Source organism: Loxodonta africana, chromosome 3, assembly GCF_030014295.1.
Source record: "Loxodonta africana isolate mLoxAfr1 chromosome 3, mLoxAfr1.hap2, whole genome shotgun sequence".
Taxonomy (NCBI): domain Eukaryota; kingdom Metazoa; phylum Chordata; class Mammalia; order Proboscidea; family Elephantidae; genus Loxodonta; species Loxodonta africana.
Window position 1 is genome coordinate 129113226 of NC_087344.1, and position 128108 is coordinate 129241333.

Genomic DNA, 128108 nt, shown 5'->3' on the forward strand with positions numbered 1-128108 from the left:
GGTAAACATCTTTCTGGTATTCTCTGCTTTCAGCCAAGATCCATCTGGCTTCAGCAATGATGTCCCTCATTGCATGTCCTCTTCTAAATCCAGCTTGAATTTCTGACAGTTCCTTGTCCATGTACTGCTGGAACTGTTTTTGAATTATCTTTGGCAAAATTTTACTTAATTGTGATATTAAAGATATTGTACGATAATTTCTGCATTCTGCTGGATCACCTTTCTTTGGGATAGGCAGGTATATGAATCTCTTCCAGTTGGTTAGCCAGGTAGCTGTTTTCTAAAAGTCTTGGCATAGATGAGGGAGTGCTTCCAGTGGTGCATTTGTTTGTTGAAACATCTCAACTGGTCTTCCATCAATTCCTGGAGCCTTGTTTTTCGCCAGTGCCTTCAGAGCAACCTGAACCTCTTCCTTCGCTACCATCAGTTCTTGATCATATGCTGCCTCCTGAAATGGCTGAATGTTGACCAATTCTTTTTGGTACAGTGACTTTGTGTAATTCAATTCCATCTTCTTTTGATGCTTCCTGCATCATTCAATATCTTCCCCCTAGAATCCTTCAATAGGGCAACTTCAGGATTGATTTTTTCCTTCAGTTCTTTCAGCTTGAGCAATGCTGAGCATATTCCTCCCTTTCGGTTTTTTAACTCCAGGTCTTTGCACATTTCATTACAATACATTACTTTGTCTTCTCGAGTTACCCTTTGAAGTCTTCCATTCGGCTCTTTTATCATTTCTTCAGTTCACTTGAGCTACTCTATGTTCAAGAGCATGTTTCAGAGTCTCTTCTGACATCCACTTTGGTCTTTTTTTTCCCTGTAGCTTGCTGAAAACCTCATGGACAGCAGGAAACTACATAAATACTTCATTACGTGCCTTGAAGTTATTATTTTAAAATTAGAATATACTTTAAATGCTTTACCTAGAAAATTCTTCATCAGTGGCCTAAATATGAAACATTGTTATTATTAGTTTTTATCTTACTGACTTACTTTTCATGTTACCTATTTAGGTCCTTGAAGAGAAAAATTCAAAATACAACCCACACCAAAATTCAGTCCATGAGTAAAACAAATGCTTTAAGCGTATTTGATAGCCTTGGGTCAAATATGAAATGCGAAAAATTATTCCATCTACTAAATCCGACAAGTCTCTAGTAGTTGAGAGGTAACTGAAAATAAAGACTGGGGCCGGGCACATGTGTGGTTCTATATGGAAGGGATTCAGCCCACTCATTGATGTACTTTTTACTCTGATGTATAAAAGTGTCTGTTTTCAAATGAACCAACTCTTTCTCTTTTCTTTTAAAGCACAGCAGGTCATTTCTACATCTACAGTCTAGAACTGGAAAGTCTAGGTGGCCAGTGACTTTATTTCACCATTACTTCCCTTGGAGGAGTCCTTGGGTGGTGCAAATGATTAACGTCCTCAGCTGCTAGCCAAAAGGATGGAGGTTTGAATCCACCTAGATGTGCTTGAAGAAAGGCCTAGTGACCTACTTCCAAAAAGTCAGCCACTGAAAACCCGATGGAGCACAGTTCTGCTGACACACATGCAGTCACCATGAGGTGGAATCGGCTCAACAGCAACTGGTTTGGGTTTTCTTTTTTCTCCTTGGTGTCTTAAAAAAAAAAAAAAAAAAATCCAATTGTATAAACATACATGTGCATATATACAAACACACTCAGAGGATCACATCAAGGCCTTTTTTTGTTCAAAAAAGATTTCTGACATTTAACTTTTTTATTATTATTTTTAAGTAAGTCTTTGCTACTCAGAATGTCCTTTCACTTAAGAATCAGGTTTAATCTACAGCCTTTATTCCTCTGTTATTCTTCATTCCTATTGAATATCTAGCTACTGGCCATAGTTTCGTTGATGAAAAAATATTGCCGAAGCATTTTTAAAATTTTTAAATGCATGCAGAAAGAACTACATAAGCTTTACAAGCAGCTACATAAAGTGGCTCAAGGAACAGTATTATTTATTTTGGCCTAAGCCCTTTAACAGCATCCTTTTGAGACACAAGAGAATGGCCACAAGAGCACAGCAGGGCCCAGAATACACTGCGGGGCCAGTGGATGCCCTGAGTGGTTTATAGGCCAACAGGCAGGAATCCACTCTGCTGTCGCCCCCTTTCTCTACATTTTCTCTAAACGCACTGTGTCCTCTTTACAGCCTATGCTTTTAAACTGTATATACATATATATATATATATTTTAAATCTAGTAATGATTCAGACCTCAAACAACACTGTATATGGGGTTTGTTAGAGACAGGTAACCATTCTTAACAGCTCTTTCCCCAGAGGAGGCCTCGGTGGGCAGAGGGGTGTCCACGGCTTAGGAGCTGTCCTTATTGCAGATGGTGCCTTGGCTAATACTATCTTCCATATTCTGGCTGCCCGTGTTGCTCCTGCTGAGGACCCCAGATGGAATATGGGAGAGACGCCTCGCAGGGCTCTTCTCCTGAGAGAAACAGCAGATCATCTTCTTCATGGTGCTGTACATGTCCTCGTCCTTGTACGAGTAGATGACGGGGTTCATGACGGAGTTGAGCAGCGCCAGCAGCAGGAACCACCTCTTAACGTGTTGCACGCCGCACTGCGTGCAGTTCAGGCCATCGAGCAGCAGGACCACCAGGCCCGGCGTCCAGCACACGACGAATGCCCCTGTAGGGAGAGAAAAGGAAGCAACTGGAGCTGAGACCTAGGAGGCTTTTTTAGGGCCCATCCCGTCCCCATCCCGTGTTTCAGTCAGTGGCAACAAGGGACAGTGAGGACTTGTTTTGACAACTGCAAAGCAAACTTCATCTGAGTGCTTGGGACCTGGGCGTGTTAGGGGTAAACAGCTGGGAATCTCCTTGATTATAAACCACATTCTATTTCACTTTCTTATGTGTTTGCCCAGGCATCCTTGTAACTAAGAACTTACTTATATTTACCTCCTGCTTACTCAAATTTTTTTTTTTTTTTTTACTAAGCATTAGGAGTCTCTGGGTGGTACAAATGGTTAACATGCTCAGCTGCTAACCAAAACGTTGAAGGTTGGAGTCACCCAGAGGTGCCTTGGAAGCAAGGCCTGGCAATTTACTGCTAAAAAAAATTAGCCATTGAAAACCCTATGGAGCACAGTTCTACTCTGACACACAAGGGGTCACCATGAGTCAGAGTCAACTTGAGAGCAACTTTTTTTTTTAAATAACTAAGTACTACATATCGTTTATTTATTTAATCCTCTGAATTAGGAGGCTGTTAGAGTCACTATTCACATTTTACATATGAGCAAACCTAGGCCCAATTCCACAGGGATATATAGGAGGGTTCTCAAACTCCTGGCCTCACATACTTAACCCTACATTCTGCTGTACTCTAAATCAGGTTTTCTAAATGCTTCCCTGAAAAACAGGAAACGTTGTGCCTATGGCATTCTCCTAGTCTTTCAACTATGTCACCTGCTCAAAAATTCACTCTTCATAAACCCATGTTGATGCTTCTTGGCATATTCACAGGTCATCTGTTTAATAATCTGTTCTAGATTTATATACATATATAAAAGAAATAAATCTCTTTCATGATGATATGGTTAGAAATGTGCTTTTCAGACTCTCCAATCACACATGAACAATAGTTTCTTTCTGATTCTCTACCCATCTGAACGTACCTAGCTTACCTCTAAACTTTGATACATTTTTCCTAAAATATGAGAAATAGGTTCGATATTCCCCTATTTAGTTATTATAACCTCAAGTGTCAGTAGCAGCTCTCATTTATACAGTGCGTACTATGAATCAGGCCCTGGAGCAAATTTCTTGCTTCATTAACTGATAGAGCCACACTAGGAGGTAACCAAAAACCAAACCTGCTGCTGTCGAGTTGATTCCGACTCATAGCGACCCTATAGGACATAGTAGAACTGTGCCATAGAGTTTCCAAGAAGCAGCCGGTGGATCCAAACTGCTGACTTTTTGGTTAGCAGCCGTAGCTCTTAACCACTACCCTACCAGGGTTTCCACATAGTTGATAAGGGATATCTAATTTCAACGCCAGGCTGTCTCTCTCCTGAGGTCATGCTCTTGGTTATTATGTGACCTAACTCTATACCATGGCATGGTCACTTTCTCCCCAAGTCCTTATCATTTCTAAATACACTTGCATATCTACTGAATGGAAACCCTGGTGGCGTAGTGGTTAAGAGTTCGGATGCTAACCAAAAGGTTGGTAGTTTGAATCTACCAGGCACTCCTTGGAAACCCTGTGGGGAAGTTCTACTCTGTCCTATAGGGTTGCTATGAGTCAGAGTCAACTCGATGGCAACAGGCTTGGACTTGGCATCTACTGAGTATCTATTGTGTCAGGAACTGTACTAGACAGTGAACAAGGCAGAGACAATGCACTTAGGGAGCTAAAATGATAACAGGGTGACAGAAGAAATAAGTAAATCTATAACCTCTATCACCAACTACTTGTTCTTATTAGTTAAAGTTATTTCTGGATAGTATTCCTCTTGTTGCTTTATCTCCCTTCTGAGACATGTAATAATAAGCAAGACAAATCAAGAATTATAAAAAGAAGCACTATGGGGTAGTGAAACCCCGTGAACTTTGAGATGGAAGAGGTACGCCCAGCAATTCATCTTACAAGCAACATGGCAGTAAGGAAATCACTTCTTTGAGCCTCTGTTCCTTCATCTATAAAATAAGGATAATAATCCCTACCTTGCAGGATGGTTGTAAGGGTCAGAGGTAACAGAAAGTGGTGCTCAACCCTGTATTGGGTTCACCAAGCAATCTCACTGTAAGGTCCTTTGTTTTCAGGAAAGTTAGATGTCTAGGAGATATCAGGAGGGCTTAAGTCTCCTTTTCATAATTACAGCTCATCAGTGGCTATTTCTTTCCTCCATCCTATAATGTGTTTGGTCTGCTGACACATGTGGATGAAGAACTGGACTCAGAGATCTGGGGCCTAACTCTTCTCTTACTGTTCAATTCTGGGAAAGCCACGTCATTGCTCTGGGCTTCAGTTTCCAAAGTTGTAAAGTGATATTAGGCTAAGTCTGGATTTTTCAAACTGTGGATAAGAGCGCTTTAGTGTGTGTGTGCAATCAATTTAAAGAGTTCAGAGTGGAATTTCTCTTAATTAAATAGAATAGTGAAGCTGAAGAAAATTAAAACAAGTCCACGAGAACCAAAGTACAGCCTTGAGTATATACCACCTGAATTTAGAGATCATCTCGGGAATACATTTGATGCAATGAACACTAATGACCAAAGACCAGGTACAGTATAGGGTGACATCAAAAACATCATAACGAAGAAAGTAAAAGGTCATTAAAAAAACAGAAAAGGGAAAAATGAAACCAAAATGGATGTGAGAGGAGACTCTGAAACTTGCTCTTGAATGTAAAGTAACTAAAGTGAAAGGGAGAAATGATGAAGTAAAAGAGCTGAACAGAAGACTTCAAAGGGTATCTCAAGAAGGCAAAGTATTACAATGGAATGTGCAAAGATCTGTAGTTAGAAAACCAAAAGGGAAGAACATTCTCGGCATTTCTCAAGCTGAAAGAACTGAACAAAAAATTCAAGCCTTGAGTTGCAATATAGAAGGATTCTATGGGCAAAAAATTGAAAGACAGAGGAAACAATGAAAGAAGATTGAAGAAATACAAAGACACTACACCAACAAAAATTGGTCAAATTTCAATCATTTAAGGAGGTAGCATATAATCAAGAACTGATGGTATGAAGGAAGAAGTCCAAGCTGCACTGAAGACATTGGTGAAAAACAAGGCTCCAGGAATCGACACGATACCAGTTGTGATATTTCAACAAACAGATGCAATGCTAGAAGGGCTCACTCGTTTATAAAAAAGACTTTTGGAAGACAGCTACCTGGCCAATTGACCGGACGGATCCATATTTGTGCCTATTCCAAAGAAAGGTGATCCAATGGAATACAGATATTATTGAATAATATCATTAATATCACATGAAAATAAAATTATGCTGAAGATAATTAAAAAATGGTTACAGCAGCACATTGACAAGGAACTGCCAGAAATTCAAATCAAATTCAGAAGAGGATGTGGAACAAGGGATATCATTGCTGATGTCAGATGGATCTTGGCAGAAAGCAGAGAATACCAGAAAGATATTTAAGTGTGTTTTATTGACTATGCAAAGGCATTCAGCTGTGTGGATCGTAACAAATTATGGATAACATTGTGAAGAATGGGGATTCCAGACACTTAATTGTGCTCATAAGGAACCTGTACATAGACCAAGAGGCAGCTGTTCGAACAAAACAAGGGGATACTGCATAGTTTAAAATCAGGAAAGCCATGCAACAGGGTTGTATCCTTTCAGCATACTTATTCAATCTGTGCTTAGCAAATAGCCTGAGAAGCCCGACTCTATGAAGAAGAACATGGCATCAGGATTGGAGGAAGACTCATTAACAACCTGTGATATGCAGATGATACAACCTGCTTGCTAAAAGTGAAGAGGATTTGAAGCACTTACTGATGAAGATCAAAGACCACAGCCTTCAGTGTGGATTACACCTTAACATAAAGAAAACAAAAATCCTCAGAACTGGACCAATAAGCAACATCATGATAAATGGAGAAAAGATTGAAGTTGTCAAGGATTTCATTTTACTTGGATCCACAATCAACACCCACAGAAGCAGCAGTCAAGAAATCAAACGATGTATTGCATTGGGCAAATCTGCTGCAAAAGATCTGTTTAAAGTGTTAAAAAGCAAAAAGGTCACTTTGAGGACTAGGGTGTACCTGACCCAAGCCATGGTATTTTCAATTGCCTCATACGCATGTGAAAGCCTGACAATGAATAAGGAAGACTGAAGAAGAATTGATGCTTTGGAATTTGAATTATGGCGTTGGCGAAGAATACTGAATATACCATGGACTACCAAAAGAACAAACAAATCTGTCTTGGAAGAAGTACAGCCAGAATGCTCTTGGAAGCGAGGACAGCGAGATTTCGTCTCACTTACTTTGGACATGTTATCAGGAGGGGCCAGTCTCTGGAGAAGGACATTGCTCTTGGTAAAGTAGAGGGTCAGCAAAAAAGAGGAAGACCCTCAATGAGATGGATTGACACAGTGGCTGCTACAACAGGCTGAAACAAGCAACGATTGTGAGGGTGGCGCAGGACTGGGCAGTGCTTTGTTCTGTTGTACATATGGTTACTGTGAGTCCGAACAGACTCGATGGCACCTAGCCACAACAGAATAGAATACAGTAACTCAGAGTGCATTACACAGGCTAAATATCACTTTATGAAAATTTTGTCTCAGTTGTATACAATATACTTATGTGTGCATTGGTTATGAGGTGAAATGTATTTCTTATCATTAGGCTTGATCTCAAAGTTTAAAAACATTACTATAGATAATCTCTAAGGCTCCATCCAGCTCCAGTGAATTGCATTTGTCATAACAGTAACACTCTTGCTCTCTGTGCTATTCCCAAGAGAGGGCAACTATACTGTCAAGAGAGAAGAACTAAATAAGCCAGATTTCAAATGCTGTAGCTACTGACTTTGATATGAAGAATCCTTTCTGTGTGAAATTGTGTAATTCCAAAGAAATTCAAAGTGGGGGTCTTCCAAGGTCCCTGTGTTGATGAGATGGAGGGAAAAATATTGATTAACTTTGTACTTTGTTAAATACACATGCCAAATTTTATTAGAGTATACAACTTCCAGCTCAGTGGAAACAGAGCGATGGAACTAAAGGAAAGGGAAAAAAAAAAAAAAAAAGATCTCAATACAAAAGAAGGTAAGAAAAGGGGAGGAAAAAGTAAGACAAATGAAGAACAAAATAAATTGCTGGAAATGAATCCAAATATATCAGTAATCAAAATCAATGTAACCTTGTGGTATAGGGGAAAAATTGGCAAATCAGGCAATTTGATGTTTAAAGTTACATCCTTATGTGGTAAAATCATATGGAGAAGCAAGAAAGTAATTAATACAAATTTGTGGTAATGGTTATTTCCATGGGACAGAGCAGGCCACTGGGGTAGCAGATTTTAAAAATATTTGTAATCTTCTATTCCTTAAACTGGGTGCCAAGCACATAGGTATTAATTTTATCTTTTTAAGGTTTTTCTTTAAACTCTACTTACATCTTACATAATTTTGTTTGAATTATATATTTCATACACATATAAAAAATGACAAAAGTTAATTGCCAATATGTTCCCCTAGAAACTCTCTTCCTTTTTTTTTTTAATGCAATTTTTCTTTAATTATAAAAACTTTTCTTTCCTAGCATGAAACTCTAGTTTGGATTAGTCAAGGGACCTAAACATTCTAAATAAATCTTCAAATTGATGTTCAGTTTGTTATAATGTAGTAATTCAAAAATATTTTTCTTTTGCATTGAATAACATAAAATAATTCATTCAACCAACACTAGACAACATTTTAGTAAGCAATTACTATATGCCAGGTAATTTTCCAAGTGTTTTATATGCATTAACCGTTTAATTCTCATAGCAACCCTTGGAAATAGGTACTAATACTACCTCATTTTAAACCTGAAGTAATTGAGTCACAGAGAAGTTAGTGAACATTGCCACAGCCACACCGCTAGTAAGTGGCAGAGCCAGGATCAGAACCAGGCACCCTGACACCACAGCCTGTGCTCCTGGTCCATATGCCAGGCTCCTAAGCAGTGGACCAGGAAGGATCTTATTACTAAAGTGAGTAATTGGGGAGAGGGAGTATACTTCTGGCCTTTAAAGTCCTGTTCATAGTCTGTCATATCTGACTACAAAGCTGCGTGGATCACAAGTCATTCTTTGATTTGCTAACAGACAGATTTTCTGGTCAGAGAAGAAGATTGATAAAAGGGAGAGAAATAGGAGAGGGTGGGAGACAGATATGCAGACAAAATATAGGCTTCCCATGGGCTAAGAAAACTAAAATTCTGCTGAACTTTATACTTTATACTTTTCCAACAAAAAAATGAAAGGCAAGTCTTTTTTGAGAGAGGAACTCAAACACACTGAGCAGCTACACTAGAGAACAGGTGCTTCAGAGATACCAGCTCCAGGTGATGATCACACTTCCCAGCACTGAACCCTGGGAAACACGGCTGTTCCGTGACTCCTCCACCCACCAAGTTCTCCCCAAACACATCTCAAAATGGATGCAATTTATAGAACATCTGGCGTTTTTACTACATGTCAGCAACTTGATATAAGGCAAACAAATAAATGGAGAAGAAAATATCAGGAATGGTTTTGGCCCTAGGAATTCGTAGTCTTGGAGAATTCTTGGAAAATGTGGGAAATGTTAGAAACACACAAATAGGCAACTGTCCTAATTCTGAAAGTAATGGATCCTGAGAAATATGTATCAGTCAGTCCCCTATCAATCCTACCCTATCAGTCCTCAATAAATTCTGTTGTTGTGTGCCATCGAGTCAATTCTGACAGTGACCCTATAGGACAGAGTGCTTAACCACTGTGCCACCAGAGCTCTTTCAATAAACTCTAGAAGGAGTTTTTTTCTAAGCATTAGAAAAGGCTATGATGGCTACTAGGATTATCAAAGGGTTATCAAAGAAGTGGTCATGCCAAGCTTGAATCACTTTTTTTTTTTTTTTAAATCAAGTATTAACAAATAGGGGTGGATCCAGAGCTGGGAACCACTGGAAGAAATCAGGTTATTTTTCTCCTGGAGAAGAAAAGGCTAAGGAAAGACATAAGGTGCTATCCCCAAAAACCTGAAAGGCTCTCATATAGAAAGAGGAAGAATTATTCTGGGCTATTCCAGAAGGTCACCTTGAAACAAATGGAAAAGTAAGAAGAGGCAAAATATGGATATAAGACATCTTTTAAGTAAACTAAGCTATTTAAGGGTGGAATCAGTTGTTCAGTGGGCAGAGAGCCTTCCCTGACCAGGGCATCTCTCTTACCTGGGTGGCCCTAAGATGTAGAAAGGGAAGGAATTCTTCCTAAATGAGAGATAGGATTAAATGGCTTCTGAAGTCTTTTCCAAGTAGAAAATTATTAAATCCTATAAAACTATAACTTTCAAGGGGCAGTGGTGGTTCAGCAGTAGAACTCTCGTTTTCCACGTGGGAGACCTGGGTTCAATTCCCAGTCAGTGCACCTCATGCACGGCCACTGCCCATCTGTCAGTAGAGGTTTGCATACTGCTATGATGTTGAACAGTTTTCAGTGGAGCTTCTAGACTAAGATGGAGTAGTAAGAAAGGCCTACTGATCTACTTCTGAAAATCAGCCAATGAAAACCCTATGGATCACAACAGTCCAATCTACAACCTGGCATGGTGATGGCACAGGATCACGCATGGTTTCTTTCTGTTGTAAGTCAGGGCTGACTCGACAGCAGCTAGCAACAACAAAGAGTTTCAACTCCCCACACCATCCAAACAGTTTTGACTTGTTTGTTTTCCAGACATGGTTATAAGTTGGTATGGATAAAAACTGATGAAGATTAATTCTCTAAGCTAGCAGTTCCCAAACCTGGCTAGCCATCCAAATTACCAGGTGAGATTTTTAATAATGAAGATTCCCTGGTCCCACATCAGACCCCGCCATCGGGATATCTGGAGTGGGATAGAAATCTGTAGGACTAAAAAGTCCCCTTGGTAATGATGATGCACAGTTTTTGTTTTTTTTGTGTGTGTGCTTTAGGTGAAACTTCCTAGCTAATTTCTCACACAAAAACTTATATACGTATCGTTTTGTGACATTAGTTTCACTCCCCACAACGTGACAGGATACTCTCCCTTTCCACCCCAGGTTCCCTGTGTTCATTCAACCAGTTCCTATTCCTTCCCGCCTTCTCATACTGCCTCTGGACAGAAGCCCCCCCCCACCCCCCAACTTGGTCTTGTGTATCTAATTGAACTAAGAAGCATACTCCTCGCCCGTACTATTTTTGTTTTATAGTCCTGGCTAATCTTTGTCTGAAGAATGGGCTTCAGGAATGGTTTTAGTTAGTTCTGGGTTAACAGAGCATCTGGGGACCATAGTTTCAGGGTTTCCTCCAGTCTTGCACAGTCAATTTTGTAAACCATTTCTCTATGCTGACCCCAAACGCTTTAATCAAGCTGACCCCATTGGCAATGCCGTAGATTCTAAACAGACTTAGCAAAAAGACATGGAAAAGTTGGGGGAGTGGCGGCAGAATTATTTAAAATGAGAAAATAGGCATCTCTAGAGATCAAATTTGCATTTGGAAAAAGGTTTGAGTACATCTTTCACATAAATATACAAACACTAGCAGCCCAACCAGTCCTCAGACAAGGCATACACAGTGCCCCTCTGGACCTTTGCTTGCTCTCTGGTTCGATCCTGCCAAGAATGCCTTCCCACCTCCTAATCTAAGGCCTACTTCTTTTCTAAGCTTACCTCATATTCTGCCTCCTCCACTGGAGTTCTTTCATCTCTCCAACCCACAGAGACCATTCCCTCCTCTCAACTTCTATTGCACTTATCACCTACAACATCCACCTGGCACTGCGCATGTTATTATGAGTCAGAATCGACTCAATGGCAACGAGTTTATGGGCCAGGTGGTGTGTTCAGGGCTTTGCACGCACTTTCCCATTAAAATTCACAGCCCTATGAGGTTGCTGCTATTATCATTATCCCCATCTCATATGCGAAGAATTTGATGTATAGATTGGCTCAATAGTTTGCTCTAGGTCCTCAAGTCAACAAGTAGTAAAACCACTATTTGAACCTAGGTCTGATTCCCCTATGCAAGCTCTTAAGCATTGTGCTACACTGGAAGTTACTTCTTTTTCTCCCATTCAATTTTGACATGTACAGTTCAGTGACGATGGTTATATACTCCACATTGCATCACCATTCTCCCTATCTCTGTCCGTATTGTTTTACCACCTTTAACTTAGACTTTCTGTCCCTAAAAATTCTCATCTATGTTTTAGAGTTACTGTTGTCCATTTGAACTCTTATAGATAATTCTTTAAAAGAGCATGATGCTCAAGGCAAACATTCTTTATTAAATGAGGTAAATTATTTCAGAAGATATTTTATTTAGTTTAAAGATGACTTCATGGGATAGTTTAGGTTCAAGGCTTAAAAGTTGTTTCCAGGCAATAGATTCGGGGCTTCCTCCAGTCTCAATGTATCCAGTAAGTCTGGTTTCCAATAAGAATTTGAAATTCTGTTCCATGTTTTTCCTCCTTTTGATCAAGTTCCGTCTATTAGGTCCTTGATCAAAATGCTTAGTAATGGTAGCTAGGAACCATTCATTTCTTCTGGTCTCATGGCAAAGGAGGTAGTAGCTCCAGGAGGCAATTAGACCTGCAGTCCATTTCCTTCTCCAATTCCTGTGTCTCCTTCTGGAAGTTACTTCTTTAAAATTTTTTACTTTGTTGTTGAGAATATACACAGCAAAACACACACCTATTCAACCGCTTCTACTTGTACAATTCTGTGACATTGATTACATTCTTTGAGTTAAGCAACCATTCTCACCCTCATTTTCTGAGTTGTTCCTTCCCCATTAGCATAAACTCATTGCTCCCTAAACTTTCTATCTGATCTTTCAAGTTGCTGTTGTTGCTTTGATCTCATATAGGTAGTTCTTAAAAGAGCATAATGCTCAAGACAGATCTTTTTTTTTTTTTTTACTAGTTAAGCTAAACTATTACTTGGCTTTAAGAAGACTTCCAGGGGTATTTTTGGTTGAAGTTTTAAAGATTATTTCAGGGCCATAGTTTCAAGGGTTCATCTAGGCCCCGTGGCTCCAGAAAGTTTGGAATCCATGAGGATTTGAATTTCTGTTTTGCATTTTCCCCCTTTGGAAGTTACTTTTAATACACTTGTCCTATCTCTTACACCTGTGATAAGCTCCCTAAGCATGCAGGCTGGCCCTCATACCTGTTTGCATCCTTAGAACTGGGTACAGGTTCTACACTCAGGGGCAGAGGAGACAAGCCATTTGAAGGGAACTTAAGTTCACTAAGCACCAATGTGGGGCCCACACTGCATTAGCTACAGCACCTGCTGATGTAAGCAGAGCACAGTCTTGTCCTTCAGGGATTTACAGGAATGGAACCTGGATGTGATAACTCTGACTACTATCAAAGAAAATCTAGTCGAGGTGACACACAACTGAGCTAAGCATTGAATGTGCAGAGGTGAGATACAGTGTGATGTGTTTGGGCAACTCCAAATAGTTCAGGGTGGTTTCAACCCAGGTAGGTGATTAAAGTAAAATGAAGTCAAAGAGGTGGGCACGGGCCAGGCCAGGAAGGCCCTGTATGCAGTACTCAGGAGTTTGGGCTTATCGTATAGACCAGATACTGTAAGTCTTTTTCAACCAGGGCTCTGTGAGAAAATCAAGCCTAAGTGCCCTAAAGCATCCATTGTGTGTAATGAATTAACTTTTCTCCCAAGCACCTAGAATGGTATGAGTTACGCACCATCCTTGGGAGGATTAAGAAAATACTTCTGTGTTCCACGGCTCATAAAAGAACTGCATCGAGAAAGGCTGGATCAGAGGTTTTTCAGACCCAGTTATAACTCATCAGTAGGTTGTGAAACCAATTTAGAAGGTGGCGGCCAGCAGTTTTCAAAAAATGAGATAGACTAGAAAACATCAGAGTGTATGAAGTATAGTAACGGTAATGTTTCATGAAACTGGTTTCAGCTACTTTTAAACACACAAAAATATGTGTGTGTACTGGGCCGTGTTGTAGAATGCACATATTTCTTACTGTGGGTCCCAGTTTAATAATTTTTTTTTTTTTGCAATCCACTGCTATAGATCAGTGTTTTTTTAACCAATTTTCAAAGTATAGGAACACTTTTTCTAAATGAAATTTCTTGTTAAGCTTTAAAATCAGAGCTCCTCTGACTAAAGCAAGAGCCTTAGTCGGGTCCTTTAGGTCCTGCCCGCCAGGATTCACTCCCATCCTCATACTCCACCCCACCACCCCTACCCCCACACTAAAAAAAAAAAAACCCATTGCCCTTGATCTTGACTCATAGCAACCCTATAGGACAGAGCGGAACTGCCTCATAGGGTTTCCAAGGAGTGGCTAGCGGATTCGAACTGCTGACTTTTTGGTTAGCAGCCAATCTCTTTAACCAGTGTGCCACCAGGGCTCCATACACACACTAAACACCTCCAAGAAACTGTTGGGAACTCCACTGAATGCGGTTTGCAAACTCCTGCTACAGAATGACAATATCTTTCAAGATTTTTCACTGGGGAGTGGGGAACTCTTACATTTTAGAGCAAAGCTTTGCCCAAGTGTTCAGGACAGAGTAGAGTTATATGAAACTAGAGGACTCCTTCCACCTGCATCAGAATCACCCGGGGTGCCTGCCTAAAATTCAGATTTCTGGGCCCCATTCAGACCTACCCAATGAGAAACTGATGAAGGCACATCTGTTTCCAGTTTTAACCAGCTTCTGAGGTAATGCTTGAGCACAGTAAAGTGTGAGAACCAACGGCCTAGGCAGAGAGACTCACTTGAAGAGTATGGCTAAAATTCAGTAGAAAACTGTAAGCATCTGAAAAAGCAGGGGTCATGGGGATGGTGGGAAGTAGATGAGTTAAAGAGGTAGTAAGGAGGAAGAGACTGTAAGGCTTGATAAATACAGTAATTGGATCTAGGAAGGGAGGAAGAGGAAAGAATCCAGGGTGACTGGTAGCACATGGTTTTGATAACCAAATGGAGGACACAGAGGAGGGACAGGTCTCCAAGGAGGAGACTGCAGTTTGGTTCTAGGCATTGGGCGCTTGCCGTAGCTGTAGCTCCTCCAGTTGGAAATGTGTAAAAGGCAGCCAGAAATGGGGGTCAGGAATGCAGAGAGCTCCGAATTGAAATGTGGACTTGGGAATCATCAGCAGTAGGTGATAACAGAAGCCATATGTCCTCCCATTAATAAAGATTTGCTGAGCAATTACCTACCACATGCCAACTACTAACAGTAAACATCTTCATTATGACTAAATTTGGATAACAAATCTAATTTCCTTCTATTGCCAAGTGACAGGTCAGTTATATTGATAAGAAGCAATTATTTCTTATTTTAATGACGTTCTTTTAGTATCTGTTTAAGATATTCACTAACAGTCCAATTAGACTATAAATAAGTGAGCTTTCCTCCAGTAATCAAATAAACTAGTTTGAGTGTTTTACTCAAAAATCAATATCCATGAATTCAATGTTAATTTTTTAAAGTACACTGAATCCTATACTAGGATATTCAATTACAGTACTGAGATGATACTCTAATGACTATAATTCAAGGTAATCAGAAACATCAAATTAAGGAATATCTAACACTTTGGAATACATAATTACAAATAAAAATGTTGGTGCCAAGTGAAATAAAATATCTTTCCAAGTTTCTAGTCAATATTATCTTTAGATCATCTATAGGCCCCCTCCCCCACCTTGCTTGGAAGTTTTCAAACGGTCTCAAACAATACCCTGGTTAACACCTCGTCTACACATTATAGGAAAGAAGAAGGAAGAACAAGAACACCACTCCAACTGGGAGAACAGTACACTCATCAGAGCGTATTGAAGAGAATTCAGCATTCTCAGGGTTTTGTTGACAGACAGAATGTAGAGAAGATTGGGACCTCAAGTTCCGTGAAAGCTTTACCTTTCTATTTCATCTCCTTATATCTGTAGCCAGATTACATTTTTTCATCTGCTTAAAAATTCACATATGTGGTGGTGCTGTGAGTCAGAAAAGGATAGCGGTCATGGTTGCACGATACATAAACAAAAAACAAAAAACAAACCCGTTGCCATCAAGTCGATTCCAACTCATAGTGACCCTATAGGACAGAGTAGAACTGCCCCATAGAGTTTCCAAGGAGTGCCTGGTGGATTTGAACTGCTGACCTTTTGGTTAGCAGCTGTAGCTCTTAACCACTATACCACCAACGTTTCCTGCACAATACATACATGTAAAAATTGTTGAACTGGAAAAATATTTTGTTATATATAATTCTACCACAATAAAAATTCACCCATGCAATTAAAAAAAAAAATCTTGACACGCGCGACAAACATCGTAAAAAAAAAAAATCACTCACACAGAATAGTCAGTCTCACTTTGGCACACAGACTACTAATTTCATCAAACAGGAGGATATATCTTAAATACATTCAGTCTGTTATTCTTTTTTTTTAAGCCCAGGAAAAAGCAGCAGGGCACAAGCAATAATACTAACCTAGTAAGCCACAGGGCTGTCTGATTTACTAAAATAGAAAATGACAACTCTGCATAAAAATCAGGTTGTGGAACTCATCCTAAGGAAGCTTTCTTCTTCCTCGAAAAGGAATTTTTAAAGTAAAATTCCAAAGTAAAAAATATATTTTCTTGGTTAAAAAAAAAAAAATTTTTTTTTTTTAGTTAGAGGCATTATAATGTGTAGCTCACACATAACTAGAATATTCAAGTCAAACTGTTCTTACAATATTAAAGGATTTGTCAACAATTTAAAAATAACACTTTCAAATGTGGTTTGCATTCAAATTCATATTAATTTACCCACAAGCATTTTAGAAGTCCAACAATTCAGAATATAGATTGTCACATATGTGAAAAGGAATGAAGACATATACCTTTAGTAAACCTGACTTCTTTTTTACTGTAGAAAACAATCCTCTGAGATCCTACAAATAGATGATGAGCAGTTAAACATTCTACAAATGATTCACTTAACACTATTGTTACTGCCGTTAGATCTTCCGACTCTAACAACCGGTTTTTGACACTTGTTTTAAATTTGTGGCCAGTTTTGGAAAAGTGAAAATCTTGGTGCCAAGGGGTTATGAAGTAAAATTTAAAGCAGAGGCATACCAGCTGGGAACCACAGCCTAGACCTAATTCTAGTAGTTGACTCAAGGCAACAGCTGGAAATCATAAACTGTATAAGTAACAAGACACCATCTCCACCTCCAGATTCTTCTTTAAACATTGTGTGAACCAACAATACCTCAGTACCTCTCTTAGAGTTTACAGCTCTCTAGCATCTAAGAAAAGGCATGAGGTTAGCTGTGTGTACTGGCAGAGTGGCAGCCATTTATGTGGTAATAATCTTAAAGACTGACAGATCCCAACTAGCCTGCCCAAGGGTTTGAAATTCCTGTTTGGAGTTACTTCTTTGGATTAGACCATTATTTTCAGAAGACCTCTCCTGTACCTTAACTAGAATTGCTAGCATATTTAGGTGCAAGCATGTAATATTTTGTCATATAAACTGCCATTAGCACAGAGCAGGGGGAGCAAGGCTGGAAGAGTTAGAAAAGGGCTACGACATGGGAAGCGGATCAAGGAAGTTGACCTGAATAAAACATAAGATTCTGGAGATGGCACAAAAATACCATTCTGAGCTCAGAGGAAGGGGACAGGAAGTCGTAGGAGCTGGGGGCGTGGGTTGAAACCACGCTGCCTTACAGAGAGTTGGGCCGGGAGGAGTGACATCTTGCCCTAGCTCAGGAATGGCAAAGTCCTGACATAACGGCTGCCATTTTCCATCCTACACCCATGGCTACCATCATGGATCAACCAGGACACTTCTTGCTTCTGAGCCCACATGTGGCCTTAATATCCTTCACAGCACAACGCTCCAAGCAGCGTCAAGCAATCAATTGGAATTTGCACTTAAGAAGAAACCCGTGTACCATCCTTGTTATAGCAGAAAGAGCATAGGCTTTGAAATCAAGCAGGCCTGAGTTGAAATCCTGATTTATCAACAAGGGTAAATCTATTCACCTCTCTGGGCCTCTGTTTTCTTAGTTATAGAATGAGCATTGTGATACCAACACAGCAGAATTTTGTGGGAATTTAATGAGATAATGGGTGGAGAATGCCCAACACAGAAAGCACCTTTAGTTTTCGCTAGAAAACTAAAGTTAACTTTAGTTAACATTAGAAAATGTTAGTTTTGACTTCGCAAGGAGTATTGGTTACCTCTGCTGTGCTTATGAATTGATAAGCAGCTCTGGTAGGGCTCTTTCAGCTGCCGTTGCATGCATGCACATGTGTGCATACGCACACAATTTAATACATTCTACTTTATTTCTGTATGCATTTGGCTGCCCTTTAGACTGACATCTGCAGGGAAGATCCTTTTTATCTTATGAAAATTGGTATGTTCAGTGCTTAGCCAAGTGTCATGTACATAAACCTAACCATACCTGTCACCGTGGAGTTGATTTCAACTCATGGCGACCCTATAGGACAGAGTAGAACTGCCCCATAGGGTTTCCAAGGAGCGCCTGGGGAATGTGAACTACCAGCCTTTTGGTTAGCAGTCGTAGCTCTTAATCACTACGCCACCAGGGTTTCCCACAAACATACAGTGAATGTTTATTAAGTGTTAGGCACTGTGCTAATCACCAGGAATAACAAGACAAAGCAGATAGTCTAGGGAGAAGGCAGCCCAGTAAATGAAACCATTGTTGACACAAGAAGCTGAAAGGGCATAGTGTCTAATGGTCTCTACCAAAGAGTCAGAATGAATGTGCTGTATAGGGTTACCACAGATTGAGGTTTTTAAAGGATAGAAATGTTAAGAATACCTAAGGCAATGCATATAGATAAAACCTGTTGTCACTGTCAATTCTGATTTATGGCGACCCCCTGTGTGTCAGAGTTGGACTGTGCTCCATACGGCTTTCAGTGGCTGGTGTTCTGGAAGTAGACCACTGGGCCTTTCTTCTGAGGTGACTCTGGATGGACCCAAACCTCCAACCTTCGGGTCAGCTGCCGAGCTCATTAGCCATTTGCGGCACCCAGAGACTCTGTATTATGGATAAGGGTGATAAAAAGGGGACCATTGGATTGCTGCTATTTTCCATAAAGAATGTCCTATTCTAATCACAATCTACGACCAGTCTGCTATGTTTACAAGCTCCTTCTGTTTAAATGTAGACCATTAAACAAAATATTTCCAGGCTTGATAATGGCTCTAAGAGGTTTCTAACTAAAACAACCAGAGGTGCACGAGTCTGGGTCTGGTTTGTCTTGGTCATCAAAGAAGTGGACAAGCCCTCAGAATCCCAACCTCTCCTTACTGCATATACTCAGAGAATATTTGATGAATGAATGAACAATATTCAAAAGTTACATACTGATCAAAACTAAGCATGTGTTTAACAAACATAAAAGTACTCACAGGACTCTATAAGCTATTTGAATGATATGAAGGCCAGCATATAGATACCACAGAGATATCGCACAACATGACAGCAAGGTCTTGCAAGGCGAGCACTGTAATACACCACAAAATGTCATTTGCTGAGAACAGAATGACAATGGTGCCCCCTGGAGTTGTGCAATGCAATGACCCTGCTGGTAGGGACATCACCAAACTGTGCTCAATAACTAGATCCAAAAACTGATAGAGGCGTTTTTTACAGACAGTCCAAAGACTATCCACTAATTTTACCAAGTTAATGTTTATCATTTTTGATGAAATTTAGATTAAAAAAAATCCAGTGAGAACATTAGTTAAGATCTCAGGTTGAGAATACTCAGTGAGCCCTGTGATTTTTCAATATTCTTTTTCTTTCCATCTGAGTTTTTCTTTTTTTTTTTAAATATTTTTTATTGTGCTTTAAGTGAAAGTTTACAAATCGAGTCAGGTTGTCACATATAAGCTTATATACACCTTACTCCATACTCCCACTTACTCTCCCCCTGAGTCAGCCTGCTCCCTCCTTCCAGTCTCTCTTTTCATGACGGTTTTGCCAGTTTCTAAAAAAAAGTTTTTTTTTTTAACCCTCTCTACCCTCCAGACAGGAGATGCCATCACAGTCTCAAGTGTCCACCTGATACAAGTAGCTCACTCTTCATCAGCATCTCTCTCCAGCCCATTGTCCAGTTCCTTCCTTGTCTGATGAGTTGTCTTCGGGAATGGTTCCTGTCCTGGGCCAACAGAAGGTTTGGGGACCATGACCGCCGGGATTCTTCCAGTCTCAGTCAGACCATTAAGTCTGTTTTTTTTATGAGAATTTGGGGTCTGCATCCTTTTTTTTTTTTTTTTTTTTATCCCACTGTTCTCCTGCTCCCTCAGGGGTTCTCTGTTGTGCTCCCTGTCAGGGCAGTCATTGGTTGTGGCTGGGCACCATCTAGTTCTTCTGGTCTCAGGATGATGTAAGTCTCTGGTTCATGTGGCCCTTTCTGTCTCTTGGGCTCATAGTTATCATGTGACCATGGTATTCTTCATTCTCCTTGAGTTTTTCTTTGAATGGTTGCAGGTGCTTAACCCATCATGCCTGTTGCCATCAAGTCAATTCCAACTCACAGTGACCCTATACAGCAGAGCAAAACTACCCCATGGGGTCTCCAAGACTATTATCTTTATGGAGGCAGGCTGCCACATCTTTCTCCCAAAGAGTTCCTGGTGGGTTTGATCACTGACTTTTCAGCTAGCAGCCAAGCACTTAACCACTGTGCCACCAGGACTCCTTTGGCAGGCACTTAGCTACTTTATAATTTAAGACGAAAAGAAAAACCTTAGAAATCTAGGCATTTTATAATGCAGCTACAGCCCACAGGCCTATAAAAGCTAGAGTTAACCAGTGAAGATTCAGTTAAATAAATGATGATTCATCCCAACAGTGATGCACCATGCAGCTATTGAAAACAATAATAATATAAAAGATGTTCATAATATGTTGCTGAGTTTACAAAAAAAAAAACCCGGTTAGAAAATGCTATGCACAATGTGACTCCATTTCAGTTAAAAAGGCTACATTAAACATACATTTGTGTGTGTACATGTAGGTGCTTAGAAAAGATTCCAAAACATACATCCAAAAATCCTAGTAAATATAATCTCTAGGCAGCATGATCCAAGTGATTTTTCCCTCCTTCTTTATATACTTCAGTGTTATATTAATTTTTTTTTGCCATGAGCATGTAGTTTTTTTTTTAATAATAAAACCCCATTGGAGCTATTTCTATCTCAATTTGGAAAACAAATATGTTTGTATACACTAGATTCCTACCGGAAGAAATGCCACAAGATTGATCCTACATAGTTGAGAAACCAGAAGGTCATCACTGCATCTCCCTAACAGATCTTTTAATAGCAGTTTCACTTCATTTTACCCACATTTCATTTTACTAGATAAAAAAACACACAGCAAGAGTATGGTGGAATCATTAAATGGTAAAGCCATGCTATGACCTTCAAAGTAGAACCAATAAAATCAATTACTGTTATTGCAATAATAATTTTAAAGACATTTCCCACATTTGTACACTAATCACAAAAAGTACAGAAGTAAAGAAAGTGAAACATATATTCTATTGTACACTGAATCAAAAAGTCCCAAATGATCACTCCTCCACCCCTCTCCCCAGAAGGCCTTAATTATGGCTGGTTCCCATCTGGAGACAGGGACCGGGGAAGGATGGGGGTTACCAGAATCATGTTTTATGGGGGTAGGGGTTCCTAGATTACTTCATTTATCTATTACCAGGGGATAAGAATTCCATGAAAGTTACTTGTCCAGGGAACTGAAGTCTAAAAACCTTTCGAATAGAAGCATTTCTTCCCTTTCTTGGGAAGCCAACTGATGACAGTTGCACCTTTTTTGATAACTGTTTCATCACCATGAGCATCCATCACCCAGTTACCCTTCATTTATTCATTTGTGATGGAGGCCATCAGCTATCCACAGCCAGCGGTCTTTGTGCCTCTAATAAGTTCTTCTGCCCACCCCAGTTAGTTTGCTTCTACTTGACTGTGGGCTTAGAAAGAAAATAACCCCAATTTATTAAGAGCTGAAGTTGAATAAAGCCAACAGAACCCTGAAGAATAGCATCAAGAATAAAGTGCATTAAAAAACTTTGAGACAACTATTTGTGCTTAGAGGATGCTTTCCACTATGGGTGTAGGTGCCAGAAGAGTGTTTTATAGATTATATAAATTCAGAGACACCAAAAAACCTGTAACTCATATCTACATGGGCTAATTTTACAAATTCACCCTCTTCTATGAAAGATGGAGAATTAACTTACTATTTGACAGTAAAATACATAAATGGAAAAAAAAGCAATCAAAAATAGTTATTGAAAAAAATAATGTATAGCTCAGTTCCAAAGTTTCATCTGAGATCTTGAAATTGGCATTAGGAAACAGAAAAACAGATTCATTCATTTTTTCTATTTTAAGCCCTCATAAGGAAAGAAGTTAAACAAGCACTGGAGATAGACGATAGATGGCACACAGATGTGGAGATATTTTGTGCAGTGAGTACCAAAAAAACCAAAACCCACTGCCATTCAGTCGATTTCAAATCACAGAGACGCTATAGGACAGAGTAGAACTGCCCCATAGGGTTTCCAAAGACTGGCTGGTGGATTCAAACTACTGACCTCTTGGTTAGCTGCCAAGTTCTTACGCACTGCACCACCAGGGCTCCATGCCGTAGTATACCCTAAACCAAAACCAAACCCAGTGCCGTCGAGTCGATTCTGACTCATAGTGACCCCACAGGACAGAGTAGAACTGCCCCCCATAGAGTTTCCAAGGAGTGTCTGGCGGATTCAAACTGCCGACCCTTTGGTTAGCAGCTGTAGCACTTAACCACTACACCACCATGGTTTCCAAGTATACCCTACTAATTCTTAAACAGCCAACTTCTCCAATAACTCATTTTGTTTTTTTTCTGTTTTTTGCTGCCAAAGCGAAAAAAGAATCCAAAAGACAAACATATATAGTTTTAACTTGGCAGGAATATGATTCGGAAAGCTGTTCAAATTCTGTTGAAATACCATCCACTTGTTACTTCTGATCATATTTAACTTTTCCCTAAGCTAGCTGAAATTGGCATTTACCATAATTTGGTTTAAAGGCATAAATGTGACACTGTCTTTGTTTTCTAAACATGTTTTTTAGTTTACTCTGAAATATACAAAGCAAACTAGCAAGAATACACTGTTCAAATACTAACAATGCAGCAATAATTACTGATTAACCTTTTAACTAGCAGTACAGTAATATTAAGCCTAACCTAACCAGTTGCTATCAAGTTGATCCAGACTCACGGCACCTCTGGGTGTGTTCCAACCACCAACATTTTGGATAATAGCTGAATGCTTAATGAGTGCCTAACCATGTGTGCCACTCAGTAATGCCAGAGGTATAAATATGGACTTGTGTTCTTACTCCCCTTTTTCCTCAACTCCTTAGCTCTTCCCTTATTCCTCATATCTTATATCTTCTCAGACTCTCTTCTTTATCCACTTTTCTTCATTTTCTTATTTTCCTCAGGGATCCCGCTTATACCCTATTTATGACAGTAACCCCACCTAACTTTGATAGTAACTCCTTCAAACTTAAATAACATTTACTTGATTCCATTGTTCAGACCCCAGCGTAAACATTGCTGGTCTTGGACATTATGCATTATCCAACAAATATTTATTGAACCCTCATTGGGCCAAGATCAATACTGATTGAATTATTCAGCACACAGAGGTAAATAAAATAGACGTGACCACTTTCCCAGTTCCTGACTCCACTGGCTCCTTCTCATAGGTCTCAGCTCCGAGTTTGCCTCTTTGGAGAGGACTTCCTTTGTGCCATCTAAAGAAACATCCAGTCCAGCTATTCCCTAATATAGCATTCTGCTTGATTTCCTTATATCAGTATCACTCTTTGATTATCTTGTTCATTGGTTGGTTTATGAACTGCCCATTGCCCCAAATAGAAAGTAAACTCCTTGAAGGCAGGGGTTTTGCCTATTTTAATTCACCTACAGACATACCTCCCATGTACGTCCCCCCAAGCTTTCTAGTTCACCTCTAGAACTAGAACTAGTGATCCTAATTCCAGGTGGTGCAAATGATTAAGCACTCAGCTATTATCTGAAAGGTTGGTGGTTCATATCCACCCAGAGGAGCCTCAAAAGAAAGACCTGGCAATCTGCTTCCAAAGAGTTTACAGCCATTGAAAACCCCATGGTGCACATTTCTACTCAGAAACACATGGGGTGACCGTGAGTCAGAACTGAGATGACGATAACTGATTTGCTTGCTTATTTTGAGTTGGGCAGAAGAATCTAATGCCCCAAGGGATTCCTATGCTCAGAAGACTGTTCTGGGTTTTATAAAAACTCAGGTCTTTAACTCTCATCTACCAACCCAAAAGTTTGATAACCATATCTGCTTCCATTCCACAAAGAGAAAGTTTTCTCAGGGATCCTTCTGCTGGAAAAGGTTGTCAACTCTGACATAAACTGGAGCCTCATTATAAATTTCAGGGATACCGAAATGTAGTTCAGCAATGATGAATGGCACAGGCCTACAGGAACTTATGAAAAGTCATCACCAGTCAGATTCATGCTCAAGAAAAAGACAATTATTAGTAAAGCACAATCTGGTGAATAACATACTATAATGAACAAAGTATGGAATCAGAAAAAGAAAAGAATAAATGGTTTTTGGAGACATTCTCGTTGTTTGCATTGAACAAACTTTCAAAGTTTGATAGAAGGAATATGAGGTAATGGAGTGGCTTAAGTACAAAGTAAGAAGGAAAGCAGAAGAAGACAAAGTAAGATTAGAAGATAGAAATAGAAAATGTCAAAGATAACAATGGAACGAAAGTGAGGATAGAAACTCCAAGTACTGCAAGGAGATGCTATTAAGGTATCCCACGAGAATCTAGAAATAAGAGGGGGAAAAGAAAAGGTTGTTCTTTGAGTTAAGCCCTAAATCTAAGTCACCTTAAAGAGATGTTTTCCTATAGGGTGGCTGCGAGTCGGAATCAACTTGATGGCAATGAGTTTGGTTGTTTTTGGTTTTCAAACCTGCAAAACCTTTACTGAAATCTGACTGAAGGCAGTAACATCTCAGGAGAAAGAATGTCAACGGAGCCAGGGGTGTCTAGAAGGACTTACTGACACTCTGCAGTTCTCAGGGAGGAAAGCTTTTGCTCAAGGTCAGTCTGTTCTGGTGGCTGGGATGTCTCTATTCTGATTCTGTTCAATAGCAACCTCTGATTCTAACTGGACTTGCCAGGTACTGAGTACCTGACACCCCCGGCAATTGTATTTCCTCAGTCCAAATAAATACTGGCATTTTAGTTTAATTAGACACACACACACACACACACACACACACACACACACCCAATCCACAGAATGATTTCTCCTCACATAGGGAAACCATTGAAAACATTCTCTTTCAACATATTCCTTTCTATTTTCCTGAAGCAAATATGTTTATTATTACATACAATGACTAGTTTGGTATTTTCACCTAATGATATACTAAAAGATTTACTAGTTAGGTCAACTTAGGTGCTTCATTTAAACTCTCTAAGCCTTGTTTCCATATCTGTAAAACAGAGACAATAAAATTGCCCTCATGGGGAATACAAGTAAAATGAAATCCTTGACAACTTCAGTATTTTCTCTGTTTATCATGATGTTGCTCATATAGATCCAGGTGAAGATCTTGGCTTTCTTAATGTTGAGGCGTAACCCATACTAAATCTGTAGTCTTTGTTTTGCATCAGTAAGTGCTTCAAGCCCTCTTTACTTTCAGCAAGCAAGGCTGTGTAATCTGCATATTGCAGGCTGTCAATGAGTCTTCCTCCAATCCTGATGCTATGTTCTTCTTCATGAAGTCCAGCTTCTCGGATTATTTGCTCAGCACACAGACTAAGTATGGTGAAAAGATGCAACCTTGATGCACACCCTTCCTGATTTTAAACCACACGGTGTGCTCTTGTTCTGTTCAAACGACTGCCTCTTGGTCTATGTACAGGTTCCACATGAGCACAATTAAATGTTCTGGAATTCTTTGCAATGTTATCCATAATTTGTTACAATTCACATAGTTGAATACTGGTGGCATAGCTTCCAGTATCACAGCAACATGCAAGCCATCAGAGCACAACGAGCTGACAGATGAGTGATGTTTTTTTTTTATTATATACATATAATTCAGAGCTGATACAATATAGTATTGGTAAAAATTTCCATAAGAAGTAGACTGAACATTCTAAGTCCGTGGGTGGAAACACATTTACCTGTTAAGACACTGTTTCTACTGAAAATTGGATTAAACTTAGTTCCTACCATTTTATCCCAGAAAGTACTCGACAAATCTTAATATGAGGACTGCCTGTGCTAACAACACTATATTGCCTAACCGTCATTGTACTAATTATGCTGCAAATACTATGTTCTCCTGTGGAAAGGGCAATCATGGTTCCAATCTATATTGCCAGTCATGAATATGCCCTGTTTAAGAGCACTGATGCAAATGTTTTTTTTCCCATAATCATAAACATTTATCTCTGTAATAAGTGTTGTGGGAAAACAAGATAGTTTAAGTGACAATTCCTGCCCTCAAAGTGTTTGCTCTCTGGAAGAAAAAAAGGGCATGCACATTAAAGATGACTATTATAAGGTAGTAAATGACATGTATGAAATGAATGGAATGGGCAAATGATACAGAAGCTCAGAGTAGAAATCCCCACAGGTTGGGCGTGATTAGAGGAGACTAATTGAGAAGCTGGGGCTCACATGGGATCATGAGGGAACTGCAGGAATTAAATTATCAGGAAGGAAGAGCAGTCTCAATTTACCACCCACCTACCACCAAGCTGTCACATGAATACACCAAACACCTTTAAGATCAGGCACCATACCTTGGTGCTGTAACAAAAGCAAGCTGAGATAATTACCAGTGTGCATTCTACCAAAGGAAATGTAAGGCACCCAGGGCTCCTACTCTGATTTTGAATAGTTCATTATCCAGAACAAAAGAGTCTTAGGCTCTTCTTACAGTCCACGTGTTCCACATTTGAGTAACTCAAACACACTGAAACCGCAGTACATCATAGTTTGAAATAACCCTGTTTAAAAAATTACTTTTACTATCCTAGTAATCAGATAAGATCAGTAAGTCAAAATGTGTAAACAACAATAAATATTTTATAAGCTATTAATCAGTGAAGAAGAAACATCTAAATCACATAAATACAGATGCTGAGACAGAACATCTAATGTTTTAAAGAAGTCTGTCTTTGAATTAGAGACTGTCTTCCTTGGTCTGGGATATGAGACAAATCAAACACCCTAAGTTCCATACAGGGAGTCTGGGATACAGTCCACTTAAACTGTGGAACTAAAGACATCATGATACTCAAATTACAAAAAGCTCATCTTCCTAACCCTTAGGCCTTTTTTTTTTTTTTTAAACTCCCCAAATAGGGATACCATTGAAAACACATTCCTTTCTATTTTCATATTTCCAAATATGTTTATTATTACATACAATTACTAATTTGGTACTTTTACCTAACGATACACCTATACTAGAGGATTTACTAGCTAGGCAAACTTGAGTGCTTCATTTAAACTCTCTAAGCCTTGTTTCCATATCTGTAAACAGAGAAAATAAAATTGCCCTCACGGGGTTGGTGAGGACTGGGTGAGAGAATGGATATAAGGCCCCTCAGCACAGAGTTTAACATGGTAGAAATGCTCAATATATCATCATCATCATATTTTACTATTATTCTACGAAAGGCCTTATTGTGATCTGAGATATGGAAAATCTATAACAGCATTCGTCAGAGGGGCAATATGGCGTAGTGTTACCACAGGTCGAACTCTAGAGCCAGACTGCTGGGTCCAAATCCCAGCTCTACTACTTCCTTGTGGATGACCTTGAGAAACTTCTATTAAGCCTATTTAGCCCACCTATTTTTTTTTTTATACCTCAGTTACCTTATATGTATAATGAGGATAACAAGAATATCCTCCTACAGAGGTTGTTGTAAGGGCTAGACAACTTATTACAGATCAAATCTCCAGAATGACCAGTGCTTGGCACAGGGCAAACACTCTATGTGTTGTCCATCCTTGCCGCTGATGCTGTTCGCCATGTTTAAAGACAGAATCAAACTCAAGAGTCTGGCAAGGGTTAGAAAAATACTAAGAAATCAGAGATACTGGAGATGCAGTTATTAGAGAATTGTTTTCTACGCAATCCCAAAGGGGTGATGATTTTAAAAAATCAATCTAGTTTTTTAGAACATAACTATATAGATAGAATTAAGTGGAAAAGATCTCAGTAGCAGACATAGCATGTCGAGACCTATCCACTCAGCGTGCCTCTATTTTGGCAGTAACTACACTGCAAATATTTTTATTATTATTTTTATGTCCCTTGTTTCAACTAGGCCATATGTAACTCAAGAACTAGGACTATATGTAGTCTGTTTACTTTTACAGTCCTAGTTCTCAGCATAGTGTTTGACACAAGGCAGCCACTTAACATTTATTAATGAAGGAATGACCAAAGGAGTGAATAAATGAGTGGTCAAAAGATACTTGCTGATACGTGCCCAGGTACATGAAAACCTTTAATACTAACAGCAGAATTTGACCCTTGGGTAACCAGGTAGGAGCCAACAGCAAACGAGCAGATGGATGAACAAGAGTAATGTTCCTGTAACATGGAACCTCAATTTTAGAGTCTCTGCGCATCTAATTTTACAGTACAGAGGTTTTATTATGAGTCATCTTGTTTGCTTGACAATTCTAATGAACTCAGTCAAAGCTAATGTATTTCCCAGGGCTTTGCCAAGATCATTTGGCTTTATGCAGATGATACAGGTTTGTACAATCAAAGTAGTTAACGTTTGTGCCCAGTTCAAATGAGATCAAGTCATCATCTCATAATTAATAAATCTTAATAAAATTTCCTCTGTAGGATCACAGACTCTGAGACTTGCAAGAATTTTTAGAAGCTGTCTAAAACCTCCCACACTATAAAAGAATTCCCCAAAAAACATTCCATACAAGGGTCTAATATCTACCACAGCACCTCCAACAAGGAAAACTCTACCCCACTTTACTAGACAGCCAGATCCTTTGAAGAATAGCTCTAATTTTTAGAAAAGTTTTTGGATACTGAGTCAAAATATCCTTTCTGTAATTTCTGCCCCCTGATCTTAGTTCTGGAAACCCTGGTGGCATAGTGGTTAAGAGCTATGGCTGCTAACCAAAAGGTCGGCAGTTCAAATCCACCAGGTGCTCCTTGGAAACTCTATGGGAGCAGTTCTACTCTGTCCTATAGGGTAGCTATGAGTCAGAATCGACTGGACAGCAATGGGTTTGGTTTTGGTTTGGATCTTAGTTTTAACTTCCAAATCTCTGAAATATAATCTTTTTTTCCAGGTAACAAAATTTAAAATGTTTTAAGAAAACTGTTATGTCCTCTACTCTCCTCTTCTTTGGTGACACTTCCCTAGTTCCTCAGTTCTTTTTATTCATTACTGTCCTCCTAAACATACACTATTAAAGAAGTCTTCTTCATCTTTGTGTTTGTGTAATTGAGATGAGTGTATGTTTTAGGTAAACGTATTATGACCATATCTATTCCTATAAAATGCTATTCTTATTTATTTTGGCATATCATTGTACCCTGTTGACAGGTGATTGAATTTGGAGCCTCCTACCTAACATATTACCTAACATATTAGTTCTTCTTTCCACCTACAAGCAACGTTATTTTTTGACACCTACAAGCAAATTTTTTTTTTTTAACATCTTGTCTAAATTGTTATTAAGCTGAGGGAATACATCAGATACAGAGTTCTCTGGCAGTTCCTGAGACTCTTGCTAAATTGACACCTATCCTTCTCTAATCACCAGCCTTAAGGTATAACTGTTCAGTTATTGATGACTCTCGGCTCTTCTATCACCCTGCACACAGTTCTTGTTCACCAGAATATTATGTCCAACTATCAAACATCTTCTGGACATCCACATATACCCTATCTACAGCATTCCCTTTATCTAGCAACCTTATCGCAACATGTAAATTGGGTTAATATGCCAGTTAATTTGTGATACCTTATGAACACCATTTCATATTTTTTAACTTAAAAATCCATTCTGTAATTTTGATGAGCATCAATAATAAAATTCTTTGCCAAACATTAATTAAAGTAATATAAATTCATGTCTTATTTTCTGACCTCATTCAAAACCTCGTATTTATAAAACATTCAGTATCTTTCAAAGGTGGTCAGAAAATAAAAGTTAAAGTTCTAACATTTGAAACTAGTGTATTCTTTCATACATACACTCACCAACACACACACTGTGTCCTGGGGAAGAAAGATAACTTACTTCATTTTCAATCACCTATAATAACTTCCTTGGAATTTAATTCGGAAAATTAGAACAAAATCTGAGAATCACAGTCCTCAAAATAAATGGCTGTTTCTGTGTTTTCTAATTGTCTTATTTTATAGATAAGGAAACTGAGGCACAGAGGGGTTAAGTAAATTTTATTAGTGAATAATACAATTAAAGCTGTTCCATCCTGCAAATTAAAAGCCCTATATTCTTATGAAAGAATAATTCTATCACTGAAGGAAAAACACTTTATCACTTACTCATCAAAGCAAACAAATACATATTTGATACGAACACAGCACTTTAACTATTTAAAGAAAGGCAAAAAACTCCCCTAGGCTGATTCCATATGGTCAGCTGATATGCTTCCCTGGAGGTTCTCAGCCAGTGTTGGGCCAGCATGAATAATTTGGGGTCCTTTTTCATTCTAGAAAAAGGGCAACTCTGATATAGTCAACAGAAGGTATATGAAATGCCAAGCTTAGGCAGGATTTTCCCATCATAAAACATGGAAATATGATTCATTATCAAAGTCTTTATTATGTATATTACTACACACACAAACATTAATAATATACGTATTAGTTTGTTGCCACTGAAAAACAGACTGAAGTAGTAATGACGGTAAGGAGATAAATAGGAGAACAGTGAGGCTGGGAAGAGTTTGTGTAGATTGAAATCAAACTTCACTTTCCTTTACATGCCACTTCTTATCTGGGTCATAGTAAAACTAAAAGGTTATGGTTCTACCTTTGGGTAGAAACGTATGTTCTTACTTGCCCAAAACAGCAAACTATTTTAAAAAGAGGTGGGAGAAAAAACGGTATGATTTACAAACGATATCCTTAGAATGTACATAATTTGGTAGCATAGCATCTACTTGTGAAATGTCCTCCTGAGATGGCTGAACTAAGTGGTCTCTAAGGTTCCTACCAGTATAATACAATATGATTTTACAATTTCCTTTAGAACACCAGAGCTCTGCAAAACACAGGTATAGCATGTACTGAGGCACGAAGAGCATCAGGCCAACTCTGGAGATACAAGTCGTACTCACCTCCCACCAGGCCAGGCCCTGGAGGCTAGAGGACAAGGAGGGAGTTCTTGGGGCACAAAGGTTCACTGTTACCAGAAGCCCTGTGCAAACAGCCTGGTCATCAGCTCCTCCACATGAAAACTAAGAAATCCGTGCCAACCAGTACTGATGCTGGGTTCCCTGGAGATTCTTTCATAGATCACCCTCTTGTACGGTATACTCCACCATCTTCCCATGGTTCTGCACTCAATGATTCCAAAATCTGTACTCTTACATACTGGCTTATGTGGCTCTCAGTTTCAGTGAATAGTATCACTGTCCACCCAAGTGACCAGGCAGGTATTTGGGTATTGACCATGACTTCTCCTACCCCCGCATGTGAACAGTCACCAAGTACTATCCATTCAGCCTCCTTAATCTCTCTCTAATCCATCCATTTTTTTCCAGTTGTCTGAGCCCTCCCTTAGATCAGACCACCACCATTTCTAGCTTTCCAGATGGTCTTCCTACCTCAGTCTTACCCCCAATATGGTCAGCAATCTTTCTCTACGGCAAGTCTGACAAAGTTACCTCCCTTCTTAAAAGTCTTCAGGATAAGGTCTGAAGTTCACAGCTGGATGGGCCGGTCCTTCATGGCCTTGTTCCAATTGACCACCAGCCTCCTCACTCCTCTGACCGATCACTCTTCTGACCCTTCATTCCTGTCTTCTGTGTCGTTACAGGGCCCTGAACTGGCCCTGCTGTCTCTCAATTCTGGGCCTTTGTCCTGCAACCCCCTCTGCCCTCAATATGCTTTAGAAACACCGACCCAGCTCCTCATGTAACCCCACAGCTTTCAATGCTCAGTTTAATAAAAAGTATTATCATTGTTAGTTGCGGTTGAGTCAGCTCTGACTCATGGTGACTCCATGTACAGCAGCATGAAATGTTGCCTGGTCCTGTGCCAACTTCACCATCATTAATATGCTTGAGTCCATTGTTGTAGTCACTGTGTATTTTGAGGGTCTTCCAACCTAGGGGGCTCATCTTCCAGCACTATATTGGACAACATTCTGTTGTGAACCACAGGGTTTTCACCAGCTAATTTGCAGAAGTAGATTCCCAGACCTTTCTTCCTAGGCTCAGTTTGGAAACTCTGCTGAAGCTTGTCTACCACGGGTGACCCTGTTGGTATTTGAAATACCAGTGGCATAGCTTCCAGCATCACAGCAACATACAAGCCACCTAAGTAAAACAAACTGCTGCTGACCTTTCAGTTAGCAGCTGAGTGTTTTAACCACTGTGCCATCAGGGCTCCCAATAAAAAACAGTAGCTTACATTTATTGTGTGGGTTCTATTCAAAGCATTTTGTATCCATTCATCTATTTAATATTCACATCAATCCTCTAAGGTAAGTATTTTCATGTTCCTTTTATAAGGAAACTGAGGTAATATAACCCTGGTGCTGTAGTGGTTAAGTGCTACGGCCGCTAACCAAAAGGTTGGTAGTTCAAATCCACCAGGCGCTTCTTGGAAACCCTATGAGTCAGTTCTACTCTGTCCTATAGGGTTGCTATGAGTTGGAACTGACTCGATGGCAACAGGTTTGGTTTTTTGCTCTGTATGATCTCTCAAAGCTGGTTACGTGCCTCTTCTAAATGTACCCTCCTGTGGTTAGCATGGAAACCCTGGTGGTGTAGTGGTTAAGTGCTACAGCTGCTAACCAAAAGGTTGGCAGTTCAAATCCACCAGGCGCTCCTTGGAAACCCTATGGGGCAGTTCTACCATGTCCTATAGGGTTGCTATGAGTCAGAATTGACTCAATGGCAATGTTTTTTTTTTTTTTTTTTTTAGCATAGAACGTATAATTACCCGTTTTCATAATCATCTGTATTTCCAATTTTCTACACCGCAGACTGCAGGTCCTTAAGGGCAAAGACAGACTGATTTTTGGTGGTCTCCTAAATAAAGCTCAAAAAATTTTGCTGAACTAATAAATGGTGACAGTGCTGAAGATCCAGCCTGCCTGGGTTCAAATCTCAGCTCTTATAATTCCTGTGACCTTGAGCAAGTTATTTAACTTCTCTAACAGGGATAATGATAATACATACTTCATTCGAGAATAAGTTAATATGTACAGAGTGCTTTGATGATTTCCTGGCACATGATAAGGACTGTGTAAGTGTTTGCTATCATTAGCATTAATGTTAATGAAGAAACTAAAAGCACTTATAATACTGAATGATTATCACTGGCTCAATTTTATAGCCTAGAGGATCTGGGATAAAGTAGCTGTTGTTTTTGTTATGTACTGTCGAGTTGATTGCAACTCATAGTGACCCTAAATGAAGAGTAGAACTGCCTCACAGGGTTTCCTAGGCTGTAATCTTTAAGGAAGCAGATCACCAGGTCTTTTCTCCCGTGGAGCCACTAGTGGGGTCTGAATCGCTGACCTTTTGGTTAGCAGCCAAGCATTTAACTATTGTGCCACCTGGGCTCCTTTAGGATAAAGTGGTAGTCCCCAACACATGCTGGTCTCTGAGGAAATATCATTGCCCAACAATTTATTACAAAGCACAGAGTAAATAGCTTCTAAGAATTCCTTACAAAATGCCGTATCAGCAGACTTAAAAACAAACAAAAAAAAACGGCAAATGAATGAGTAGGCTTCTAACAAACTCTAAAGGGGAAATGATCCAAAGTACCATGCAAAGTACAGCATTTACTTATATAAACTATAAACTCTTACACATAAGGATGAAATTTATAGGAACGTTACAAGGAAATGTTTCATATGACTGATAAACAGTCTCGGGTTCATGAGACTGTTTAGGACCAAAGAAGCTTCACTTCATGGGGAAAATTTACTCATTGACAGTGGAGAAAAAAAAAAAAAAATCACATTCCAGACTTCAGTAGAGGGGATTTAGTTGTATACTTTTCAAAGCAAACTATTATTAAAACAATAGTTTTTTTTTTTAAGGAAAGATAGCCAAAGGGGTCAACACTGTGCAGGTTTTTATGAAGTAAGTGAATATGCATTCCTGGTTGGGGCCACTGTCTTTTGTTCAAAGATCACTGGAATGGAGACCACATTTGCTGAAAATAATAGCTGGTTTTTACCCAAGGAGACACAAAAATGTAGAAAAGTCTTATTCGGAGTTGACCCTCTGCTGAGTAATCTAAAGCTGTAATCCTCATGTTTGTGACACAGTGAAATGCTGGTTGGAATTTCCTTGTGAAGAAACAGTAAGCAGGATATTTACTATAAATGTTACTCAGTCCCTCAGTCCTTTGGCAATGCTTGGCAACGAAAACGATAAAAAGTATTCGTTGAGGTTTATCTGTTTTCTTTCTAGATCTCAGATTAAAAATGAATTCCTGAATTTGGGGACCTCTGTTTCCCATTTTTGTGATATACATTAAATCCTATTTAAAATATAGTATAATCCGGAAAATCCTTATTTACCAAATATGGCCGCTTATTATACATAATGTGCACTTTACTCATTAATTTAATTTTTAAAAATTGCAACAACAAAATCCCATTATACTGAAAATCTGGAAGAGTCCTTGTTTTTCATTGACATGGGGTTTGTCCTTCAGATAAAAGAAAACTGGATGAAACCTCATGAGATTCTGGGACGTTCTCATGGTTCCTCTGTCATTCTCCAAGCCTCCACTTCTACATGTTCAGGCCATTTGTTTTCTATGGCCTCATGCTTTGGGATAAAGACTCGCCCCTCTCTGGTAGGAGCCCTGGTGGCGTAGCGGTTAATTTGTGTCTGTACTTCCCTCTCAATTAATCAATGTCAATCACTCAGTCTCTCGCTTTCTCTCTATCCACAAAGTTACATACATAAGGCTCCTGGCAAACCTGATTCCACTCCTGACCAAAACTGTCTGCTTCCAAGCACCTGACCCAAATTGAACTAACCAAAATCTCCTCCCTAGACCCCAGCTTCCAGCCATACTTGAATGGTCTAAGGGTTGGCATCTGATCTGAGGCCAGACCACTTTAGTCCCTTCCCAGAGAATTTGTAAATGGGAGAAAGAGAAAGAAAGAAAAGGAGCAATTGGTCGTTCTCTGAAAGCCTAGACTTGATATATATGCTTAAGAGCTACTGGCTACCATGTTTTGTACAGTATAAACAGAAGCAGAAAAAAAATTTTTTGAAGAGGAGATAAGAATAAAATAAGCACATGGAGAGAAATTCAAATGATAAGCGAATAGAAAAAAATTCCTGGATAACAGAGAGCTTTCCGACCCCTGGTTCCAGGTTATTGCTTAAAAAAAAAAGTTATCTCCACGCACAGGTCCTATGAGACACCCCTGTTCCTCTCCTTCTTCACTTAAATTGACAAGAGTTGCTTCCAGTCTTTTGACTTAACAATCAAAAGGATAGTTAACATAGGACTGGAACTCTAAATTTAAGTATAAACCAGAAACTAATATGTTCAGTTTCTCTCAGGTATGCCATAACCATCACTATCAGATTAATCATTTGCTATAATTTTAGAGTCTTTCAAACAAAAGAGGTTCAGTCACTGGTCAAAAACCTTCTGTTTCCAGAGAGCACAAAAAAAAAACAAAAACCTCATATGGTTACACGAGTGATTTTAATGATGTAAATGAACTAGTAGAAAACATTTTCCTTTAGCTTCACAAATTAGAGCTTTGACAAGGTGTATTAAAAGAAATGCACTTAAGTTGATTAGTTTCCCTTTTGATAAAATGAAAAGTATTAGTACAAATTATAAACCTCATTGGTCTGTTGGCACTGTTAAAATTTTGTCATTTAAAAAAATTATCTATGCCTGTTCAAGCACTTATGAGTAAGCAAATTTTTTCTTTATGAAGGTAAGATGAGGGTAGGCTTGGGTGTTCCTTTTAGAAGCAGAAGATGATAATCATAGCAATAGTCCTATGTTTCAATTTCAAGTGCAATATCATATTTGGCATGGATTTCAAAGTCTTCCAGGGGTGCCGTTTTGTTCACAAGGAGGTTTTTCTTGTTTGAGTTCTCTTGCATAAGACACTTGGAAAGAGGTAAAGGCAAAAAAAAAAAACCAACAAGACTTGCTACATGTTGAGACATGGAAGAACTTGTGTGCAGGAAACATAACCACCAAATTAGCAATGCTTCAGCCTCTACATAAGGTTTACATCAACGCAACTTTATCCGTTGCCTAAAAAGCAAGGCATTAACAGATGGGGACCAACTTCGGAAGAACTAAGTGAATTTTCCTCGGTCTTCGCCCCTCCAAAAGTCAGTCAAGCCCCAGGTAGGTGACAGGCTTAAACCAAAAGTCCAGCTCTGGCCTGCAGGAAATTCTAACTCCTGAACTCATCCTCACCTTAGACCTTCCTTTTTTGTTTCACTATCTTCTCTTTTCCTTTCTACACAGCTACCTTTCCGTCTCCTAGCTGCTGCTCTCAGTCAGCACTGGAGTCAGGAGGATCAGGACTCATCCTTAGACACAGGAGTAACTTCCCAGGCCTGGGAAGTAGAAGCTTCCTTCTGTGACCACCTTCCAACAGACTTCATTTTTAATTGTGATTTCCTTTCTCCAGGAGGATTAAAACATATTTAATAATGGACTGGGTTCTTACGAAGTAGAGCAGCAGGAAGAAGGACCTATCAGTCATAAAAGCATGTTGGTCTAACCTTTCCCACACTGCAGGTGCTGCAGGTCTGTTTCACATTTTTTCAAATTTCAACATGGGTGGTTGTATTGGTGGGGGACATGTTACGTAAAACACCACATCTGCTGGATGCTGGCAGAGGCTCACTGAGGAATTTTCAAGACCAAAACCCTAGTCTACACTAACAGCATCGCTCTTCTAAAGAGATACAAGCATTTTACAAATTCCTTCACCTGAACAAGGCATTCTAAAAAGAAGAAGCACAGCTTTGGGGGAATTGCTGGAACCTGCCAAGCTGGCTCTTTTTTCAGGACTTTTGTACCTCCTATTGCTGGCTCTAAGGAGCCCTGATGGTGCAATGGCTAAGTTCTTGGCTGATAACCGAAAGACTGGTAGTTCCAACCTGGCAACTGCTCTATGGGAGAAAAGACCTGGCAATCTGCTCCCATAAAGATTAATAGCCTAGAAAACCCTAAGAGGCAGTTCTACTCCGTCATATAGGGTCACCATGAGTTGAAATTGACTTGATGGCACACAACAACAACAACTAATTGCCAGCTCTGCCTAGACCGAGCTACCCCTAGACCCTCACTGGGCTCAGATCTCACTGCACTCAGAGTTCTATTCGGATGTCACTTCTGCAGAGAGGCCTTCCAGGACCACCCATTATAAAGTACCCTGTTCCCAACCCTGTCACTCTTCAGCCCTTTCCCCGTTTTGTTTTTCATCAGAGGTCTTAACACTGCTTGACGTAATATTCTAATTTACTTATTGGTTTATGGTTCATCCACATTAGAATGTAAGCTTATGAAGGCAGAGACTTTGTCTTGTTTATCACTCAATTCCCAGTGCCTAAATAGGTCCTGACCCATAGCGGCTCTCAGCAAATGCCATTAGAATGAATGGACAGGAATGGGAGCCAAGTATCTCCATTTCTAGCCTAGTATGGGCTCGCCTCCCTCTCGGCTTTAATTTACTCCTTGGTTGGCTGGGAGGGATTGATAGAGGGATAGCTCTTTTCCTTTCAAAGGTCTTGGGCTAAAGCAGCAATGCTTCATTGGAAGGTTGAAAGCATAAGGGGAAGACACACTGCACTGTTTTTGAGAATGCAGAATGATACAATCTGTTGGGAGAGCAATTTGGGAATACCCAACAAAATTTAAAACGTGCATTTTTCTTGACCTGGTAATTCCACCTCATACTAGGCAGCCTATAAAAATAGTCCCACAAATGCTCTGGAGTACATACACAAGAATTTCATTGCAACATTATTTGTAGTGGTGAAAAATTAGAAACAGCCTATAAAATATCAACAATCTAACAATCTAAATTTTGAGCACTAGTCCCAACATTCAGACTAACAAATTTTATCACCTCACTAGGCTTTATTTATTCCTAATCCATAAAACGAAGCTAGAAATATTTGTCCGGTCTGCTGCTCATTGTTATTGGGTAGCTAAACCAAATTTTGGGGAAGAGCTTCGAAAACATTTTAAAATCACTAAGTAAACTCCAAGAAGTCATTATATATATTGTTTAAGCTTCTTTTAAGTGTTACATTTCATTTCCTCCTAAGAATAAACTCAAGGAGGGGTTTGTGTTATGATTTTGACAGATGGGGGAACTGGGCTTAGAGAAATTAAATTTCTTCCTCAGAGAGCAGAACTAGAATTGAAATGCTCTGACTTTAAATCCTTGTCCCACCTCCTGTGTTACCCAGAGAGAATGTAGGCAAAATGGCTCTGTAAACTATAAATCCCTCCAAAGCGAAATGGACTGGGATTATGGTCAGGGGCAATAATAAGCACCCTTGGAATTATAAAATAAAACTGCAGTGGAAAAACCATATGCTTCTTAAAGTGTGTTGGTCCATCATCACCGAAGTCAATTAACCCTTTCAATTATGCTCAAATTATACACTTTTATGTACCCCAAACCAGAAACCAGGACAGTGTAGGAAAACCTCTTGAAAAATATTCAAGATTTAAAAAAGAGAACAGAAAATGTAGGTCTTGATAAAACATGCCTTAAAAATGAGACTTTAGAAAAAAGCAGGGACACTGAACACACTCACTTGCAGAAAGGGAGACTATCCACTGAGAAGTTTCTGGAGGTTTGCTTGTTATGGTAATATTACTGCTACATACAAACAAGGTGTACAAACAAGGGGGCAGGACAGCCATGTTCTACTGGTTTCACACAGCCACAATCCTAAATGCTATTACTCTTACCGACGCTTCAAATAAGTGGGCTCATTTATGAAAAAGGTGAAAAACTCCATCAACTTCAAGCAAGCAAACTTTACTCCAATATTACACAGTTTTATCGATTTTCCAACTATAATAAATAAATTCAAGATAGTAAGTTTATTGATCATAAAAGATTGTAAAAAAGACTTCGTAACTTAAATTGACTTGATGGCAATGGGTTTTAACTTAATTTCCTACATGATAAAGATGGTTCACACAGTAGTTGTCACTATTGTTAGTTGCTGTCAAGTCGATTCTGACTCATTCATGGCTGCCCCACGCGTCAGAGCAGCCCTGCTCCATAGGGTTTCTAAGACAGTGACCTTTCAGAAGCCGATTGTCAGGCCAGTCTTCCAAGGCACCTCTGGGTGAGTTCAAACTGCCAGCCTTCAGGTTTGTAGTCAAAAGCTTAATGTTTATGCCACCCAAATAAATGCTCCTAAGTATTATTCTTATTTCCTTGGGAATGTCATCCAGAGACATTGCGCAGCAGTAAAAGACTTGTCTTCTTCAAGACTTCTTTGTTGATATAGTTCAATTCACCAAACATTTTTAGAGCCCTACTATGTGCAGCACATCGTACAATATAAAAATGAATGAGATGTGTCAGTCTCTGCCTCAAGGCCTTCACAAACCACTTAACGCAGACATTGCTATACTTAATTTGGATTTGCTTGAAAGTCTCAGTCCTATCAGAGGGTCTCAAAGTACAACACTTCAGAATCCCAGACAACTTTTCTTTTCAAGATACTACAGAAAGGCTCCTATACCTAACTTGTAGATATCTATGCTGAAGATGGAAACCCTGGTGGCATAGTGGTTAAGTGCTATGGCTGCTAACCAAGAGGGCAGCAGTTCGATTCCTCCCGGCGCTCTTTGGAAACTCTATGGGGCAGTTCTACTTGGTCCTATAGGGTGGCTATGAGTCGGAATCGACTCGACGAGCAGCGGATTTAGTTTGGTTTTTGATATGCTGAAGACATGCTGCTTGAAACTAGGAAAGACTGCCATCATGCTAATGCTAGAAGTCTCTTCTCTCCTCTCATTTATAGCTACTTAAGTTTTTCTGTTTTTCTTTATGACTTTTACACAGGAAATATTTTCTAAAATACTTTTGGGCAAGACGTCATTCCATGCTTCCTCAAGAGTACAATAATATTGGAAGCACAGTTTGCAGGTCATTGTGAGAGGTCAGGGAGAAGTCCCCTGGTGTTAATATCTTGAGTGATATTGTTTTCTCCTTCAGACCATACCATTAAATTCTTTTCATTGCCCACAAAGGGATTATGTGTGTCAGAGCAAATGAGATCGGATACAAATTCAAACTGGCTAATTTCAACCTAACAAAACAGTTTATTCCGAATAACTAAAAGAACAAGACAATGACAAAAATCTGTATAATCTTTTGATGATATACAGGACAAAGAGAACACATTTATTAAATAGATGGATCATACCAGAGCACATGATGCAGCTTCAATGTGCTACCTGGAAATTTTGGGGAGGGGGGGGCTATGTTAAGAATTCAGCTGCTAACCAAAAGGCTGGCAGTTCGAATCCACCAACCACGTCTTGGAAATTCCATGGGGCAGTTCTACCCTGTCCTATAGGGTCACTATGAGTCGGAATCGACTTGATGGTAATGGATTTGGTTTGGTACGCTCTAGTTTATTCATCAAAACATAGAGGTTGGAGGGTATTTTCCAAAGGCTTTAAAGGAAATTATATCTTATGTTCCCTAGCAGTATCAGAGATTCCACTTTGGGCCTATTTCACTGAACTTCTTCCACTTCTAAACTATCATTCTCTTTGTCCATAAAGTCATCCAAATTAAAATTGTGAGGCTGGATTCATCTTTCTGTTGCTCCTCTCTTGCCTAGTGTGTCTCCATTTCCTGAGGCTTCTATTGTTTCTAACGTCTTTTAAATCCCTTCTTTTCCTTTCTCACAGCCATCCCAGTAACTGTTGCCTCTGACATGTTTCTCCATGGAATGAGAGCATTCAGAATACCTCAGTAGTTTCTTCGAATTCCGCATGTCAGGGCCCTACGGAGCAGACCATTGAATTAGAAACTGTTATGTGTGCAGAGGGCAGCTCCTGGGTAGCACAAAGGGTTAACGTGTGTGGCTGCTAACCAAAAGGTTGGTGGTTCGAGTCCACCCAGTGTCAACTCAGAAGAAAGCCCTGGTGATCTGCTTCTGAAAAATCAGCCATTGAAAACCCTACAGAGCGTGGCTCTACCCTGACACACATGAGATCACCGTGAGTTGAAGTCGACTCGATGGCAACTGTGGTTTTTTTTTTTTTTGTATGTGGAGGAGGGGAGGGAGGGCACACGTAGATGTTGAAACTGCTGTCCAGGTGATCTGGATACAAAACATCATGCCACCTTCCAAAGCCACGTTTCTATAATGAATTGCCAGGGCCCTGTTTCTGCAACCCTCTAAACCCATGTGCTCAATGCCCGTTAGAGCAGATCATCAAGCCCAGGCAGTGAGTCCTTCTCTCTAGTATGTAGGAATCTGAGAAGCCTCAAGCCTCAGTTTGGCCATTTGGCCTTAATGCTGACTAGCGTCTGGTTACTAGTACTGAAGCAAGGAGCATCTCCATGGTAACCTGACTGGTACTCCAGGCCTGCTGATGCTGAGGCTCTGCCTGACTCCTGTCAGTCTTTCAGGGGCTTGCTGGCCCTCCAGAGGATGTATCTACCCATCCTGTCCCCTCCCTGGCCCAGGCCAGTGACCAGGTCCCCATTAACTGCTGTCAGACTTCCCTGACCCTGACTTCCTGGCCTGTGCACCTGGTTGTTGGAGGAAGTAGTATCTGGTGTCCCTGACTCTCCCGACTGAAGCCCAACCTTTCCTTGGTGGCCACTGGGTACTCTCTAGGGCCTATGCTGCTGTGGGATCTGAGTTTAGCCCTGTCATCTAGGACCTACCACTGCTCATTTATGTCTGTGGCACTCTCTCAACACTCTGACACAGCAGGCACACGTCTTTGTCTTTCCAGATTCAGCCAGTTCATTCCCACCCCTGAATCATCCAGGAGCCCCAGCCCAGCCTGACACCGGCCTTTCACCTACTGTAGAGCCCAGACACTGGTAGCTTGATGGGAGCAAGTGTTTTCCATCTGAATCTGGCCAGTCTTTACCTGTGCTGCATCCTTGGCCTTGGATGCAGCTCCTGCAATCACCTCAAAACCCTTTCCTGGTCTAATATGTTGGAGAAGCTCTACCCAGGAGGCCACAGGAGGCCATCTCTCCCCTCAGATCACTAGGGACCAATTTCTCCAGCCTGAGAAAATGCCTAGAGAGCTCTCTAGGAGACTCAACAGGAGCCCTGAGACAGGAGAACGTTAGCTCCCATGGAAAAATGAGGACTGATCTTTGTATCTAACCTTCTATGCTCACCGTCTGAAGGGCTGTCTCTACTTACTGTCCCCTGACTGGTAAATATGTGGCAGACATTAATGGGCTCCAATACGTCTTTAAGGGACCTTGAGAGAATGAGGCCTCTCTAACAGACCCTCAGACCTCAAAGTTCCCTCTTTTCTGTTATCCAAGTTTCCTCTGACTGATGGGCCCCACCAGCCCTGATTCATCTGTGTTCATTGAATCTCCAGTGCCTATGAAGCCAGTCTCTAAATTACTTCTCCCTCCTGAGGCCCTGCAGCCTCTTGAAGCTGTTCTTAAGTCTCCTGGACCCCAGGGCCTAGCCTCAGGGGCTTCATAGGTGCTTCCAAGCCAGGTCCCAGCTAACTCCTCAGTTCAGAAATCCCCACCCTCCCTTGCCAGATCCTGATGGCCACAGTCCCGTCCACTCCACAGTCACACTCCCCAGGCTGAGTGCCACCATTCCTCCTACACATGGGGCAAGCCTAGGCCTGACTCTCCCGCCCAGCAGTGCACTCTCCTATGTTATCTTATTCCTGAACTTAAAGGAATCCAAAAAAGCCTTCATCTTAGGACCTTCTGGACTGTCCCTGTTGGGCCCCAAGGCTGGCCACTGTCCCTCAAATGACAGAAGTCCAGAGTCCAGTGGCTAGTTCTTGACAACTGGCCCTTTGGACCACAGAATTCCTGAGTCGGAGGGGTCTGGATGATTCTTACTATGCAGAAGTCAACATCAGAGGATCAGGAAGCCTAAAGATTCTCCAAACTCATACAAATGCTACTCTTCCTGAACTGTGAACTTCTTTACAGCAGAGAAACAATATTTCTCATCCAAATTGGAACAAATGGAAGAGAGCCCAGTGTTACCCCCATACAATAGCATTAACCTGTTAAAGACCACCTCTGTGTCCTTCTGAGGTTCTGTTCCATGGACCTAAAAAGAGTTTTAGCTCCTAAGCTGCCACAGATTCAAAAGAGTACTAAAAAGACTTGAGTTGGCCATGTCACCTCAGCATCCTCATTATTTACCCCACCAGACTCAGCAGAAAGCACTGAACTCCACTCTGAGACAGCATTCTGTTTGCTGTGTGTCTCTAGAGTAACAGCAGAACATTCGCGCAGTCACGAAGATCCTAGAGACTTTGCTACGTGTTCTGCAGCATCTGGACCCTCAGAAGTAAATTCAGTACAATGACTTCTCTGGAACCCAGAGCCTTTGACAGAACATCAGGCCTAACTATAAAGATCTCCAGGGCCACAGAGCTTGGAACATACCCTGGGAAGGAAAACCCTGACCTTCCAAGGGAGGAACTCATCAAATCACAGGGAACGTCCTGACCTTTGGTCTAAGTCTCATGTGTGAGGTTCTAGAGGTAAAGCTAGTCATGAAGGACAACTGGCGACAGCTCTGGATACAATACTTACCTCATAAGCCTTGTCTCAGACCCAGATAGGGAAGCTTGTGACAGATACAAATAAGAATGGACTGTTCCCTGACTCATTGTTGAATCTAATTCTGAAAGTCTAGTAATGTGTAATTTCCACGTGGGAGCTGCTGGGACTCTCCAGCTGCTAAGATACATTGCAGTTCTTACCCACCCAGCACTAGACTATATCCTGTCTAATGTTCAATGCTGGTGATAAGAACCTCACCCCAGAAAAAGGAACCAACCTTAGACAAAGAAGCCTCTAAGAAAATATCTCTCCAAACTGAGGAGACTGATCATGAGATAACCCATGTGGCTAGCCCTCGTAATCCTAGCGGAGCTATTTTAATAAGACTGGAGTCTTCCAAAGTACCTTGGGTCACAGGAGAGTTGATCTTAGGCTAGTTAAGGCCAAGGGGTTAAACTCAGTTAAGTGTTTTTTAGGAAGATGCCTCAGCTGTGCTATGAAGGAGGGCCTGGAATAGGAAAAGCATGGAGTCAGGGAATCCAAACAAAGACAATGGTAAGCAACAGATAGCAAGGCTTGGTCTAAGGGGGTATGGTAGAATCTGAGACATCCCCAAAGGCGTAGGTGGACAGATAGACGGTAACGCCAAGGTGTCCACCTTGAAAGACAAGTAGATGATATTTCCATTGCAGAGATTCAAATCCAGCACAAGGAGCAGGTTTATAGGGTAAGATGAAGCTTGTGGTACCTGCAGGATGTCCGGGTGGATGTGTCTAACAGGCAGCTGGGAAGAGATTTGGATCTCCTGAGAGAACCAGAGGATGGAGACACTGCTTTGGAAGGCACTTACATAAAGGTATTGGTTCAAGTCACGGGGGTAGATAAGATCTTCTTGAGAGGAGAGAGGAACCTAGGCATTTTAGGGATGGCTAGAGATGGAAGCCATGGTAAACTAGTTTCTTCCCCTACCACTCTACTAAGACTGATCTTGATTAAGGCACCACTGGTGGAAACCCTGGTGGCAAAGTGGTTAAGTGCTATGGCTGCTAACCAAAGGGTCGGCAGTTCAAATCTGCCAGGTGCTTCTTGGAAACTCTATGGGGCAGTTCTACTCTGTCCTATAGGGTCGCTATGAGTCAGAATCGACTCAATGGCACTGGGTTTTTTTTTTTTTTTTTTTCCAGAGATGGAAGAGACGGGACAAAAGACAGAGAAAAAGAAGCGGGAAGAAAACCATCAAGTAATGTGAAGACAGGTGCCCACACCACAGGGGTATCAAGTCAGATCACTGAATTTGGCAACTAGGAGGATACCCCCTTGTTGCCCTCAAGTCTATTCCGACTCACAGCGACCCTATAGGACAGAGTAGACCTGCCCCACAGAGTTTCCAAGGAGCGCCTGGTGGATTGAAACTGCTGGCCTTTTGGTTAGCAGCCATAGCGCTTAACCACTACGCCACCACGGTTTCCAACAGTGGTGGCTTAATCAAGATCAGTCTTAGTAGAGTAGTGGGGGAAGAAACTAGTTTACCATGGCTTGAGGTTATTAGAAGATAGGATAACAAAGGGTAAAAATATCTGGTAATGAAGGGAAGGAGACAGAGGAGTTAGAAGGGGTGTAAGGTCAGGGATTAATTTTTTAATGCTCAAATATACAGGAGAACAAGGATAAAGATTACAGGCTGGAAGTAATGGGCTTTAGTAGATGGCAAGAAGGTATGGATGAGATTAAGGTGAAGAGGTGAAGGCAGTGTATGCCAGATACTTCTATCTTCCCAGTTAGAAAGGAGCAAAGAAGATGAGGTCAACTGGGAGGTGACAAAGGCCAACATTTAAAGGCCTTAAGTGGTAAAAGTTTGATAGGGCTCAACCTTGTTCTTGACCATCCCCAGTCCCATGAACCTTAGTTCCCATGATGGGTTCCTGTTTCCTGCTTTCAGGTTTCTCTGACCCTGACCATCTGCTTTTTTGGGATCTCTGCCTCCTGCCAGATTTCCATATGCTCACGCTTGCCTGGCTGTCCCCCATCTGCTCACCTGCAGCCGCTCCCTGGCTGCTTCCCTCTGGGTCAGATTCAGCCTGCTGCTGACAGATGAACATTCCTGCAGCATCTGCTATGATGGACCAGCTCTGTGTTTCTCTGACATTGGAGCTACCTACCATTCATGGAGCCCTGGGACACTCACAGTAGTCCCCTAAGTGACCTCTCCCTCTCTGATCCACATCCTGCATTGCAGCCACAGTCATCTTCCTAAAACTCTGCTTTGCACTTAGCAACTTCCACCTTCTTCTCAACTCACCAATATCCTCAAGATCCTACAAAGGTTCTCCATTGCCAGACAAAGTATCTCAGCTGTGGGCTGAAGGCTGGTCACAGACCTATTTGATTTGGCCTGAATCATCTTTATTAAAAAAATTAAATCTGACTGTCTTTAGGTGGGGTTAGCCACAGGCCCCACCTTGCCCTATTGCCTCATACCCACCCCAGGCCCAATTCACACACAGATGTTATCTGCCAGGTCTCTGTAGATATCTGACAATATATTGCACACTATTTCAGGATGTAAGGCCTTCCATTCTCTGATTCCAGTATGCCTCGTAAGCCAGATTGTCATTACTATGCCAATCCTTTATTCCAGAAATAGGTCTGACCTGTTCCTCCTCCCCACCCCCAGCCCTGGCATGGTCTCTCTAGACACGTGTAGGCCTGCCTCCCTCCCTGCCTTTCCTCCTAGCTGCAACGCCCTGCCCTCTAGTCTCTACTTGTTACATTCAGATCTGGCTTATACTCTCCTCTTTCACGAGGCCGCCTTGGACCATCCAAAACCGCAGCATTTTTTTGCCTGGATCCCTCATTTGGCTGTTGTGTATATTTCTTTGTTCCTTTAGTTACTTTTTTTTTTTTTTTTTTTTGGTAAGCTTCTCATTTCCTCAGATAAGGCTATAAATGGGGTTCCCTATAAGTAGTACATACAAAAAGCCACACAGATCAGATCTGTCTCTGTGTGGAATGAAGACTGTATCTCTCACGTGACACAACCATTGACTCATAAACCTTGGCCATCTCCCAACAACTTTAAAGCATTACAGCAAGCACAGATTCCAAGGAGGGTAGGGGTATGTCTTATATTTCATATACTGTCTAATACTTAGCAGGTGTTCAAGAAATGTTTATGATGAGAAAATATGAGAAGGCAGAAATCTCTTTTTGTTCAAAAAATATAAAGGATAAAATTGGCCCATAGTTGAGGGGTGAACTCTGTGGCTTGATGAATACAAACAAATAGCCCTTATTGTGTATCACTGTCAAGGGTCCAAGGACAGGTATATTTCACCAAGGCAACAAGAAGGACCCACTAGAAGAAGCAGGAACAAGGAAGACGAGAGCTCTGGCCATAGTACTAACAATGATTTACAAGGTGAACTTGGACAAATCTCTGAACAGGTATTGATTCTTCAAGGTAATGGGATCTTTCCTTCACACACTCTGCAGAGCTAACAACAGTAATCTCGTGGTAAGACGGAGTAGGTAGTGGACCACAGGGACAACTGTGAGAGCAGGAAGAAGGGCTGCTCACCTGCTCACCTGCAGTGTCCCCCAGCCAGTACTTTCGGGTTCACCTGCCCTTTATCCCAGCTTCGGTGTTGATCTTTTCGCCTGCAATGGGGCCGTGACCCCAGCAAACACCCTTTACTCCTGATTCCCACCCAACTTGTTTTCCTCAGCTACACACCGGATGCAGCAGTTATCGGTTGGAATTTTAAAAGTACGAGCAATATTAACATGAACTTGATAGAATTCTAGCATTGGTCAATACACACCACACTACTGCAGGAGTTAAATTAGCCCAGTGGTATAACACCCAGGCATCGAGTAGTAACTACACTCTCCTTTGGCAGAAGTCAAGGCCCTAAGAGAGGGCATTACTTAATTCTGCAGTTCTGAACCTTCCAGGAGGCTGGATGCTGGTGGGAGGACTGGATGGAGTTGGGTTATAGAATTTCTCCCTAAACCTTTTTCTCAAAGAGGTAGAATTTGAGAAGTGATTTTGTACCCTACGCAAGGAAATATCCAATAATTGATCCAGCTGAAGGAGTAATTCCTGGTTTTTTAGTAAAATAAGAAAACCAGAAAGAAGCTGTAAAAAAAAAAAAAAAAAGACGGGAGTGTGAAAGGGGAATAAAAGAAACTGAGCGCATTTAGTGCAACTGAGCTGAAGGAGGATGTACAGGATATGGAAGAAGCCAGACAGAGCAGTGATTACACTAGAGGCAAGGACAATGGAACAGAAAAATGACTTCTGAACTCTGTGCAAAGGGAAGCATCTGAACCAGCTAAACAGAAAAAAAAGAACTGTGAAGCAGACCTGAGATGACAAACACCTACACAGGGCAGAGGTGGGCAGAGATGGACAGGCCCCTAAAAATGTTATGAGGCAGCAAGAAGTAGAGGCAATTTAAAAAGGTGGGATAGAGAGGCATACAATTGAGTAAAAAAAATTTTTTTTTTCAATTTGAAACTGTCTTCCTCCTAACACCAAATACTGAGGTCTTGGCAATCATCACTTTCCCCCTCAGATTGGAAAGAATGTATCAAAGAGAGTATTGGGGAGCGGGGGGCAGCAACTGAGAGGCAATTATACTTGGCAGCTGCTGGTAAACAACTTGTCCTGGAAGCAAATGCCTCCCTCCCATAAAGCCCTACTGCAACATTACAGAATGCATAGAAAAAACCACCTACAACAAAGGTGCTCCTTTGATAAGTTGTTTCAAGACAAAACTAGGAAAAACCTGGACTCGATGAACTAAGCATCAGTGCCTGGATGGCTTGCCTCTGAGAAGAACCAGTCATTCTCCGTCTGATAGGACTCCGCACAGCAACAAGGGAGCTCCTGCCTGCCAACAATCTGTTAATTTCACTCAGCATTTCTTAAGGCAAAGCTTTAACTTTTTTTTTTAATAGATATTTGATTACTAAGGCGTGCAAGGCAGCAGATATTGAAAGCTGGCTTCTGTACCACAGAAGCCACTACAAGGTCACCAAAGCTGAAAACAAACGTTTCAGAATTCCCAGTGACTTTGGTTAGCTTCCTTTGCCTCCCGGTTTCTGTGTGTGTGGTACTGTGTGCCTGGGTAATTTTTTTTTTTTTTTTTAAGTGGAGTAAGGACAAGTCATTGATGAAGCCCATGAATGATGTCAAAAGGCCTGGGTTCTGGTCCTGATTCTCTCCAAACGCAGGGCAAATGCCTCAATCCTAGCGAAGGAGATAATAGTACTTGACTAGGCACCCTGGTAGGATTCGTTACCAAGATGGGGACAGTTTCTTATGAGAAACATCCTATAGCTCTACATACCAGATGCTGGTGCCATGATATAGGACTCTTATTAACGTAATGTTTGGTGGTCAGGGTCACACTTATAATGTTTTATTCATAAATGTTGCAAATGGGAAATGAATTATTAATGCAAAGATCATCTGTCAGAGACAGGAATCATTAACAGAACTTCAAGGGGCAGAGGGTGGTTTATGGGGACCAGCAATGCAAACGCAGACTTTTTAGTTCTGTGGTAACCATGTGATCAGATTGAATGTGCCTCGAGTAACTGAGCACTAGTGCCACTTGCCAGCTGTCGGGCAGCCTCTGTGAAGCACACCCAATCAGCTTCCTCCTGGCTACCTGTCCACATTACAAAACCTGCCATCATGCTGGTGCCAATGGCAGGTCTCTAGTCTCCATCTCCACAGTATCTGGTGGCATTAGAGGGATAAAAGACAGTTGAACAGTGCACTCTGCTTGCATACAAAGCAAGACTCTTCAGAGTCAAACTAAGGCCTAAGAAGAATAGCTGATACATACTTAGTACTTACCATGTGCCTAGACTATGCTAAGTGCTTTCTGTACATTATCTCATTGTATGCTCACAACCTCGCCATGACCATGGGACTACTATTATCCCCATCTGTAAGAAACTATGTCACAGAAAGGTTAGGTAATTTTCTCAAGATCATGCAATTTGGAAGTGGCAAAGCCAGGATCGGAATCTAGTTCTCCAAAGCTGCTTTTATCATCTACTTGAATAAGCATTAAGTTAGAAGAGTATAGAGCCATCATTAGAAGAGCATAGAGCCATTGTTTGCCAGGAGATGTCGCAATCATCACTACATGATGCAAAATCCTGAGAAAAGAGCACGCTAAATGTTGAGGGATCAAGTGACTTTATAATAAACTTAAGTGGGAGATAGAAGTTATAATCTTCATTACGTGAGTCAAAGCCATTCTCATCCCTCTATTTACAGAACGCTGGTAACTGACTATGAAGAGTAAAGTCCCGGAGCCAATCTGCTTCGGTTCAAACCTCAACTCTGCAACTAGTCTTGGGCAAGATACTGAAACTCTCTGGGTCTCAGCTTCCTTATCTGTAAACTGGTAATTATAATAGGACCTCCTTTATAGGGTTGCCGTGAAGATTAAACAGTAAAGCTTTAAGATGTATAACATTCAATGAATATTAACTGTTATTACTTTTACCAGTTATGGGTCTATGGCAAGTTGCCCAAGTCCACTCGAGCCTCAGTTCCCTTGTCTATAAAAGAGATCTGTGTAGAGTTGTTGTGATGACTACAAACTAAAAATAAAATCCTAAAAGCATGTAACACGCTAACTTCCTCATCGTAGGCACTCAAAAATGTTCATTTCTTTCCCCGCTTTCCACGATAGCTCTACCATTTAACCTCCTGAGACTTCAGTTTCCCAGGTTACCCATCCATCTCCCTGCCTCTATCTCATTTGTACATCATGGTCAGTGTCTGACCAAAGACCAGGCTAGAAGTGAGAAAATCGGGTTCTTGTTTTAGTTCCAGTTTGAGGATAACTTCTGAGAAGCCACTGAGCTCCCCTAAACCTCAATTTCCTCATTTACTCAGTATAGTATAATCTCAGCAAAGTGTGCCAAACAGCGTGCTACATGTCAGGGGTACAAAGATAGATAAATCAGGTCCAGGTCCCAACTTCAGAGCGCACACTCTAATTCAAAACAAAGGTATGTAAATAGAAGTAGGTAAACAATTAAGTGTATTGACTGAGGTATGGACAAGTAGAGAGGTTGCCCAAAGGAGGTCAAGGAAATATTCAAAGAAGGTAGAACCTTGAGCTGGGTCTTACAAGACAAACGAGTCTCCCAAGCAGAACAAGGGGCGAGGTATTCCGGCATGTGCAAAGGCTTAGAGATATGAAACAGTGGGCTGTAAAGAACTGATTATAGCTTGAGTATGGGGTGCACACAGGGGAATGACAGGAAAATAGAATAATAATATCTACCCTACTTACCTTGCAGGATTTCCATGAGACCAACAAGAACAATGCATTAAAACACTGAAAAAGGCACAGTGCTGCAGAAATGACAGGAGTGATTATTATTAGTACTTTAGCAAGGCTCTCTATGGTACTGAATTTTCACCCATTTTCTCCTAGCACGTGAGCTCCAGGTATTGTTTCTTCTCTCACCACCATTTTGCCTCCTTCCTCTCTCCCCTAAGAGAAGGCAGGAGGATTTTGCATTGATCTAAGTGCAGAAGTAGGAGGAAGAAGTGAGAACAAAAACATCCATCTCCTTGTTTCAATTACCACAAGCCTTTTCAAAGTCCCTTAACAATTGTAATGTTTTGTATTTTAAGAGTGCAGTTGTTACTGGCCAAATAAGAAACCTAAGAACGAGGCTTTTCAAAAATTCTTGACCATAATCCATTGTAAGAAATATATTTTATAACACAATTCAGTACACACACACAGAGAAAAGGTTACAAAACAATATTGATACCTACAGCATGCAATGCTGACAGTTCCTTTTTATTTTATTTTATGTCATTTTTAACAGTGGTTACAATCCCCTAATTGAAATTTCATTACTCACTAGTGGGGTCGTAACCTGAAGTTCGAAAAACACTATCTTAAGAAAGAGGGTTCATGAAAATTTCAAAATATGAGTCACAAATCTCTTCAGTCTTTCTTTTCTTTTGCATTTTGAGACATTGCAAAATAGAAGAAAGTCTAGCACACTCCTTCGAAAACAACAAAACCTCACTATGTACACAGTGCACGCGGTGTACTGTTTGACAATAAAGGAGAGGTTTCAACGGGGGCTTCTTGTGTGTTTGGCTGCGGTGGCGGATTAAACTTGTTGACAAATAGGATTTCAAAACACAGGACTCTTAGGTAGGGCTCTGGAAGGCACGATCATATGTCCCCACTGTCTTTCGGATGAGGACATTCGATAAGCAATTTCTTTCGTGTACAAGGCCACATCACACATCATAACCCAGAAGTGAGTAAGCATTCTGCCTTGGGGCTGATGAAATGGGAACTTGATGCCAGGGTGCCTTTCCAGTCACGGGCAGGTTGAAAATTGACGCAACCAGCACCATGACCTGCAACAAGGAAAGAGTCTACTCCGCATCCAGCTCCGTCTACTTTTATGTTCAAACCAAATCTCAAAGCTGGAAAAGAACAGAAAGATCATCTAGTCTACCTCACTCTTCCCAGAGAAGATAGTCAACTAAGCTTTTCTAGCTTACAGTTAAACTATTTCCCACTGCACTGCAATATGCACCTGGGCCACGGGACTGCACAAGCTCTAACTGTGTCTACCATTGCAGCTTGGATTATGTGTTCCTCCTACTTAGAATGATTTTCCTGTTCCTCCTGCCCATGCAAATCCCACCCATCCTTCCAGATCAAACCCCAAGCCCTCCAGGAAACCTTTGCCAAACTCTATACCCCTTGCCCATCCCTTCTTCCTTCTCTGAAATGAGATTATGTTCACTGAATTCATGTAACCATTTGCCTCTTAGTTACTGTTTAATAGATTATGTACAAACATTTAACCAAAAAAAAAAAAAGTGTTGCTGTCGAGTTGATTCCGAATCATAGCGACCCTACAGGACAGAGGGTTTCCAAGGAATGGCTGGTAGATTCGAACTACTGACCTTTCGGTTAGCAGCCGAGCTCTTAACCACTGTACCATCAGTGGCTATATATATATATATTTCTAAAATTTAAAGGATGTGTTTGTAAGAAATTTTAGGATTTAATCCTAAATGAACTTTTCGTTTCTATCAAGGAGTAGACAGAAAAATTGAGCATTCTATCATGAAGATATTTAGATTATATAATCATCAAAGAAATTAGTACTAATTTTTACATATCTCCACATACTCAGAACCAGTAACTATAATGATGGTGAACCCTAATACTGTTGCCTTTTCTAAGATAATATCATTAAGACAATTAAGAAACTGAATTCTTACTTGCATTAATAGAGGAACCAAGGGTTTTGTCCGTAGGAAGATACTATATTAAATGCTCTCACACAAGGAAGCTCCGTGCTTTGGATGCACAGTCAGTCCATGGAAGTCTATGTCAGCCGTCATCCCAAAAACACAAGACACACACACACAGAATTTCTCTCTTCTTTTCCTTTTCATGCCCACCTTTGGTTTTTTACTGTTGTAATTTAAAAAAAACAAAAAACCTATCACCATTGAGTTGATGCCAGCTCAGCACATGCATACAGAGTAGAAGTACACTCCAAAGGGTTTTCAAAACTGTGGCCTTTTGGAAAAAGATCACCAGGACTTTCTTCCAAGGTACTTCTAGGTGGGTTTGAGCTGCCAATCTTCCTGTTAGTAGTTGTGCGCTTAACCGTTTGCACCACCCAGGGACTCCTAAATGTTATAATAGGACCAGTGAATTTAATTACTTAGAAAGACCTTAAAGATTACCTATGCCCCCTCAGATGAGAAAATTTAACCAAGAAAAGGTATGCTAATTTGCTTCAGCTCACCGCTGTAGAAAATGACAGAGGAGGGGCTAAAACTCATATCTTCCGTTTCCAAAGACATTAAGAGCTAAAAGTCTAAAACCCTCAAGCCACCTAACTCTTGAGTTCAGTTTCATTTCCTTTACCCCTGAGCTTCCTGTCTTTCACCAGATCCTTCTGTCTCACCACTGAAAAACTTCCCCAATCCTCGACACCAAACTGTCTTCCTGCTGCTAACCAATTTCCCAATGTTGTTCTATCCCAAGCGCACTACTTCTCTTATCTTACTAGGCAATTTCATGGTTTATTCTGTTTTTGTTTTTTTCCTTCTCCAACACATGCCTCCTTTATTTGAAACCCTTCCATAACTGTTCCAGACAAACTTACATATGAAACCGGAGTTAGAGATCATGGCTATCTCAGAGTCCTGTTCTCCCTACATACAATTACAAAAGCCTTTTCTATCTCATGCTGTATGCCATATATAATATACTGCAAAAATAAAGTTTTTTCTTAAGCAGGCAGGTAACTTCTCAAGACACATAGCCAAGCAAGTTAAGCAAGAAGTAGCAGAGGTCATAGGTTCTACCAATAAATACCAAACGTCACTCTGCCAAAAACGTAAATATCCTCTCTAGCTATGGTGTGGCAACAATGAAGAATGTGAACCCTCCCTTTCTTGTTCTTGTCTGTGTTCTTATAAAGGTGCTAAAAGGAGAATGAGGTGACCAAAGCAGAAGACAGGACAAAGAGGAGACCAGTAAAAAGTCCGAGCCAATTAAAACTAGCAGCAGAGTTATAGTGACTAAACATGGAGGCTCTGGAGGCAGACTGTATGGTGAGTCTTGGTTCCACCATCAACAGCTAAGTGACCTTGGTCAAGATGCTTAAACTGTCAGCTCAGTTTCTTCATTTGTTAAATAAGAATAGTAGTGCCTACCTCACAGGGTTACCATGACAATTAAATAAGTTAATATTTGTAAAACAGAGTAATACTTGGTATATATTAGGCACCACAGAATATTTTTGTTAACTAAAATAAATGTAGAGTTTGAAATTGCTTTAACAATGGTACTGTGTGTTGGTGACCCCCAAATCTTCTAGCAGCTTCAGGACCTAAAGGCATAATAATAGCTTCATGACACCACATATACCCTGCATCCTCTAATATGAACTATTTCCCAAGAATCCCTTTACAATACTTTCACAATAGAACTTGACAGAAATACACTCCTGGACCTCTCTCAGTAATGGTTTCCACCGCTACAGCTACCGTACATGGTGCAAATAGCCTGTCTGCCTTGGAAGACAAAGCCTATGAAACCACAAAAGTTATTGTTTGCCCACATACCACAAATTCTACCTGTAACCCAGGACTGGAGTTGGGGAACATCAGGCCACTTACCATAGAGAAAATAAAATGAAGAGAAATTTTTACTCTACCAGAAGTGTCTTCTTAGTATATGGCTCACAGCGCAAAGTAAAACTCCTCAAAGAGCTGTCCACACTCACTGTCCCAAATCTTCTCCTCTTTTTCTTTCTTAATTTCACTCCAGTTAGGCTTTCAGCTATATCCACTTTGCTAAATCCAGTAAGACCTCATCTTACTTCACTTGCAACAATATTAATGCTGCTGACACCCTCTATTCTTTGAGTGCTTTCTTCTCTTGGCTTCCAGGCCACCATATTCTCCTGGGTTTTCTAGCTACTCCTTCTGGAACTCCTTGTCTCCTCAACCTATTTTCCCCATTAACATTCTTCTCTCATCAATCCACATTTGCTCCCATAGCAAGTGAGCTCATCCAATCTCATGGTTTAAAATACCACTTCTTCTTCCCCATGACTTCCGAATGTGTATTTCAGCACAAACCTCAGTCCTGAACTCCTGACTCATACAGCCAATTGCCTACTCAACATCTCTACTTGGCTATGTAATAGGATCCTAAACTAGCTTGTCCAAAATCAAACTCCTTGCCTTCCTCCCCAAAACAGCTCCTCTACAATCTTCCCCAACTCAGTTAATGATATCCCCTACCTTGCCTTCCTCCTTTCACCTTCTCCAATACTTTACTAGCCCGTAAATCCTGTCGACTCTACTTTTAAAATATATCCAGAATCTGACCATGACTCACCACCTCCAAACCGCCTTTTGGTTCAAGTCACCATTTTTCCCCCCAAGTACTGAAAGACCATACTAATCAATTTTCTTGCCTCTTCCCTTGCTCCACTAGACTATTTTCTTAAAACAGCAGCCAGAGAGATGCCATTAAATTTTAAGTTGATACAGCCACAGTAGTCAAGATACCCTGGTACTGGTACAATGACATACATAGACCAATGGAACAGAATCAAGGACCTAGCTGTAAATCCATCCACCTAGGGTCAGCTGATCTTTGACAAAGGATCAAAGTCCATTAAATGGGGAAAAGAGTCTTTTTAAGAAATGGTGCTGGCAAAACTGGACGTCCATCTGTAAAAAAATGAAACAGGACCCATACTTCACACCGTACATAAAAACTAACAAAATGGATCAAAGACCTAAATATAAAACCTTAAACAATAATGATCATTAAAGAAAAAATAGGGACAATGTTAGGAGCCCTAATACATGGCATAAATACAATATAAACTAACAATGCACAAACACCAGAAGATAAACTAGATAACCAGGATCTTCTAAAAATTAAACACTTAATACTCAACAAAAGACTTCATCAAAAGAGTAAAAAGAGAGCCTAAAGACCGGGAATAAATTTTTGGCTACGACATATCCGATAAGGGTTTAATTTCTAGAATCTATAGAATACTTCAACACCTCAACAACAAAAAGACAAATAGCCCAAATTTTAAAAAATGGGCAAAGGATATGAACAGACACTTCACCAAAGAAGACATTCAGTCACCTAACAGACACATGAGGAAATGCTCATGATTATTAGCCATCAGAGAAATGCAAATCAATACTACAGTGAGGTACCATCTCACTCTTACATTACTGGCATAAATAAAAAAATAGAAAATAACAAATGTTGGACAGGTTGCAAAGGGATTGAAACTCTTATGCACTGCTGGTGGGAGTGTAAAATGGTACAACCACTACAGAAAAAGATATTGCACCTCCTTAAAAAGCTAGAAATAGAAATACCATTTGATCCAGCAAAGCCATCACGTGAATAGACAAATGCACACCCATGTTCACTGCAGCATTATTCACAATAACAAAAAGATGGAAAGAACCTAAGTGCCCATCAACAGATAAATGGGTACACAAATTATGGTACATATACACAATGAAATACTACACAAGGATAAAGAACAATGATGAATCCAGGAATACCTCACGACATGGATGAATCTGGAAGGCATTGTGCTGAATGAAATAAGGCAATCACAAAAGGGCAAATATTATATAAGATCGCTATTATAAAACCTCAAGAAAAAGTTTACACACAGAAAAAAAATAATCTTCGATGGTTACGAGGAAGGGGAGAAGTGGGGAACGGAAATCACTAACTAGCTAGCAGACAAGTGGTAACTTTGGTAAAGGGAAAGACAACACACAATATTGGGAAAGTCAGCATAACTTGACTAAGGCAAATCCACAGGAGCTTTCTAGACACATCCAAACACCCTGAGGGACTAAGTTACCGGGTAGGAGGGCTAGGGACCATGGTCTCAGGAGATATCTAGGTCAATTGGTATAACGTAGTTAATAAAGAATATGTTCTGCATCCTACTTTGGTAAGTGGTACCTGGGGTCTTAAAAGCTTGGGAGCAGCCATCTAAGATACATTTATTGGTCGCAACCCGTCCACAGCCAACAAGAAGGAAGAAAACCAAAGACACAAGGAAAATATTAATCCAAAACACTAATGGACCCCATGAACCAAGCTTCCACCAGCCTGAGCCTAGAAGAACTAGATGGTGCCTGGCTACTACCAACTACTCTGACAGGGATCGTAACAGAGGGTCTCAGACACAGCGGGAGAAAAATGTAGAACAAAATTCAAATTCACACACACAAAAAAACACCTGACAGAGACCAGAGGAACCCCTGAGACTATGGCCCCCAGACACCCTGCTAACTCAGAACTCAGGCCACTCTCGAAGTCCACCTTTCCCCCAAAGATTAGACAGGCCTGCAAAACAAACAGTAACATGTGTGAGGAACATGCTTCTTAGTTCATTCAAGTATATGAGACCAAATGGGCAATACTTGACCAAAAGCAAAGATGAGAAGGCAGGAAGGGACAGGAAAACTGGATGAATGAAAACAGGGAACCTGGGGTATAAAGGGAAATGCAGAGAGTGCTGACAAACTGCAGGGATTACAACCAGTGCCACAAAACAATTGTGTGTAAATTTGTGAATGAGAAACTAATTCGCACTGTAAACTTTCACCCAAAGCACAATAAAATAAATAAAATGTAAGTCAGATCAAGCCACTCTTCCGTTCAGAACTTTCTAATAGCCTCTCACAATACTCAGAAAAGTCAAAGTCCTTATGATAACTGCATGACTCCGCATAACCTGACCCCCTCTCCAGAAGGGCCCTGACCTCATTCCTCTCGCTCCTTCCACTCCAGCCACACTGGCCTCCTTACTAGCCTTCAAACACACTAAGCACACAAACACCTCAGGGCTTGTGCTTACTGTGCCTTTTGCCTATATCTGCATGATTTGCTCCCTCTTCACCTTCTCCATGCCTCTGCTCAAAAGTCATCTTCTAGGTGAAGCTGTCCCTCACAACCCTTGTTAAAACTCTAATCTACACACACGTAACACTCCTTGTCTCCCTTTCCTGCTTTGTATTTTTCTACAAGACTCATCAACAGCTTTTGCTTCCTGTCTTGTCTTCTCCCATTAGCATATAAACTCCAGGCAGGTAGGGAGTTTTTCTTTATTTGTTCACCACTACATTCCTAGCGCTAGGAAGGGCCTTGCACACAGGGGGCACTCAATAGATATTATCTGAATGAGTGGGAAGAATGGCTCACTTGGTTCCTCTTACCTAAGACAGTCATCACTGTCTTCATGAGCTTCATGGGTGTCCTCCGGCGGCTGATGGACCCACTTGTATGTGGAGACAAGACATTGGTTTTCCTCTTGACGTACATGTAGATCCGCAGGTACACTACAACCATGATGAAGAATGCTACGAGGTTGGACACAGTCCAGAAAATAAGGTAACTCCTGCTATAAATGGGGGCCAGGGAAGAGCAGGTAGAGATGTCGCAAAGGCAATTCCAGCCTAGTGTAGGAACCGCCCCCATAAATATGGCGATGGCCCAGATGAGCAAAATGAGCAGCGTCACCCTCTTTTTGGTCAGATTGCTGTGGACCCGCATCCTCATGATTGACATGTGCCTCTCCACGGCAATAACCAGCAAATTGGTCAGGGAGGCAGTTAAACTTGTGTCCAAAAGCCCCTGGCGGAGAAACCAGCGGTTGACAGTCAAAGTTTTTGAAACGGGTCCAGTGTTAAACATCAGGAATACATAGGCAATTCCAGCAAAGAAATCTGCGGCAGCCAAGTTAGCCAACAGGTAATAGAAAGGAAAATGAAACTTTCTGTTTTTGATCACTGCTGCAATGACCAGAGAGTTAGAGAAAAAAATAAATAAGCAGAAAAATGTTCCAAAACACAAAACAATCACAAGCTTCGTCCCCGTCCATTCATCGGCAGTGTCACTGTTGCTCCTATTATAAAAAAAGTCCATACGCTTATCATAGTGACACTCATTCATTGTGGAGAAGAACTGGACATCCTAGAAAGAAATATAAAGAAGAAACAAAGATCACTATTGTAAAATCAGTCACTAAACCATTTGCTACTGCTAAGCCCCTTCTTCTGGCCAGCTCCTATGAATCCTTCAGGTCTCAGCATAAATGTCCCTTGCTCCAGGACATGAGCCCCTGACTTTCTATTATAGCATTTATCTTGCACTGATAATTTGTTTCCCAGGCTATACTGTAAGCTTGATGAGGGAGGGTTTATGTCTATTTTGTTCACCATTATAACCCCAGGGACCTGCTGCCCTGCCTGCCTCATGACAGGTATTTTTTTAATGCCTGGCTGGCTAGCTGGTTGGCTGGCTGGTTGAATGAATGAATGAGCTTGGAGGCAAAGGTGTTGAGCCTCGCAATATTCACTCCATATTGATAACAACTACTATACAGCATGTTAAAATGCTCTCTCCTGGTGGTTTCCAGCTCATTTCTTATTTATGAATTATGTGCATTAATCAAGGGCTGGTTGGTAACACCAGGTACACTCTTGCCAAATAACAGGCGTGGGGTGAATTACTCTTCACATGACCAAATGGCTTCCCCAAGAGTTCAATTTTCCAGCACTTCTGACACCACTCCTGATCTTGCTTTTATCTTCTTTTGGTTTGCAGTTACAACTGCAACACTCGCTTATTAAACATGTGGTGCAGGGCTGGAGACTTTGGTCTTAATACCTCTTCTTTACCTTTTGGTTCACTTCTACCTTATAGTCTCCTAATCCAAATTGTACCAATGAAAATTTACTGGATTTTCCAACATAATCACTCCAAGTCAGTTTCCCAAACTGGGTTCTTTCCAACCCAGCAAGCAGGTGGTGGAGTGTCAGTGCTGGCCCTATTATTTAAAAGGTCTTTTTATCTATAGGGTCATTAGGAGTCACAATCGACTCAACGACAATGGGTTTCGTTTTTTGGTTTATCTGCTTATCATAGTGACATTCACTCATTGTGGAAATAAGCCGGGCAGGCCTTCATGCGCAAGACTGAGATCTGGAGTTTGGGCAGATCTCCAACCCAACGCGAATGCCAGAAAATAACTGCCAAGTGAGGGGCAAGCCCGTGGGACACATGTCTGAAAGTAGATGCCAAACTGGGTTACCAGGCAGACAGGTAAGACATTAATCTCAGAACAAGATCCCTCAGGCCCCAAGAGTGAGGGATGATTTCAGCCAAGGACTAGCTGGGCTCCAAGGATGCCCACCAGTCTATGCCTGGTGGGGCGGACAAGGTGTCCTCCTCGCAGTGGTCTGGCCACTGCCATGAAGGGTCAAATCAAAGGAGGCTGAGACTTAAGATCAGGAAATCTATCTTTTGAGGAGACTGACTGTGGGCTCACTCACAAGGAATGAGGCTGCAACTTATTTGCTGAAAAACTGGAGATCCAGTAGGCCCAGGTGCTGAACACTTATTTGGTGGAAAGGAAGGGTCTGTAACAGTGTAAAGTGTAAGCTTAATAGAAATTGCCAGTGTTTAAGGTTCTTGCAAATTCTACAATTCAATACTGCATCCACAATCAGGATAAGCAGACCAGATATCAATTTTAAGTGGTACAAAAAAGAAGCGTAGCTCAGCCTTCTTTTTAATTTTATATATTCCTAATATAAGAATATTTTTAAGTGAATTAGGTACTTGCTTTTCTACCACAGCAAATGGGAGGTAAAATATCATTTTATATGCTTAAAATAAACAATCTGGGAGCAGTATCAAGAGACAAATGGTTCCAGTGCCTTTTAACTGCAAGGAAGTAGGACTCAATTTTAATAATGGCAAAATAAAAATCACTCTCTTTGGCACACATTCACCAATATTTACCTGTCAGTATCAAAAATAACTCCATATAGCATGCCAATATATCTGCCCTATATCACATCATTTTCCCAAATTAAAAATATAGATACATATGATAATTTAATGTTTCATATATCACATTTAACATAACTAATCTCTAAATGTTAAGGTTTTTGCAGTATTTTGCTATTACAAACAAAGCTACATTCTTGTGCATTAATCATTACATATCCGTCCAATTATTTCCTTAGGCAAAAAAAATCATAGATTTAACATTGACAGGGAATAGGATGTGAATTTTAAAAAAGATTTCTGATACATATTGTCAAACTACTCTTGAGACAGTTCTATTTCTAATTTCACCAGCTGCATATGGAAGTTGAATAGAAGACACTAATCTAGAGAGATTCAATTTAAATATCAAGAGAGAAAATTCTACTTTCAACAGTGGTGAAATGTATAGAAATTAAGTCCAAGAACCACATGAGAAATATTAATGATACCATTATGTGCTCTTTGACTAATGAAAAATAATTATGTGATTTTATTTAGCTACTCTAAATAGCTAAGAGAAACATATTTATAATTTAAAATGTGTATTATCCTCGGCTAATTCATTAGCAATATCAAAATGAATATGTCAGAAAGACCTTGGAATTAAGATACAATAAAAAATACTAAGTTAAAATGTTCCTAATTTCCTTTCAAAGGGTCTTAAAATTTAGTTATGGTTCTTAAATTTGGTTGAGTTTATAATTCTATTATATACTTAATCCTGTATAGTTTTTTTACTTCAAAATCTTGAAATTCAATTTTCTCCCATTAAAGTCAAAATAGTACATTCTTAGATATGTTTCAGCAAAACTGTCCTGAGATTGAGAAGTAGTTTTATCCTACAAAGCTGAGATAGCACAGAAAAATCCATGATTAATCAGAATTTCCACTACGCAGCTCCCGACTTCCCACCTCATGGATTCTACTTTTGCTTTTGGAAGAAGCAAGCAATGAGGGCAAGTTAAGTTCATATAGAATATCTGTGAAAAAGATAACTTCCATCCACAGCATGCAATATTATGCAACCACTGAAAATCATGTTTACCACGGAGCTGTGGTAATAGGAGAAAATCATGTCAATATTTAAACTGCAAAAAATTATACATAATTATATACGTAGGTGTATAGTATGTGTGTGTATGTACATGCATGTATGTATATTATTTTTTAAAGGTATAGAATAAAGACAAGGAAGAAAATCCCAAACAGTTTATTGTAAATAGTTATCAGTTACTTAGTAAATAGTTAATTAAGAACAGTGGAATTGTGATTCATTTTTTTAAATTCTTCCCAGTTTTTTCTATTTTCCATATTTTCTACCACAAGTAATAAACTTTTTAAAACTAGTCTACAAATTTTGTCACAGGAGCATGCATTCTACTTCATTTATTCTACCTTTCTGCTACAATTCTAAACAATCAAAATTAATGTTTAAAGGAAAAGCCTCAATAATTCATTTTTGTCCCTTTTTCCTTTATCAGCTCATTTTAGAGTTTTTCAGTTATAATGAAAATAAACATTTTCTAGTTAAAATGTCACATAACCATAAAACTCTACTTGCTGACAGCTAACCATATCAGGATATCACTTTCCAACTCTCCCATAAAACATTTCCTAATGCCATCACCCCAGAGCTTCAAAAACGAGTAACTGAAAGTTTTGTGAATTAGCACTTTTGATTCTTTTCCAATCTGTCATATTGTCAAGCTTGCTGACAGTCCCCAATGCAGATTAACTACAGATCACCATATTCTCTTACCTGGAAATTACCAAAAACTTTAGTGAGCTTATAACAAATCACCAATGTATCATTTCTTGACCTCCCTCAGCCTTAAAATAGGGTTCTGTGGTTTTAAAACAATAACTTACTGCGATTTTAGCCTAAATGTCCCCTCTTCAGAGAGCTCTGCTTAATCTTCATCAGAGCACTCATCACCGGTTACCCAGTGTCATGATGTGTTGACACATTTATTGTCCATCTCCCACCCACCACTAGACTGCTCTGCTCCAGTAGGGCAGGGACCTTGCTTATTATGCTCACCTATACAGCGTAATCAATTGTTGAATGAATGAATGAACAAATTCCTGTCCTACGCTATCCTTTCTCCCACTCAAATGAAAACGTTCAGTTAAATGCTTTTACTGACTTACATGTCAACTACTAAATATGGCGGTTAGAGAGCTCTGTCACTTATTAGCTATGTGTTTTCAAGTAAGTTACTATCTCCACTTAATTATGACTATTTTAATTGCTAATGTTTGGGCAAGGGGCTGGACTAAGCATTTTATATGGAACATCTTATTTACTTGTCACAACAGTCAGGCAGATACCATTATTACAACCATTCTGCAGATGAGGGAACTGAAGCACTCTTGAGCTCACCTAAGATCATACAGCCAGTAAATGGAAGACCCTGGATTCTATTCAGGCAGCCTTACTCCAAGGTCCCCATTCTTATCCACAACACCATGCTTTCTCTCCAGGGCAAATGAAACACCAAAGCAGAAGACAGAATCAAAAACTATAGTTATAATTATGATAACTATAAAATTACCAAAATAGTAATCTGATCAAATCTCATTCAAAGGCTGTCTCACACTATAAAAAAATTTAGACATTCTGAATAGCCTTTGGGTTTTTTTGTTTGTTTTACAACCTTCAGAAGCATAGCAAAGGCGCTTTTCTGAAAATATTTTCCAATTTTATGGTAATAGGCCACAGTACAGTCAATTTCAAGACCAGGTTAGACACTAAACCTGACTTCTGCCAAATCCCAAGTTGCTTTTTATTACTCTAAAAGGTTTAGAGGGTTTGAATAGTTCTGACCCAGAAACGAAAGATGCTAAACTTTGGAGTTATTACCACAACTTCAAACTTCAGTAATTTAAGACTTTCATAAAATGATGGCTTAGGAAGTCTATATGTGGAATCCAAATGAAAACTTCATGAGCAAAGCTTTCATTTAGACTCTCCCAAACTTGATTTTCTGAACAAAGGTCCAGCCAGTCCATAATGTGGAAACAATTATGAAAATCAAGACATTTGAAAACCACTCAAGCAGCTTTTATTTCTAGCTGCATCTTACAAGACAAGTTGCTGCCAGCCTTTCAGGGGCTTTCAACTAAACACTCTCCTTGTCCTCCTGTGAAGAAACACAGTGCATTGAAGACAACATCAATTGATGTTGAGTGTGTTTTATTTTCCTGCAGTCCACAAACATCAAATGGTCCTGTCCTCTCTGGAAACCCCATCCAGGTGGTTGATGAATATTAGGTTAGTTGGTACCCTAGTGGCCAGAAGAGAGATCAATTCTGCATAAGCAATGATGTTTGCTCACTGAATTCTTTTTAATAATTCACGTTAATGGCAAAATCGGATAGCACAGGAGATTTAAATCCACATGTAATCCCTGAGGTTTATTTTTGCCATTTGTACTTGCTGTTCCCTCTGCCCAGAAGCCTGTTCCCCAGACACCCACAGGGCTCATTCTCTACCTCAATCCTGCTCAAATATCACTTCATCAGAGAGCCCTTCCCTACCACTCTTTAAAAGAACAACCCAACTCCCACCTCCCTGTCCCTACCCCACCACTGTACTTTAGCTCTTTACCCTGCTTAATTTTTTCTTTACAGTATTTCTCACTCAGAAAAAAACCCAAACATGTTGCCATCAATTCTGACTCACAGTGACCCTATAGGACAGAGTATAACTGCCCCATAGGGTTTCCAAGGAGTGCCTGGTGGGTTTGAACTATTGACCTTTTAGTTAGCAGCCAAAGCTCTTAACTGCTCTGCCACCAGGGCTCCTGACACTATCTATTTGGGGTTATCGTCTGTCTTCCCAATTAGAACGTGCACTTAGGAGGGCAGGGACTTTGTGTTATAGCGCATACCCAAATGCCTGGAACAATGCCCAGCACATAGTAGGCACTCAGTATATAACTGAAGTGTCCTTGTGCAGGCACACATGCCCACATGCACCCTAACCTTTTGCCCAAACTGAGCACTGTAACTTTTTTCTTCTTCTGTATACACTCTAATTCTGGCTCACATATCTTTAATTTCCTTGTATATACTTGACTCAACACTCTGGTTGCTGAGAGGTATGAGAAATAGTGTTTGCTACCCTTGCAAAGTGGCTTCACTGGACAAGCCAGGGTGGTCTGAAGTGTGGTCCCACCATAGAGGCTGCTCCCCCGTTAGTATGGAGACAGAAATTCTGACTCTTCTTTGAACATAACTTCCAAAGACAGAGACAGATCCAATGCACAAAGGTGGAACAATCTGAGCAACAGAATAAAGCAGCATTGGATTATGATTCAAAGTATAAAATAAATATCCATGAGTCCATACTGATATACACTAATTAATTAATGGGGAAAAAGAGACAAATCTCCTGTGCAGAATTCCAAATGAATTATGTAGCTACTTCACCCTAAAGGACCAAAACACCAAACCCATTGCCATCAAGCTGATTCCAACTCATACGGATCCTACAGACAGAACTACCCCATAGGAATTCCAAGGCTGTAATCTTTACAGAAGCAGACTGCCACATCTTTCTCCCATGGAGAAGCTGGTGGGTGTGAACCACTGACATTTCAGTTAGCAGCCAAGTGCTTAAATACTGTGCCAACATGGGACCCTTACCCTAAAGGAAGGGGAGCATAACTCCCTACTCCTTAAGTGTAGACTGGACATAATGACTTCCCTCCAAAGAGTACAGTATGGAAAGATGGTGGGAGAAGAGTAGCTTTTCAGTGGAAAAACCTGATAAACACTACTCAGCCAGATGAGCAAGGTCAACATCAAAAGTGTTATGTTGATAGTCTGTAATCTCAATATATAATGTGATGAAAATGATAACTTTCTCTCTGCTATCTTCCTTTAAAAAAAAAAAAAAAAACATAACCTCACTATAATCATGAGAAAAACATGGCAGAAATTCTAACTGAGGGACATTCTGCAAAATACCAGAACTCCTCATACTATCAAGGACATCAAAAACAAGGAGAGTCTGAGTAACTGTCACAGTCAAGAGAAGCTTAAGCAAACATGACAACTAAATGTAATCTGGTGTCCTAGATGAAAACCAGGAATAGAAAAAGGACATTAGATAAAAACTAAGGAAATCTGAATTAACTATTGACTTAGTTAAATGTACCACACTAATGGAAGATGTCAATAATAGGAGAAACTGGGCACAGAAGGAGGGGTGCATAATATGGGCGCTCTGTACTATTTGCTCAATTTCCCTCATAGTACAGATTTACAAAATTTTGAAAAATCTAAAGAGAGGGAGAGAATGTCATCGACTCTACCACACTACAGTAATTTCAAAATAAATAAAGTCCCTGCACTTCATAAACAGTTACTTTACTCTTGGCTATGGTAAAATTAACAGCAGAGTAGTTATTCATTCAAGATTAAATTTAAATGGATAGATACTGTCTGTAACAGAGTATTGGAGATCTTTGTTATTCTTGGATAAAACTAATAGGTTAACCTATAAGTGTAGGGGAGTCCTTGGGTGAGGCAAACGGTTAACATGGTTGGCTGCTAACGGAAAGTTTGGAGGTTCAAGTCCAATCAGAGGTACCTCAGAAGAAAACCAAACCTGTTGCCATCAATTCAAACTCACAGCGACCCTACAAGACAGAGTAGAACTGCCCCATAGGGTTTTCAAGGAGCACCTGGTGGATTCAAATGGCCGAACTTTTAGTCAGCAGCCGTAGCTCTTAACCACTGTGCCACCAGGGTTTCCTCCTCAGAAGAAACACCTGGTGATCTACTTCCAAAAAATCGGCCACTGAAAACCCTGTGGAGCACAGTTCTACTCCGACACACATGGGGTTGCCATAAGTCAGAATCAACTGAATGACAACTGGTTTGGTTTTTTGGCTTGTTGAGTGTAGGGCTGTGAAAAATATGCTTCCCTATCTTAATATACTAGCTCTATTCTCTTAAGAATGCTAACCTTTAACTTTGCTGAAGTTTAGTTACTTTGTTTCTGAAGACCTAAATATAAAACCTAAAACAATAAATATCATGATAAAGAAAAAAGAGGGACAACACTAGGGCCCTAATATGTAGCATAATGAACCATAACTAACAATGCACAAACATCGGAAGATAAACTAGATAACTGGGAGCTCCTAAAAATTAAACATTTATGCTCATTAAAAGACTTCACCAAAAAAGTAAAAAGAGAACCTACAGACTGTGAAGAAAAATTTGACCACGACATATCCAACAAGGGTCTAATCTCTTAATACCTACAGAATACTTCAACATCTCAACAACAAAAAGAGAAATGATCCAATTAAAAAAATGGGCAAAAGATAGGGACACTTCACCAAAGAAGACATTCAGTCGCCTAACAGACACATGAGGAAATGCTCTCAATTATTAGCCATTAGAGAAATGCAAATCAAAAGTACAGTGAGATACCATCTCACCCCGACATTACCACCACTAATTAAAAAAAAAAAAAAAACAGAAAATAACAAATGCTGGAGAGGTTGCAGGGAGACTGGAATGCTTAAGCACTGCTGGTGGGAATGTAAGATGGTATAACCACTATGGAAGACTATACAGTGCCTCCTGAAAAAGCTAGAAATAGAAATACCATAAAATCCAGCAACTGCACTCCTAAGAATATATCCTAGAGAAACAAAAGCTGTCACATGAATAGACATATGCACAGCATTATTCACAATAGCAAAAACATGGAAACAACCTAGGCGCCCATCAACAGATGAATGGATAAACAAATTATGGTACACAATGGAATACTAAAAACCAAAAAAATCCTTTTGCCATTGTGTCAATTCTGAGTCCTAGTGACTCTATAGGACAGAGCAGAACTGCCCCACAGGGTTTCCAAGGAGCAGCTAGTGGATTCAAACTGCTGACTTTCTGGTTAGCAGCCAAGATCTTAACCTCTGTGCCACCAGGGCTCCAAATGGAATACTAGGCAAGGATAAAGAACAATGATGAATCCAAGAAACATCTCATGACGTGGATGAATCTGGAGGGCATTATTCTGAGTGAAATAAGTCAAATAGAAAAAGACAAATACTGTATGAGACCACTATTATAAAAACCAATGAAAAGATTGACACAGAGAAAAAAGCAATCTTTGATGATTACGAGGGAGGGGAGAGGTGGGAACTAGATAGCAGACAAGAGCTAACTTTGGTGAAGGGAACAACACACAATACAGGGGAAGTCAGGACAACTTGACTAACACAATGTCATAGAAGCTTCCTAGACATATCCAAACCCCTTGAGAGGACGAGTTACTGGGGCTGAGGGCTGGGAATCATAGTCTCAGGGGACATCTAGGTCAACTGGCACAAACATAGCTCACAAAGAAAATGTTCTGCATCCTACTTTGGTGAGTAGCGTCTGGGGTCTTAAAAGCTTGCGAGCAGCCATCTAAGATACGTCTATTGGTCCCATTCTGTCTGGAGCCAAGGAGAATGAAGAAAACAAAAGACCAAAGGAAAATATTAGTCCAAAGGATTAATGGACCACAAGTACCACAGCCTCTACCAGCCTGAGCCTAGAAAAACTAGATAGTGCCCAGCTACCACCATCAACTGCTTTGACAGGGATCACAATAGAGGGGCTCTGACAGAGCAGCAGAAAAACGTGGAACAAAATTCAAATTCACACACACACACATGCACACACACACAAAGACCCTGAGACTATGGCCCTCGATACCCTTCTAACTGAGAACTGCAGCTACTCCCGAAGTCCACCTTTCAACCAAAGATCACACAAATCTATAAAACAAACAATAACGCACATGAGGAACGTGCTTCTCAGTTCGATCAAGTATATGAGACCAAATGGTCAATAACTGCCCAAAAGCAAAGAGAAGGCAAGAAGGAATAGGAAACCTAGACGAACGGACACGGGGAACCCGGGCTGTAAAAGGAAACCAGGAGAGTGCTGACACGTTGCAGGGATTGCAACCAATGTTACAAAACGATTTGTGTATAAATTTTTGAATGAGAAAATAACTTTGCTGTAACCTTACACCTAAAAGCACAATAAAATTAAAAGAATAAATCTTAAACTCAGGCACTAAAATTGCTCTGATCCAGATCCATCCTCCATGTATCAACAAGGTCCACGATATGCCCGAGTGTTTCTACTGTTAGTACAAGTGCAAAGACGAGCAGCCACACTGAGGTGTTGAGATATAGGCTGATGGACCTGGGAAAATACTTAATACAATGAGGAACTTAAATGCCCTGAGTCATCTTCAGCTCAGAGGAGGTGACACACAAGCGAGGGAGAAACTGCAGCCTGAGTTTAGCAGAAGAGACCAGTTGTAGCGTCTGTGCAAGCTTATGAAAGCTTTAGGCAGGAGGATGACCTGTGGCGTGTCAGCTACTGCCTTCTCTCCCCGGGCAGTGGGCGGACTTGGAAGAGGCTATCTATATACACAGGGCTTCTACCCTAGGACTTGTTTACTAAACAACTGTTAGGAAATGTATTGTTCCACAGATGTTATTGATAGCTAAAGACTGCCATGGGCCACTTTATTAGACAGGAAAGCAAGCTAGAAAACCTATAGAACAAAACTAAATAAAAGGTGAAACATAGATTTTTATATGCTCGGCAAATTCCACGATCCACACGCATATGTACTGTAATGCAAATCTTTAATCACATTTGCTTTACCTCTGAGAAGAATTTAATCTCATCTAATTCATTAGGCTAAAAAGATTAGAGATATATTTTGTCCTCTAATCCTCATCCAAGTGAAGATGCTAATCAAAATGCTTAAAATTAATATTATTTATATATAACTCCATACGTTTTATTACATAGTGAACGATACTTAGACAGTTGTTCTGTAGTCAAATTTCAGTAGCTTTACTGTTCGAAGGGAGTTGCTTTTACTGAACGCTAAGAAATGCCAAAATTTAAAGTGTGGACGTTTACAGCTGATAAAGATATTCTTCCTGTACAAAGAATTTTTGCCTGTCTGTGAAAATGTTTTGAGAAAATTTAGCATCCTTGCTCACAACAGATGACTATTCATGAGAAGAGAATCAGATTTCTTTACAGTGTAAAATTCATGGCAGACAAAACTTTGGTCCGACCTATTTCTCCTAACCAACTGTGGTCCTGTCTTCCCCTGGTCACTCCATTTCATGGCCTTACCCCCTACCTCCAGTACTAAGAAGGATTAAAAAAAAAAAACCTGTTGCCATTAAGTCAATTTTGACTCATAGCGACCCTATAACACAATGTAGAACTGCCCCATAGAGTTTCCAAGTAGGCCTGGTGGATTTGAACTGCTGACCTCTTGGTTTGTAGCACTTAACCACTACACCACCAGAGTTTCTACTAAGAAGGATACTGAAAGGGTATTTTACCCTATCTTGAAACAAAACCATGTATACACATAGATACATATATGTATATATATACATGGTTTTGTTTCAAATAAGCCTCCTTTCTGGCAATCTTCCACTGTCATCAGTGACAGTTTCACAGCAATCTAGACAGGATTCTTGCATGCTCCCAGAGGCTAGGGCCTGACTGAATTCCGAAATCCTACATTGAAAGGAAAAAAATATTTTAAAAGCATATAGCTATGGTGGGAAAGAGTTCTAATCAAGACTTCAGAAGCTCCAAAAGAGAGCACTGTGATTGTTAAACAAGCAAGTCAGCGATGCCCGGTGCTGTAGTTCCATCCTTTGGTCAGAAAGCAGAATTCATTACTAAGGCAGGTGGCTCATGTCCCTCCACATCCTACTTCCCTCCCACACCCAGTGCCTGTCTGGTACTAAAACATCACAGCCACGTAAAGGTGGCCAGGCCACGTAAATGAATACACAAGTCACTGGAACGCTGTGCCTGGTCTCATCCCTTGGCTCCTCCAGCTCCCCTCCCCAACCTTCTGACCCTGGAGGCTTGCTGTTAGGGACTGCCATTAACAGGCTTCCTGGCCCTCTAGCTTCTGCCAACAAGAGGTACAGTGTCTTAGCTATCTGGTGCTGCTGTAACAGCAACACCAAAAATGCTTGCCTTTAACAAACAGAAATATAGTTTCTCACAGGTTAGGAGGCTGGACGTCCCAATTCAGGGGGCTGGCTCTAGGGGAAGACAAGGAAGGTCCTTGTCTCTGAGTTTCTGCTCCTGGGCAACCTTCAGGTGGCTTGGCATCTCTCTTCTCCCATCTCTGCTTGCCTAATCTGCTCTTTTTATCTCTTGTAAGAGATTAAGTAAAACACAGCCTACAACAGTCCTGCCTCATTAACATAACAAATAAAACCCATTCCCAAATGAAATTATAACCACAGGCATAGAGGTTAGGATTTACGACACATATTTGGGGAGACATAATTCCATCCATAACATAGAGCAAGAGATTGGAAGGAAAGAGGAGGATGAGGTTGCCTTATTGATTTCTCCTGCTCCCTCCCTGCTGTGGGTTGGTGAGAGGAGCTCTTCTCAGGCAGCCCTTCTTATACAGGTAGCCTCCTTTCTCCCTCCTCTGGCCTTTCAGGTTGCGGGGTGGCATTATAGGCTGGATTGTGTCCCCCAAAAGATATGCTGAAATCCTAACCCCGGAACCTGTGAATGTGACCTTGTTTGGAAATAGTGTCTTTGAATATGTTATCAGTTAGCATGTGGTCATACTGGAGTAGGGTAGGCCCTAAGCCAGCGTGAGTGCAGTCCTTACGGAAAGAGAAGACGCAAAGGAAAGAATCCCATATGGAGATGGAGGCAGAGCTTGGAGTTAAGCTGCCACAAGCCAAGGAACACCTGGGGCAACTAGAAGCTGGAAGAGACACAGAAAGATTCTCCCTTGGAGCCTTCGGAGAACGAACAAGCCTGCCTGCCAACGCCTTGATTTCAGATTTCTAGCCTCCAGACCTGTGAGACGATGAATTTCTGTTGTTTAAAACCACCCCTGTTTGTGGTACTTTGTTGCCCTAGGAAACTAATACAGGGCTGTAGCTGCTTCTTGCTGCTTTTAGCTCTGGGGGTGCTGCATCATCTCTTACTGGTGTCCATGAACTCTGCCCCCACTTTTTTTTTTTTACCGTGAATTTATTTATTTTGCTTTATTATTATTGTTGTACTCTAGCTGAAGGTTTACAGAACTAGCTTCTTATAAAACAATTAGTACACATATTGCTTTGTGACATTGGTTACCAACCCCATGACATGTCAACACTCTCACTTCTCGACCTTGGGTTCCCTATTACCAGCTGTCCTGTCCTTTCCAGCCTTCTAGTCCTTGCTGCTGGGCTGCTGTGCCCTTTTACTCTCATTTTGTTTTATGGGCCTGTCTAATCTTTGGCTGAAGGGTAAACCTCAGCAGTGGCTTCATTATTAAGCTAAAAGGGTATCGGGGGAGTGGGGGCCATACTCTTGGGGTTTCTCCAGTCTCTTTTCAGGCCAGTAATTCTGGTATTTTCTTGTGAGTTAAAATTTTGTTCTACATTCTTCTCCTGCTCTGTCCGGGACCCTCTATTGTGTCAGAGCAGGCAGTGGTAGTAGCGAGGCACCATCTAGTTGTGCTGGACTCAGTCTGGTGGAGGCTGTGGAAGGTGTGGTCCATTAGTCCTTTGGACTAATCTTTCCCTCGTGTCTTTGATTTCATCTACGTTGTGAGATGCTTCGCAGATTCATCGTTGTTCTTTATCATTGCATAGTACTCCGTTATGTGTATGTGCCACAGTTTGTTTATCCACTCATCTGTTGATTAGCACCTAGGTTGTTTCCATCGTTTTGCTGTTGTGAACAACGCTGCAATGAACGTGGTGTGCATATGTCTATTTGTGTGACGGCTCTAATTTCTCTAGGATTTATTCCTAGGAGTGGGATTGCTAGATCATATGGTATTTCTATTTCTGGCTTTCTAAGGAAACAGCATATCATTTTCCAAAATGGTTGTACCATTTTGTATTTCCACCAGCAGTGCATAAGAGTTCCAATCTCCCCGCAGCCCCACCAACATTTGTTATTTTCTGTTTTTTTGATTCATGCCAGTAAAGCCAGGGTAAGATGGTATCTCATTGTGGTTTTGATTTGCATTTCTCTAATGGCTAGTGATCACAATTTTTTGCTCATGTGTCTGTTAGCCACTCGAATATCTTCTTTGGTTAAGTGTTCATTTCCCTTGCCCATTTTTTAATCGGATTATTTGTCTTTTTGTTGTAGAGGTATTGGATTTTCCTGTAGATTTTAGAGATTAGACCTTTGTTGTATTTGTCATAGCCAAAAAATTTTTTCTCAGTCTGTACATTCTCCTTTTACTCTTTTGGTAAGTTTTTTGATGAGCATAACTGTTTACTTTTTAGAAGATTCCAGTTATCTAGCTTATCGTCTGGAGTATGTGTTATTAGTTATGTTTTGTATCCTCTTAAAGCCGTGTATTAGGGCCTTTAGCATTGATCCTATTTTTACTTCTATGATCTTTGTAGTTTTTGGCCTTACATTTAGGTCTTTGATCCATTTTGAATTAGTTTTCGTGTATGGTGTGAGGTATGGGTCCTGTTTCTTTCTTTTTTTTGCAGATGGACATCCAGTTCTACTGGCACCATTTGTTAAAAAGGCTGCCTTTTCCCCATGTGACAGACTTTGGGCCCTTGTCAAAGGTCAGGTGACCATATGTGGATGGATTTACACCTGGGTTCTCAATTCTGTTCCATTGGTCAATGTATCTGTTGTTGTACCAGTACTAGGCTGTTTTGACTACTGCAGCTGTAGAGTAGATTTTGAGGTCAGCTAGTCCAAGTCCTCCTACTTTATTCTTCTTCGATAGTTCTTTACTTATCCGGGGCTCTTTACTTTCCATATAAAGTTAGTGATTAGTTTTTGATATTGACTGTTACATCCAACCATCAATAAGCTATCATATTTATTTATTTTGTTTGCTTACTGTGTCCTAGCTTCTTGTTTTGTTTTGTCTTGATATGCCCAAATAGGCTGGTCGTGTGAGCTAGTTCGATTATCGGCACATTTGAAGCTCTCATGTCCCGTCTCCAGGTGGTTAGAGCTATTACTAGGTATGTGAGCCAAGAAGTCCATTTACATTTCTTGTATGGATTCAGCTCAGGTGTCCAGGTAGTCGGTCACCAAGTGTGTGATGCAGGCTCTCACCTACAGTCCTAAATGGGCAGGGGTAATTGCAGCAGGCACAGGTATCTGGCTGTATAAGGGAGTCATGTGCTGAGCAAGGCAGGGGGCTAACGGCTGCCCCTTAGTGTCTGGGAAGAAAGTGTGTCCTTGTTCCCTAGAGTGCATAGGTAGGTGGGTTTTGCAGCCAGACTATGGGTACCCAATGCTGTTGGCTGTGAGGACTGGGAGGCACCACTTATTCTTGGACCCCTGTTGTGGGTGGCTAGGTGGCCTGGGTGGAGCCACCAGTCCTCAAGCCTCTGATGTAGGTAGATGAGGACCCTGCTTAATGGGCAGAGCAGTGTCAAATGCCACAAATCTGCCACGTCACGTTATATCTGATACAGTTGAGATTAGGCTTCAGGTATATACCCTGTTGTACTGTGCTAATGAGGGTCTATGGTGTTGAAATGGGCCCAGACACGTCTATGCAGGGGTGAAAGGCATTCAAAGTCCGTGGATCCCTTATGCCTGTGTCTAGGCAAAGGTGCTGTGCCTGCCCTGGGTTTCCAGCTTAGTGGAGCTGGCACATTATTTTTTCTTGTTTGTTAATTTGCTCCCTCTCCAAAGGTGGGAGAATGGCTCAGAGTGCGCAACAAGTCCTACTTCCGGCCCAGGGTATGCAGCAATTACTGAAGCCAGCCCGGGACCTGGTGTAGAGCAGGGAGGGAACAGGTAAATGGGAAAGAGATTCTTCCCAAAGAGGGTGTTTTTTAATCTGCGCAGTACGTTAGATGCATGTACTTACCTTTTGCTGACTGACTGCCACTTTCCACTGGTTCTGGAGGCTTGTGTAGACTTTTTGCCACTTGGTCGCTCCCCATGTGGAAAATGCTTCCCAAATGCCACTGCTTGCCTCACCGTGCACACCAGCTGATCCAGCTTGCAGGGTGCGGGTTCCCACCGGGTCAGGTCTGGCAACTCCTCACTGCTTCGGAACCATCTCTTCCTCTCCCTGCCACTCAGTTCAATTCAGCTTTGCCTTTGATGTTCATGGCACCTAGACTGTTGTATATAATTGATTCACTTGTTTTTTTTGGGTCTTTGTTGTAAGAGGGACCACAGGAAGTGTGTGACTACTGCCATCTTGGTCCCACCTGATTAGTTTTTCCATCTCTTTAAAGAATGCTGTTGGTATTTGGATTGGGATTACATTGTACTTGTAGATGGCTTTGGGGAGAATTGTCACTTTCACAATGTTGAGTCTACCTATCCACGAGCATGGTATGTTTTACATTTACGCAGATCTCTTTTGGTTTCTTGCAGTAGTGTTTTGCAGTCTTCTTTATATAGGTCTTTTACATCCTGGTTAGATTTATTCCTAAGTATTTTATTATTTTTTTTTAGGGGCTATTACAAATGGTATTGTTTTCTGATTTCCTCTTTGTTATTCTCTTTACTGGTGTATAGGAATCCTACTGATTTTTGCATGTTTATCATGTATTCTGCTGCTCTGCTGAATCTTTCTATTAGTTCTAGTAGTTTTCTTGTGGAGTCTTTTGGGTTTTCTATGTATAGTACCATATCATCCACAAATAGGGGCAGTTTTACTTCTTCATTACCAATTTGGATGCCCTTTATTTCTTTTTCTTGCCTGATTGCTCTAGCTAGGACTTCCGGCACAATGTTAACTAGGAGTGCTGATAAGAGGCATACTTGTCGTGTTCCTATTCTCAAGGCGAATGTTTTCAGCCTCTCTACATTAAGAATGATGTTGACTGTTGGCTTTGTATAGATGCTCTTTATTATATTGAGGAATTTCCCTTCTATACCTATTTTATTTATCAGGAATGGGTGTTGGACTTTGTCAAATGCCTTTTCTGCATAGATTGAGATGATCACGTGATTCTTTTATTATATTTATGTGCTGGACTACGTTGATTGATTTTCTAATGTTGAACCATCCTTGCATACCTGGTATGAATTCCACTTGGTTGTGGTATATTATTTTTTTGATATGATGCTGAATCCTATTGGCTAGAATTTTGAGAATTTTTGCAACTATATTCATGACAGATATTGGTCAGTAATTTTTTTTTTTTTTTTTTTGCTTAGTTTTGGTATCAGGGTTATGCTGGCTTCATAGAATGAATTTGGAAGTATTGCTTCGTTTTCTATGTTCTGAAATAGTTTGAGTAGTACTGGTGTAACGTCTTCTCTGAATGTTTGGTAGAATTCTCCAGTAAAGCCATCTGGGCCAGGGTTTTTTTTTTTTGTTGGGAGCTTTTTGGTTTCTTAATTACCTTTTCAATCTCTTCTCTTGTTATGGGTCTGTTCAAATTTTCAACATCATTTTGTGTTACTTTGGGTAGGTTGTGTATTTCTAGAAATTCAACCATTTCCTCTAGGTTTTCAAATTTGTTGGAGTATAGTTTTTCATAGTACTCTGTTTCTGCCCTCCCTTTTTAACTAGTTTCCTCCAATTGCCAGTTTGACTGTATCACCTGTTTTCTGTGTGAACTCTAATACAGGTTATCTTCTAAAATACACTGTAATACAACCAAAACTGTTATTTGAAAGGTTATGTTACAGATTTTCTTAAATCTTCTAGAATGATCTAGAAGGTAACAAATTTTAGAGAAGAAAAGAGGAAGGAACCATATCCCCTAGGATATGAACCAGTATCACAATTCTTTTGATGCTCCAAAAGTCCCCTACATGTCCCAAAAACCTAGTAAATTTCTCTGCACATATGAGTGGCTCAATAAGTGAGTGGTTTACCCATAGTTCTGTTGTTGTTAGTTGTTGCTGAGTCAATTCTGACTCATGGCAACCCCATGTATGCAGAGTAGAAGTACTCTATAGGGGTTTCAAGGCTGTGGCCCTTCAGAAGCAGATCACCAAGCCTGTCTTCTAAGTTGTCTCTGGATGGGTCCAAACTCCAACATTTTGGCTTATAGTGAAGGGCTTAACTCTTTGCCCCAACCAAGGAGATACCCATGGTTATAGGAGTTATATAAAACAAGGATGACTACATAGGGTTTCAATAGATCCCTACACACTGAAGTCTACCTCACAAATGTCCTTCAATGTCAGTTCCAACTCTATCTGTATTCCTGGTCGTGCATATATGGAAATTTGTATCATGGATTTAAGTGTTAATTCAGGAATAAAGATTAGCCAGGTTTGAACCTAAGCACTACAGAAGGAAGCAGTGGACTTTCCCTTATGATGCCTGTGAGGAGGATAAAAGGTCGGGTAATTATACCCTCAGCCAAGGGGGCCGCAGCCCAACATGAGGCAAAGGCAATGCAAGTGTCACTGGAAGAGCTGCATTCTTATGTGCACCGCTGGTTCATCCTCCACAGCGGCATGTCCAAAGTGTCCTGAGTGATGTTTGGATAAGAGCTGCTCTCACAAGTGCTATCACCTACAGGCTTGGTGGAGCTACGGTAACGGCAGATCATCTTCAGACCCTGGGGACCGGAGCTAAACACAGTCACTGAGCAGACAAAGAAGTCTGGGGGCTCAGGGCACTAAGGTTACTCAGGACTACGCTCTTCTCTGCTGCACCAATAAAACCAGCTGCCGTCGCATCGGCTCCAACTCATGGCAACCCCACGAGTATCAGAGCAGAACTGTGCACCACAGCTTTTCAATGGCTGATTTTTCTGGAAGTAGACTGCCAGGTCTTTCTTCCAAGGTGCCTCTGGGTGAACTTGAATCTCCAACCTTTTCGTTAGCAGCTCAGTGTGTTAACCATTTGCATCACCCAGGGACTCCACTCGATTAATAGCCTCATCTTATTCCAGCATTCTTAACCTCTGCTTTCTCACCTGCTCCTTCCAACCTGAACAGAAGTATGCTTGGGGAAAATCAGAGGCAGTCCTTGACTTTGGAACCTTGTGATTTACATACCTGGAATTTTCGCACATTCATATATGTGTGAAAAGGTAGCTTTTATCTACTACATTCAAACCCTCTTTTAGCCACTGAGGGAAAAAAAATCCCCCAATACCACACTATATTATCATTCTCAGCCTATGTGTCAGCCTATACCACCAGACCTTACCACCAGGAAAGCTTCTGAAGGGACAGGACGGTTTCTCACACGTTTGTGCATGCTGTGCCTAACACAGTAGTCGTACAGCAAATATCTGGTTTGTGCACTGGTTAGTTCGTTGGTTAGTTTCAGTGAAGTGGAGGAGATGGAAGCTGGATCACACTGCATTGAATAGTACTGGAGTGGCATGGAAGGAACAAGAAAAGTACAGGCTATTCTTTCAAGAGATTTGGCTGAGAAATATTGGTATGTCTCCTATGGTAGGCAACATACTGCATTAGATACTTGCTTGTCTTACTCTCACTTCTAAGCTTGTTGGTAGCAGAGGTGGTATCCTTCCGTCTCCCTGTTCTCTGGAGCTCAAACACAGAACCTTGTTTATAATAGGCACTCAAAAAAATTTATTCAATTTGATTGAATAATTCCCAAATCCTCTGTTCCTAGTCTTCTTTCCCTTCAGTCTCACTGTGGAATTTGACAGTAATCATCCCCCTCTAGAAAGTTCCCCCTACAGCCTCTTGACCCTGCTCTCTCCTAGTTCTTCTCCAACTTTTCTCAGTATTTTTATCTCATGTTCTTCCACCAGCCTAGAAATGTAGATACTATTAGACTCAGTTCTCAGCCCTCTCTTCTTTTCCTTTAAACTCTCTTCCACCTGAAATACTATTGCTTAAATAATTTTTTTCTATGCGGAGAACTCCTAACTAATTATCTCCAGCTATGATTTCTGACATCTCTCACACTCTCTCTCTCTCGTGCTACGCTCCCACTCACACATCAGAAACCCAAGGTATCTTCAAGACAAGAAGAAAGTTGCCACAAGGACAGCAAGTATGCAGGCTAGAACTCTCAACTCCCCTCATTTCAACTGTTGAAGATGATGGACTCAGATTAAGGAATCAAGTTTCAACTTTAAACACCTAGTTTTTAACCTAGAGGGCTGAAATGGTAGTAACTTCGGGACCCACTCCTTGTTTGCAGTACACCATTAGCAAATTGGCAGAGTAGTCTGGTATTGGTACCATACAGTAGTTGCGCAATGAATATTTGGCTGTCCAACTCACACTGGCCAGGACCTTTTGTTCTGCTTCTCCCTGGTGTTTTGCTTGGGCTCAAGGCAGAAAATTGGCACCCCCTGCCCTAACAACCCACTGGGTCCTGACTACTACAGTATTCCCAAGCCACTGTTGCCCCCCACCTTCAGATCTGCTCCAGCCCCAGCACTCTTCACAGAGCCTTCTAGGTTCTAACTTGGCTCCAACCGTGAGTATTTACTTTCTGAATTTTCCCCTTAGAAGGGCTTCAGTGTCTTCTCATGTGAAATTCCCATTGTTGACCTCACTGCACAACCAGCCGCAGACCCTCAGACTACAGAAAAGGACCAGCAAGACCCTAGACTCCATTTCTAGGAAGTCCTGGTCTGTGCAGTGTGAGAGTGAGCTCATAGGCCTTTTTCTAACTCATTTATCCATAACTGTCTATTGCCCTGCTACTTCTCTTGTAATTATTTGTTTGAATTATGATTTAGCTTTATCTCCTACAGTACAGACTGACAAATGTTTTCCTTTTCTTATGGTGCAAGAGACTTCATTTTCCAGCCTTCCTGCAGCTAGGGTGGCAAAGTGACTAAGTTTTTGCCGAAGGAATGAAGTATGCTACTTCCAGGTTAGCCTTAAAACCTTAAGTGTACACTCTTCCATATTCTTTTCCCTTCCTGCAAGTTGGAACACAACAGGCCTGTGATCCAGCTTTGAACATTCAGACTAGGGCAAAGCCCTAGAGGAGCACTACTCGAAGCAGTCCATGAGCTAGTCTCTATCAGTGAGGAGTTATGTACAGAAATTGAGAATCAATACTTAGAAATGTTTACAGCAAATTGACATTGCTGTGAAATCCAACTGCATAATCAGCCTGAAGCATTGGTCTGTGACATACTGGAAATACAGAAAACCCGTCCTTAGCCACAGAGAGTTTGAGAAGCACTGCCCTATAGGACAGCAGATCAACAAGAGGACCTCGGGACTCTTACATGAGAGAAAAATTAATTTCTGTTTTTTTTTCAACTCAACTGCGGGGCCTCCTTGTTACAGCAGCTTAGCCTTTACCCAACGAAATACAGAAACTGGCAGTTGAATGTGAGGTGCTGCCATAATTAAAATTTAAAATATGTGACATTGACTTAGCAGTCAGGTGGTAGGCGGTGAGGGAGCTAATATCATCAGCTGTAAAGTTGGTGGCCCCACTATGCCACAGCAGAAGACTGGTGATCTTTGCACCTGTAAACTCTAAAAACCACTGGAATTGTGGAAAGTACTGAATTAAAGCAATGCTTATCAAGTGCTTCGTAAGATGCTTAACATATAGAAAAAATATATAGAAGTGCTCAATAAATGGTAGGTAGAGCTTCACAAGAAGGTTCGATAACTCAAAAAAAACTCAATGGAATATACAACTGGTGTTCTGGAAGTTTAACTGTTCACGCTCTAGCACCCCAATTTAATGCGGGATGATGACAAAGTCATCCTATACCAGTTGCCACTGAGTGGATTTCAACTCATGGCAACTCCATGTGTGTCAGAGTACAACTGTGCTCCCTAGGGTTTTTCAATGGCTGATTTTTCCAGAAGTAGGTCACCAGGCCTTTCTTCTGAGTTGCCTCTGGGTGGACTCGAACCACCAACCTTTTAGTTAGCAGCTGAGCTCTTAACAATTTGTGCTACCCAGGGTCCCAAGCCATCCTATGTTGTTGTTGCTGGATGCTGTCAAGCCAATTCCGACCCATGGCAACCCTATGTAACAGCGCAGAACCTCCCCATAGGGTAGTTCACTTTTATCTCTATTGCAGATCATATCACACTGATCTATCCTACGGGGTCACCCTGAGTTGAAATCGACTTGACAGCAACAGGTTTGGTTTTTGGTTTTCTTAAATCTTTAGGGGAGCAGATCACCAGGCCTTTCCTCCTGCGGAGTGGCTGGTAGGTTCGAATCTTGTAACTTAAGAAACACCTAATTCTGAAGGATTTTACTTTCTCCATTAACAAAATAGGTTCTGCCAGTTTAACTATTCTACAGACTTCAATTCTATCTGATTATAAAAAATTAGAGTGGCTATAATCTGTAAGGCTAGGTACGCTCTGGTAGCAATCCATGGAAATTCAATCTTGCTAACATTCCGTTTCATTTCTCTCTGTAGGATATTCGTGACATTTGCGTATATGGGGAGCTGCAGGCATGTAATAGGCAAACTCCACTGGTCTCGCTACAGAAGATTCTAGCCAACAATTCGTTCCTCTACTAACACTTCCAGTTAACATTTTCTCACTGTTCACTTCATGTAGGAGAAAAATGCATAAAGACATGCATAGAGATGTAAAATGCCCTTGGGAAGCTCATAACCTAGAACTGTGGTTCTCAACCAGGGATGTCCCCACCTCCCCCTGTGGACACCTGGCAATATCTAGAGACATCTGTGATAGTCATGACTGGGGGTACTACTGATAGCTGGTGGGTAAAGGCCAGGAAGCACTGCCCCCGCCCCCACAACAAAGAATTGTTGTTGCTATAGAGAGTCAATTCTGACTCAAAGCAACCCTACAGAACAGAGTAGCACTGCCCCATAGGGTTTCTTAGGCTGCAATCTTTATGGAGGAGCCCTGGTGGTGCAGTGGTTAAGTGCTCAGCTGTTAACCGAAAGGCCGGTTCTACTCTGTCCCACAGAGTCACTATGAGTTGAAATCGACTTGACAGTAACGGGTTTGGTTTTTGGTTTTCTTTAATCTTCAGCGGAGCAGATCACCAGGTCTTTTCTCCCGTGAAGTGGCTGGTAGGTTCGAACTGCAAACCTTTAGGTTAGCAGTAGAACACTTAATCGTTGCACCACCAGGGCTCCTAACAAAGAATTAAAACCTACCCAGTCCCAAATGTCAACAGTCCCAAGGTTGGGAAACTCTGATCCGGAGATGAGTATAATATGGGGCTCAGCGTGATATGATCTGCAATAGAGATAAAAGTGAAGTGCTATCAGACTGACAAAATTTAAAAAGGTGAATAACACTCAGTGTTGGCAAGCGTGTGGGCGGAACGGCACTCTCATGTTAATGAGAATGTAAACTGCTATAAGTTTTGGGACTGGGGTGGGGGGGAAGCTTTAAAAATGTAGATATTATTCCTATCTTCACTTTCCTTCCATTCGAATTGTCTTCTCTCTTCCTTTCCCTTCTCTTTTCTTCTCTTCCCAGAATAGAGAGGTCAGCATGAGGCTAAGAATGCAGGGCAATGAGGAAAAGATTGGGGAACTGCAGGGGGATGAACTAGGGTTGGGGAGCCACACCGAGGACTGAGCTGAAGGACTGGAGCCTGAGGAGCAGTGGGGGCAGGCGTGTTGGGAAGCTGCATGGGGCACGAGATGGCAGCCAAGGACAGGAGGCAGTGGAGGGCTTACAAAGCAAGAAAAAGTAAGATTGCCTTCGTGGTTGGGAAATTGTTACTTGGAGCAAATAAGTACATACTGAAGATAACTGGTGTCAAGTTTCTTGCTGGCAGAGAAGATATTTACAAACATATAAAAGGGGAAGAATAGAAAGATCCCTAAGGTGCTGGATTGGAATTAGAGGTATTGATATGAACTCAATTTTTATAACTTATATACATGATCTGATATATATGCATCTCTAAATGTATATGTGTGTATACATTCAGACATATACAGTAGCCCCCTCTTATCCGAGGTTTCACCTTCCGTGGTTTCAGTTACAATTGCCATTGGAAAAAGGTAAATGAATATATAGCATGATGATGTCTTAAGCCATCCGCTTCATCATAACTTTTATTACAGTATATTGTTATAGCTGTTCTATTTTACTATTAGTTATTGTTGTTAACCTCTTACTGTGCATAATTTATAATTAAACTTTATTAGAAGTATGTATGTATAGGACAAATCATGGTATATCTAGGGTTTGGTACTATCCGTGGTTTCAGGCATCCACAGGAGGTCTTGGAACATATCCCCCATGGATAAAGGGAGACTACTGTATTTCCTAGGTCTGTTCTCTGAGAGGGCTAGGGCAACGGATATCCCAGTAACAATGGGTACACCATCCTTCCATATGCTGGTTTCTAAACATCATTCTCTACTAAAAGAAGAGATCAGGGAAAAGTACAAGATGAGTCTGGACTATCTTGTGATGCCAGAAAATACAGAAATGCTTGATGAATGATAAGAATGTGTCAAAAGGGCACAGGAGCCAGCTCAAAGGGGCTCCCACTGGCGAAACTCAAAATAATTTGGACAGCGAAATGAATAATGATAGTAACAGATTTCAAATTATTGAATACAAAAGGAATGCATGACTGCTTACTGATAAAAATGAAGCAATAAATGAAGAAGAAAGGAAGTTCTTTCTTATGGTAGAATGCCAACTAATAAATGTAGAGTGAGTTATAGAAATAAAGAATCACCATACGGCAACCTTCACAGAGGTAGCTGATTCAGGTAGGAGTCACCAGTGACTGGTAAAGGTGTAGGTGGAGGTTTGATGAGGAACAGGTTATTAGCATAATCTCGGAATTAAAAAAACCAGTGCCATCGAGTTGATCCCAACTCATAGCAACCCTACAGGACACAGTAGAACTGCTCCATAGAGTTTCCAAGGAGTGGCTGGTAGATTCAAATTGCAAACCTTTTGGATAGCAGCTGAGCTCTTAACCACTGGGCCACCAGGGCTCCGCACAAATACCAATACATTTGAAAGGGGAAAATGGTGAATTTAAGGTGGGGAAACCTGGCAGACACCAACATAACCAGGTGATCAAGGTTAGTATTCCAGTGGTGGACGGGTTGGCATCTTCGGCCTCCTGATGTGATGTTCTAAGAAGAACACAGCTTCGTTTCTGTGGCATCCCTGCCAAGAATGCATGACCGGAGTCTGACCTGAGCCTGGTTATGAGGAAACACCCGACAGACCCGGTTTGACAGTCATCTTACAGAACGGGAAGCCTATACTCTTCAAAACTGCAACGGCTTTAGGAACAGGAAAAGTCTGAGGAACTATCGCAGAAAAGACATGACAATTCATTATAACATGGATCTAGATGGGAAAAGACATTTGGGAGAGTGTGAAGTAAGAATGGGAACCATGGATTGGGTGGTAATGTACCAACGTTCATTTCCTGATCTGGTGCATTGTATGCTGGCTATACAGGACACTGTACTTTTAAAGAAAAAAAAAAATACACACTCTGGAGTGTTTAAAAGGAGCCCTGGTGGTCCAGTGATTAAGCGCTTGGCTGCTAACCGAAAGGTCGGCTGTTCGAACCCACCAGCCACTCCTCGGGAGAAAGATGTGGCAATCTGCTTCCATAAAGACTACAGCCTTGAAAACCCTCATGGGGCAGTTCTACTCTGTCCTATAGGGTTGCTGGGAGTCAGAATTGACTTGATGGCAACAGGTTACGGGGAGTGCTCAAGGGTAATGGAGAATAATGTCTTCAATTTGCTCTTAGAAGATTCAGAAAAAAACTGATGATAGACAGATAGACAGACACTTTGATCCTAATACCATGAGGACATGGAAAAGGATTTTACTTATTTCCTCTCTGCCAGACCCATGTGATAGTATTACTACAGGGACAGGACTCCTATTCAAAGGACTGGCCTAATAGCTATCAACCAGGGCAGGAGGCAAATGACTCACTGTAGTTCTCCTTGCACACTCTATACCTAATCCCTTGCTTTTGTCTTCAGTAACTAGTTACTCCCAATGGCTTTCAGACTTGAACTTTGGGTTTCTAGCTCTCCTTGAGGAGTGAATGCCTCTGACTGACCCCACTGCCCATTTTTGACTGAAATGGTCTGAGCCTGCCTGAGGGCAGCTTAAAGATCCCTACAGAGAAGGGGCTTTGGGGCAGCCTGGCTGAAAGGGGGAAACCAGAAGGCTTGCCTTAAAGCTGTGTTTACAAAACATGCACGTTGTTTTTATTTAGATCACGTATTTGTTTGGAGGGCCTTTGGAAAGACTGATGGAGCCAGGAAGGAGCCAAAGTGCCCTCTAACATAGGCCTGCCACCTGCGAAGCCATCCCTTGATGACACCACTAAATGTGCACATGGCTGAGTCAAGCGCAGGGCTAGTAGAACCTCCAGTCTAATGTCAGGGAACTATGAAGACACAGAACTAGCTGATGAGTAATTAAGGGGGCTGACCAACATCCTTAGGTAAGGGTGGGCAAGCTATACTGGGTGGGTTATCTTCCACAGTGACACACAGTCTGGCCAAGCCTGAGGTATATGAAGGATTCACATCTGAGTAGAGGTGCCAAGGTCCACAGGAGCACAGCAGCGTCCGGGGTCACAGGCAAGTGGGGAGTTCAAGGCCACAGACAGGATAGGAAGCCAGAGGTCAAGTGCTGCAGAGGCCAGGCCAAGAGGTAGAGAGAGAAGAAGAAGGAGGACACAAGCCTGTGATGTGGGGAGGGGATGGGGAACAACCCAGGATATCAGAACCTTGTTCTCACTGGGTACTGCTCTCCTGGCTTGCCAGGTCAGACAGAGAGCAACACACTCTTTTCAGACTAAATAAAATAATGAGATTGTTTCAGAGGAAAAAAATGTTGAGTCAGTTTAGTGCTTTCCAAAGTGAGCCTCAGAAACCCAAGTGCACAAGAAGACACAGGGCAATGAGAACAGCATAAGCGTATCCGATTCAATGTTAGATGCTTGCCATTACTGCTGCTCTCCAACTCACTGAGTAAGGAGCTACATCTTTGTTTTTATCCACTAAGAACAGAGATGGTCAGACAGTGCAGGTAGTTCTAAGAGAGAAATAAAGCATCTTTGGAACTTTGCCTTGTGCCTTTGATCATACAGTGTTAGGTAATCTCAGTCCTGCAATTTGTCTTCCTCTCATATTGTCCACAGAGCAGTTTCCCACCTTTGGCAGGATTTCCTCCTTTAAGTCTGGTATGACATAGATGAGCAGCAATATCCACTTGGCACACTGTGGCTATGGGAGAGCCTTCCACTCCCACAGAGTCAGCGCTAACTGAATCTGCCTGGCATGTCTATGGCTTTAAGCCAATTCAGTCATGGTTGACAAAGCAAAACTGGAACAGACCCAAATTTTTAAAATTTGGGTGATCTGGAATGATAACCAAAATAGGAAAAATTACAGGTCAAAGCCCTGGAATGAGAGACTCAGAAGGGGTATAATGAGCCCTTTCAGGAGCCTGATGCATGGGATTGGGTTGGCAGGACTGTGGAGAGCTACACACACTCAAAGCCATACAGTTGGCCGCCATCTTTGAGCAGGGCATCGCTGTTTCCGGGCAAAATCCCATGGGCTAGAGATTTGGTTGCTATGCAAAGTGTACACTGCCCTTGTTTTCTAAGAAGGAGATTAAGTTTCTAGCAAGGCTTCAACCCGTAATTTTTCCCATTCCAGTTATGGTTCTGTTTCACTCAAATTTTAAAAATTCAGGTCTGTTCTGGTGTCACTTCCTCAGCCATAACTGAACTGGGAAGAACTGGTGCCAAGCCCTGGGTGTGTCCCATATCTGGAGGCCCTGACCCTTTAATTTCAAGACGTACATAACCCTTCACAGGGTACAAACCTCTTTCACATACAGTACTTAACTGGACCCATCAACAACCCATGGAGGTAGGTAGAAAAGGAATCATTATTCCCATTGTGTAAATAAGAAAACTGATTCAAGGATGACAGGTAGTTTATTCAAGGTCACAGAAGCTCACAAAAGTGGAGCTGGGATTAAAACCTAGAACCCCTGTGTTCCAAGTGCCTCTCTAACCCAGAATTTTATAAACACAAACTCTCAGAGCTTATGTAGATAGCTCCCCACCCCTTACCACCACCGCCCGCCATCCATGGCAGGACTAAGTTCCAGGGGACTCTTCTACATACACAAAGAATCCAGGACAAGGGGCAATGGATCAGCAAAGTCAGAAAGGAGAAGGCTCAATACCCACAGGAGAAATGACGGCACATAGAGCAAAAGGACCACAGCCAGTGTTATGGATTCAATTGTAGTCTCCAAAAATATGTATCAATTTGGCTAGCCCATGATTCCCAGTATTGTGTGACTGTCCACCATTTTGTCATCTGACATGATTTTCCTATGTAATGTAAATCCTGCCTCTAAGATGTTAATGAGGCAGAATTAGAGGCAGTTATGCTAATGAGGCAGAACTCAATCTACAAGATTAGGTTGTATCTTGAGTCAGTCTCTTTTGAGATATAAAAGAGAATCTGAGATGGGAGGACCTCATACTACCAACCAAGAAGAGTTGGGAGTGGAGAGCGCTTTTTGGGCCCAGGGTTCCTGCACTGAGAATCTCCTAGACCAAGGGAAGATTGATGACAAGGACCTTCCTTTAGAGACGATAGAGAGAGAAAAGCTTCCCCTGGATCCAACACCCTGAATTCGGACTTTTAGCCTCTTAGACTGTGAGAGAATACACTTCTATTTGTTAAAGCCATACACTTGTGGTATTTCTGTTATAGCAGCACTAGGTAACTAAGACGGCCAGGGAAGGGGAAAGCAAGCAAGAAAAGTGTAACATCTCTAAGTCACCTAAGGCTTGGGAATCTATCTTTGCACTCTCACTGGAACAATATGCATTTGCATCCATGTTTACACAACAGCTAATACTCTGATTAACTTAATGTTTATCTAGGAGGGAAGGGAAGGAGTGCAATCAGCATTTAAGGAGCACTTCCTGTACATCAGAGACCCTGCTAAGTGTTTTCTCTTTTCATCCTGGGAGGTGAGTATTATCTTCATCTTTACAGATGAGGAAATTAAAGCTTAGAGGGGTTAAGCAACATGCTCAAGGACGCAAAGCCTGGGCTGGAACAAAGGCTGGTCTGACTGCAAAGCCCTGCTCTTCTCTTTATACCACATTAATAATGCCTTGGACCTGGTCTCTGCCATTTAGAAGCTTGCAATCAGACTTAACTACTCTGTTGGGTATAATCACAGGCCAGGAGGCATTCTGAACTAATGTATACTCCGAGGAGAATGGCTAATGGATAATTTGAGTTATAGTAATTCCTATTGGACTTATAGTGATTCCCCTTGCCCCGGCCCAAAGAAATAAGAGGTTGAGCTTAAGTTATGGTGGACTGGCGCTCCTCAGCAGGAAACTGGGAACCTTGGGGGAGAAGCAGCCAGACTTTGGAATGTGTGCATGACTTTGAGAGTGTGTGCCCTGGCAGCTGCCTGGTGATAGGCTGTGTGCATTTGTTCCCCTGTGCATGTGTGTGTGTTTGAAAACTGAGAGAGAGAACTGACAGCGGTGGTTCAGTGCGAGAATTTTCACTTTCCATGAGAAAGACCCAGGCTCCATTCCTGGCCAATGCACTTCATGAGCAGCCACCACTCACGTCACTGGAGGTTTGCGTGTTGCTATGATGTTGAACAAGTTTTAGAAGAGCTTCCAGACTAAGGCAGACTAGGAAGAAAGGCCTGGCAATCTACTTCCAAAAATCAGCCAATGAAAACCTTATGGATCACAACGGTCCAATCTGCAACCAATCATGGTCCTAGTGCAGGTCTGGGCAGTGTTCCGTTCCATTGTGCATGAGGTCATCATGAATCGAGGGTGGCTCCATAGCAGCTAACAAGTCTCTCAAACAGGTTCTGATGAACATACACAAAAAACAATCATATCCTTTAGTGTTTTCGTTTGAGTCTTAATTCACAGAAAACAGATGCAGATCTGTTGTTATCAATCATCTCATAAAACAGCCGGATATCTAAAATAGATCTGACTGAATATAAAGAGTCTAGTAGTTGATTTACACATTTGCCAGATTTAGAAAAGAGGATGTGTCATTTGTAGTTAAATCAAAGCTACGAAGTTTTGCAATCTAAAGACAAAAAAGAGAAAAAAAGAAAAAATTGCCAAAACAGTCTATTTTCCTAGATATACAGCAGTGACAATCAATAAAAGTGATGTCCAGATGGTTAGACGATTGTACATAATACCTGATCCATACAGTCTCAAGGAGCACCAGAGTGGCACAGTTAAGCACTCAGCGACTAGCCAAAAGGTTGGTGATTCACACTCACCCAGAGGCACCTCCAAAGACAGGTCCAGCAATCTGCTTCCAACAGGTCAGCCTCGAAAACCCTATGGAGCAGTTCTACTCTGAAACACACGGGATCGCCATGTGTGGGAATGGACTCGATGGCAACTAACATCACCACCAGCACCAACATGCAGTTCTAAGCCACAGGAGACAACGCTGGAAGCCCATCTCAAGTACACACGCCTCACTGGCAGTGTCTGCTCGCTGCTCTTTTTAGGATGGCCCAGTGTGTTTAGACACACATGGTGTTAACAGAGCCAAGGCTGTGTGTCTGTTTCTAACTGCACCATTTCTAGTTGAAAATTAGAAAAATTCTATTCACTGGGTTCAGACCACACAGAATTGGATCCACTGTCTCATGATAAGACAAAAAAAAAAAAAAAAAAAAGGTTGCCCCTGAGTCAGATAGTTCACTCTTAAACCCAACAACTCTCAGCATTATCAAACAAACTCATGTATTTGCAAAATGTCTTGTGATCCATGAGAGGAATATCTGCGGTATGGCAGGTATGGCAAGTATGGCACTTGCCCTGGAGACCACTTGAAGGGGGTGGGGGCGCATGCGCCCAGCCACTGAGCAGTTTCTATTAACCCAATAGGCCCAACATCCTTCCTCAAGCATGGCAGACACAGAAGTGTAGCAAGGGTGGGGGCAGAGGGTGCCACTTGCCCCCAGGCACAAGTCCAAGGCGGTGTTCGGAATGACATTCCCAGGCGCCACAAATATGAAAGGTGCCTAACTGAGGCAGCTGAACAAGAGGAGGCGGAAGGCGTTTCTGCTGACCGTGGCCACTATCAAAGTCTATTCATCTTGAAATTGGGAGGGAGGCGCAACTTTGAGACCACCCCTGGACGCTGGTGCCCTTGCCACAGCCCTGCAGGGGCGCAATTTCAGTGTCTGTCATAGGCGCTATTTTTCGTGTAAAACGGATCATCTGTCTGTGACTGACATTTACTGTATTATCCAACTTATTAAAAAACAAGTAGGAACCATGAAAAGGTGCGCTGCCCTTTGCTTCTAAAGTCACGTTTTAAGATCAGGTAATACACTGGATGGTAAAAAAAAAAAAAAAAAGTAAGGAGAGAGAAAAAGTGTTGGAGTGACAGTAACAAATTTTGAGGGAAATATTTCGTGGAAACTACTCAGTTAAAAATTAACCTACAAATGATTTGGAGGGCTGTTTTAATGATTATCTTAATAAGACTACATTGTTTCTAATATTCACAGTTGCGCCTCAAATTACATGCTTGAGAAATTTCTGACCAATTTTTGGATAGTTGCAACTCGCTGAGGGAAAGCAATAAAGTAACAGTGCTACAGAACAAAGCCCTTTTGTCTGCCGGTGGGGAGAGGGAATCCCTGGGACCTTCCCTTACTCATACAGCACAACCCCCAATAATGTCACCAGCTACGAAAATTGTAACTATTTCCTGAATCTTTTGATGCCTGCAAGTGATTCGTGCTGTTCCTCAACCGACATACCATAGTACTAGGTGCAGCTAGAGGCTGAAAAATATTTTATCCCTAGGTTCCACAAGAGAACCTCAGTTTCCTAGTCAACTCCGAAAACAGTTAAGTCTGTGTTTGGCAAAGAAGCACCTGCGCAAAAGCAAAGCGGGGCCTGCGCCGCACGTGCCCGCGCCTCTGCGCGCAGACAAGCAGCCCACAGCAGAAGAGCGTGGAACGCGGATTTTGCATCCCTACTGCGTTTTGATCTTGGAAAAAAGTGGGAAAGAGCAAGATGCACAACACCCCCCACACACACACACCGCCCCGAAGGCCTTTCCCAGGTGCTTGGAGTGGGTTTGGGGCCCAGGCTGAAAACCTGGTGACCCCTAAAACCCATGGGCAGGGTTCGGCGAAGCTCCTGCGCCCGGGCCTCTCCACGCGCTCTCGGCTGTCCGCAGCCCCCCGAACCTTCCCCGCCCGGAGCCCCACTCACCGCTCACGCTCGCCCCCGCAGCCGAGCCCAGGAGCGGGGCCCCTGCGGCTGCCGCATGCCCTCGAGACCGAGCGCGACGGGGCGCCGGGCTCCGGCCGGGCGCGAAGAGCAGCTGAAGACGGCGGGTAGGCGGCGCAGCGCCTCCTCTCCAGCGGCGGGTGCGACGCGCCCGGAGCCGCAGTAAAGTTTGGCGGAGGCGAGGGCGGGCGCAGAGGGGGCGGAGGGGGCCGCGTCCCCGCCCTGCCTCGCCCTGCCCGGCGCGGTCGACCGTTCCCACGGGAGAGCGCCCTCCACCGACTAGGCACCGATCCGTGCATCTACAGCCCCTCGCGAGCCAAGGGAGAGCAGCTTGTCCACAGAGGGACGCCCGCCTGGGACTCGTCCCTCGGAGGGTGGCCGGCCGCGAGGAGGAGGGGGCATCCAGTGCATGACCACTTTTGCCCACAGACCTTATAGAGCCATACTTGGGAGCCCCATATTAAATCTCAGCCCCTGGGTGCCTCTCATCATTCTGCGGGGAGGGATTTGTTTGAAGTGGCTGCAGGAAGGTGCAGCCCACACCCACCATCCGTGGGAGGCAGGCTTTCTGCCAGGCCAAGACCTAACGCTCTAACAGTCAAACTCCAGACTTACCCAGGATGCAAGCAGCCCGCAGAGGCCAAGGACTTTCACTCCTGTGGCCTTTCCTAGGGGCCATTTTATTGAAAATAAAAAAAAATTTAAGGTTCCTGTAAGAAGTTTCTTGGCCTCCTGGGGTAAGTAGTCCTGGACACTTTGTTTTTCAACCGTTCAAGTATAAAGCCTCCACTGACCCACCTTTGGCAAAGAAGATGCAAAGTAAAACATTGTCATAAAGGCTTTGTTCTCTCTGAATTCTGAAAAGCAAAAACTAGGTCTAAAGAGATGCTAAAAGTTGGGTCTTCCTGGTGACCTCACAGGAGTGACGTACTGTGAGGTAAACAGTCCTAACTCATGTTGCAAAAACTTTGAGAAACCGTGAAAGCATGTGCCCAGATGTCTTCTCTTAGCCCTTTTCCTGCCTGTCAGCCCTTCCTTCCTTCCACATTCATATTGGGCCCTTGTGTGTACCAGCTTGGAAACCCTGGTTGTGTAGTGGTTAAGTGCTGTGGCTGCTAACTAAAAGGTTGGCAGTTCGAATCCACCAGATGCTCCTTGGAAACTGTATGGGACAGTTCTACTTTGTCCTGTAGGGTCACTGTGAGTCAGAATCGACTCAATGGCAAGGGGTTTGGTTTTGGTTTTTGGTGTGCCAGCTGGGAACCACAACTAAAGAAACAACCTTGTTAGATTATCTACCCCATGCCATCAGAAAGATTCTCCTGTCTCTGAAGGCAATGTCTTAATAATGTTCTATTCCTATACAATGTACCTCATCCGGTAGACCATGAGAGCCTAGTGTGGCAAAATTTTGATCAACATGTACAGATTATTGTTGCTATATCTGAGTGTTTAAAAAATTACTGTGGTGTCTTAGAGATGAACTGTGTAGAGGAGGGTACAACTTGCAAAGCTGGTAATGAAAGATTCTGTGTTTACTGGAACGAACAAAAACTTTGCATACGATATGTCACAGCAAGATTGGAGGAGTAAACAACTCAAACAGCACAATGCTGGAGGGCGACCTGGTGAACACAGAAACTCTGAACCACCAGCACTGAGCAAATGCCTGATGCATAATAAGCCCGCAAACAAATGTGTAGCATGTTGAGGAAAAGTTGTTGTAGGCTGAACTGGGAACTGTAAACACCATTTAGAGCTCTCTTTCACTGGGTAAAGTTGCTCCAAGTTCCAAACAGCATATTAACAAACGATCTTTGGAAAACATATTATGTTTCCTGAACTTGAACATTGCCAAGGATAGGGACTCCGTGTAGTCAGCTGTGATGACCTTTAACCTATGAATCCTCAAAAAGGAGAATGGATACAGTGAGCTTCTTGCAAAAGGAAAAAGACTTTCTAACTCGATGGATTTTTTTTTTTTTAAACAAATGTGAGTCAGATGGAGAGGGAAGGCAAGAGGGTGATAAAGAAAAACAGATGGAGAGGGGAAGGGACAGGAAGAACATTCAACTATGAAGACCTGTGGGCAGGAACAGGAGAAAAGAGACAGAGGCAAACAACAAACTAATAAGAAAGGTGCGACTAAAATCCTAATTTTGGGAAGGAAGCTTGAGGATCATCTACCAGAACCTTCCTTAAGTCCCTGTGGGGTCTGGTATTTCTCTCTCCTCTACCAAAATGTTTTGTTAGTAAAACCAAATTAAAATGATCAAAAATGGCAAACATAGATAAGTTGTAACATTGGTGAAGGTTAAGACAGTACACAATACTGGGGAAGCCAGCACAACTTGACAAAGGCAAGGTCCTGGAAGCTCCATAGACACATCCAGAATCCCTAAGGGACCAGATTACTGGTCTGAGGGCTGTGGGGACAATGGTCTTAAGGAACATCTAGCTCAACTGGCATAACAGTTTATAGAGAAAATGTTCTACATTCTACTTTGGAGAGTAGTGTCTGGGGTCTTAAAAGTTTGAGAGTGGTCATCTAAGTTACTCCACTGGTCTCATCCCGTCAGGAGCATGGAAGAATGAAGAAAACCAAAGATACAAAGGAAAGATTAGTCCAAAGGACTAATGGACCACAACTACCACAGCCTCCACCAGACTAGCCCAGTACAACAAGTGGTGCCCGGCTACCACCACCGACTACTCTGACAAGGATCACAATAGATGGTCCTGAACAGAGCTGGAGATATATGTATAACACAATTCTAACTCAAAACAAAAACAAAACCAGACTTGCTGGTCTGACAGAGACTGGAGAAACCCGAAAATATGGCCCCCGGACACCCTTTTAGCTCAGTAATGAAGTCACTCCTGAGTTTCACCCTTCAGCCAAAGACTACACAGGCCCATAAAACAAAATGAAACTAAAGGGGAACACCAGCTCAGGGGCAAGGACTAAAAGGCAGGAAAGGACAGGAAAGCTGGTAATGGGGAACCTCAGAGTCCCTGGGTGGCACAAATGATTCCAAGGTCAAGAAGGGGAGAGTGTTGACATGTCATGGGGTTGGCAACCAATATCACAAAACAATATGTGTACTAATTGTTTAGTAAGAAGCTAGTTTGTTCTGTAAACCTTCATCTAAAGTACCAAAAAAAAAAAAAAGGCAAACATGAAGTCTGAGGGGATACTTTGCCTTAGAGTAGCTGGAAGGTAGTTCAAAACTTTTTCAACAAACATTTGCTGATCAATTTCCTGTATACAAAGTGTTGTGTTTTGTGTTCCCAGGGACACGAAGATTTATAACATTGTTTCTATAAGTGGGGGAGGGTAGGCATTCCGCAGTGCTTGATGGAAGGGAATTGTGAGGGCTGAAAAGACAGTTGTGGCCTTGGACGAGCTGTGTCCTCCAGCATTTACCTGGCAGGGAATAAATCCTGAAAAATAAATAAAGTTAAAAACAGGCCTGCCTCCTGCTACAGTGACAGGCAGTGTGGGACTCAGGCAAGACCTCTCCCCCTTTGGATTTATGGAAGAGGCCCGTGTTCCTCCATCCCCTAGCTCAGATTGGGCCTTTGTTCATATGGGCAGGAATTCACAGTTTTGCTGTCCTTAAATTTGAGAGGTGTCTGGACAAATCTCTGTTGAATTTTACTCATCTATACTAATTTTTGTTTATGCTAATTAGCAGAGTCCCTGGGTGACACAAATAATTCCAATTCATGGTGACCTCGTGTGTCAGAGTAGAATTCTCCTCCATAAGGTGTTCAGTGGCTGATTTTTCAGAAGTAGATTCTCAGGTCTTTTTTTCAAAGCATCTCTGTGTGGACTCAAACCATCAACCTTCTGGTTAGCAGCCAAGAGCATTAGCAGCTGGGAGTGTTAACAATTTGCACTATCTGGGGATCCCAGAGACTCCATGGTAACTTTTTTTTAATACTAATTAGCAATGGAGATGCCAACAGCATGTGAACAGTGTGAGAAAATGAGATGGCAGCTACAAAGTAAAAGCTGTAAGTGATGACTGAAATAACAACTGGAAGGTTCTGAAGAAAGACTAAGCAAAAGGTAGAGAAACCAAAGGAAAACAGAGATGGTAGAAGGTGTCCCTGTGGAGTATCTCTTTCAAGGGCATGTGTGTCCTTAAGTGGAAAGCATTAGAAAATCATGGAAACATAAATATCAAAAAACATAAATACCATAACCAAAAAACCCCAAACTCATTGCTGTTGAGTCAATTCCAACTCACTGCGACTCTGTAGGACAGAGTGGAACTGTCCTATAGGGTTTCCAAGGAGCGGCTGGTGGATTCCAACTGCTGACCTTTTGGTTAGCAGCCTTAGTTCTTAACCACTGCACCAACAGGGCTCCCATAAATACCATAAATACCCCCCAATTTTTTAAAATCAAAATAAGATTAAGTTCATTTAAACTAAACAAACCATATTTTATATGAAGTATGGGAATCATTTAAAAATACTTCTTAGAAGAGAGGACAGTACACAGTACTGGGGGAGCCAGCGAGACTTGTCCAGGACAGGTCACGGAAGCTCCATGGACGACACATTCAAACTTGCTGAGGGACCGAATTACTGGGCTGAGGGCTGTGGGGGCTGCGGTCTCCAGGAACGTCTGGCTCAACTGGCATAACACAGTTTATAAAGAAAATGTTCTACATTCTACTTTGGTGAGTAGCGTCTAGGGTCTTAAAAGCTTGTGAGTGGCCATCTAAGATACTCAGTGGTCTCACCCCATCGGGAGCAAGGGAGAATGAAGAAAACCAAAGACATAAGGGAAAGATTGGTCCAAAGGACTAATGGACCACAACTACCACAGCCTCCACCAGAGTGAGTCCAAAACAACTCAATGGTGTCCAGCTACCACCACCAACTGCTCTGACAGGGATTACAATAGAGGGTCCCAGACAGAGCTGGAGAAAAATGTAGAACAAAATTCTAACTCACAAAAAAAGACGAGACTTACTAGCCTGACAGAGACTGGAGAAACCCCGAGAGTAGGCCCCAGAGACACCCTTTTAGCTCAGTAATGAAGCCACTCCTGAGGTTCACCTTTCAGACAAAGATTAAACAGACCCATAAAACAACACGAGACTAAATGGGCACACCAGCCCACGGGCAAGGACTAGAAGGCAGGAGAGGACAGGAAAGTCGGTAATAGGGAACCAAGGTCGAGAAGGGTGAGTGTTGGCACGTCATGGGGTTGGTAACCAATGTCACAAAACAATATGTGTACTAATTGTTTAATGAGAAGTTAGTTTGTTCTGTAAACCTTCATTTAAAGTATAATAATAAGATAAATAAATAATAAAAGTACTTCTTAGATATTCACCCCATCGCTATTTAATTTTGCATATTTTAATGCTTGAGAAAAGAGTGAGCAATTTTGAAAATAAAAGTTTTGAAAGGAATCTTGCTCTAGGAGATATGAAAATACATTTTAAAACTATAATAATGACCATATGTTCTGTTTTGTCCAGAACAATCCAGGTTTGTGCCTGTCATCCACACATAGTTACCAATCATATCTCTTTCACTTTCAGAAGTATTCTAGTTTGGCTGATAAATTTTATGCTCACCTTTATGAATAATTAAAACAGTGTGACACTGGAGCAAGAATAGAAAGACAAAACACTGGACCAGAATGGCTATCCCAAATACAGAGACTAGTAAATATAAAATGTTCGTTCATATTTGAAGAAGTTGGCATCTTAAATCAGTAGGAAAGGGAAGGCTTATTCAGTCAGTAGCAATGGTACAATTCGTTGACTTTCAGGAAAAAAATAAAGTTAAATACTTACCAAAGTAATTTTCATACATACTAAAGAGTTAATTTGTGCTGAATTGTGCATGTAAAAATGGTTGAAATGGCAAATATTTTGTATTTCACCATCATATATATATAGTATATATATTTCACCACAATACATTTTTAAAAGAGTTAATTTGTTTAAAAGAGAACCATAAAATAATTAGAAGAAAATATAGATTAGTATTTATTTCATCGCAAGTTTGGATTTTTTTTTAACATAAAAGCAATATAATAAATCACAGAGGAAAACATTACTTGACTACGTGCAAATTAGTTACTTATGCACATAATTAAAAAAAAATCATGTAAGTTTAAATAAAAATCAAACTAAAACCTAGGGAAGAAAACTATTTGCAACATAAGAGAGATGAAACGCTAACACCCTTCCTGAATCACTTACTGAAAGGTACGTACCCGTTACAGTAGGATTGACGCTGACTCATGGCAATCCCATGTGTTTAAGAGACTTTGTAATTTAGAGATTTTTAGATTTTGTAATCTTACAAAAGTAGATCATCAGCCTTTCTTCTGTGGCACTGCTGGTGGATTTGAACCACCAACCTTTCCATCAGTAGCTGGGTGCAAAATGTTTGTGCCCCCCAGGGACCAGAAAGGCACGTAAAGAACTCTTAATAGTTAAAGGATTAACTTCAAAACAGAAAAATGAGCCAAGTATAGGAACAACATGCAAACGAATAAATATGACTGACTAAAAATATATGATAATAAATTTCAAATTATCTAATAATGGGGCCCTGGTGGTGCAGTGGTTAAATGTTTGGCTGCCTAACCAAAAGGTCGGCAGTAGGAATCTACCACCTGCTCCTTGGAAATACTATGGGCCAGTTCTACTCTGTCCTATGTTTTTTTTTGTTTTTGTTTTTTACAACTGGAGCCTTGGTGGTGCAGTGGATCAGAGTTCAGCTGCTAGCCAAAAGGTCAGCAGTTTCAATCTACCAGCTGCTCCTTGGGAACTCTGTCCTATAGGGTCCCTATGAGTCAGAAACCACTGGATAGCAACAGGTTTGGGTTTTGTTTTTGTTTTGTTTTTCTAAATAGGACAGAGTAGAACTGCCCCATAGGGTTTCTACGGAGAGGCTGGTGGATTCCAACTGACAACCTTTTGGTTAGCAGCTGATCTCATAACCAGGGATCCATTCTGTCCTATAAGTCAGAATTGACGCCAAGACAATGGGTTTTCTTTATAACTTGTGGTGAAATCGCATTTGGAGATAATAATTAAGCTTTTCTTTTACTATCTCTCCTTATAGCCCCTGTGATCACTCTGCCCAGTGAGCCAGGAGTGTTCATTATTTCTGGGAGCATTCATTAAAGGGAGCACACAAAACAAACAAAAAACACATGTTTAAAGGAAAAATAAACCAGAAAAATCAAAAGAAGTCCATTCTGAGGTCTAGGTTCCTAAATAGGTTTTCTTCAATTCATAGAAGAAAAAAATAATCGTAAATGCCAAAATTTGTGATTTGCAAAAGATGGGTTCTCTTGAGCTTCAAAATGATGACAGAAGCTGAACATAAATTTTTTTTTCCCCCGTGAAATTTCCATTAGACGAGAACAGACCGAAGAACCAGACCAACCATCCCTAAAAGATTAGATAAGGGTTCCCTGACCTGGGGGTAGAGCCCTGATGACGTGCTGGTTAAGAGCTTGGCTGCCAACCAAAAGGTCGGCAGTTCAAATTCATCAGCCTCTCTTTGGAAACCCTATGGGGCAGTTCTACTTTATTCCATAGGGTCACTATAAGTCAGAATCAACTTGATGGCAACAGGCTTGGTTTTTTGTTTGACCTGGGGAGGACAATTTGAGTTGGAGAACAAGCTACATTGCTAGCCTTAGGCATGAGGTTTCTGACCTCTCACCACTCCTGAGGCCAAGTTATTACAGAGCATTGTTGTTGTTAGGTGTCATTGAGTCAATTTCAACTCACAGCAACCCCGTGTGACAGAATAAAACTGCCCCATAAAGTTTTCTAGGTATAATCTTTATAGGAGCAGATTGCTAGGTCTTTTTCCCAAGAAGCTGCTGGGTGGGGACAAACCATCGACCTTTCGATTAGCAGCCAAGCACTTAACCATTGTACTCCTCATAGAATCATAGATCTTCCTTTAAGTTTAGGAACCCAAGATTGTACTGTTGCTTAAAAATATAAACTGCCCCTCTCTGGGGGAGATTAAACTTCTCTGCCCCCTTAATGCCTGCTTTATCCATCTGACTTCCTTTGGCCAATAAAGTATGAGCTTTCAAGTCAGCACAAGGTTCATTCTATTCTCTTTTTCCTCTATCCCAATGTCAGCATCTTCCCAGACACAGCCAGTTTCATCAGCCAGGATCCAGGAATGAAGATGGCATGAAGCAATGCCACTGCTGACTCAGGATGGACATGCAAGTGAGAAATGAAACTTTTTTCTTCTAAGCCACTGAGATTTGGGGATCATGTGTCATCACAGCATAACCTCACCTATCCTGACTAGCACAAGCGGAGAGTACCGTGCCCTGCTGTCTACCTGATATGCGGACAGGCAACATTCATGTATACATCCTCCATGCCATGGTGATATGGGAAAAACAACAGAGAAGTGGTGACCTGGCAGAGCTGAAGACAGGAGGAACTGAATCTGCTGCCTGAGTTTCCTGCGGGCCCCAGAGGGATGCATGCAGCACTAAAGCCAGTTCTTTGCTGATAAGAACCTAACGGGGACATCGACAGTGGATGCAGCAGGGACAGAGGGCAGCAATTGCAAGTTAAACCAAAATCAAACCTGTTGCCATCGAGTTGATCTCGACTCATAGTGACCCTACAGGACAGAGGAGAACTGCTCCGTAGGGTTTCCAAGGAGCAGCTGTGGGTTCAAACTACTGACCTGTTGGGTAGCAACCGTAGCTCTTGACCATTGCACCACGAGGGCTTCATAATTGCAGATTAGGAGGAATTACTTCTCAAAAGAATGTAGTGAAACAGGTGTTGATTACCTCTCCATTCTACTCCAACACCTGAGTACTACCAAGTCCCTTCAGAACTTAGATGTCACAGCAGGGAGAAAATGGAAGGGACAGAAGTCTAAATGTAAACTTAAAATGATGGAGACTGCTAAATATGGCTGAGGTTACCCGGGAAAATGACAAGATTAAATTCACTATCAGTTATAGAAATATGGGATTCCAAATGAAATTTGTAGCCTGAGATATGTGTACACACTGCAACAAGACACTTCAAGAGAGGACAGGTAGCATCGTCAAGGTTGCTTATATTCCACAACTGTGGGATGCTGAGGGTCCACTCAGGCAAAGCTGAAGTGACATGTGGCAATGACACACTTATATAAAAGTCTAACTTTTCCTCCCAGACCTAAAGCTCAAGCTATGACTAGATATTTGCCTTGTCGAAGGCAGCCACCAAGAAGCTGTTACTAGCAACTCTTTCAGCTGCACAAATATTTATTCTGGTAAAACTGAAAAATGAAAAGGGAAATAGTTGTAAATAAATCTTGCTAGAATTTTCTGCATTCTATGCACTAAAGTTTTTTCCTTGTTTTGCAAATGAAAGCTGTAATGTGACACTAACATTCTCATCTCTGGGACTGATTTTTCTCAGTTGGATTTGGATTTGATGGATACTGGCCAGATGACTAATGTATTTGTATAATTTGAATACTAACACAGTAGTCAAAGATTTGAATGCACTATAAAAACAATCTGACTGTTAACCTTTAGTCCATTTAAAACAGATGATTGATTGATTTAAAATGGAGAGTCAAGACTAAGAAGTTTTCAGTCTTTTTAATGTAATAATGTTTGAAACCAAAAAATATATATAAAATAAGATTCTTTACATGATGTAATTATTATAGTGTGCTGCTTTCATAAAATTAAAGAATCTTATATTTTATTTTATACTTGGTTTTTTAGTCGCTGTCATGGATTGAATTACGTCCCCCCAAAAATGCGTGTCAACTTGGTTAGGCCATGATTCCCAGTATTCTGTGGTTGCCCTCCATTTTGTGACTGTAATTTTATGTTGAGGGAATTAGGGTAGGATTGTAACACCATCTTTACTCAGGTCACCTCCCTGATCCAAGGTAAGGGGCGTTTCCCTGGGGTATGGCATGCACCACCTTTAATCTGTCAAGAGATAGAAGGAGAGGGAAGCAAACAGAAAATTGGGGACCTCATATGACCAAGAAAACAGCACCAAGAGTAGAGTGCATCCTTTGGACATGGGGGGCCCTGCACCTGAGAAGCTCCTTGACCAGGGGAAGATTGAGGACAAGGACCTTCCTCCAGAGCCAACAGAGAAAGAAAGGCTTCCCCTGGAGCTGATGCCTTGAATTTGGACTTGTAACCTACTAGACTATGAGAAAATAAATTTCTCTTTGTTAAAGCCATCCACTTGTGGTATCTCTGTTATGGTAGCACTAGATGACTAAGACAGTCATTAATAAATATTTTATTTACAGGCAAGGATACATGTCAAGATAAATTATCTTGCTATACCATATGATTTTTAAAATGAGCTTATTGCTAAAAAAAGAGGATTATTTCATAATGATAAAAAGGTCAATTCATTATATAACATATTTTTTAATTGTCTGAAATAAACATCAACAGAACTAAAGGGAGAAATAGACAAATCCACAATTACAGTTTGAGATTTTAACATCTGTCTTTCAGTAATTGATAGGACAGGTAAACAAAAAATAAGATGACAGAAGATTTGAACAACACTGTCAACCAATTTGACCTAATTGGCATTTATGAAACACTGTGCCCATCAACTATAAAATAGATATATTTTTTCAAGAACACTTGTAACATTCACCAAGATAGACCATATGCCGGGTCACAAAACAAGCTTCAATAAATTTAAGAGGACTAAAATTATCCTCTGGCCAAAATGGAGTAAATTATAAGCTAGTAACAGTAAGATACATGGAAAAATCTCCAAATATTTGGAAAGTGATCTATTAGGGGCACTGCCAGGGGCCTGGGTCAAGACTGATGAATGAAGTCAGCAGTTGGCTACAAGCGAGATATTGCCCACTCATTGGAATTGCAGCTGTAGTTTCCTAAGGGGTGGAGGCATCGCTGAGAAACTCAGAAAAACACCTAGTGAGAAAAGAGACAGCAACAGAATATCTGCTATCCAGAGGGCCCCAGCCATATGAGCCCTGGTGGTGCACTGGTTAAGAGCTACACCTGCTAACCGAAAGGTTGGCAGTTCAAATCTACCAGCTGCTCCTTGGAAGCCCTACAGGGAAGTTCTACTCTGTCCTATCGGGTTGCTGTGAGACAGAATTGACTTATGGCAGTGGGTTTGGGTTTTTGGGGAGGCCATATAAGAATTTGTGCTTTCCTCTATTAAGTCCCTAGGCTAGACTCTGGAGAGGTTAGAAACTAAGGCAACTGAGTAGAGGGGCACAGAAAGGAAACAAAACCAGACTCTCCTCCCTACTTCATGTTTCCCAATTAGAAAAATTTGAGCCTTGGAAGGAGAGAAGTTTTAACTTTGAATGAAATTCAGAAATTGAATTATTATACCAGTCAGGCCATTACAATTACTGAAACAAGATTGTTCTTGTGGCTAAAAGCAATCATGAGACTTCTTATTATCTAATAAATACTAAAACATTTTAAAGACCTGCCTAAGATTTCACCCAAAAGACAGGAAAAAGGCTAGATCATATATCAGATTTAGATGGGCAGTTAGGGAAAGACTAAATTTGTCTCCTGTTCACATCTTACTGAGTTTGTCTTGGCAAGAAACTGAAAATATAGCAAAACATTTTAAAAAGAAAAAAGGTCAACAATAAAAATAAACCAAAAAGAACTTCTGGAAATGAAAAATCATTGGGGGGGGGGGGAACCTCAATGAAACTACTTAAATAACCGTTTAAAAACAGCTATGAAGGGAGAATTAATGAACTAAAGAAATTCATCAGGCAGCACAGATGGGAAACGGGGCTGGAAAACATGAAGGAGAGGCTAAGAGATGTGGAAGAGAGAATGAGAAGGTCCAACATGTTTCTCATCAGAGTTCTAGAAAATGAGATAGGAGAGAATGGGCAGAAGGAAATAAAGTTTTTTAAAAATAATGACTTAGTATTTTTCAGAATTGAAGAAAGATATGAACCTGCAGATTCCAGAAGCACAGGTAAGTAAAAAAAAAATTTAAAAATATTTATAACAAAGTATTAAACATGAATAAGTCTTAAATGTAACAGTGAGAAAATACAGGTTACCTAGAGACTGATAACAGACTTCTCAACAACAGTAAATGCAGCAGAAAACGGAATATCACTATCAAAGTGCTCAAGGAAAATAGTGGTCAGCCTGGAATTTAATTCCAGCTAAGCAATTATTAAAAACAAGGATGAAATATATATTTTTTTTTTCAGATGAAGACTGAGATTAAATAAAAGAGCTACTAAAGGAAGAAGTAAACTGAAACCAGAAGGAAGAACTGGTAAATATGAGTAATCTAAATAAAATTTGCCTATACCTGATATGTAAAAATAACAATTGCTGGGGGGAGAATGAAAGAGGTGTATCTTAAATACTAGACAAAAAAAGACTTTTTTTTTTTAAGAGAGACTAAATGGGGAATGAAGGTGACCTGAGGCAAAAGGTCTAACTAAAGTTCTTATATTATTAAAGAATAGCATAGAGATTTTGATGAACTTAGATTTGTCTAACCAAACCAAAAAACCAAACCCATTGCTGTTGAGTTGATTCTAACTCATAGTCCTATAGGACAGAGTAGAACTGCCCCATAGGGATTCCAAGGCTGTAAATCTTTATGGAAGAAGACCGCCACATCTTTCTCCTGTGGAGCTACTTGCAGGTTGAAACCACCGACCTTTTGATTAGCAGCTGAGCATTCAACCAGTGTGCCATCAGGGCTCATTAGATTTGTCTAGGTCAGGTAAAAAGTTAACACAGTAAGAGTGAATACTAAAAGAAAAGAAATAGGAGAGAACAAAGAAAAACTCCATTAATTGAATAGAAAGAAGGAGGGAGGCAAGGGAAAAAAGGTATGATTTATAGAAAACACAAATTAAGATTGCTGAAATAACTCCAATTATATCAGTTATCACAATAAATGTAAGCAAAATAAATTATATGATTCAAATAGACTGCAACTGAACCAACAAATCCAGCTACATAATTATGAACTTAAATCATAATCACTAAGCAAACACTAACCAAAATAAAGGTCATGTAAACTCTATTAATATGAAACAGAAGAGATCTTAAGGAAAAAATGTTATCTGGGATAAAGAGAATCACTACATACTTAAAAGAAATAATTCTCCAGGAAGCTACTTTGTAAAATGGGAGGTTTTGTCTGTTTAACTCTTTCCTCACAACTTCCATTGCAGCCTTTAGAGAGGTATTACTACTGGAAAAAAAAAAAAAAATTAAACAACACCTTTCTTATTCCACCTGCCAAATAAGTCATATCTAGTATTACTAAGTTTAGTTTTCTCTCTCCTTTTTAATTAACCCCATGGCAATCCTAAAGATTTAAAGCCTCTTAAAATTTTCAGCAATGTCCAAGGAAAAGGATTCATGTTGAGTGCTTGTGTTATTTTATTTATTAAACCCTGATTGCAAAGAGCAGCAAAAGGAATTATAGATTTATGTGAGGGTTCTCTGCAGGTTGGAAACACTGGCTGTGATATATTAGCAATTATATTAAATATTATAAAAAGAAGTGAAAGTTTCCAGGCATAGCAGTAGGTAGTTTGAAAAGCTGAGTGCCCTTATGACAGGTTTCAGATATATTTCTTGTAATCCAGGGGAATTTCAATTAAGTTTCTTTCTTTAGTTTTTCCATTTGTGAAAGATCCTCATTTAGAAAACAGGAATAATACCTGCTCTACCTGTTGTTGTTGTTATTGTTAGGTGCCACTGAGTTGGTTCCAACTCATAGCAACCCTATGCACAACGGAACGGAACACTGCCCAGTCCTGAGCCATCCTTAAAATTGTTGTTACACTTTGAGCTCATTGTTGCAGCCACTGTGTCAATCCACCTCATTGAGGGTCTTCCTCTTTTCTGCTGACCCTGTACTCTGCCTAGCATGATGTCCTTCTCCAGGGACTGATCCCTCATTTAGAAAGCAGGAATAATACCTGCTCTACCTAAACCTAGCATGGGGCTATTATAAAGAGAAAACTAAATAATATATGTGAAAGCCATTTGCAAACCTTTTAGTACTATATAAATGTAAGATATCGTTCTTATTACGACTATATGCCCCTCTGATGGATTGTTAGTGTTAAAATGCTTTACCCACTATTTCTTGAACACGCCTATAAAATCTCAATGATCTGTAATTGTGTTTTGTCTAATCTTTAAGAACAAAACTACTGCCATTTATATACTTGCACAAATAGAAGCTTATCATGGTTCAGTAAAACAATTCTGACAATTCACCTTTCTATCACACAATTAGAGCTATGTGTGTACCCAAAGAAAAGGAAAACTAGTTTCAGTGCTTAGTGTAAAGAAATATTTTTCTTAGTAGTGAGATTTGTCACTCTTGTAAGCATGACTGAAATGTCTTGCTGTGCCTCATAACAGTTCAATTCATTATTTTTCATTTAGGTAACCCTGAATTCTTGAGGTGGATAACATGGGGCTGCCAAAAAAAAAAAGCAGTCAAAATTGTAGCAAAGAAAAATTTTGCAATGGATATCATACAACACTGTTCCCTCCAAATGTCATGGTCACCTTCTCTTTCTGTAGAATCCGTGGAACTACACAAATTTGTCTGTAAAAAGAGTAAGGCAGACAGATCTGCCAAAAAGCTAGGTGAGTAAAAGCAAGTTTCTTGATCTCTCTGAGCCTCTATTTTCTCATATATAAAATAAAGGAGCCCTGGTGGCATAGTGGTTAAGTGCTTGGCTTCTAATTAAAAGGCTGACAGTTAAAATTCACCAGCCGTTCCTTGAGAGAAAAGACCTGATGATCTCCTCCCATAAAGATTACAGCCTTGGAAACCCTATGGGACAGTTCTATTCTGTCTTACAGGGTCAACTATGAGTCGGAATCAACTCAGCAGCAACCAGTAAACAATAAAATATCTACTAAACAGGATTGTCTTAACGATTAATGTGTGCAATTATGCCCATACATAATAATATTTGCTAACTTTTTTCTTTAGAATCTATTATCCCTATGATAGTTTTCTCTATCAAAATGAACAGTGAAGACTGGGTAAGGATGCAATGGTGAAGAAAGATAGGGAATAAGAAAGAAAATAAATTCAAAAGAGGGGGAGAAGACTAAGTCTATATGTGCAAATGATTTTTTTAACTGCGTAATCAAAATAGCTCAAAATCTATCAGAAAAAAAATCAGAAAAGGATAACTTTAGGGTTAAATTTGTACTTTTTTTTTTTTTTGCTTTTTCCTCTAGTGTATCAAAATTATAGCTTTTCCATTTCAAAATGAACGTGATCATGATGTGATCTGTGTTACGGATCAGTGTGACAGCTCAGATGTTCGGGCGTTTAGATCTCTTGGGACTCTATCGACAAGAGGTAGGTAAGTTAACATAGCTCTAAGGCAAAAAGTATTAAAAGACACCGGAAGCATCAAAAGAAGATGGAAGGAACACACAGAGTCACTGTACCAAAAAGAATTAGTTGACGTTAACCATTTCAGGAGGTAGCATGTCATCAGGAACCAATGATACTGAAGGAAGAGGTCCAAGCTGCACTGAAGACACTGACGAAAAACAAGACTCCGGGAACTGACAGAATATCATAAATGTGTCAACAAACGGATGCAGCGCTGGAAGTGCTCACTCATCTATGCCAAGAAATTTGGAAGACAGCGACCTGGCCAATCGACTAGAAGAGAGCCATACTTATGCACATTCCAAAGAAAGGTGATCGACTGAATGTGGAAATTTTCAAACAATATCATTAATATACACAAGTAAAATTTTGCTGAAGATCATTCAAACGCAACTGCAGCAGTACATTGACAGAAAACTGCCAGAAATTCAGACCAGATTTAGAAGAGGATGTGGAAGGTGATTATGAGCCCAAGAGACAGAAAGAGCCACATGAACCAGAGACTTACATCATCCTGAGACCAGAGAACTAGATGGTGCCCAGCTACAACCGATGACTGCCCTGACAGGGAACACAACAGAGAACCCCTGAGGGAGCAGGAGAGCAGTGGGATGCAGATCCCAGATTCTCATAAGACCAGACTTAATGGTCTGATGGAGACTGGAAGGACCCCAGCGGTCATGGCCCCCAGACCTTCTATTGCCCCAGGACAGGAACCATTCCCGAAGCCAACTCTTCAGACAGGGATTGGACTGGACAATGGGTTGGAGAGGGATGCTGGTGAGGAGTGAGCTTCTTGGATCAGGTGGACACTTGAGACTATGTTGGCATCTCCTGCCTGGAGAGGAGAGGAGAGGGTGGAGGGGGTTAGAAGCTGGCAAAAAGGACACGAAAAGGAGAGTGGAGGGAGAGAGCAGACTTTCTCACTAGGAGGAGAGTAATTGGGAGTGTGTAGCATGGTGTATATGGGTTTTTGTGTGAGAGACTGACTTGATTTGTAAACTTTCGCTTAAAGCACAATAAAAATTATTAAAAAAAGAAAAAGAAGAGGATGTGGAACCAGGGATACAATTGCTGCTGCCAGATGGACCCTGGCTGAAAGCAGAGAATACCAGAAAGATGTTTACTTGTGTTTTATTGACTATTCAAAGGCATTGGACAGTGTGGATCATAACAAATTATGGATAACACTGTGAAGAATGGGAATTCCAGAACACTTAATTGTGCTCGTGAGGAACCTGTACATAGATCAAGAGGCAGTCGTTCAAACAGAATGAGGAGATACCATGTGGTTTAAAGTCAGGAAAGGTGTGTGTCAGGGTTGTATCTTTTCACCATACCTATTCAATCTGTATGCTGAGCAAATAATCTGAGAAACCGGACTATGTGAAGAAGAACGTGACATCAGGATTGGAGGAAGACTCGTTAACAACCTGCGTTACGCAGATGACACAACCTTGCTTACTGGAAATGAAGAGGACTTGAAGCACTTACTGATGAAGATCAAAGACTACAGCCTTCCGTATGAATTACACCTCAACCTAAAGAAAACAAAAATCCTCACAACTGGACCAGTAAACAACATCATGATAAACGGAGAAAAGATGGAAGTTACTGAGAATTTCATTTTACTTGGATCCACAATCAACAGCCATGGAAGTAGCAGTCAAGAAATTAAACGACACATTTAATTGGGCAAGACTGCTGCAAAAAAACCTCTTTAAAGTGTCAAAAAGCAAAGATGTCACCTTGAAGACTAAGGTATGCCTGACCCAAGCCATGGTGTTTTCAATTGCCTGATATGCATGGGAAAGCTGTACAATGAATAAGGAAGACCAAAGAAGAATTGACACCTTTGAATTATGGTGTTGGAAAAGAATATTGAATATACCATGGACTGCCAAAAGAATGAACAAATCTATGTTGGAAGAAACATAGCCAGTATACTCTTTAGGAGGAAGGATGGCAAGACTACATTTCACATACTTTGGACATGTTATCAGGAGGGACCAGCCCCTGGAGAAGGACATCATGCTTGGTAAAGTAGAACCAAAAAAAAGAAAAAAGAAAAAAAAACCTGCTGCTGTAGAGTTGATTCCAACTCACAGCAACCCTTTAGAACAGAGTAGAACTGCTCCATACGGTTTCTAAAGAGCAGCTGGTGGATTTGAACTGCAGACCTTTTTCCTCCACCAGGGCTTCTGGTAAAGTAGAGGGTAATCAAAAAAGAGGGAGACCCTCGACCAAATGGATCGACACAGTGGCTGCAACAATGGGCTCAGGCATAACGATTGTGAGGATGGTACAGGACCAGGCAGTGTACTGTTCTGCTGTACTTAGGGTTGCTATGAGTTGGAACCAACTCAATGGCACCTAACAACCTAACAACAACAACAACAAAGCAAAAAGTGTAAATGAACATTGTTGTTCATTCCACATGAATATGACCTCACCCTGAATTTCTTTTCTAATCAACATGGAGAACAATATGTATTAGTTTCCCATGGCTGCCTAACAAATTACCACATACAGAGTAGCATAACGCACAGCAATTTATTCTCTCCCAATTCTGGATACCAGAAGTCCAAAATCCAGCAGCGTCATGCTCCCTCTGTGGACTCCAGAGAAGCATCCATTCTTTGCCTCTTCTAGCTTCTCGTGGCTGTCCCTAGGCTTGTGGCCACAACATTTCAATTTCTGTCTCCTGGTCACAGTGTCTTCTCCTTTTCTCTTTGTCTAAGCTCCTAAAGGAAGCCTGGTGGCGTAGTGGTTAAGTGCTACAGCTGATAACCAAGAGGTCGGCAGTTCGAATCTGCCAGGCACTCCTTGGAAACTCTACTGGGTAGTTCTACTCTGTCCTATAGGGTCGCTATGAGTCGGCATTGACTCGACGGCAGTGGGTTTGGTTTTTTGGTTTTTAAACTCCTAAAAACAAAAAACAAAGCAGATAGATTTCAACTCATGGCAACCCGGTGTGTTGCAGTGCAGAACTGTGTTCCATTAGGTTTTTATGGCTGCAACCTTTCAGAAGTAAACCATCAGGCCTTTCCTCCAAGGCACCTCTGGGTATGTTCAAACTCCCAAGTTTTCGGTTAGTAGCCAAGTGCTTAACCATTTGAGGCACCCAGGGACTCAATCTCCTTCTGCCTGTCTCTTATAAGGACTCTTGTCATTGGATTTAGGTCCCACCTGGGTAATCCAGGATGACCTCATCTCAAGATCCTTGATTTAATTACATCTGCAAAGACCTTTTTTCCAAGTAAGGTAACATTCACAGGTTCCAGGGATTCGGATGTGAACATACTTTTTGGAGGCCACCCTTCAACCTACTACAGAATGCTGTTGTCAAACCAATACCATGTTCTTATTAATCTCTGCTAGCAACAATGCCACATGTAGCACAACAGCTGTGATTGAGACTACTACGCAGTTAAGCCTACAATAAATCTTCAGGATTCATCCATTTTCTACAGGAGTCAGACTGCCACATTAAACACGGATATGATAGGGACCATTGCCTCTATATCCTTTAGATTTTTTAATGGTGGCACATCTCTTTGCAATCCTCCCAGTATGCAATGCAATGCTGATTTTAATTTACTATCTGTGGAAGACAAGTTTCTGAGGTTTCCACTTGGCCTTTCCCACTGTAATAGCTCTTACCCAGAGGCCAAGTATCCAATGTGAGGGTTGCTCCAAATGTCAGGAATATAAATTCCAATTGTACACTTGGGTACTGCAGAAATGACCACTAGCTGGGTTAAGAGACAAGTGGGGCCACTGTGAATTGGACTTTAGCCAAGACTCCATTTATTACTTGACTTCCATAAGTCCTCTATTCTAACACTGGAGTCGTCATGATGTTTTGGGTCTCTGGGTACCAAGGTCAATGCAGGCTCTGTGTCTAACAGTCCTCAAAACGTCTGTGTATTCTCCCTTCCCCAGTGTACAGTTACTTAAGGAAATGGATAGGTCCCTTTTGGGAAGGACTGGGGTGAATCGTCAGTGTATGTGCTTGCCAATGTGTTACAGAGTTTTTCCTCCTAGTGACTCAGCCACCTCTTCAGACAAGGGGTTCCAGATCTGCAAATCGACTCAGGTCTAGAAAATGAGCAAGAGATCATGACTTTTTATTGGGGCAACCACCCTTAGCCTCCTACCCTTCCATTCTTGCCTTTTTCTGGTCGTAGATGTTAAGCAACACCCTTGATGGCTGCTGTAAAAATGGTGTGACAGGGGTTTCTGACCTCCTTGTCTAACTTCACAAGTGGGAAAGAGAATCAAGATCAACAGCCCAAGCCCAACCTTTTTACCAATTCTGATACCAACTGTTCCTCCCATGGCACTCTACTTCTCTGCTGGGTTTGATAATTCATTGCAATGGTCACATAGAACTCACAGACCACACTCATGATTATAGGGTTTATCAGGAAAGTAACAGGTTACAATTCAGGTCAGGAACACTCAGGATACAGTTCTTCAATCAGGACAACCTCTTCTAGCCATGCCTGCAGGCAGGTCTCTCTCTGGCCCTTGGCTTCTCAGTCCCTCGGCCTGGCCTTTGCCCTGCTTGGGCAAGTGTTACAAAGCTCTTTTAGCTCTGCTGATAAGCATCCAGAGGCACCCCAATCCACCAGTAAGCCTCGGCCCAAAGTGCTCAGCTCTAGCTCTGTGGGTCAGCAAATCTAGTTCCACTAAGTTTCCACAGGCACCCTACTCCACTAGCAAGCCTCCTGCCTGAAGGCGCTTGACTTTCTCACTCCCTGGGCTGGGAAGCCCATAGTACCATCTCCTGCCTCTGCTGCTGTCATTTCTTGCCATCTTCAGTGTGGCAGTGTGGCAGTGTGGCAGCTCTCCTTCTCAGTCTCTTGGTTCCAGGAGATTCTCAGTGCAGGGATCCTGGTTCCAAATGTTGCACTCCACTCCTAGCTCTTCTTTCTTGGTGATGGTGTGGTTGTCCCTTCCTGCCCCTGGAATGGCCTACTTTAAGCCTAGTGGGATGGCAAAACTGACCAGTCCTCTTATTAGGGTTCCATACACCTTACTTTCATGGTCCCACCCCCATGAGTGACATGAACTTTATTTACATTATTGGCAAGCTATCCAAATGGTGGGCCACAAGCACCTATTTGCAATCATTTAGTAGGAGTTACAAAGACTATGGCTAGAAGGGCCATACTGAGTAATTTACTGCACCACTGCTGTCCGTCTATTTTACCCTTAGGGATGCTATGCTCTGTTAACCATCCTGGAGCCCCTTGGATGCCACGCCACCCTTGACAACCATTATGGTGATTGCAGCCTCCTGGCTTATGACTGTTAAGTGTCTCCACTTGGTCTTATTACTTAGAGGCCCCATCATCCCCATGTCTGTTAACAAGCCAGCCCTATGAGATACTCTCACTGTCATCCCTGTCTGCAGGGGAGAGCCACCACTGAACATCTTAGTAATGTCAGTGCTCCTCTCACTCCTGATGGTCTTGGTCAATGGTATGTCTTCTGTGCCCTTCAACGGAACATAAATCCCCTAGTATGTCTTCTGGCCTTACATAATATATCCATTTCAGCATGCCTGCTTCCCTCAGCGTGTTTATTCTTTGTTCCACCACCTGTCAGGGAAACTCGAGTATTTTTATTTCGCTCAGCACTGGCCAGCACATTTTCCAGACTTCTAAGAGCCACCCTAGCAGCAGGTTTGCCCCATCCCCAGAGGCCTCCTTGACAGGCTGTTAAATCCTGAGTCCAGAGAGAGTAGCCTCAAGTCAGTGAATTCCTGCTTATCCTGCCTTACATTCTGACCCTTGTGATAACCCATTCTCAAAATCCAATCCCAGGAGTACTCCCTTGGCTCCTGTGAGTACATGTACTAATTCCTGCAGCTCCTTAAAGTTTCTTTCCTCTCTTAACAGGTCCCCATGCTCCCAGACAGTTTATGCAGGGATTTAACTCTGGTTTTTTACAGGCCAGAGGTAAAAGTGAGGGCAGCTCCTGAGGTGGCACCCGTTGCCCTGTTAGGAAAAGACTGCAGCATCTTCCAGCATGCAGAAGTGCTAGCTTTTATGAGGGAAGGGTGGGCTAACTGCAATACCTCAGGACTCAGGGTGTCTACAGAGTCAACAACCTCGAACGTTAAGGTCTCAGATTTTCCCAAATAGGACTTGACCTTAGTGCAACAAACTTGCTGAAGCTCTGAAACTCTATCATTCAGTCTAATGCTCAGGGGTTCCTGCTCTTCCACTGCAGGAGATAAAGGCCTCTTTGTAAGCTACCACAGAGGACCTCTGGCTCTCACACTTCTCCTTTAACTACTTGCTTTCAGCCCTCGATTTCTTATCCCCGCAGAGTGTCAATCAACTTAGAAATAATTAGCCAACTCTACTGTCTTTGGAAACCCTGGTGGCATAGTGGCTAAGTGCTAGAGCTGTTAACCAAAGAGTTGGCAGTTTGAATCCACCAGGCGCTCCTTGGAAACTCTATGGGGCAGTTCTACTCTGTCCTATAGGGTTGCTATGAGTTGGAATCAACTCAACGGCACTGGGTTTGGTTTTTTGGTTTACTGTCTTTCGGAGCCCTGGTGGCAAAGTGGTTAAGAGCTCAGGCTGCTGACTGAAAGGTTAGCAGTTCAAATCCACCAGCCGCTCCTTGAAAACCCCATAGGGTGGTTCTACTCTGTCCTATAGGGTCGCTATGGGTCAGAATCGACAGCACACAACTGTAACAACAACTGTCTTTAAGGACTCCCTGGGTAGTGCCAATGGTTAATGTGTTACTAATGGAAAGATTGGAAATTCAAGCATACCTAGAGGCTGGACAATCTTTTAAAAAAATCAGGCATTGAAAACCATATGTTTCCAAGGCACAACAATTGGTCTCAATTCACCTGGAGCAGCAGAGGAAGAAGGAGAGTCAGGGATAGGAGGAGGAGATGGAATGTGTGGCTAATTGCCTCCATGAACAACTGCCTCTTTTGCCATGAGACCAGAGGAACCAGATGGTGCCTGGCTACCATTACTAGGCATTTTGATCAAAGATTCTATAGAAGAATCCTGATGGAAATGGGGGAGGAGGGAATCCAGAACAGAATTTCAAGCTCTCATGGACTCCAGACTTTCTGGAGTCACGGAGGGTGGATGAACTCCTGAAACTATTGCCTTGAGATAATCTTTAAACCTTAAAAGCAAAAAACATCTCCAGAATTCTTCCTAAGACCAAACAACAGTTTAGCTTAACCAGTAAAGAATGTTTGCTTTGAGCATTGTGCTCTTTCAAGATCTATCTATATGCAATCAGACTGACAACAGCAACTTGAAGGATTAGATAGGAAACTTAGGGGCAGTGAGGAACAACTCAGAAAAGAAGGGTGAGAATGATCATACAACTTGAAAAGTGTAATCAATGTCACTGAATTGCACATGTTGAATTGGTGTATGTTTTGCTGTGTATATTCTTGACAACGATAATGGAAAGAAAAAAAAAAAACCCTGCGGAGCACAGTTCTACTCTGACACACGAGTTTGCATGAGCTGTAGTCAACTTGGAAACCCTGGTGGCATAGTGGTTAAGTGCTACAGCTGCTAACCAAAAGGTTGGCAGTTTGAACCCACCAGGTGCTCCTTGGAAACTATAGGGTAGTTCTACTCTGTCCTATTGGGTCGCTATTAGTTGGACTAGACTTGATGGCAACGGGTTTGGTTTTTTTTTTAAGGCAACTGGGGTTTATTCTTCAGAAATGTTAGAAAGGCTGAGGAATTACTCCATATTAAACGCAACTAAAGAGATATGACAACTAAATTTAATTGTGACCACAGGTTGGATCCTATACAGGAGGGTAAAAGAAAACTATAAAAAGCAGTATTGGAACAACTTATGAACTTGGAATATGGACTGCAGATTAGATAAAACATCGTGTCAATGTTAAATTTCCTGAATTTGGCCAATATACTGTGATTATGTAAGAGATTATTCTTGATTTTAGGAAATACACACTGAAGTATTAAGGCATAAAGGGGCATGATGTATGCAACCTACATTCAAATGGTTCAGAAAATAAATTACATAAATTACAGAGAGAATATGAAGGGCATTTTCAGAAAGATATACTAATTAGGATGTATAATCATGGACTTCATCGATAATCAAACACGGCACAAAGGCACGAACAGAACACGAGCAGTATTAAAACATGTCATTAACACCAACTCGCCTGGCTTCCGGCCAGTGAAATGAAAAAAGTGCTGCGCCTAGATTTTTTTTGGGTAGCTATCTTTTTTCAATCACAACCATCTGGTGATTCATTATTGCACATGCCAGAAGACCCCACCCCAAGTGGATGCAATTATCTTTTTTTGTCTTCTTTTTGAAGGAGTATGTTGGAGAAGATTCTAACTTTTGGCATGCTGACTTTGGTCCGTGAATCAGTACTACCGTACTAGTTTACTGTACAGGGAATGGGGGGAGGGGTGGCCAGTCTGCCAGGGTACATTTGAAGCTATAGACATTTAAAAATAAATACTAAGTCAAGAAGGACACACACCAAGACATCTAATATGTCCCTATCAAGCTCTAATTTTTTAATGTAATTTTGTTGTTGTTGAGAATATAGGCAGCAGAACATACACCAATTCAACGGTTTCTACATGTACAACTTAGTGACTTTGATTACATTCTTTAAGTTATGCAACTATTCTCACCCTCCTTTTCTGAGTCATTCCTCCCCCATCAACACAAATTCACTGCCCCCATAGTTTCCTATTTAATCTTTCTAGTTGCTGTTGTCAATCTGATCCCACATAGATACATCTTGAAAAGAGCACAATGCTCAAGGCAAACATTCTTTACTAGTTAAGCTAAGCTTATTGTTTGGTTTTAAAAAGACTTCAAGGGGATATTTTTGGTTAAGGTTTTAAAGATAATCTATCTCAGGGCAATAGCTTTAGGGTTTCATCCAGCCTCTACGGCTCCAGAAAATCTGGATTCCGTGAAAATTTGAAATATCAAGCTGTAGTTTTCACAATTCTTGCACAAAAATCAGGCTTATTTATTTTTTTTAAACTCCACTCACCCAATGTATGTAAAAGTTAATCCTTTTCAAAGCTTGCTTACCTCTGTTATCACAGACATTACATCAACCTTGTGAACTATCCAGTTCTAAGAATGGGCTGTCTGGGTCTGAGTCCCAGCTCTTCCAGTTACTACTGTGTGACTTGAAGAAGTTACTGAACTTCCCTGTACTCTCAATTTTACTACCTCTATAGTATCCTGTACTATTTTTTTTTATAGTACAGGTAAGGATTATGAGGCTCCAGGCAGTTTAACAATGTGACAAAATCACTAGGTAATATAGCTCCTAGAGCTGGAGGCTTTCAACTCCTCCACAAAGATAAGAATTATTTTCCATTAGCAACAGCATTGTTTGAGTTCAAGGAATGTTGCTTAACAAGGTGTTGTTTGAAATTAGAAGTCACCTTTCTCCTTAAGTAGGCTAAGCATTTGTTTCTGTAATTCAATTCCATTCAATAAGCATTTATTTAGAAGACAGGCAGCGGACAGGGAAAAAGTGAAAGGTCTGTGGAGTCAGAAGCTCTGGATTTGAATTCATGCTCTGCCCCTACTCTCTGCTCAGTTTTCTCCTTGGTAAAATGGAGATCTTGGAACATAATCTGCAAGTTTGTTGAGATGAGTAGCAATAAAATGTAACATGGCTAGTACATAGTAGGCATTCAACTAATTACAGCTTTTCAAAATACATGTTATTTGTTCAGTGCCTGCTGCTCTCCAGGAACCTTGCTAGGCTCATGAAATACAGAGACAGAGAAAACTCAGTCCTTGCCCTGAGGGGGCTCACCTTGAGGAATTCCTAACGGTTCTTTGTAGAGTAAGGACAAAAAAAAAAAAAAACAGTTGCCCATTGAGACAGTTCCTACTCATGGAGACCCCATGCGTGTCCGAGTAGAACTGTGCTCCATAGGGTTTTCAATGGCTAATTTTTCAGGAGACCACCAGGCCTTTCCTCCTAGGTACCTCTAGGTAGACACGCACCTCTAGCGTTTCAGTTAGCAGTCAAGTGCTTAGCCATTAACAATCCAGGGACTCCAGAGTAAGGATACTAAGTTAGTAATATAGCTGCAATTTTTTTCCCCAATGTGCTTTTAAAATTTTGTTTACATTCTTATCTTTCTAAAATTTTTCAGTTTCATGAGTTAAATCCATCAGTTTTTTTTTAATGGTTTATTTTCAGCTTTAAACTCAGAAAGACCTTCTCTACTTCTGCAATCAGATCAATATGCACCTATATTTTTTCTAGTTCTTTTATAGACTTAATTTTTCACATTTAAATCTTTAATCCATCTAGACTTTATTTGGCTAGATGGTTGTAAGGTGGTGAGTAGATCATCTTTAACACTCATTCCTGATGATACTGACTTCCTGGCTTGTATCCATTTCTGGCCCAATTACTTCCCTTCTAAGCTGCCTCTGTGAAAACGAATTGCCATTTTTTCTGGAAAGGCCAGGAAGAAATATATATTTATGGGTTTTACCCCATTTACTTGCTTCATTTTTAATGGAGAACAATAAATGTCAACTCTTTCACCTCAACCATATAAATGTGGAAATCTTGAGAGAATATTTGGCATAAAGGGTAAAGGTCAGGGCTTCCCTAACCCTAGAAGAAAGTGTGAGGGCGGTGAAGTCATTTCGTTACCCTATTAGCCACAACTCTTCGCCCACAATTTCCTCCCCACCCGTCATCTCTTCCCCTTTTGCTCATCTCTTCCAGATGCACTGTCAAGCCTTTGTGGGAGGGATAGAAAAAATAATAATCACTGGTCCACCCAACTCTTCCTCAGTTCATTTCTATGGTTCCTTAAAAGCTGCTCCAGGAACATGAGCTTCAACAGAAAGACATGGGAAGCCTTCTCCATGTTAGTCTGGCTTGAAGCTTGGATGCACCTTCCTCAGAGATCAGGCCAGGGCTGGGCCACTTCACTGTCCAGACACAATGTGGACAATGATGGTTTCCATCATGGTGTCTCATTGTTCATCCAGAGTCACCGTGCTGGTGAGGATCACCTTAAGGGCACAGCTTGGCTCTCTGAGCTCTCTGTGAAGAGCTGAACCCCCCAGAAGCCTGAGCCAGGATGGCTTTGCTGTCCTCCGGGGTTGGAGATGGGTGTCCTGCTCTGTGGTCAGTCTTCACGGAGCCAGAGAGGACTGTAGTGCCCAGCCAGCCTGGCTCCCCTGACCTCCTGCTTTGAGAGTGAAGGAAACCTCTGACAGGGTTTATTTTCTATCCCCACTCCCCATATGTTCCATGTATTAAGGAAGTGTTAGGAGTTTACACCTCTAACACTCACAAGGTGAGTTCTTTGGAGGCAGGCAGAGCTTGGATGGAGGCATCACTGAGGCTGGTCTCAGTACAAACCATTGGCCTTCTCTGAGGGGTCTGGATGGAAATAGGCAGATCAGCAGCATTTGCTCAATTTCATCTTTTCTTCATTTGTGAAGTGGGGGCCAGGCTGCCCGCCCTGACCCCCTTGTCACACAGTCTCGGGCTACCTCGTTCCAGGAACATTCCTTTAACATGGCTGTGTTTACCACCACCTTCCAGATTAAGGCAGGTATGAGGGTGGGCAAAAAGCAAACCTTTCTTAGAAACCCTCAATTAGCTTACCTGCCTTGTCCCCTAACCCTCCAACCCCTCTCACAACCCCCATACACACTGCCCTAGCCTAAGAGAGGCACAAGGCAAAGCACCTCCTAGCATTTAATCTTAACAGCCCCCCTAGCCCAGCCAGCCCCATTCAGTTCCCAAACCCTGATACAATCATCAGGCTACCAATGTCTGATTGACTTTGTTAGCAGTTACACCCACAAGTCTTACCACTTTTATAGACACAAAACTGCTGCTGGCCAAGGTCAGAGTACTTCAGAGGGTGTGTGTGGTAGTGGGGAAGATACAGAAACAGAAGTCTTGGATACGCTTCTTAAAACAACGGGAAGGAGAAATATCCATGTGGGAGAAATATCCATTCAACCTATTCATCCTAACAAATATCTTTCCCAATAATACAAGTTACGAAGGGAGATCCTTCCATCCAAATGCACAGTTCAAAATCAAGAACCCCTGAGAAAATGGCAGGATATTTAGCAGAACAGTCTTTTGAGAAAAAAAATATATGCAAATAAAATCTATATATGAAATCTGGTGTAATCCTTAAAGACAATTTTCAGGCCAATTGTTCATTGTGCTTGTTGTTATTGTTTGTTGTTGTTGTTAGATGTCATCAAGTCAGTTCCAACTCATACTGACCCTAAGCACAACAGAATGAAACACTACCTGGTCCTGTGCCATCCTTACAATTGTTGTTACGCTTGAGCTCATTGTTGCAGCCACTGTGTCAATCCACCTCGTTGAGGGTCTTCCTCTTTTCCGTTGACCCTGTACTTTGCCAAGCACGATGTCCTTCTTCAGGAACCGATCCCTCCTGATAACACGTCCAAAGTATGTAAGATGCAGTCTCGCCATCCTTGATTCTAAGGAGCATCCTGGTTGTACTTCTTCTGAGACAGATTTGTTCGTTCTTTTGGCAGTCTATGGTATATTCAATATTCTTTTAACACCACAATTCAAAGGCGTCAATTCTTCTTCGGTCTTCCTTATTCATTGTCCAGCTTTCCCATGTACATGATGTGATTGAAAATACCATGGCTTGGGTAAGGCGCACCTTAGTCTTCAAGGTGACATCTTTGCTTTTCAACACTTTAAAGAGGTCCTTTGCAGCAGATTTACCCAATGCAATGCGTTGTTTGATTTCTTGACTGCTGCTTCCATGGCTGTTGATTGTGGATCCGAATAAAATGAAATCCTTGACAACTTCAATCTTTTCTCTGTTTATCATGATGTTGCTTATTAGTCCAGTTGTGAAGATTTTTGTTTTTTTAATGTTGAGTTGCAATCCATACTGAAGGCTGTGGTCTCTGATCTTTATTAGTAAGTGCTTTAAGTCCTCTTCGCTTTCAGCAAGCAAGGCTGTCTCATCTGCATAATGAAGGTTGTTAATGAGTCTTCCTCCAGTTCTGATGTCTTGTTCTTCTTCATATAGTCCAGCTTCTCAGATTATTTGCTCAGCATACAGATAGGTACAGTGAAAGGATACAACTCTGATGCACACCTTTCCTGACTTTTAGCCAATCAGTATCCCCTTGTTCTGTCCAAACAACTGCCTCCTGATCTGTGTAAAGGTTCCTCATGAGCACAATTAAGTGTTTTGGAATTCCCATTCTTTGCAATGTTATCCATAATTTGCTATGATCCACACAGTTGAACTCCTTTGCATAGTCAATAAAACACAGGTAAACATCCTTCTGGCATTCTCTGCTTTCAGCCAGGATCCATCTGACATCAGCGATGATATCCCTGGTTCCACGTCCTCTTCTGAAACCAGCCTGAATCTCTGGCAGTTCCTTGTCGATATACTCCTGCAGCCGTTTTTAAACGATCTTCAGCAAAATTTTGCTTACATGTGATATTAATGATAGTGTTCTAAATTTCCGCATTTGGTTGGATCACTTTTCTTGGGAATAGGCATAAATATGGATCTCTCCCAGTCAGTTGGCCAAGAAGCTGTCTTCCATATTTCTTGGCATAGATGAGTGAGCACCTCCAGTGCTGCATCCGTCTGTTGAAACATCTCAATTGATATTCCATCAATTCCTGGAACCTTGTTTTTTGCCAATGACTTCAGTGCAGCTTGGACTTCTTCCTTCAGCACCATCGGTTCCTGATCATATGCTACCTCTTGAAATGGTTGAACATCGACTAATTCTTTTTGATATAATGACTCTGTATATTCCTTCCATCTTCTTTTGATGTTTCCTGCATCATTTAATAATTTTCCATAGAATCCTTCACTATTGCAACTCGAGGTTTGAATTTTTTCCTCAGTTCTTTCAGCTTGAGGAACATTGAGTGTGTTCTTCCCTTTTGGTTTTCTATCTCCAGCTCTTTGCACATGTTGTTATAATACTTTACTTTGTCTTTTTGAGCCGCCCTTTGAAATCTTCTGTTCAGTTCTTGTACTTCATCATTTCTTTCTTTTGCTTTAGCTGCTTAACGTTCATGAGCAAGTTTCAGAGTCTCTTCTGACATCCATCTTGGTCTTTTCTTTCTTTCCTGTCCTTTCAATGATCTCTTGCTTTCTTCATGTGTGATGTCCTTGATGTCATTCCACAACTTGCCTGGTCTTCTGTCATTAGTGTTCAATGCATCAAATCTATTCTTGAGATGGTCTCTAAATTCAGGTGGGATGTACTCAAGGTCATATTGTGGCTCTCATGGACTTGCTCTGATTTTCTTCAGTTTCAGCGTGAACTTGCATATGAGCAATTGATGGTCTGTTCCACAGTCGGTCCCTGGGCTTGTTCTGACTGATGATATTGAGCTTTTCCATCGTCTCTTTCCACAGATGTAGTCAATTTGATTCCTGTGTGTTCCGTCTGATGAGGTCCATGTGTATAGTCACCGTTTATGTTGGTGAAAGAAGGTATTTTCAATGAAGAAGTTGTTGGTCTTGCGAAATTCTATCATTCTGCCTCTGGCATTGTTTCTATCACCAAGGCCATATTTTCCAACTGCTGATGTTTCTTCTTTGTGTCCAACTTTTGCATTCCAGTCACCAGTAATTATCAATGCATCCTGATTGCTTGTTCAGTCGATTTCAAACTGTAACCACTGATAAAAATCCTCTATTTCTTCATCTTTGGCCTTAGTGGTTGGTGCGTAAATTTGAATAATAGTTGTATTAACTGGTCTTCCTTGTAGGCGTATAGATATTATCCTATCACTGACAGCGTTGTATTTCAGGATAGATCTTGAAATGTTCTTTTTTGACGATGAATGCAACACCATTCCTCTTCAAGTCGTCATTTCCAACATAGTAGACTACATGATTGTCTGATTCAGAATGGCCAATGCCAGTCCATTTCAGCTCATTAATGCCTAGGATATCAATGTTTATGTGTTCCTTTCCATTTTTAATGATTTCCAATTTTCCTAGATTCATACTTTGTACATTCCAGGTTCCGATTATTAATGGATGCTTGAAGCTGTTTCTTCTCATTTTGAGTTGTGCCACATCAGTAAATGAAGGTCCCGAAAGCTTTACTCCATCCACGTCATTAAGGTGCTTGTTATGGTGTTTAATTAAAGGGTAATAGCATCTCTCACTCTCTTTTTAATCTGGATGATTTCAGCAGCTTTGTAACTGATTGCCCTGTCCACCTCACTCCACCCCAATCCATCCTCCACAATTCTGCCTTTTCTAAGGTGTAAATCTGGTTATGTAGTTCCCAAGTCTGAAACTCCCCATGGCATACCCAGTCCTTGAGGCCAGCCTTGAGCCTTGTCACTTCTCTAGTCTTGTCTTCTGATATTTTTCCCAATACAAAACCAAACTAAACCTGTTGCCGTCAAGTCTTTTCCAACTCTTAGTGGCTTTATAGGCAGAGTAGAACTGCCCCATTGGGTTTCCAAGGAGTTGCTGAAGGATTTGAACTGCTGGCATTATGGTTAGCAGCTGAGCTCTTAATCACTATTCCACCAGGACTTCTTTCCCAATATACAATCTAGTATATTCTGACTACCCCATTTAGTATTTCTAACCTACTGTGTTCTCTCTCAGATGTCCAAGCCTTTGCCATGCCCTTTGCTTTATTAAAAACTCCTTTGTCCACTGTGTAGGAACACTCCCAGACTGAGGTACCTGGCTGGAACTGAACAGCTAAGCCTGGTTTGAATCAAATTCTATATTGTCAAATAGACTCCATTTTGAATAAGACTTTAGCTTGACCTGTGGCAAATAAGGGTGGTTGTTCTGGGAAGTGTTTGCTGATGTTAAAAGAGATTACAGTTGTCATGGATTGAATTGTTTCCCCCTTAAATATGTGTCAACTTGGTTAGGCCATGATTCCCAGTATTGTGTAATTGTTCTCCATTTTGTGACTGATGTAATTTTTCTATGTGTTGTAAATCCTAATCTCTGCCTGTGGTTAATGACGCAAGATTAGATTACGTTAAAGATGAGTAGGGTGGGATGTAACACCCTTACTCAGGTCACATCCCTAATTCAATGTAAAGGGAATTTCCCTGGCATGTAGCCTGCATCTTACAAGAGATAAGAGGAAAGGGAAGGGAGCAGAGAGTTAGGAACCCCATACCGCCAAGAGAGCAGTGCCAGGAGCAGAGCACGTCCTTTGGACCCTGGGTTCCACCGCAGAAAAACTCCTCGACCAAGGGAAGATTAATGACAAGAATCTTCCTCCAGAGCCAACAGAGAGAGAAAACCTTTCCCTGGAGCTGGCACCCTGAATGCAGACTTTTCTACCCTACTAAACTGTGAAAGAATAAACTTCTGTTTGTTAAAACCATCCACTTGTGGTATTTCTGTTGCGGCAGCACTAGATAACTAAGACAATGGTATTAGTGGTCTCTCAATACACCTCCCCAGTTCGCTGGTGTCAAGAAAGATTATAGTGTTGGTGGTCTTTTGATATCCCTCCCCATTTTACTGATAGTCATGTGCTATCATTTTACCATATAAAAGCTCACCTCTCCCTCAGAAGGTTGGAGCACTTGGTAGATTCCTCTCTCCCCTTTGTTTCCCCAATTTGCAAATTGTATTACCCTCAAAAAACTCTTTACTTTTAACAGATTCAGATATTTTACTCTTTGACACCACTCTGCACAATTGTCGTCTGATCAAATACAACTTATTATTCAAGTCTCAGTTCTAGCATCATTCATCTCAAGAAACCTTAATTTATACTTCAGGCAGACATTCTGCCATTCTGCTCTCATATAATACCATGTGCTGGCCTTGTGTAGTCTTTGCTTTTTACATGGTTGTCCCCCCTACTAGACTCCATACTTCTTGAGGGCAAGGATCTTATCACTCATTTCTTATGTCCTTAGTACAGCACAGGATTAGAAATCAAATATGGGTTGAATTTAATGGGCTTTAATATCATCAGCATTTTCCTTCTACACATCATGTAGATGTAGAAAACTAGTCCCCAAATTAATGGTGCTGATGGCTCCCCTTACTTAATGTCTATTCGTATCAGCTAAATTTACCTTTCAATCCCCCCCTCCTCCGCAAACTGGAGAAGATTAAATATTGATAGCAGTTCTCTGATTTTTCGCAAAAGGCAACTGTCTCCCTCCAAAATATGTGTTGTAAATTCTATGCCTGTAGTTATAATCCCATTTGGGAACGGGTTGTCTTTGTTTTGTTAATGAGACAGGATTAGTGTAGGGTGTGTCTTCAGTCAATCTCTCTTGAGATATAAAAGAGAGTAAACAAGGGATAGAAGCAGAGATGGGTGAAGAGAGATACCAAGCCACATGAAGACTGCCCGGGAGCAGAATCTCAGAAGAGATGAGGATGATCCTCTAGGGCTGACAGTAACAGAAAGGTTTCCCGTAGAGCCAGCGCCCTGAATTTGGACTTCAAGCCTCCTAAACTGAGAAAATAAAAACCCTCTGGTCTGGTGGCACAATGATTAACAGCTACAGCTGCTAGCCAAAAGGTTGGCAGTTTGAATCTGCCAGCTGCTCCTTGGAAATCCTATGGGCAGTTCTACCCTGTCTTATAGGGTCACTATGAGTTGGAATCGACTCAATGGCAACAGGTTTGGTTTTGGCTGGAAACTGAGAAAATAAATTTCTGTATGTTAAAGCCACCTACTTGTGTATTTCTGTTATGGCAGCACTACATAGCTAAGACAGCAACCAAGAGCTAAAACCCAGCTTACTGTTTTGTCATCATAGATAACACAAGCTAATGGCATGAATGCACCGAGCTAGGTCCAAAAGGCAGAATGAATACTGTCTCTTTTTGTTGACCTAGCATGGCAGGCTCACAAGTGAGGATGTAAATTCACTTTGTCAGAGCAAACGTTCCTCTTGGGGGACATTCCCTCAACCTTGAGGAGAGAGTAATGACCATAGCCCACCAGCAGCAGGGGATGAGTAATTTACTGTTGCTAGGCAATTAGTGTTGCTGGAAAAAAAATTGCTTTCAGTTAAAATTCTCTTTAAACCATATGTATCATGGCTCACAGGATAATTTACGTATCATTAGAAACTAAGGATCATACATCACGCTAATAAATTGTCTCTTCTATCCTCCACAGCCAATAGTTCCCAGGGGTCTTTAAGAAGTCAGTGTTGTGCTGTCCTTGTTACATAAGGCGGGGTGGAAATGTTCATGTGCAACTCATTTAGCTTCACGTTCTCACCCTGGTCCTCTGGCAGAGACAGATGGCAAGAGCAGCACTTGCCACCATTTCACTCACTGGTTTACATCAGCATTTGCTGTAAATGAGCCCACGGTAAAACAGCCATGAGTTTTATTGTTTTCCCTAACAACCGGAGTGTCTATTTTGAGATCTGGTTCATCTTTAAGTCTTTCCAGCACTAATGCTCTATTTTCTCCAAGACACAGCAAATTTACCAATCCCGTCATTGTTGTCATGGTGGGCCCCCAAGCACAACGGAATGAAATGCTGCCCGGTCCTACGCCATCCTCATAATCAGTTGCATATTGGACCATTGTGAACCACAGGGTTTTCACCTGTGTATTTTTGGAAAGAGATCACCAGGCCTTTCTTCCTAGTCCATCTTAGTCTAGAAGCTCTACTGAAACCTGTTTAGCATCATAGCAACACGCAAGTGTCCACTGACAGAAGTATGGTGGCTGTGCATGAGGTGTACTGGCTGGGAATCGAACCCGGGTCTGCTGCACAGAAGGCGAGACTTCTACCACTGAACGACCACTGCCACATATAACAATCCTGCAGGTTCCCATTCAAAAAACAGGCCCTTCACACTAAAATTAAATAGTTGCAAAGAGCTGGGAGAGAGTGCTTGTACATCCAGTGTGTACAGCAGATCTCATGCAAGGTGGGAGGTCATGTGACAGACAACTAGGCAAACGTGCTGGAGTTTAGAAGTTGCACCACCCTAACTGATTCTCTGCCAAGGGAAAAAACATTAAATGGGAAGCCAGAAAATGAGGTTCTTCATTGATGGCGGGTGGAGTATGGAGCAAAGGAGAGTAGCACAGCATCCAACTGCCAGCACGACGTGGAAACAACATTGATCAGTATCACCAAGTGCAGAAGTTTAATCTCCGTCTTTGTGAGATTAGAAGCCACCTATGGCCATTTATTTGTGAGGACAGAGACTGAGAAAAATGATGCACCCAAATGTCTGTTAAACAGCAATTCCAACTCAGGCTCACTCTTTCCTTTTTAAGGAAAAAGTACCATGCTAGATTCCTAGCCTTTTCCTAAAAGGCCACGCTTGCATGTTTTAATCACTGAGTCATTCCATCAAATCCTCAGGACTGGCTACATCTCTTGTGGGGCCCACTGTAAAATGAAAATGTGAGGCTCTTTGTTCAGAAATATTAAAAATTTCAAGATTGTGACAGCAGAGCATTAAACCAAGAGTTGGGCACTTTGTGAATACACAGGTCACACAGCCACAGCTGGCCCTGCATATCACCAATATCTGGAGCCTGGGACATCTCAAGTGGACAGAAAGGGGGAACAAAAGTGTTTAGCACTTGCACCAAAACACTGAATCACTGGTTTCTTATCCCCATGCATACTGTTCACTGTCCTTCCCTGTTGTTGTTGTTAGGTGCCATCCAGCCTGTTCCGACTCATAGTGACCCTACACACAACAGAATGAAACACTGCCCTCCTGAGGTATCCTCACAATCATTGCTGTGTTTGAGCCCATTGTTGCAGCCACTGTGTCAGTCCATCTCGTTGAGGTCTTTCTCTTTTTTCATGACCCTCTGCTTTACCAAACACAATGTCCTTCTCCAGGGACTGATCCCTCCTGATAACATGTCCAAAGTGAGATGAAGTTTTGCCATCTTCGCTTCTAAGGAGCATTCTGGCTGTACTTCTTCCAAGACAGATTTGTTCATTCTGGCAGTCCGTGGTATATTCAATATTCTTATCCAACACCATAATTCAAAGGCATCAATTCTTCTTTGGTCTTCCTTATTCAACTGTCTAGCTTTCACGTGTACATGAGGCGATTGAAAATACAATGGCTTGGGTCAGGTAGACCTTAATATTTGTATTTAGGGTTTAGTCTGTGATGTTCTCATCACAAGGTATGCCAGGGCTACTTCATGCCTGTTTTTACAAGAAGTGTGAAATTACAGATATTTGGTGGGTAAAAAATGCAGCATCACTGAAATACTGTGGTTGACATATTCAAACTTCAAGTCAGGAGTATCAAAATAAACTTTGCCCAAGTTACATGAAAATAAACGTGGAACCAACTAGTAGTAAAATGAGGTCTATTCATCCAATATTACTGGAATATGCGGCAGCCACATGTGAATTGGAAACCCTGGTGGGGTAGTGGTTAAGGGCTATAACTATGGGTGCTAACCAAAAAGTCGGCAGTTCAAATTCACCAGGTGCTCCTTGGAAATAGTATTGGGGCAGTTGTACTCTGTCCTATAGGGTTCCTATGAGTCGGAAATGACTGAATGGCCACGGGTTTGGTTTTTTTTGTTTTACAAGCGAATTTATTGAGATATTTGGAATCAAATCTTTAAGCATCACAGCTCTTTATAGTGACTGAAACAACTCTGTAGCCAAGACCATAGGCGTTCATTGAACATAATTTCCTGATGATTCTAGGGCCCCTGAACATCAATGACTGTGCTGAGCTGTTTTTATAGGGAGGCCTTTTCAGGCACAAGAAAGGGACTGGCTGCCGGTTACCATTGAGTTGATTCCGACTCATAGCAACCCCACAGGACAGAGTAGAACTGCTCCATAGAGTTTCCAAGGAGCACCTGGTGGATTCAAACTGCCAACCTCTTGGTTAGCAGCTGTAGCAGTTAACCACTGTGTCACCAGGGTTTCCAAGGTACTGGCTATTTGTCCCTAAATCAAGGGCTGGGCTGCCAGGCTCTTGGTAAACCAGAGATTCCCTCCGAGCCTGGACCTGTTCTTGATCAGTACATCCCTGCCTCCATTGTTATGGTGTCGACCCTCAGCCG

At 41.3% G+C, this 128108-nt stretch overlaps 1 protein-coding gene across 1 annotated transcript; it reads right to left on the reverse strand.

Moving 5' to 3' along the window:
• Positions 1 to 1665: 1665 nt before the first annotated feature.
• Positions 1666 to 91674, reverse strand: LPAR3 (lysophosphatidic acid receptor 3). The gene is made up of 3 exons (XM_023549423.2): positions 91556 to 91674; positions 58719 to 59475; positions 1666 to 2672 (listed from the first exon to the last, which is right to left on the reverse strand). The coding sequence occupies exons 2-3, from the start codon at positions 59452 to 59454 to the stop codon at positions 2344 to 2346; spliced, it is 1065 nt and encodes a 354-aa protein (XP_023405191.1). The 5' UTR covers positions 59455 to 59475; positions 91556 to 91674; the 3' UTR covers positions 1666 to 2343.
• Positions 91675 to 128108: the final 36434 nt, after the last annotated feature.

Bases quoted from the DNA above. Each gene is read 5' to 3' on its own strand.
- LPAR3 (XM_023549423.2), bottom strand. From the start codon at position 59,454: ATGAATGAGTGTCACTATGATAAGCGTATGGACTTTTTTTATAATAGG. The intron at 2,673-58,718 runs GTAAGAGGAACC...CTCTCCCTACAG, and splicing joins GACAGTGATGACTGTCTTAG to GGGCATTCGTCGTGTGCTGG.